The following is a 110,106-nucleotide window of genomic DNA, read 5'->3' as shown; positions in this document are numbered from 1 at the left end:
TTACACTTTAATGCATAGTCAGAACATGCTGCATGGTCTTTGAGATATGCATTAAACCATATCTTGCTTGGCTGTTCACCTAGATGCAAAATATCCAGCGTCACTATTCAAAGAAGAACAGGAGTTCTCTTGCTAGGAAGTGCTCTGGGACATCAGAGGGTACAAAAGGCACTTTATAAATGCAAATTCTGACCTAACATTTAGAAAAAACACTAACTTGTATCTGGAATTAGCTTCTTCATCCAAGATAGCAACTAACAAAAATTGTATCACAGCCCTCATACTTGATTGATAACTGGAGAAGTGTGTTTCCAACTGGACCATTCAATAGTTACCTTAATACATGGTAACTATGGAAGGATTAATTTTTACCCAGGGATCCTGAAAACTTAGATGTGTGGAAATGGAGACAGGAACACTTCAATCATGAAGGAATGCGCTGCCCCTCAGGAATAAGCCTATTCATAAAGTCACTACATTTTCTCAGCTTGCCTTCCTTGTAAACTTTCCAATGCTCTCACCCATTCCCCTTGTTGATTGATCAACTTGTCAATAAATGCTCATGTGTTACATGAGTTTTCCTTATTCACTTTCATACTTACATGATTTGAGCTCTCATATCTGCCAGACTCATTTTGTTCAATATTAGAGGGCCATTTGCCTAGCCCTTATGACTCATGGCTCCAGATGACTTAAAAAATACCAGGAAGCACAGAATTTCAGACATGTTTCTAAATGGAAAAAAGTAGTTTATACATAGTTTGGTTATCAGGTCATTGGATTCTTATTCAGTTTTAAATCCTCAGTATTTTAATCCTCTTGGTTTTTAACAAGGAATATTACAAAAGCTTGTGCTGGTCAGAATTCAAAGTTACAAAAAAACCTCTGCAAAAGTTTTGCTCATTTAATATTAAGGAAAATATTACCTTAAGCTTAATGAGAAAGTAGATACCAGTGGGGTGGAACAAAGATAGTAAAGGAAACATTCCCCATTTCTCTTGTGTTTGCTCCTGCCAAAATGGTAGCTCACTTCAAGACTGAAGGCCACTGTCATGGAGGTTTAGGCAGCAGAAGGCAAGTAGATGTTAAACATTTTATCAAAATATTGAGATGATAGTGGTAGGGCATTCTCCCATTTTCCTCACCAAAATTTTCAATCAACACAAAAAGATAACTCAGATATAAAAAAAAAACTGCAGATGCTGGGAATCCAGAACAAAAACAAATACCTGGACAAACTCAGCAGGTCTGGCAGCATCGGCGGAGAAGAACAAAGTTGATTGAGTCCTCATGACCCTTCAACAGAACTAAGTAAAAATAGGAGAGGGGTGAAACATTTCTGTTTTTGTTTTGACAAAAAGATACCTCATTCATTTCACTGCTGTTTGCAGAAACCTGTTGATAAGTGCAATTGTCATGTTTGCCTATATGACAATCAGTATCCAATAAAACAATATGCTGTGAGATAGTTTAACCTGGTGTTAAAATGAATGTAATTCTTTGAATCTTGTAATCATGAAGTGGTTTTTATTAAGCTCCAAACATGTGCAACAATCTGTCCAAAAAAAATTCAGAACATCAGTTTATTAAACAATAAATAGCATTTCTTTATTCTGTGCTGTGTTTGTCCGTACAGTTTGTGACCAGATTCCTCTTAACAGAATAACTTGGAAAAGACAAAACTTCATAAAAACATCACATGGTTAAAGGGCTGTACAATTCTGCCTAAATAATTTGGGTAGCATACAGAGCACCAGTTAACATGTTCTTTCTGCATCCACGGTTTCTGTGCCTTTTCCAGGCACTCCTGCAATGTTAAGCACTCACATAGCTTAGGTCAGCTGTGGGGCTTTGTCCACATTGGGGTAATCTGCTCAGGGCCGCAATCTCAACATCTTTCTATTATTAGCTCTCAATCTTGGTTCTCATACCTCAGGTCACAGTTTTATTCTTTTCTTCAATTTCAAGTTCACACGTACATAATTACTTTTCAGTACTCATAACAGCTCTAATAATAAAGGGAAGTACATCAGTAAAACAGGTGGCAATGCAGGATTTCTCTCCTTTTTGGAAAGAATTTGATGATCATGGTGATGAGTGATGATCGCAAATTAAACAAGCAGGTTGGGACCAGCAACGTCCCCCTCCCTGTCAAACCCCAGAATACAAATATAAACACTGACTATGGCATATAACAATCCACACTCACCGGCAACCCAGGTGGAAGTGCTGGATTTTATTGCACAAATCATGAGGTTAGCCATTTCATTCTCAGCAAGTGCTACAGGATACAGGGAATGAGAGGAAACCATTCAGTACATCTGATCAGTTCCTTTGTCATAATTATTTGCCAGATCAGTTAAATGAAAAAATATTTTTCTGCTCTGGAGACCAGCAGAACAATTAGTGAGCAACCAGTCTAATTCCCAAGGTTGTTGTATGTGGATACACAGATTAGGGACACTTTTCTCTGGGGCTTGGGTGGGGAGATCACTGTAGTCCATCATAGAGGTTGGGATATTACCTATCGTCAGAATTTAATATACAATAGATAGCAATGACAGCTCATGGTATATTATCACTATTGAGTTCAGACTTAGAATTGAGAACAATATTAGCCATTTAAAATAAGTTAATAGGGGTCTTTAACCCATATGACTGTGGAATCCAATCCAAAATCTGACTGAAATACTCCAATGTTGCTGCAGCATTTCAGTTCCTGCTAATGGAGGCTGTGACTAATTAGTTTGCAACTGCTCTAGTAAAATCATTGGTTTATTCTGCACTGATCCATCAGAATTATAATTGCTGATCTCACTCCTGCAACTAATCGCACCTCCAACCTCTGCTGACTCTGCTCCTCTGCAACGTTATCCATTCATAACATCTGCAAGTGACCTTCAAATCATCACTAAATTTAGGGATAAAGTGGTAGTTAAGAATTTTTTAAAAAATTCATATGCGACTCTGGATTCAGGTCTCATTCACTGTACGACACACCTATTCAAATGTTCCCGATGGTTCTTCCCATACTGCAGCCTCAGAGGGAATGCCGCACTGACACACCCTTTATATGGTCCCAGTTGTTGTAGAGAGCGTACAGTCCAGTCAGCACAAAGCCAGCAAATCCTCCCCGTGCTGCCCCACGAAGTCCAGCTGAGGAAAAGGGGAGAAAAAAAAATTACATTGGATGTGGACTGCAAGCCTCTTGCTGTTGAGTCACACTCCTTTCTGATACACAATGTTCTTCAACAGAACTCCAGTAAAGCAGGTCCATGAGGTCACCCGTGGAGGATGGTTATCTCAGTTGGATAGACCTCAGTAGCACACAATGAGTTACAGTTAGGAGCACTGACCCAGATGCAGTCCCACTGTGTGATGAATTGTCTTTTGCCAGTAGCACTGCATCTTTGGGCACAACTGGAAAAAGTGTCCAATTATGTGCCCTCCTCACCAGCAGCTTGTCAACACTGCCCAGACTTCAACTTTAGTGTATCCTAGAGTTACTCTCCTTTTGTCCTTTTAATTTAACACTGATTGGGACAGCGTACACTACCTTGCAAATGAGAGTCCCCATCACTACTGGATGGGGATCCCTCCAAACTTTGATTGTATTTTTGGCATTATATAACCACAAAATTATTTGGTTGGGAAGAGGGCATGAGTGACCACGTGACTGTGCCCCAGTGCTAAAGTATTTTGTTCGCAAGTGCTGGAAGGTGTACTGATGGCGCAGGTACTCAAAACTATGCCATTTCCTCTTTATACATTGCTTTTGCAGAGAGCTGGCAGACACAGTAGGCCAAATGGCCTCTTTCTAAGCTGTGATCCTTAGATTCCATGTTTCTTCAGTCTGCCAGTTGACGGTAATGTTTCTTCCACATACAAGATCAAACACAAGTGATTATCACTGTGGAATTATGATGCTTCTCACTTTATGTTTAAACAGAGTTCCAGCATTCTCCATGGACAGCAACTTCACTGATTCCCCAACCCAAATGGGCAAAAACAAACAGGAACAAACTGCAGTGACCTTGACAAAATGGCTCCTGAGTCAGCACCTCCAGTAGTTTCACTTCCAGCTGTTGAACAGCTGATAGACAAGGTGACACCTGCCCTTTATCAGAGGAGCATCAGGTAATCAACTCATTTGCCGCTCAGCGTGCCCAAGCTCCTGTCTGTCCCACACAATGCGCCGTGTTTAAATATGGTTACTTTTCCATAACATACTATAACACACATAGTAAAGATCCTACTTTCACCCTTCAAACTTAAGTGCCTTGGTGTGAGGGACCCTTTGTCACTTGCTAGTGTGAAGGTTGCAGCCAGTGTAATGGTTCTCAACATCCCCCCCCCCCCCCCCCCCCCCCCCCCCCCCCCCGCCGCCTTGGGTGCAGGGCAGCAGGAATGACTGGAATTGCATTCTGTTGTACTCTGCCTTCTAAAAATGATAAATAGTATGATCAAAGTTCAGCCAGGATTCCTACTTCCTATCACCAGCCAGCAGCCCCTACAGGGAGCACACATGGGAGTGGCAGATGAGGACAGGGCTAGTTGTGATGTTCCCACAGTTGAATAGCCTAGTGACATCCATACAAAATACCATACACAGTACTGGAGAGTGACCAGCACCTGTGTACAACAGCAAGAAATCAAAGGCTTCAGTTCAGGGGACAAGAGAAAAAACAACAGGAAGATGTTTTCAGGGCACAGACAGGATGATAGTGAAACAAACAAAGAACATAAACAGGAGCAGGGAAAGCCCATATAGATAACTCAAACCTGCTCCTCCATTGAATAAGATCACACCGATCACTTGCATTAATTCCACTTTCCCACCCTGTTCGCATATCCCTCAACTCCCTTAGTACCCAAAAAAAGAAAAGTTTCCCTTGACCTAGAACATACATTAGCACCAAGATTCCCGATTCCAGTCACATCATGCAGAAAGGCACTGTATGAAGGTTGATCACCTCCCTGCCTAGCTTCAAAGAAAGGTGGGAAAACGGGGTCACATATGATGATCAAGTCCCATCTCAGACTACAGGGCAGGTTATTTAGGTGCAGTCTGAGAACCCCCTCAGCAATGGGAGGTGGACTAAAAATGGGGGTGGGGGGAGAAGTGGGGGTGGAAACAATTTTCAAATGGAATAAAAGATGCTTTGCCACAGAAACATTGAGAGCAACTGATAGATTCTTAACAGGATCACAGAATGCAATCCATTCATCACCTCTACATTTGTACTGCTATGGTGTGGTATACTTCCAGGAAAAAAAGGTAGAGACAAGTTTAAAATTTCAATGTAAAAGAACATATCCTCACCCTTGGCCCCTCACACTTTGCCTATTACTGATATGTAATCAGACACAAACAAGCCTGTGCGTGCATGTAAATCTGTTGATAGCTCAGCCAGCAAGGTCAGCAGTTTGCTGTGCAGGGTTGAGATAGATTGTACACACAGCTGTGTATACATCGAGTTACACAAAAATTATCCTTGTATCATAAACGGTGCAGTCTATCTGATGGTGACATCATAAGCAGTGGCAGTTAAGGGCACATTGAAGCAACACAGCTCATCCAGGTGCTGTCCTCACATAGCCACACAAAAATTCCACAGCATAGTTAACTAGATGGTGACTGGGAACAGGACCCCTAACTAGTTTATTCCCTCGCTTATCCCAAAAGCATGAAAATAAACCGTAGCAACCGCTTTGCCACATTGGCCGAGATCAGTTAACACAGCACAGGCTGCAGAAAGAATCCTGAACTTGCTGACAAACTGCTCCATCTTCTTTGACATGGCCATGACACTATTGCACTGGGAGCCTAGGAATTTGCTGGAAGTATTTCTCCAGATCTAGCAATACTAAAGCGTTCACTATCTCATCTGATAGACATTTGCTAAATTTCATTGTTACTCTTCAATGCATCAGAAAGCTTCTTCACAACAATCAGTGTGTCTGCTAGAAGACAGCCCCACAGGAAACCTGATTGAGAGCTATCAGATTTGGAAAAGGTTAGTTCCAGCTGAATACAGCTACTTAAAATTGGGTTAAAGTCTGAAAATGGCTGGAAATGAATTAACACCAACTGTAAATATGTATTCCCTTAATGGGTCCTTTGGATTTTGGCAGCTTTGAGCAGAGATCTCAATGCCTCTCAAGCTCGCTGCATGTGCTTTTGGTGTCCTGATTAACCTAATGTCCTTACTGAAGCTACAAATTATTTTGTCCCCAACTAAATAGTTTTATTTTAAATTTGCCATTCTAAAGAATAGATCAGTCTAGAGACTAGGCCAATTAATAATTTCTAAACTGAGATTGATACCTTAACCTAATAAAAAAAACCTATCAATTGTTATGGAACCAAAGCGAGCAGATGGAGTCAAGATACAGATCAGTCATGATCTAAAGGAATAGGGTAACTGGATTGAACGGATGATAGGTCTCTCCTGTCTGTGTCTTTATGTATGAAAGCAATGGTTCATTTTCCTCATGTCGGAGCCCAATCAGACCAGTTACCTTGACATGTGTGAAAGATTCACCCTTCATGGGCTGCATTCCTCCTGACCATCCCACACCACCCCCAAGAGAATACTAACAGGTAAACTGTTGCAGACTTCTAGATCATTCCTAACCTGCAGCAAATCAGGATTGGTCCCGTGAGCAAAATATTGATCAAAGTGAGCCGCTTTCTTTGGTTTGATATCACTTTTCATCAGTCCTTCACGTGACACAGCATTTGATTATTTCACAAGAGGGAGAGGTGAGCACTTAAAGGTGAAGGAAAGTTCGTTTCAGAAAAAAATCCCTGAACAAAATTTGGATTAGAACAGGTGTGCAGCTCACACCAGCACCGATGCAGCTGTAATATCCATGAAAAACACACACCCATCATTGTCCTGTGATATCGCTTTGACCCATCAGCCTTTTTTTGATGTATAAATGCTGATACGTATAAAGTTTGATGCATGCACCAGTTTCAAATTTTGTGGCTGAAAATCTAAAAACAAACATCAGGATGCAATCACCTGAAGGGTTACTGCAGAGAAAGATCCAATATTCCACACTGCCTGAATATCTATGTAAATGTTGCCCATATGGGGTATCAGATCAATTTTGCAATACCCCTTAATGTCTCAAGAGTACCTAATTAGATGAACATCAGTAGACTGCACCCCACAAGAAGGGATTTTGCAAAGCTAATAAATTTCCTGGATTACAAAAAGCTTCGTTTCATCTGGAGATTAGACCTTGACCAGTTAATGATTGTATTCATTTCTTATTGCTTCTTTTTAAACAGCAACATAATGACAATTGCTAAACATTACCAGATAAATGTTACACAACACACATGCATGTTTGAGGGCAGCCTTGATGGTCAGAATCAATGATATTTCAGAGCTTCTTGCAGTCAACACTATAAAAAAATGTTTCTTTTTACACAGTTTTCGAATTCTGATTTGTAAAGTTATTTTTCAAACCAAAAATACCGCAACAATTTGCAGATTAGGGAAGTAGACTCTACAACAAACTGGCATACATCACCTTTCTTCCAACATATACAGACGTAGCTCCAATTCTGTAATAGCTTTGGAGCGCTAACCAACAAGACACAACTCAGTGAGCAAATCAAGTCCCAGATTATTGAGACTGTGGATGCCAACGCTTATTTACCTGTGGATTTGTAGAGTAGGCCAGTCAAGGACCCTGCTGCCACTGTGTTCAGATCATCCTCTGCACCTCGAACCTTTTCAATGACAACACCGAACGTGCTGTACAACAGAGCTGCATAAAGACACAGTAAGGTATAAGTGTTAGTGCCAGACAATACTGTACATTTAGACGATGAAAACATGAAGCAGGACACCACACCATACAGGTACAGCAATGTAATAATTATGATACTGACTAGTAATTCAAAGGCCTGGGCTAATAAATTAAAGGAATGAGAATTCTTAGGCATCGCACTATATCACATAGTCCAGAAAATCTCATGTTAAATTTGAGAATTCAAATTCAGCTTGAAACAAAAAAAAAAAGCGGGAGTTGAGAAAATGGATTAGGAAAGTGATCATGAAGCTATCAGACTGCCCTTAACAATCCAACTCATTCTCTAATGTCCTTTAGAAAAGGAAACATGCTGGCCTAAACTGGTCTGGTCCATGATTCCAGTTCAATACCATGATTGACTCATAACTCGCCTTTGAAATGGTCCAGCACCACACTCCGTTCTCAGAATATGCCTGAAGTTTACCTCCTAAGGCATTAGGGAAACAAGAACTACATAGTCCAGTTCACAAATTTTCTTCTTGATGTGTGCCTATTGTGATAGTTGAGGTGCTACGATTGCCTTTAGTGCCCTTGGGCTGTGAAGGGAAAGGAATTTAAAAAATATCAGCCACAGCTCTTGTACCTGATTACAATCCGGTAAGCCCACTGAAAAGCACTTGTGTAAACATCACACAAGGAATGGATCAAGTCAAGCTGTGATAACCTCCAAGGTCAGCACTTAAGAATAGCTATGTGCAGGAGGTACCCTATGGTCTGTCAACAAACTTGGAACTGTACGTCAACAGGAGGAAGGGATAAGAAATAGGTAGAAAAATGTGAGGAAAAAGAAGTAAAAAAAAAACTCATAGGCTGCTCTCTCATACAAATGTCAATGTCAAGATGAGTACAGGAGAAAAGATGAAGAACTCCAATTGCTTGGAGATAGAAACCATCTGTCAGCCATGCAGATCAAGAAGGTCCCAGATTCAACCCACACTGTTAGCTAATCTAAGCAGAGACAAAATCTATGGCACAGGAGGCAATTTACCCCATCATGCTGGCCAGAAATATCTAACCTAACCTCATTTTCCAGACCTTGGTCTGTAGCCCTGTTACAGCACTTCAAGTATATATCCAAGAATTTTCTTAAAAGCAATGAAGATTTCTGCCTTTACCACTCTTTCCGGCAGTGAGTTCCAGACACCCTACCACCCTTGGGCAAAAACATTTCTCAACTTTCCTCTAATCTTTCTAGCAACTACTTTACACCCCCTGGTTGTTGACCTCTCTGCTACGAGAAATGGATACTTCCTATCCACTCTATCTAGGCCCCTGAACTTCATACACCTCAATTATATCTCCCCTCAGTCTCCTCTGTTCTAAAGAAAACAAACGCAGTCTATCCAATCTTTCCAGTAACTAAAATTTTCCATTAACTAAAATTCTCCATTCCTACTAACATTCTAAAGCTCCCCTATACCCTCTCTGTGCCAGCACATCCTTTCTGTAAATGCACTGATCAGGCTATATGCAATAGTCCAACTCCAGTCTAAATAATGTTCTATACAGCCCTAGCATAACCTCCCCAATCTTACATTCAATGCTTAGGCTAATAAAGTTTCCTGTATACCACCTTAAGCACTTGATCTACCTGTCCTGCTAGCTTTAGGGATCTGTGGACATGCACTCCAAGGCCGCTCTGTTCCTCTACCCGTCTCAGTATCCTACCATTTACTGCATATTCCCTTGCCCTTGTTTACCCTCCCCAAATGCATTACCTCACATTTATCCGGATTTAATTCCATTTGCATCCTTAGAGTACAGAATTATCAAAAATTACAAAGCAATTTTTAATCATTTCAGACATTGTGAATTATTCTAATCAGAAAAACAAATGTTTAAACACTTACCCAAGGAACCAAGTGTGTTGGCCCACAGAGCTCCCTGCCTTGTGACCATGTTCAGAATTCTGCAAAACAAAACATTTTAGGTTGAGGCCTTTAAACAACCAAACAAGCTTGCCATGTGCAAATTTATACTTTTTTAAAATTATCCTTCTACAAGCACCCTTAAACTAAGCAAGACCTTCCAAAAATGGAGGGGCAGGCCAGCTAAGGGGAGGAGTTAGGAGGCATAATTGGAGGTGTAGCCAGGTTGGTTTTAAGAGCTCCTAATGATTTGGATATGAGTCAGGGGTTTGGGCAGAAAATTCCAGGGTTTGATAGTGAGATGGCTGCCAGAATGAGAGAAAAGCAGGATGTATGGAGGAGGAACATTCGCTGTAATTGGAAGGAAAAGGTGGAGTTAAGTCTGAGAGGGGGATTTAAACAAGGCTGAGGATTTTGAAATGAATATCCTGGGACATGGGTTGCTGGTGGACACTAGGCCTCATAGAGCAGAGCTTAGTGGACCTGGGCAGCATAGCTCATTGAAAATAATGTAATGCCGCTGTTGGACTCCACAAAAAAGGATAAAGCAGGGATGTATCTCGCAAGGTTCCATGAACAGTGATTTCAAAATCATTCTAAAGGAAGCTGCAAAACTCCCAGCAATCATTAGCCTGAAAGGCTGAATACTCCAAACTATCCAGGTTAGGCATTTGTACAATCAATGGTAGGCATAGCATAGCATTTAATAAAGCTGATACACACAGATCATGTTAATAAAGAGTTGAACCATTTCAAAAATTAGGTGTAGTTGGAGAATTGAGGCAGGAATATTTTACACAAGGTTAATGGATAAATGGAAGTTATTCGAGGAATATCACTGAAGCAAACAGTAAAAATGAGTTCAAGAGGCAATGAAATAGGATTCTGGAGAAAGTGGGGGTACAGTGGGAAGCTTGGGCTAAACTTAATCACAAAAGGGACAGTCTTATTGGGATCAATTTCAGTTACAATCAACTGCAGTGTTTCAGGAACAATTCTACCAACAGCTCAATAGGTCACATATTATTAAGGCACTCCAGCCTATGACAAGAACATTCTCCAAAGTAAACTCACTGAACCATTATATTTTTCATCAACAGCAGATTCCGTTAACAGTTACATATCTCAAAATGATAAGTTAAAAGTGCAACCATAAATATGGAAACATAATTGCATCACTTTTGTTTAAGTAATCAGCGTTTGATAGCAAGACTTAATAATTTATTAAACAAAATTAAAATCGGTACCTACAGTCAATAAAATCATTCATTTTACCACATTTAAATAAATGTCAAGGACCAAGTAAATGAAGACAAGGTTCTCAATCAACTTTAAAACAAATACAAGAATGACTTCCTACAGTGATAAGGGAATTCCATTACATTTGGAGCCAAAGTATGGCAGGGATTTCAAGTTATTAACCCAGCCACCTCACACTGTCAGACTCCACAGCAGGCTGCCGATTGTTGACTATCCTGGTTGCTGCTACTGAGGGGATTAGCATCAACTTCAAAGACACGGAGTTAGGCTTTTTTATGTCAGTCGGAACAAGCGGTTCCCACTTGTACTTCCCAAAAAGAGAACATTTAATGCACAGTGATTTACTCTTTCAGCATTACTGAAAGCCCAGTTGCACAAGTATCATAAACCTGAAGCACAGATATATTGTATTCAATGGGAGGGTGTTCAGGGGTTTAAAAGCCTCAAACACCAGTCTAGGGTTGGTTAAGAGCCTTTTGTCGAGCGTCGCTTTAGAAGATTTTTCTAAAGTTAACGGTAACCCTGGATGTACATAGCTCAGGATCACTTTCAATCAAGAGATGATGATTGAGAGTTTTTTTCTAATGTGCAGCAACCAAAAGTAGCGAGGTAGCTGTGTATGGGTTTTCAACTTAATCTCACTGGCCCTGGGACAGGGGATGATGGGGAGAAAGGTATGGGGTGAGGAGGCAGTGTTGGGATCAGGACAAACACATCAAAATGAAGTTAAGATCCAGAAACAGGTAATTTGGCCCAATGGATATATACACTAGAGATTGACATGTGTAATGGTACACGTATTAGAACAGCTGCACAAACACAGATAATCCTCTGACACAGGACCAGTCTGATAACCCCCTGATACTCATAACCATTTGACACAGAACCAGGCGACCTTTGAAAAAACAACATTTCTTCCTGATTTTCAGTTTCAGAAATTCTAGGAATTAAACACAATTGGACCATAAGCATCAATATTTGCCTTCAGAACCCATTTTACAAAGCACTAACGTGTGAAACATTTACAATCTTCAGCTTTGAGCAAGTGACCAATTTTAAGGTTTGAAGGAAAAGTGACAAACACATTTTAATTCTAGTGGTGTTAACACACTCCACAAGAATATAGGACCATAATTATCCACTTAATTTAGCCAATGGGTTTTTTTTTTGGGATAACAGAAATTTTAGAAAGTGTTTACAGGACACTAGATCTCCAATGGGCAGTCTGGCAGAGCACTGAAACGTGACAGCAACCATGTGCTGCTCTCAAGATTTGTAATCGATCAACAGCAGACCTCCTGTGACGATGCTCACAATGAGTCAGTGGAGACAGTACACAGAACTTCCAGCAAAGAAACAGGCCAATCAGTCCAACTGGTCTGGGTTTATACTCCACATGTACCTCCTTGCCCCTTACTACACTGCACACTCAACTTATCCTTTTATTCCTTTCTCCTTCATTTTCTTATGCAGCTTCCCCTTAAATAAAACTATGCTATTTATGTCAACTATTTCATGTGGTAGCAAGCTATAGATGTTAATCACTCCCTGGGTAAAGAAATTTCTCTAGTATTCCTTATTGGCCTTATTAGTGACAATTTTAGATTTACAGTCCCTGGTTTGGACTCCCCACAAGTAGAAACACCTCCAGTATTGAATCCCTTCATAATTTTAAAGATGTATCAATTTATCTGATTCCTTTCTAAAATGCGAGCACTGAAGTGCAGCAGAAAGCAACTGCAACGCCCACAAGAAATCATACTCATTTTATATAGGGGATTAATTACATGTTCTTCATCCAGCCTCTTCCCAGACTTTATAATTCTGTATCTTTATTTCCTTAGACAGCAATTTCAAAAATTAAAAACCATATAAAATCAGATGTCTGCGTTTAGGAATACAGTGCATTTTGAGAATTGGATTACAACTTCAAAAATTAAATGCTCGTCCCTGCAGTTCCATTATGCTCACTTTCTAGATTATCCAACAATTAGGAAGAAATTTAGTTCGGAGAGGAGAAAGATACAATCAGAAATGAGATGCTGAAGTGCTCCTGTAAGTGTTATTTTGAGGAAAAGGGCAGGAGTTACTGTCCTGGGTTTGGTGCATCAGATGGATAACAAACTCACTGCATGGTCTGAAGCAGCCTCCCAATGACCAATAACACCTGGTGTTATTTGACAACCTTAGGAAAATTATATTGCCTTGCATATTGAATAGCAATGATTTAATTGCTAATAAATTCTAGGAAGTGATCATTTAACTAGTTGCCAACATTTGCTTTGATAGTTGGATGACCCAGTTCCCAAAGTGCTGTAATCCCAAAACCGTAATGTTGGTGGGGACTCTTGTTAAGATATTCCCACCTATAATTGGTACATTATAGACACCAGCAGCCCTCCAGCGTCTTGTCCAGGAGGAGGGGAGAAAATAATAAAGCAAGCCTGAGTGGAGCCTAATCCTGTCCTTTACCAGCATCCCACAAGTTCTTTCCAATTAGAACTGCTGAAAAGGGACAAATAGTTTTGGAATCATCACTAATTCTTCTGCACATTAGCCCGAGGCTAACCCCTTAGCTAATAATCAGCTAAATCAGTCCAGAACAAACCAACAATCTTCCTAATCTGCATAGCCTAACAGTAAAATCTTGTTAATGACGGCCTAAGTGTAACCACAGATCTACGAACATACACATTATGAACTGTGAAACCAATTTCTAAATGGCATGTGCGCGCATGCATGCATGCAAATGTGCACACATGTATATGTATGTGCGTTTGAGTTTCAGAGATTTTTTTTAAAAATTCATTAACAGGATGTGGGCTTCGCTGGCTGGGCCAGCATTTATTGCCCATCCCTAGTTGCTCTTGAGAAGGTGTTGATGAGCTGCCTTCTTGAACCGCTGCGGTCTGTGTGGCATAGGTACAACCAGAGTGCTGTTAGGAAGGGAGTTCCAGGATTTTGACCCAGCGACAGTGAAGGAACGGTGATATATTTCCAAGGCAGGATGGTGGGTGGCTTGGAGGGGAACTTCCAGATGGTGGTGTTCTCATCTATCTGCTGCCCTTGTCCTTCTAGGTGGGATTGGAAGGTGTTGTCTAAAGAGCCTTGGTGAATTCCTGCAGTGCATATTATGTATGGTACACACTGCTACTACTGTGCGTCAGTGGTGGAGGGAGTGAATGTTTGTGCATGTGGTGCCAATCAAGCGGGCTGCTTTGTCCTGGATGATGTCAAGCCTCTTGGGTGTTGTGGGAACTGCACTCATCCAGGCAATTGGAGAATATTCCATCACACTCCTAACTTGTGCCTTGTAGATGGTAGACAGGCTTTGGGGAGTCAGGAGGTGAGTTACTCATCGCAGGATTCCTAGCCTCAGACCTGCTCTTGTAGCCACAGTATTTGTATGGCTAGTCCAGTTCGGTTTCTGGTCAATGGCAACCCCCAGGATGTTGATAGTGGGGGATTGAGTGATGGTAATGCCATTGAATGTCAAGGGGTGATGGTTAGATTGTCTCTTGTTGGTCAATGGTCAATGGTCTAGATGGTCAATGCCTGGTACATGTGTGGCGTGATTGTTACTTGCCACTTGTTAGCCCAAGCCTGGATATTGTCCACGTCTTGGTGCATTTGGACATAGACTGCTTCAGTATCTGAGGAGCCACGAATGGTGCTGAACACTGTGCAATCATTAGTGAACATCCTCACTTCTAACCTTATAATGGAAGGAAGATCATTGATGAAGCAGCTGAAGATGGTTGGGCTGAGGACACTACCCTGGGGAACTCCTGCAGTGATGTCCTGGAGCTGAGATGACTGACTTCCAACAACCAAAACCATCTTCCTTTGTGATAGGCATGACTCCAACCAGTGGAGAGCTCCCCCCACCCAATCCCCCACCCCGATTCCCATTGACTCCAGTTTTGCAAGGGTTCCTTGATGCCACACTCAGTCAAATGCGGCCTTGATGTCAAGGGCAGTCACTCTCACCTCACCTCGGAGTTCAGCTCTTTTGTTCATGTTTGAACCAAGGCCAATGAGGTCAGTAGCTGAATAGCCCTTGTGGAACCCAAATTGGGCGTCAGTGAGCAGGTTATTGCTAAGCAAGTGCTGCTTGATAGCATTGTTGATGGCCCGTTACATTACTTCACTGATGATCGAGAGTTGACTGATTGGGCAGTAATTGGCCGGGCTGGATTGGTCCTGATTTTTCTGGATAGGACATAGCTGGGCAATTTTCCACATAGCCGAGTAGATGCCAGTGTTGTAGCTGGAACAGCTTGGCTAGGGGCGCAGCAAATTCTGGAGCACGTCTTCAGTACTATTGCCAGAATATTGTCAGGCCCCATAGCTTTTGCACTATCCAGTGCCGTCGCCATTTCTTGATATCACGTAGAGTGAATCAAACTGGTACCTGTGATGCTAGGGACCTCCAGAGGAGGCTGAGATGGAGCAGCCACTCAGTACGCTTCAGACTTAGATCTGATCCGTTGGTTGTGGGATCACTTAGCTCTGTCTATCACTTGCTGCTTATGCTCTTTGGCAGGCAAGTAGGCCTGCATTGTAGCTTCACCAGGTTGACACCTCATTTTTAGGTATGCCTGGTGCTGCACTTAGCATGCCCTCCTGCACTCTTCAATGAACCAGGTTTGATCCCCTGGCTTGATGACAGAGTGGGGGATATGTCAGGCCATGAGGTTACAGATTGTGGTTGAGTACAATTCTGCTCCTGCTGATGGCCCAGATGTTTTCATGAATTCAAATTCCACCATCTGCCGTGGTGGGATTCAAACCCGGGCCCCCAGAGCATTACCCCGGGTCTCTGGATTACTAGTCCAGCGACAATGCCACTCCGCTATCGCCTCCCATTAAAATTCTAAATGGTAATTCTACTATTTAGTTTGATTGCCTCTCCTCATTCTTCCAAAATGCATCACTAATGCTTCTCCGCATTAAATTTTAACTGTCACGTATCTGCCCATTTCACCAGTCTATCTCCTCCTGCAGTCTGCTACTTTCCTCCTCACTGTTTATAATATTTCCAAGTGTGTCATAAGTAGTCGGCCAGGACCAACATTTTCCCCAGGTCTCAGTGTTTGGAATGAACAAAGTTAATGTAATTTATTTTTAACTTTAAAGGATGATTTAAACATCTTGTGCCATAGTGTCAGCAATAAAACATAGATCTGACTAATAAAGAAACTACCAATTCAGCAACACTGCAAGAACACAAGAACACGGGGTGAAAACAAGCCCTGCCACAACTTCCTTCTGTTTTGGATAAAAGCTAAAGCTCTCAAAATTCTTTTGCTCCTTCCTCGTGTTTATTGTTCCCAAATGGGAGTCACAGCCACAATACATATACCGCTTCACCCCTTCAACTCAAGGGCATGCAGGCAAATAGCTTACGTTTTCTGCTTCACAGCTGGCCTACAGCATGTGAAATACAAATAAGCTCAATCTCACTCTTTTCTTCACTCAGGATTCTGTACTATGGCGATACCAGAATGCTATACCGTGTAGGATCTCAGTTCCGCCTTCAACTGGAATAAACAAAAGCTGAAGTACTAAAATAAAGGCTAAACATCTCAATTACCAGTCTTACACAACCTGTGAAAATGGACAGGAAACACAAGTTATTTTAAAATGTGGAAAACCAGGGTTAGCTTGGCTCAGTTGATAAAACACTCAGCCGTGTTGTTAATAGGGATTAGCAAACACAATTGGAGGAACAAGAACCTGATTAAATACCAGAAAAATTGTTGCAAGTACACACTCAGGCCTCAGAGTCAGAAGGCTGGTGGGGGGGAGATTTGCATCACAAACTAGACTAACTCTGTTCAGTAATGAGAGTGTACTGTATTGCCAAAGATGTTATCTTTTAGATTGAGATGTTAAAGAGGACAAGCTTCCCTGTTCCTGTGGTTTAAGTGGACATTAGAGATCTCATGGCACTACTGCAAGAGTGGTGAGTTCTTCCCCTGTCCTAGCCAACATTCCCCCTTTAACTAACATTAAATGCGCAGTTATCACTTTGGTCTTTGTGAGATATTGCTGTAACACATTACAGAAGTAATTCAACAGCTGTGTAGTACTTAGGACTTCCCAAGCATAATAAAATGCTATATAAATACAAGTTCCATAAAGGTGACTCCTGTGTTTTTATACTGCAAAATATTTGGGCAATTAAGTTTGCAACGTTACTAGGCGAAGGTAGAAAAAGATAGGGTGAGTATGCATTTATCAAGACTGACATATTACACGAGCAAGCAAAAGCAGAAGCCAGATAAACATATAGCATTAGGGTTTTGCTCCAATGAAATGATAATTGCACACCCTTGCCTCACAGATACCAGTGCTTTGCTTGTGGAATTTATGTCCTTGCAAGTCATTCTCGGCACACCTTTCTCATCTGCTCAGAGCAGGCAAAACAGTTTCTCCATCATTTGCTGATCAAACTCATATCAACATCTTGTAGTTGGACACAATTCAATAGCCACCCCTTCATTCTGCCAACCACTAAACAGTGTCTATTTTGGTTTTGCCAAAAGTCAAAAAATTTCCCAAGAAAAAAATCAAGGGTATATTAATGCAAGAGATTTTCCACAGGACCCTCGAGGGATCCCAGATTCTATAGCTGCTAAAAGGTTACCACATAAAAACAGTGGAATTCTCTCTTTCACTGGAGGAAATCAGAACAGACACCAAAATGATACTTTCCAGGCCAACACCAGGGGCATTTTCACCTAGGTTCAGGTTGCTTGCTCTCTAGTCAAGGATGCTGCATGGTACAAGTTATTAAACAGGGTGGTAGAGCAGATACATAGTAGTTTTTAAATAAGCCAATCATCCCAGCTATAAGACAGTGGGGGTTACAGCAATTCCAGAACAATTTCAGAATTTAACACTGATGAACAAACAAGTGCTTCTGGCAGCATGAGAGAAATATTACGAGGGTTTCAAACTTCCTCTATATATTACAAATTCAGCCTGTGTCGAGTTAGCTTCACACTGATCTACATAACAACTAGGAGCAGATGTAGCGCAGTAGAAGTAGTACAGTCCACACTCTTGCAGCCTTCCCTCTCCATTACAGACACGAGGGCATGCAGTCTCACATGAATGGGTACTCACTGAACATTTCTGGGTTTTGACCAAGCCATATCACGAGTCTCCTTCAATCCCAGACGCAGGCCATTTACTGCACCAATAGCAGCACCTGATGAAACAGAGAAGAGTTATAAACTATTAAACAGAGACAACTTCCAGGTTTATAACCAAATGTCAAACTCAGTTTCCCAGAGAAACATTTCAGAGCTGGTACTAAATGCGCAAGAAGTTACCCATTCCCAAAGTGAGCTACTATGGGTATGGGCATGTCCTCTGATCTGTATTCCCAGGTCAGTTAAAGCACTATCAGATTCAGTGAAAAGCACACATCTACTGCATCCATCTCTACATCAACGACAAAGGTTCTGATTGCGAACCTACCAACTCAAAATATCAGGAGCTCTTCTGAAATATGGCATGATTATGACTGCAAACTGGATTGGGATTAAATTAATGCAAGATGAATCACAATTTGGGAGGCTCCTCCTCTTTAGAAAGAAAGTCCATCTGCTGCTAACCAAAGAATAATGCAGATCTCTTCTCAACTTTCACCTGGAACTGCAAACACTTCCTTCCACTTACAAAATCTTTCCTTTCCTGCCAAACCTATTATTATGTGGCAGGAATGCAGTGAAATAGTTATCTGTACAGGTTATCACAAGGCGTGGTTTTTTTGGGAAAGGTAATAAATTAAATGAGACAGTATAACAAGGTAAAGTCAGCAGTTGCCATGCAATCCTAGGGGAGGGTAGCACAGCCTTGCTGGAGGCCAAGGCTCTCTCATCACAGTGCCCTGAAATACTTTCGTTTAGACATAGGCCAAATTTGATACAAAGTTGTTGCTCAAACCCAACCCAATTCTTGTCCCAGTTTTAAAAGGCTGTCCCTCTTTTAGATCTGCATCATTGCTCCTTCGGCCTTCTTTAGAGCCTCGCTTAACAACAACTTGCAGGCAGGACTCAACTCGTTGTTGGGTCCTAGAGACCTTAATTTGTTGATTGTAGCAGGAATGACTGATCTAATCACAAAAATCTCAACCCCAAACGTACCAGTCATACAGCAGCCACCAATTGTGAAAAAAGCTAGCTCAAATCTTCCTCGAGTCTTATTGGCTCCAGTTGGTAATATAAACTCTTCTGTGTCCTAAAAGAGAAGCAGAGTAAAAGTCAGAATCTGCAGCCTTTACAGTGTAATTCGATCTCTAAAATTTCTGTGAAACCCAGGATTTAAGACCCCACTCAAAACCTTCCAGAGTAACCATAACTGTTGAAAATGCCACTGATTTCTCCTATCACCTCTTTCAATATGTCAGAGCATCTTTATGCACTTAAGATACCAGAATCACATTGAATAAATCTAATAGAAAAGCAATACAGGAATCATATTGAATAAATCTACTAACAACAGATGTGAAGACACATTTACGAAATGGTTAATCTTGGTTATCAACCTGGGCGAGCACACAGCAAAGGGAACGGAATATGGTAAAGATAAAGTACTACACATTGATCAAAATAAAATAGGCTATAAGCTTAGGACACAAGCATGAGGAGGCTTGAAAGTGAGCTGCAATAGCATATATCAAAGCAACTTAAAAAAGCTAATGGAGTGCAGTTAGAGGAGTCAATTTACAAAGTCAAGTACAGTAAGGCTTTATGATGTACTAGTGAGACCATATTTTTGGTCACTTCACAAAATATTAGAAAGGGTGCAGCAAGAGTCTGAGCCGATCCCAAGTGATGAGATCAGATAAAAGGTTAAAGAAACAGAAGCTGCAAGATCTGAAAAGAAAGTTGTTAATGACGTGAATAAGGGACCTCATGAGGTAAAAAAAAAACAAGTGTCTTGATAAAATAAAGATTATTGCTTTTAAAGTAAGAAGTGAAAATTAGTAAGAAATTTAAAACAGATCTAAGAAAAATAATACAGTTTAAAAGTGTAGAGCACAATCTAAGAGCTAAGCTAAGGGAGGCAAAATATTAAGTTTAATTAAAATATACTTAGATGCCATGATGGGAAAGTTAACGTATCATAGGGATGAACTGCACCCAGCTGAGTGATCACTTTTCATCTCTTTTAATCCAAAAACTGACAGATAGCCAGTAGTTGCAGTTCTGATTTTCAGACACTAGATGGCACGATATGTCAGGCACTCATTGTACAGTGAACCCTGTAAAAATGGACGCCTGCAAACACAGACTCTTACTGACAGTCACAAATACCTTGCATCATAATAGGTACATATTGCCCTCTTGAAACCTCAGACAGTTGTAAATTACAACAAATAGACAACCTTCAATGAATCGTGTCCATTTACAGATTAAAATATTGGACGTGCACGCAAGCGTTAGGAAGCAGTGGGTAAGAAATAAAATGGCTTTTGGGTAATAGGAATATTTCTACTCAACATATATCGTGCCAGAGAAATCTGTCTATCTTTGGAAGTGAATGCTTACACAGTTTTACCATACAGAGGGGCTTCTCTGTTGCTATAGATGCTGGGTAAAGAGACCTCCATTACACAAAAGCCAGGAACTGCCTGTGTGTGTGTGTGTGTGTGTGTGTGTGTGTGTGTGTGTGTGTGTATATATATATAGGTGGGGCGGGGGGTGGAATACTACTTTGGGAGGCTGCGGAATGGGGGACAGACTGCAGAGAGATTGGTTTTGCCTTTTCTCTGTTTCTCCTCACTCAGGTGGCTTCCTGGTTTTGGAACTTCTCACAACAGCTGCTGCGGCCAAACTGCAAATAAAGATTCTGAAATACAGAGGTCGCAGCCATCATACCGTAAATTCAAGTGTGGGGAGGTCATGTGATCTGACATCAAGTGATCAAACCTCAGGAACGTCTTCAACCAGAGTTGGCAGCCCGACTCCAACCAGTACATCAGGTGCTGCTGAACATCAACTAGCCCCCTACCCACCCCAAACCCCAAAGCGTCAAACGTGAGCAGCTGCAGCACGCAAAGGGAGAACGTTCCAAAGATTCTGCAGGACATCTGATTCCTTCCAATATGGTTGGGATCTCCAAGGCACTCCAGCCCTACAGAAGCCACCACTGTCTGTACAGACTGCCAATGTAGCAGATGCAAGTATCAGGGCAAAAGGGTAGAATGGTAATGAACTAGGAAATCCAACTGAAATTACATCTTGCTGGGAGGATTCATATTTGGAGACAACCCCAAATAAGGGCTAAAATAATTGGAATGTTGGAGGAGATATGGCCATACCTAGAATATTGGCTTATTTGGTTTTATTGTAAACAAGAACATTAGAAATGAGGAGGAGGAGAGCCATTTGACCCGTCATACCAACTCCACTATTCAATAAGATCATAGCTGAGCTGATTGGGGTCTCAACTCCACTTCCTGCTTGTCTGTCCCAAATAGCCCTCAACTCCCTTGTAGATCAAAAATCTAACTCAGCCTTGAATATATTCAATGCCCCAGTGTCAAGAAATTGTAACATTTTTCTTCTGTTAACAACCCTGTCATATTTCTTCTGTACTGGAATACAGGCTGTTGGGGGTATAAATATGGTAACTGGAGTAAGAGCCTGAGTGACTGCAAGAGTTTAAAGCCAACAGTAAAAAGTGGTTTTGCTATGTTAACGAACCAAGAGGAACTTCATTCAGAGTTTTACATAAAACAATAACAAGAGTGGTTTTGAATTGAAAACAAAAACAGAATTACCTGGAAAAACTCAACAGGTCTGGCAGCATCGGCAGAGAAGAAGAGTTGACGTTTCGAGTCCTCATGACCCTTCAACAGAACTAGGTGATTCCAAGGAGAGGGGTGAAATATAAGCTGGTTTAAGGTTGGGGAGGGGAGAGAGAGAAGTTGGGGGGGGGTGTGGCTGCTGGGACAAGCAAGCAGTGACAGGAGCAGATAATCAAAAGATGACACAGACAAAAGAACACAGGTGTTGAAGTTGGTGATATTATCTAAACAAGTGTGCTAATTAAGAATGGATGGTAGGGCACTCAAGGTATAGCTCTAGTGGGGGTGGGGGGGGCATAAAAAATTTAAAAATGGAAATAGGTGGGAAAAGAAAAATCTATATAAATTATTGGAAAAAACAAAAGGAAGGGGGAAAAGACAGAAAGAGGGTGGGGATGGTGGAGGGAGTTCAAGACCTAAAGTTGTTGAATTCAATATTCAGTCCGGAAGGCTGTAAAGTGCCCAGTCAGAAGATGAGGTGCTGTTCCTCCAGTTTGCGTTGGGCTTCAGTGGAACAATGCAGCAAGCCAAGGACAGACATGTGGGCAAGAGAGCAGGGTGGAGTGTTAAAATGGCAAGTGACAGGGAGGTTTGGGTCATTCTTGCGGACAGACCGCAGGTGTTCTGCAAAGTGGTCGCCCAGTTTACGTTTGGTCTCTCCAATGTAGAGGAGACCGCACTGGGAGCAACGAATGCAATAGACTAAGTTGGGGGAAATGCAAGTGAAATGCTGCTTCACTTGAAAGGAGTGTTTGGGCCCTTGGACGGTGAGGAGAGAGGAAGTGAAGGGGCAGGTGTTACATCTTTTGCGTGGGCATGGGGAGCTGCCATAGGTGGGAGTTGAGGAGTAGGGGGTGATGGAGGAGTGGACCAGGGTGTCCCGGAGGGAACGATCCCTACGGAATGCCGCCTGGGGGGGTGAAGGGAAGATGTGTTTGGTGGATTGGTTTTATTGTAAACAAGAACATTAGAAATGAGGAGGAGCAGAGCCATTTGACCCGTCATACCAGCTCCACTATTCAATAAGATCATAGCTGAGATGACTGGGGTTTCAACTCCACTTCCTGCCTGTCTGTCCCAAATAGCCCTCAACTCCCTTGTAATCCCAGGATTACAGGTATCTCCGGGACATAAAACGTTTCTCGGACTGCTGTTCCCGTCACATTCTGAAATCCACACTCAGTGCCATGCGCTGCCATATGAACACACTCGACCTCTCCCTCCAGCAGCACCGCCGTACCCTTTTTCAAAGCTGCGCATGCCCCCAGTTTCATTTTATTCTTCGTCTCATCTGACGCCTCAACAAAAAACTTTTTCTCTTTCTCTAAAGTGCTAAGGAACACAAGCTCCAACAACTCATTGACATCAACACCCATCTAAGACCCTCTACCCCTGCCTGTCTCTCCGTCCCCACCCCATCTTCCAATCCCAGCCCCAGCTGTGTATTCACTATACCCCCTGACCTTCCCCTCTCCGACGCTGAACGTTCAGTGCTTAGCAAAGGATTTAGTTTCATACCCTTACACCCTCATCGCAATGAATTTCGGGCCCGGCATGATGCTGAACTCTTCTTCCGCCACCTTCGTCCCTGGGCTCAGTTCTTTCGGCAGGAGTCCTCTCCTCGTTCAACGGATCCTTTTACCCACTTCCAATATTCTCCCTCCACCTGGATTCTTACCTTCTCTTGATCTTTTCATTGAGAACTGTCAGTGCGACATTAGTCGTCTCAATTTCTCTGCTCCTCTCACCCATTCTAATCCCTCTCTCTCTGAATTTACTGCACTCCGTTCTCTCAGGTCCAACCCTGACATTGTCATCAAACCCGCTGACAAGGGTGGTGCTGTTGTTGTCTGGTGCACTGACCTCTACCTCGCGGAGGCTGAGCGTCAACTCGCAGACACTTCCTCCTACCTCTCCCTGGACCATAACCCCACCACTGAACATCAAGCCATTGTTTCCAGGACTGTCACTGACCTCATCTCCTCTGGAGATCTACCTCCCACAGCTTCCAACCTGAAAGTTGCCCAACCTCGGACGGCCCGCTTCTACCTCCTACCCAAAATCCACAAACAGAACTGTCCCAGTACACCGATCGTGTCTGCTTGCTCCTGCCCCACAGAACTCATTTCTCGTTATATTGACTCCCTTTTTTCTCCCCTTGTCCAGTCCCTTCCCACCTACATCCGTGATTCTTCTGACACCTTACATCACATCAACAGTTTCCAGTTCCCTGGCCCCAACCGCTTCCTCTTCACCATGGACGTCCAATCCCTCTACACCTCCATCCCCCACCAGGATGCTCTGAGGGCCCTTAGCTTCTTCCTCGAACAGAGGCCTGAACAATCCCCATCCACCACTACTCTCCTCCGTCTGGCTGAACTTGTTCTCACACTGAACAATTTCTCCTTCAACTCCTCTCACTTCTTCCAAATAAAAGGTGCGGCTATGGGTACCCACATGGGCCTCAGCTATGCCTGTCTCTTTATGGGGTATGTGGAACATTCCTTGCTCCAGTCCTACTCTGGCCCCCTTCCACAACTCTGTCTCCGGTACATTGATGATTACTTTGGTGCTGCTTCATGCTCTCGTCGGGACTTGGAAAAATTTATTAATTTTGCTTCCAATCTCCACCCCTCCATCATTTTCACGTGGTCCATCTCTGACACTTCCCTTCCCTTCCTTGACCTCTCTGTCTCAATCTCTGGTGATAGACTGTCCACCAATATCCATTACAAGCCTACCGACTCCCACAGCTATCTCGACTACAGCTCCTCACACCCAGCTTCCTGTAAGGACTCCATTCCATTCTCTCAGTTCCTTCGCCTCCGTCGCATCTGTTCTGATGATGCTTCCTTCAAAAACAGTTCCTCTGACATGTCCTCCTTCTTCCTTATCCGAGGTTTTCCACCCACGGTCGTTGACAGGGCCATCAACCGTGTCCGGCCCATCTCCCGCGCATCGGCCCTCACGCCTTCTCCTCCCTCCCAGAAACATGATAGGGGCCCCTTGTCCTCACTTATTACCCTACCAACCTCTGCATTCAAAGGATCATCCTCCGCCATTTCCGCCAACTCCAGCATGAAGCCACCACCAAACACATCTTCCCTTCACCCTCCCTGGCGGCATTCCGTAGGGATCATTCCCTCCGGGACACCCTGCTCCACTCCTCTATCACCCACTACTCCTCAACCCCCACCTATGGCACCTCCCCATGCCCACGCAAAAGATGTAACACCTGCCCCTTCACTTCCTCTCTCCTCGCTGTCCAAGGGCCCAAACACTCCTTTCAAGTGAAGCAGCATTTCACTTGCATTTCCCCCAACTTAGTCTACTGCATTCGTTGCTCCCAATGCGGTCTCCTCTACATTGGAGAGACCAAACATAAACTGGGCGACCGCTTTGCAGAACACCTGCGGTCTGCCCGCAAGAATGACTCAATCCTCCTTGTCGCTTGCCATTTTAACACTCCACCCTGCTCTTTTGCCCACATGTCTGTCCTTGGCTTGCTGCATTGTTCCACTGAAGCCCAACGCAAACCGGAGGAACAGCACCTCATCTTCCGACTAGGCACTTTATAGCCTTCCGGACTGAATATTGAATTCAACAACTTTAGGTCTTGAACTCCCTCCTCCATCCCCACCCCCTTTCTGTTTCTTCCCCCTTCCTTTTGTTTTTTCCAATAATTTATATAGATTTTTCTTTTCCCACCTATTTACATTATTTTTAAATTTTTTAAGCCCCCCCCACCTCCACTAGAGCTATACCTTGAGTGCCCTACCATCCATTCTTAATTAGCACACTTGTTTAGATAATATCACCAACTTCAACACCTGTATTCTTTTGTCTGTGACATCTTTTGATTATCTGCTCTTATCACTGCTTGCTTGTCCCTACAACCACACCACCCCCACTTCTCCCCCCCCCCCCCCCCCCAACCTTAAACCAGCTTATATTTCACCCCTCTCTTTGGATTCACCTAGTTCTGTTGAAGGGTCATGAGGACTCGAAACGTCAACTCTTTTCTTCTCCGCCGATGCTGCCAGACCTGCTGAGTTTTTCTAGGTAATTCTGTTTTTGTTTTGGATTGCCAGCATCTGCAGTTTTTTGTTTTTATGTCTGTAGTTTTGAATTGAGCTGTTTAAGTTCAAAAGGGGATACATGCAGGTTGTAAAAATGGTTATAAGGGGAATACATGCAGGTTGTAAGTAAATAAGGTAAATATAGGGCAAGTATACTTTTTTAAAAAGCCTAAGAGTTTAAAGTAGGGTCTAATGAAATCTGGGAAGAAAGCATTTTTAAAAAGAGACTGGTTGAAACAATAGAGAAATCAAAGAGAATGAATGCATTTAAGGAAATACTGAAGCCTATGTGAAGGGGTAGTTGTTTAGATCTCCCAGAAGACAGCAGGATAGCTGGTCACACCTCCCCAGAAAACAGTGTGAACAAGGCAGACTGGGAAAACAAGTTGCTGTCAGCCTCAGAAGGCACCCCAAGGAAAAAAGAACTGTGTGGTAAAAATTACTGGAATTCTATAGATTTTAAAATCTATAAAGGATAAGGATTAATCTATAAGGATTGCTGAACAGAAAAGGGGAAGGTTAACTGAGGGTAATTAAGGCAAGACCTTGTGGAACTGTTTTAAAGTACTATATGCTGTGTAAAGCCATTCTTGTGTTTAAGTGTAATTGTGGGTTTGTTTTTGCTTTATTCTTTTAATAAATGTTTACTTTACTATAAAATCATCACAAGTAGTCTGGCACATCATTTCCTGATTTCAGAACCTCTCCTCATACTGTACAAATTGCAAAAACTGTTTCAAGTTTCCCTTTGGGATTTGGGCAGCTCACCATTTATCATCAGCCTCCACTGCTCACTGGGGTAAATAATTCCAAGACTAATGACCCTCAAAGAAATTCCTCCTCATCTTCATCTTAAATGGGAGACCCATGTTTTGAAATTGTGCCCCCCTAGTTCTAGATTCCCCCATAAGGGGAAACATTTCCTCAACATCCACCCGGTCAAGCCTCCATCAGAATCTTATATATTTCAATAAGATCACCTCTCCTTCTAAACAATGACTATAGGCCCAACCTGTTCAATCTTTCCTCATAAGACAAATCCCTTCATCCCAGGAATCAGCCTAGTAAATGTTCTATGCAAGTACATCCCACCTTAAATAAGGAGACCAAAACTGTACACACTATTCCAGGTGTGGCCTCATGCCCTGTATAGTTGTAGCAAGACTCCCCTACCTTTACTACAAGGAGGATGGAGTATACAGGCCAACATTCTCTTTCTAATTACTTGCTGTACCTGCATGCTAAATTTTTGTGATACATGTACAAGGACACTCAGATCCCTCTGTACTGCAGCATTCGGCAGACCATTTTAATAATATTTTGTTTTTTTATTCTTCCTACCACAGTAGGAAGTACCAATTTCACATTTTCCCCACATTGTACTCCATCTGCCAAATTTCTGCCCACTCACTTAACTTGTATCTATTTGCAGATTCCATGTTCTCCTCAAAAACTTACTTTCCTACCTATCTTGCATTGTCAGAAAATTTGGCTACAGTACTGTCTGCCCTTCAAAGTCATTAATATAGATGGTAAATAGTTGAGGGCCCATCACTGATCTCTGTGGTATCCCACTAGTTACAGTTTGCCAACCTGAAAATGACCCGTGTATCCCAACTGTTTCCTGTTAGTTAGCCAATCCTCTATCCGTGCTAATATATTACACCAACACCATCAGCTCTTATTTTGTCCAGTAACCTTATGTGGCACCTTATCAAATGTCTTTTTGAAATCCAAATACACTGGTTCCCCTTTATCCACCCTGCTTGTTACATCCTCAAAGAACTCCTATAAATTTGTTAAACATGATTTCCCTTTCACAAAACCATGTTGACTCTGCTCGATTGTATTGTGATTTAAGTATTCTGCTATTACTTCCTTAATAACGTTTACTAACATTTTCCCAATGACAGATGTTAGGCTAACTGACCTATAGTTTCCTGCCTCTGTCTCCCTCATTTCTTGAATAGGAGCTTGATTAAAAATCTAAATTTTGCAGCCCCCTCTTTTCCTGACACCCTGCAGCAGTTGAAAATCTGTAAACATAAAACGCTTGAAATAGGTAGCGTTGAACAGAATTTGGGAGCTTCCACGAAATGTCACCAGTAATGCTCAATGTTGTGGCAATTGAAGATGACTTGCATGTAGGAAATGGGACACATTTTGTTTCGTTTACCAACATCAAGTATTTGCAGGTCAGAAAGCACAATTTAACAGCAAAAGGAAAGATTCAGGTGCAGAAATTGGCTATGGCCTGCTTTCACACACTAACCAAAAGTCGAGGGTTGGCTGCTAATTGCTGCCAATATCTGTCACATTTCCAGAGACAGCTCGACCATTTCAGCAGGATTGATTTCAACTGGCTTGCCCTGCTGACAACAGTCCTTAGACAGGACTCAGGGCTGGGGTCTAAGAAAGATAACAGGAGGTCACTGATCTCAGGCTGGCAATGGGCCTCGAAAGTAACATGGAGCAGAGTGGAGCATTCTTGCTATTCTGCTGCACATTAAACTTGGGAAAAAAGGTGGCAGCCACAAGCATGTGATGGAAACCTGGGCAGAACAGGCCCAGCATGAGTTTCAACTTGGGTATTCCAATATGGCAGAGGGTGGTAAACAGGAGCTACGACCCTCATTAAGGTATGCAAGGTGCCTAATGCCAGCTTTAGGTGGCTGCCAGGGATGTTTAAAAAAATGGATCTTGAATTTAGTATATTTCAGGTGCAGGCTGTCCCGCAGCTAAATTTGGCAGTGTTGTGTCATGTTTTACACCTCAAACAGATTCAACGTATACCAACTTCTGCCTTCCAATCCTTTCACACAGTCAGCTCAGATATAGCACAGATCAAATGCACAAAGTTATTTCTTTGATGCCTTTGCAAGCACTAATAAGTCAGACATACAGTAACACTCCCCAACAACTGCCTACACTAGGATGCCATATCTCATCAGTTATCCTGCTGAAAAGCAACATGGAGCTCTCTTACAGTGGAATTCTGGACAGTTTGTGGCCTGATAGAATCCAGATTAAAGCTGCCCCACAAATCTCTTCACATCATAACCATACACACTGGCAAATTACAACTCTGCTCCTATAAGTGCTAGTCAGGACTGTCCATTCTCATGCTTTCATAAGCCACATAGATGCATTTTAAGAAGCTTAAGGAACCATATATGAAGTTTAAACCCTTTCCCCCCACTAATGTACATATACTTCAAGTTACCAACATTGGTAAATCCTAACCGAAACACCAAATGAGGCAACAGCATTCAGAATACCCCTTCCCAAACCTCCACAGATTCAACAAAACAAACCAGGGAATAAGGAAATATGAACACAAGTAGGATCAAGTTGCCTGGGCTTTGAAAGCCAGTTTGCCAGTTTTGGAGCTGCAAGTGGCCCTAGTTTGTAACTAGTGAGCCACCCATATCTACAATCCTATTATTTAAGAAACAGACTGCCACTTTATATCAACTCTAAGAGGACAGGCTTTGAAAAAGTATCAGCACAAATTGTGTCACAAAAAAAATACACGGATAACATCCAAGTCTGAAAAAGACAGTGAAAGTCAGTGCCAAATGCCACATAAAGTGCATACCGTAGGTCATAGAGTCAGATATTTATGGCACAGAAAGGGGTTATTTGGCCTATCGAGACCAGGCTGGCTCCTTGCAGAGCAATCCAATCAATCCCACTCCCCTGTTCTACTCCCAGAGCCCTGCAAATTTATTTCCTTCAAGTGTCCATCCAGTTCACTTTTGAAATCATCTGCTTCCACCACCCTCATAGACAGAGTGTTCCAGGTCATTACCGCTTGCTGTGTAAAAAAGTTCTTCCTCACGCCCCCACCCTGTGCCTCTTGCCCAAAATGTTTTTTTTTAATTCATTCATGGGATGTGGGCATTGCTGGTTAGGCCAGCATTTATTGCCCATCCATAATTGCCCTTGAGAAGGTGGTGGTGAACTGCCTTCTTGAACCGCTGCAGTCCATGTGGTGTAGCTATATCCACAGTGCTGTTAGGGAAGGAGTTCCAGGATTTTGACCCAGCGACAGTGAAGGAACGGTGACATACTCTCAAGTCAGGATGGTGAGTTACTTGGAGGGGAACATCAAGGTGGTGGTGTTCCCATGTGACTGCTGCTTGTCTTTCTAGGTGGTATTGGTCATGGTTTGGAAGGTGCTGTCTAAGGAGGCTTGGTGAGTTCCTGCAGTGCATCTTGTAGATGGTACACACTGCTGCCACTGTGTGTTGATGGTGGAGGGAGTGAATGTCTGTGCATAGGATACCAAACAAGTAGGTTGCTTTGTCCTGGATGGTGTCAAGCTTCTTGAGTGTTGTTGGAGCTGTACTCATCCAGGCAAGTGGAGAGTATTCCATCATCCTTGACCTGTACCTTGTAGGTGAAGACAGGCTTTGGGGAGTCAGGAGGTGAGTTACTCGTCGCAGGATTCCCAGCCTCTGACCTGCTCTTGTAGCCACAGTATTTATGTAGCTAGTCCCATTCAGTTTCTGGTCAATGGTAACCCCCAGGAGTAGTGGGGATTCATGATGGTAATGCCATCAAGGGGTGATGGTTAGATTCTCTCTTGTTGGGGATGGTCATTGCCTGGCACTTGTGAGGCATGAATGTTATTTGCCACTTCTCAGCCCAAGCCTGGATATTGTCCAGGTCTTGCTGCATTTGGTCATGGACTGCACGTCTGCATCTTAAATCTGTGTCCCCTAGTTCTTGTAACATCAGCTTGTGGGAACAGTTTTTCTTTGTCTACCTTACCTAAACCTGTCATAACTCTTGTACACCTCTATTAAATCTCCCCTCAATCTCCCTTATTCCAAGAACAACTACTCCAGCTTCTCCAACCTAAGCTTAAGAACATAAAGAACATAAGAAATAGGAGGAGTAGGCCATTCAGCTCCTCAAGCCTGCCCCACCATTCAATAAGATCATGGTTATTCAGCATTAGGCCTCAACTCCTCTTTAATGCCTGTTTCTCATAGCCCTGATATTTTAACTCCCGATATTTCAAAAATCTATCTACTTCCTCTTTAAATACTTTGGGATTTAGCCTCCATAACTCTCTGGGGTAGAATTCTAGACATTCACTATCCTCAGAGAAGAAATTGCTTCGCATCTCAGTTTCAAATGAATGTCCCCTTATTCTGTAACTATGTTCCCGAGTTCAAGGTTCCCCACTAGTGGAAACATCTTCTCAACATCTACCCTGTCAAGACTCCTCAGAATCTTGTACGTTTCAATAAGATCACCCCTCATTCTTCTAAAATCCAATGAATAAAGGCCTAAACTGTTTACACCTTCTTCATAAGTCAACCCCTTCATCCCAGGAATCAGCTTAGTGAATCTCTTTTGAACAGGCATCGGAGGCAGTAGATCCTTTCTTAAATCTTGTAGCTAAGATTTCCCCATCCCTGGAACCATTCTGGTAAATCTCCTCTGCACCCTCTCAAGGACCCTCACATCCTTGTTACATTGTATAGCCAGTTGATTGATCTGATTAACTTGATCGAACATTTTTCCCCCACTGCATTAAAAATATCAGAAGGTCTTCCATCTCAGCTATAAAAGATTATACCCAGCCTTATTCCAACTACCTATGCAGAGCTCTGAATATTTTCTACTCACCTGGATCAAATATCGAGGGTCAAGGTTCAGATACGGAGACAAGGGGCTCATTCCAGTCACTGAAAACAACAAAGATGAAAGTTAGCACCAGTAGAATCCTTTGTCTTTTTTACATCTTATAGCAGCCCCCAGCATGCTAGTTTCTTTCTTTCACACAACGTTCCCAGCTATCCACTTTAGCCAGACCGTCACAACAGGTATTTACCTAAAGGGAAGGAGAGGAAGATGAGAACTGTGGGATTTAGTGATGTTGCAGTTTAGCACTGACCTTTCACCTCTGGGACTTGGGTTTCAAATCGAACTCAGGCCAATGGGATAAAAGTCTCCTCTTTTGCACTGTCTACTACTTCCCTGAGTGAGGAACGTGGAACAGTCCTGGTGAGTGGTCAAGAGTCCACAACAAAAAAATAACATTCATAATATGGCAATCACAGATCACAAGAAGAGCTGCTACAGAAAGAAGAAACAGTGATGCAGTAGATGGTGGGTTGCACTGTTCAGACAACAGTATTAAAAGACACTGGTAAAATTGGCACAATGCAAAGGGAGTTTTATGCTGCACCTTATCCATACTACACTTGACTTGGGAGTCTTCTAATGTGTCCCACTCCCAGATCTCATTTCAGCATGGAAAGAAATTCACCAGAAATATATTAAATACACAGGGAATGAGGCACCCTCAGGTATCAACGCGTGGCCTGGTTCAGAAACAGCATTCATGAAGTAGTGGAAATAGGTCAGGACTGAGTACCAGCTCGAAAAGCAGACATGAGGGGAAAAAAAGAAAAATTAAATAATGATATAAGATAAAGCTCTGTCAATTCTCATGAGGCACTATTTTGATTATTAGTGACAGTAAGTTACTTGCTACAAAAAGCTATTGAAGTGAAGCAGCATTAACAAGGATTAGAGCTGCACTCAAGAAGCTTTAACAGCCAGTCAACCCAGCAAGGATAAAAGAGTCGTCAAAGTAGATTGCTGCACTGCACAGCATTTGAAACTGTGGACAGATGGCAGGCTCAGCACCAAATGGACACTTTCTCCTGCAGCATGGGAGGTGCACACAAATTCAGATGGGGTGACTGTTGTACACCATTTGCCATTGCCAGCACTGCACTGTAAACAATAGCGCAAGTGTCAATTACATGCCACATTTGAAGCTTTCTAGATAATTGAGAGAGAGCGGAAACCACTTCTTTATCCTCTTATTAAACTTGTATTTCAGAATTCAGTAATAATCATTAAGAAGCAAATAAGCTGAAAAAAGCAGCTCCTTCCCCAATGGGCAGATCAATGCGTTTGGGAATTAGGAGATTTTCATTTCATTAGTTTGCTTTCAGGATTCAGCTTGAAGCACATTAATGAGAATGGATGGCAATGCAAATCAGTGGCCACAGGGAGCATAGAAAGACTGGACAAAATTAACATGTTACACAGATTTCTTCGAGTCAAATCCTCATCAGTAACAATAGCTAATGGGGTACATACTTCTGCTTAATTTGGAGTACTTCCAAGCAACAAGACTGAGGAAAAATATTCACAGCCAGTCCAGATAGTATAATAATAGTCCAATAGTAATGTGCACTATTATAAAACATACATGGTCAGATGACCCTGATGACAAACCAAAGTACCTACCACTACTGGTGGCAATGGGCATCAAAAGCACCAGCACTAACAACAAACCAAGCCTGGGCTTGCAGCAGTGGAGCATGCTTTTCTTGGGTGCCAGCAGTATCCTGCTTGCCGACCTATACAGATCTTCCAAAGTCACTGGTGTCCGGTTTTTATTTGACCTTGTGACATTAACGTTGCTGGCAAGGCCAGCGTTTATTGCCCATCCCCAATTGCCCTTGAGGTTGTGTTGGTGAGCTGCCTTCTTGAGCCGCTTCAGTCCCTTTGGTGTAGGTACACCCACAACAGTGCTGTTAGGGAGGGAGTTCCAGGATTCTGACCCAGCGAGACAGTGAAGGAATATAGTTCCAATTCTGGATGGAGTGTGGTTTGGAGGGGAACTTGCAGGTGGTGGTGTTCCATTCATCTGCTGTTTTGTCCTTCTAAGTAGTAGAGGTTGTGGGTTTGGAAGATGCTGTTGAAGGAGTCTTGATGATTTGCTGCAGTGGATCTTTTGGATGGTATACATGGCTGCCACTGTACGCCATTAAAGAAGTGAGTGAATGTTTAAGAAAGTGGATGGGATGCCAATCAAACAGGCTGCTTTGTCTTGGATCGTGCCAAGCTTGAGTGCTGTTGGAGCTGCACTCATCCAAGCAGGAGGAAAGTACTTTAGACACTTCTGCCTTGTCAATGGTGGAGGGTCTTTGGGGAGTCAGGTGGTGAGCTACTTGCCACAGAGTTCCCAGTCTCTGACCTGCTCTTATAGTCACAGTATTTATGTGACTGGTCCAGTCCAGTTTCTGGTCAATAGTAACCCCCAAGATGTTGATAGTGGTGGATTCAGCGATGGTAATGCCATTGAACATCAAAGGGGGGGACAGTGAGATTCTCCCTTAGGAACATAGTAGGAGTAGGCCATTCAGCCTATTGAGCTTGTTCCACCTGCAATACAATCATGGCTGATCATCCACTTCGATGCCTATCCCCCACACCAGCCCCATTATGGTCATGGATAGTTAGAAATCTGTCAATCTCTGCTTTCAACATACTCAATGACTGAGCTTCCACAGCCCTCTGGAGTAGCAAATTCCAAAGATTCACAACCCTCCAAGTAAAAAAACTCTCCTCATCTCAGTCCTGAGTAGCTTCCCCCAAATTTGAAATGGTGTGCCCTCGTTCTATACTCCCCAACCAGGGGAAACATCTTACCTGCATCTACCTTGTCTATCCCTTTAAGTATTTTGTAGGTTTCAATAAGATCACCTCTCATTCTTCGAAACTCTAGAGAATACAGGGCCAGTTTCCCCAATCTTTCTTCAAAGTCCTGCCATCCCAGAACGAGTCTGATGCACCCTTGTTGCACTCTATGGCAATAATATCCTTCCTAAGGTAAGGGGATAGAAACTAAACATGGTACTCCAGGGATAAAAACAAAAAAACTGCGGATGCTGGAAATCCAAAACAAAAACAGAATTACCTGGAAAAACTCAGCAGGTCTGGCAGCATCGAAACGTCAACTCTTTTCTTCTCCGCCGATGCTGCCAGACCTGCTGAGTTTTTCCAGGTAATTCTGTTTTTGTTATGGTACTCCAGGTGCAGTCTAACCAAAGTTCTATGCAATTGAAACAAGACTTGGCTACTCCTGAATTCAAATCCTCATGCAATAAAGGCTTCATTACCATTAGCCTTCGTAATTGCTTGCTGCACCTACATGTCCATGAGTCACTGAAAGCTAACAAAGACACCCAGGTCCTTTTGTACATCAACTCTTTCTAATCTCTTACCATTTAGGAAATACTCTGCACATCTGTTCCTCCTACCAAAGTTGATAACCTCACATTTTTCCACATTATATTCCATCTGCCATGTTCTTGCCCACTAAGTCTGTCCAAATCCCCTTGAAGCCTCTTTGCATCTTCCTCACAACCCAAATTCCCACATAGCTTTGTGTCATCCGCGAACTTGGAAATATTACATTTGGTCCCCACATCCAAATCATTGATATATATTGTGGACAGATGGGACCCAAGTGCTGACCCTTTATGTACCTCACTTGTCACAGCCTGCCAATGCCAAAATGAGCCATCTGTTCCTACTCTGTTTTCTGCCTGTTAACCAACCCTAACCCATGCCAGTATATTACCTCCTATCCCATGTGCTTTAGTTTTGCTAACCAACCTCCTGTGGGGGGGCTTTATTAAAAGCCTTCTGAAAATCCAAATATACTACCTCCAACAACTCCCCTTTATCAAGTCTTAACATCCTCAAAAAACACCAACAGGCTTGTCAAACATGATTCTACATTCATAAATCCATGTTGACTATGCCCAATCAGATCATTATTATCCAATTATCCGTTTATCACATTCTTTATAATAGCTTCTAGCATTTTCCCTACTACTGATGTAAGGTTAACAGGCCTGTAGTTCCCCATCTTCTCTCCCCCTCCCTTCTTAATTAGTGGGGCGACATTTGCTACCTTCCAACCTGTAGGAACCATTCCAAAGACAATCACCAATGCATCCACTATCCCCATAGCTACCTCTTTCAACACTCTGGGATGTAGAATATCATGTCCTGGGGACATAGCAACCTTCAGACCCATTAATTTCTCCAATACAACCTTCTTAGTAATAAAAATTTCCTTCAATTCCTCATTCTCCCTCATCCCTTAGATCTCTAATTCGAGGAGATTTCTTCCATCTTCCTCAGCGAAGGCAGACACAAAGAAATCATTTAGGATCTCTGCCATTTCGCTATTTCCCATTATGAATTCTCCTGACTCTGCCTGTAATGGACCCACATTTGTCTTAGCCAAATGTTTCCTTTTTACGTACCTACAGATGCTTTTACAGTCCGTTTTTGTGTTTTTGGCTACTTTGCATTCATATTCTATTCACCCTTTGTCAGTTTCTTGATCCTCCTTTGCTGTATTCCCAATCCTCAGGTTTACTACTACTACTGACAACTTTATAGGTCTTTTCTTTCAATCTTATGCAATTCATAACTTCGTTAGCCATGGTTGACTGACTTTTCATTTTGGGTTTTTGTGCCTTAAAGGAATGCATAATTTCTGTAAACCGTGTAATAATTCTTTAATGACTATCCATTGTCTGTGTACCGTTGTGCTTTTTAATGTATTTTCCCAATCCACCTCAGCCAGTTTGCTCCTCGTACCTTCATAATTTCCTTTGTTCAAACCCTGGTTTCAGACTGAACTACCTCACTTTCAAACAATGTAAAATTCTATCTCATTATGGTCATTCATCCCTAAAGATCCCTTTACAATAAGATTAGTAATTAGGCCTTTCTCATTACATAACATTAGATCTAAAATAGGCTGTTCTGTAGTCATAAAAACAAAAAAACTGCAGATGCTGGAAATCCAAAACAAAAACAGAATTACCTGGAAAAACTCAGCAGGTCTGGCAGCATCGGCGGAGAAGAAAAGAGTTGACGTTTCGAGTCCTCATGACCCTTCGACAGAACTGAAGTCAGTTCCTCAATATACTGATCTAGAAAACCATCCCTAACACATTCCAGAAACTCGTCCTCCACAGCATTGGTGCTCATTCAGTTTACTCATTCTATATGCAGATTCCAGTCACCCATGATTACTGTATTACCCATGCTATGCTTATCCAATCTCCTGATTAGTACCATGCCCCACACGACCACAAAGTTTGGTGGCCTATAAACAACTCCTACCAATGTTTGTTGCCCCTTGCTGTTTCTTAGCTCCACCCAAACAAATTCCACATTTTGTTCTTCCAATCTGCGATCCTCCCTTATTAATGTACTGATCCCATCCCGTATTATCAGCACAACACCACCTCCTTTTCGCCAGTCCTTCCTAAATATCAAATATCCTTGAATATTCAGTTCCCAGTCTTGCTCACTCTGTAGCCTTGTTTCCGTAATGGCAATTAGATCATAGACATCTCCCTCTATTTGTGCCTTTTAGTCATCTACTTTGTTGTGAATGCTGCGTGCGTTCAGGTAGAGCACCCTTAAATTTGTTTTTTTTTTACATTATTCCACATTCTAAGCTTAGTTGATGCTCACCTGTGTTTTGTCTGCCATCTGACCACCTTTGTTTGTGCTAGGTATGACTCCAACCAGTGAAGAATTCTCCCCCCCCCCCACCCCATCCCATCCTCACTGGCTTCAATTTTGCTAGGGCTCCTTGATGCCACACTTGGTCAACTACTGCCTTGGTGTCAAGAGCAGTCATTCTCACCCCACCTCTGGCAGCCAGCATATGGCAGTCATTTAGACAATTTCAGCCCAAAAGCAACTGCAAGTAATGGATTATGGAGCTTGCCTATGAGAGCGAGCCTCAGCCTGACGAAGTGACCTTTTGAGAGTTTGAAAATACAGCCAGTGGAGCCAACTCAATGACATAACATTGTAGCATTCCTTTCAATTGACCACATACAATATTTTTACTCCACCTCTACACAGTGGAATTCCTTTAGAGCCAGTACAGCATTTAATTACCTGTAACTATACAGTAGTGTATAAAAATCCCAAGTCATTCCTGCAGATTAAAATTTCTCCAGTTTCAAGTTAGAAAGCCATCCTTCTCTGCACCAGCATCAACTCCATCTCCCTTGATGGCTGCCACCTCAGACTGATTCCATAGGAACAGAACCTTGGTGCTTTGCTCAACCTCAGTTTTCTCTCTCATATCCAACCATTCACCAAGACTGTTTCAGTAGAGACCTTAAACTATTTTTTTGTATTTAGGATACATAAAGGCAAGTGGCTGTTCGGTAATAAAAACCATCGCTGCCCCGACACGTAAAAACTCAGTGCACACACTAATCACTTTGCAGCTAGACATCCAAATGCTCTCCTTGTCAACTACGAGAAGCATAACTGTGACTTGATAGCTTTGTGACTTTTTGATAAGACCTTAAACCAACATCTGCTTGTTTGAATGGATGTAAAAGATCCCATGGCACTATGCTGCAGAGGAACAGAGATGTTATACCCAGCATCCTGGCCAATAACTATCCCTCAAAATTAACTCATACATGAAAAAAAATTCTGGTCATTATCACATTGCTGCTGTGGGAGTCTGCTGAGCACAACTGGCTGCTGCATTTCCTACATTACAACAATGACTGAACTTCAAAAAAATTCATTGGCTGTACAGCATTTGAGACATCCAGTGGTTATGGAACGCAAATCTATCTATCTTCCTACTCTGCTTTCTGTCTTTTTAAAATTATTTTACAGGATGTGTGCATCACTGGCTAGGCCAGTATTTATCACCCATGTCTAACTGCCCTCAAAGTGGTGGTGAGCCACCTTCTTGAACTGCTGCAGTCCTTGTAGGTACACCCACAGTGCTGTTAGGGAGGGAGTTCCACGATTTGTCCCAGCAACAGAGAAGCAAGGATGGTATAGTTCCCAATTTGCTGACCAATCCTTAATCCATGTGAATAAAACACACAACTCCACGAATCCTAATATAAAGTCAAAATACTGCAGATGCTGGAAATCTGATACAAAAACAAAAATGCTGGAAAAACTCAGCAGGTCCTCTACATTGGGGAGACCAAACGCAGACTAGGCGACTACTTTGTGGAATACCTTCGGTTTGTCCGCAAGCATGACCCAGACCTTCCTGTTGCTTGCCATTTCAAAACACCATCCTGCTCTCATGCCCATATGTCCATCCTTGGCCTGCTGCAATGTTCCAGTGAAGCTCAATGCAAACTGAAGGAACAGCACCTCATCTTCCGATTAGGCACTTTACAGCCTTCTGGCTGTAACATTGAGTTCAGCAACTTCAGATCATGAACTTTCTCCTCCATCCCCACCCCCTTTATCTTATTCATTTTTATTTTTTAATTTTTATTTATTTTTTCACCACTTATTTTCATTATTATATTTAAAATTTATTTCCATTTTTATTCATTGTTTTATCCCCAGCTTTTAATCTTTTCGATCTTTTTTCCTACCCCGTCCCCTACCCCCAAGGCCCATCCGTCACTTTCCAGAGTTCCTGCCTCTGTTCCTGCCATTATCACATTCTGCTTTCCACTCTTAATGTCACCATCAGCACCTCCTTTAGCCAGTATCACCACTATTAACAACCCTTTGACCTTTTGTTTATGACATTTTTCACAATCTCTCCTTTGCCTCCACCTATCACTGGCCTTCTATCCAGCTTCACCTGTTCCACCCCCCTTAAAAGGTATATATTTTACCACATTTTCTACTGCCCTTCAGCTCTAAAGGAGTCGTCATTTGGACTCAAAACGTTAACTCTCTCTCTCCATAGATGCTGCCAGACCTGATGAGCTTTTCCGGCATTTTCTGATTTTGTTTGTGGTCCACGAATCCTAATGTTGCATAATAGCCTCGTGTGGCACCTCATCAATCAAAGACTTTTTGAAAATCCATATACCCATTGATATATCCATCTTACACCCTGAGAAAACTCTTAACATTGTTATACCAGAGTATCACAAGTTAAACTAGTTTTACTTTTACAATGTATCACAAGTTACTGGACAGTAATACAAGTTAAAAACAAAAAACTGCGGATGCTGGAAATCCAAAACAGAGCCTGGCAGACCCAGAGCGCAGAACAGAGCCAAACAGAGTAATACAAGTTATACGTTATCCTACTAGAATATAACAAGTCAACTAGTTAGAGTATAACGGGTTTATGATAACTAGTTCTAACACTAGTTAGTTGTGTGTCTGGTTGGTGCCGGGTGCTTTGTGGCCTACTCGGCCAGGCTTCGCTCTCCTACTCACAGGGGACACGGGAAAGGTCGGGCTGGGAATAATCCGGGACCGAGCCGCCACCACCGGCTCCTCCGCCGCTGAAAAGTCCAAAACCGGCGCGTAACCCTCCCCCGGTTCCCGAGTTGTCCATTTCTGTGTGTGTGTCTGTGTCTGCTTTCCCGAGGAAGTTGGAGTTTAAAAGGAACCGCAGCCGATTCACCGTCACCTCCTGCCGGGCCCCACACTCACCGACCGCGTGGAAACCATAGCAACCGCGCGACACTTTACAGCGGCCTGGCCACTTCACTTCACGGCGGCTTCCGTCACGTGACGGTGCTGCTGCTGCCGCCGCCGCCACGATGGTGAGGACGCCGCATTTTGTGATTCCCGTCAGTAAAGCGCATTCGCGTTTATTTGTTTTCCTTCAAAAGAGACATTTTAAACTTGTTATGTGATTAGAAACTCAATCGCTTTTTAAGCAGCGTCCAGTCCCGGTCCGCAGGAAAACCCGGGCCTCTCTGGAGGTCTATCCCTCACTGGACACTGACTCTGGACGTTAACCCCTCTCGCTGGACACTTGTCCCTGGACATTGACTCCACTCTATGGGCGTTGACCCCTTTCCCTGGACACTGCCAGTGGACGTTGACCCCTTTCTCTGGATACTGTCTGCGGACATTGATGCCACTCTCTGGACATTGACTTCATCTTTCTGGATGTTGTACCCTATTTCTGGACATTGACCCCTCTCACTGAAAACAGTCTCTGGACATAGACCCCTCTTTCTAGATGCTGTCTCTGGACATTGCCACTCTCTGGACACTTTCCCTCAATATTGACCCTCCTCTCTGGACATTGACCCTCCTGTCTGGACATTGACCCTCCTCTCTGGACATTGACCCTTCTCTCTGGACATTGACCCCTCTCTCTCTATGGACTTTCCACAAACTCTCCATGGACACGTTCTCTGGACATTGTTCCTTCTCTCTAGTGTATGAACATTGTACCTCTCTTGACACTGACCCCTGTCTCAATGAACACTGTCACTGGACATTTTACCTTTTCCCTGTGGACATGGCTCTGGACTTTGCACCCTTTCTCTCTGGTCACTGGCTCTGGACATTCTCCCCTCTTTCTATGGACACTATCTCTGAACATTACACATTCTCTCCATGGTCATTGTCTCTTGACATTGCATCCTATCTGAATGGATTTGCACCCCTTTCTCAGGACATTGACCCTTTTCCCAATGGACACTCTGGACACCACACCTCTCTGGACTCTGTACTCAATGCACATTGTGCCTCTCACTCTGACACCGGACATTGCCTATCTGGACTCTGCTTGGCTTCTCTCTGGACACTGTACTGCTGAACATTGTACCTCTATGCGTCATGGAGCACCTTTTTTTTTTAAGGTGCCACGCAATCAATAAGGATCGAAAACGGAGCCCAAGATGTGTACTCACACAACCGAAGGGAAGTGCAAAGGATAGAACCTTGGTAAAGGGATTTGTGAGCGCACAACTGGTGATTGCACATGTTATGGTGAGATAATGACACAAATCTGTGTGCAAGGCTGATTTGACATCACTGCTTCCATTTTCAAACTCCACAATCCAGTCACTGCCCTGTATTAACTTCCCGAAACTGAACACAACATTAAAAGGAACAAATTATTCCTCTACCAATGCTATTTTAAAGGGATCATGAATGGCTAACAGGTTAGTTGCTGGATTATTTCTTCCAGCGGCTGGAGCTTTCCTAAAGTTTGTGTAGTCTTCTGGGATAGGTCTAGCAGGCCTTGAAGTAGTTTTTTGATCATTTATTCATGGATCTATCTTTGGCCCCCCCCTCCTATTTTTCATCTGCATGCTGCCCATCGACGAATCATCTGAAAACACAGTGTTAGTTCCTACATGTATGCCCAGTTCTCCCTCGCCACCAGCTGAATTCCTCCAGTATCTCCTGTGGATAAGGGATGTTACTCCTTTCCATGTGTAACGTTAAGACCTCTAGTGCATTTCCAGAAAACTTTGGTGCATGGTCTCTTGCATGTTCAGCCATTTCTCTAATCATCACAGCACGGTGTCGCTTTTCAGGGGGCTTCACCACTTCTTGCAGCTACCCTGTTAAGAAGTGTGGTCTGCCTTTAAATAGCTTTGGTTACTTGTGGTATTGACCCCCCTGCTGATGTATGCAGCCAGTGAACAGTATAGGCAGCGTTGACTGGACATAGCAGTTATGTAAGACAGGAACACAATGAACAGTGTGGATTAATTGCATACTGTGATCCTGCGCCCATTTTTGTGGGTTAGCTAATTTAACCCCCAGCTCTTCTCTCTTGAATACTGGGGTTAGCCAACTCAGGTTGGAGAAACTGGGGGTTTCATCCTAAAACTTTCATTTCAAACCAAATCTGTTGGTTCCAACCAACACAGATAAATAAATGAGTGCCCATTGTAAGCAATTAATTTACTGCTGAACTCATGGGTTCATCTTCCAATTTGAGGTCTTATCTGTTGTGATTGTTTTATCACACCCAGTTTCCAAATGGAACTGAGTGTGACGCAATGGCAGATTTTATGTTGCAGACTCAACACTTAGGAATTGTGTTCACTGCAACCACTCCTTTAGAATCCTAGAATATTACAGTATAGAAGGAGGCCATTTGGCCCAATGTGTCTGGGCAGGATCTCTAAGAGCTACTCAGCTAGTTTCACTCCCTCCTTTTCCCTGTAGCCCTGAATATTTTTTCTCTTCAGATAATTATCCAATTCCTTTTTGAAAGCCATAATTGAATCTGCCTCCACTACACTTTCAAACATTGCATTCCAGATCCTAACCACTTGCTGCAAAAAAATGTTACCTCACATCATCTGTGGTTCTTCTGTCAATCTTCTTAAATAAGTGCCCTCTAGTTCTCAATTCTTCCACCAATGGGAATAGTTTCCCCCTATCTATTCTGTCCAGACCGTTCATGATGTCGAACACCTCAATCAAATCTCCTCTCAACCTTTATGGGAACAGTCCCAGCTTTGCCAATCTATCTTTGTAATTGAAGTCCCTCACCAAGGAACCATTCTCAGAAATCTTTTCTGCATCCTTTTCAATGCCTTCACATCCTTTCTAAAGGGCGGTGTCTGGAATTGAACACAACACTCCAGTTGAGGCAGTAGCAGAGTTTTATGAAGGTTCACCATAACTTCCTTGCTTTTCTGCTCTATACCTCTATTTGTAAAGCCCAGGATCTGGTATGCCTTACTGCTTTCTCAACATGTCCTGCCACCTTCAACAATTTGTGCACATAGTAGTATTTCCTACATTATAATGGTGACAAGACTTAAGTATTTTGTTGGCTGTACAGTGCCTGGATGAGAGCAACATTCAAGAAGTTCGACATCGTCCAGGACAATGCACTTGACTGGCATTCCATCCACCACCTTCCAACATTCACTCCCTCCACTACCAATGCACAGTGGCAGTCGTGTGTACCATCTACAAGATGCACTGCAGCAACTCACCAAGGCTCCTTCGACAGCACCTTCAAAACCCATGACCTCTACCACCTAGAAAGGTAAGGGCAGCAGATGCATCACCTGCAAGTTCCCCTCCAAGCCACACACCATCCTGTCTTGGAACTATATTGCTGTTCCTTCACTTCACAAAATCCTGGAATTCCCTCCCTAACAGCACTGTGGGTCTACCTCCACCACATGGACTACAGCGGTTCAAGAAGGCAGCTCACCACCACCTTCTCAAGGGCAATTAAGGATGGGCAATAAATGCTGTCCTAACCAGTGACACCCATATCCCATGAATGAATAAATAATTTTAAAAAGTCCTTTGGGATGTCCTGAAGTTGTGAAAGGTGCTACAAGTTATTCCTTTCTCTCTCTCTTTCTCTCATTCTATTATCCTCTTTCTTGCATTCCCTTCTTTTCTTTTGAAACGTGCGACATTGCCTGTCCCTTACATTGAATGTTGTAATAAATACCTCTGAGGGGCTTTGGTGGATTGGGACATTTGCACAGCAGTTTGAATAAACACAGGCAGCAGTTTTTCCTTCAAAAGCTTTTACTTTTATGGAAGAATTAACACATCACAGCACTTACTGTTTGCCTAAAATTAAGTTCTGAGCTGGGGATGCAGCCAGCATTAACTAGTCAAAGAAATAATCCCGTATTCTTGTCTTCTCAATCCAGGGGAGGTAGGCAGTAGTTCTGGTAAACACACTGGGCTTGTTCTCAACTGTGCAGCCAATGGGTCCGAAACTGACCACTCCATGGACTTCCCACTTGTGTGAGCCAAGCTGACAGAGAAGAGGACCACCAGAGTCTCCCTGAAACACAAGATACGGTACAATGGATCCCAGTAACACGCCATTAAACACACTGGATCCCTGTAACATGCCAGTAAACACAGTGTATCGCGGTAACACACCATTAAACACAGTGGATCCCCGTAACACACCATTAAACACAGTGGATCCTCACAACACATCATTAAACACTGAATCCCAGTAAACATAGTAGATCCCAGTAACACATCATTAATGCAGTCGATCCCACACTATCAGATGTAGTGAATAAGCACATTGGCCGATTTCCACCTGCATAAAAGTGCTGAAGCCACCTACACTTTCCACTGCTCCTCCAATGGTGATCAGCAGATTCAAGACAGATGGTGATCCTTCTGGTCCTAGAAGCTCAGGGTGGAGCATTTACCGTAAGCTACCTGAAGGGTCTCTGAAATGTAATTTTGCCTGTCATATGAAACTTCGAAACTTAAATTATCCCTGACTTTTTAAAGGGGTGAAATGGGGAGGAAGATGTTAAAATCCAACCTATTTCCTTCCAGTTACCTGGCAGGCAGCAGGAGGTCCCTCTGTATCTTTGTAACCAGCACATATCATCGTGTCCCGCACTCGGTCCCCCCAGAATTTCTTCATTTTGCAGGTTTTGTGATCAATGACTGGCAACCTGGCTTGGTTCAGCACTTCAGACAATGTGACATTTTCCTTTTGTCCTGTTTTATAAAAGGAAAAAGACTTCCATGTTACTTGGTTGGCTTAATTCTTCGCTCCTAATCAGGGCTGGAATGACTTGTTTTGTTTTACCACGCTGTGTTACTTAAGCTTGGAATTGCTGAAGTATGAATATATATCCAACCATAGCTCAGCTGGAGCCCTCTTGCCTTTGAGTCAGATAGGTGTGAGCTCCAGAGCCCTCAGTACACATTTCAGGGCAACGTTCCAGTGCAGTACCTACGGAGGTGCCTTCTTTTGGATGAGGTGTTAAACTGAGGTCCCGCCTGTCCTCTCAGGTGGATATAAAAGATCACATGCACTATTTCGAAGAACAGCAGGGGAGTTATCCCCAGTGCCATGGCTGGTATCTAGTCCTCAATCAACATCACTAAAACAAAAATCATTTTTGTTTGTGGGAACTTGCTGTACACTAATTGGCTGTCATGTTACTTACATTACACTAGTGAATACACTTCAGAAGACCCTTATTCCCTTAATCCCCTTTCCCAGACTTCATTCATCCTTGGAAGCTGTTCATTTGTGACATCATTCTAGTTCTGTCGAAAGGTCATCAACCTGAAACGTTGAACCTATCTTCCTCTCTCCACCAATGCTGCCTGACCTGCTGAGGTTTACCAGCATTTTCTGTTTTCATTTCCGATATCCAGGGGGAGTTGCTGGTGTAGTGGTAATGTCACTGGACTAGTAATCCAGAACTTAAATTCAATTAATAAATCTGGAATATTTAGTTTTTTAACTAAAGTTAGTCTCTCTCAGTAATGGCGACCATGAAATTATCATAAATTGTTGTAAAAACCCATTTGGTTCACTGTTGTCCTTTAGAGAAGGAAATCTGCTGTCTTTACCCAGTCTGGCCTAATTATGACTCCAGACTCTCAAAAATGTGGCTGACTCTCAGCTACCCTCTAAAATGGCCTAGCAAGCTACTCAGTTCAATGGCAATTAGGAATGAGCAACAAATGAGCCCACATCCCAAGAAAGGATAAAGAAAAAAAAACTTGACCACAGCAGCTGTGGGATCACAGAAAGGCCTGAGAGTAAGTAGTGGGCCATCAACATGCCAGATATTCAGCAAGTGATGTCAGCAATTGAACATCTGTACACAGAGTCAGAATTCAAGGGGTCTGGGAGAGAGGCCCACTTACAATAGAATAGATGCATGGAAGATTCCTTATGGAACATTCTTTTTGAATTGACGCAGAGATTTAAATTGGTAAAAAGGAACAAATTTAGAGCTGAGATTAGCAAGTTCATTGTCACACAAGGAATGATCTGGACACAGAACAGATAGATCTGGATAGACCCTGAAATCAATTGGGTTGGGGGATCTTCAGGGTGGGTAAATGAAGATCAGCTGAATAGTGATGTAGCTGTGCCAGTTCTTGTGCTTCTAGTACACACTGAGAGATCTGATCAATGTACTTATGGCCTTGTGGGGCTGATGCAGTCATGCTGGACCTTGTGCTTTGTGGAGAATGAACAGTCACATCCATATCTCCCTGACGCACAGTAGTGCGATGTAAGAACATAGGATCATAAAAAATAGGAGTAGGCCATCCAATCTGTTCTGCTATTCAGTAAGATCATGACTAATCTGATTGTGGCCTTAACTCCACTTTTCCGCATGCCCCATATAACCCTTGACTCCCTTGTAGATCAAAAATCTGTCTAACTCAGCCTTTAATATATTCAATGCCCCAGTTAGCCCATCCTCATATCCACTTGTCTGTACAACTTCAGTCTGCATCCAGCAATAGGAATTGGGAATTCTCTGTATTCCTGAAAAAACAGAAAGAAATGCAGGACTTGTGGCCCATGGAGCTTATACTGACGAGTAGGCCTGAACTTTCTTGAGGGCTCTCACACAAGTGTTTACAACCACCTTTTCTCTACAATTACCCAGAGTAACTCAGATGGGAAGACAATGAGCTTCGGCACCTTTGTAGAGTAGAAGTGAGTGACCAACTACATTTTCAGTCCTTTCCTGTGATGTGACCAAGGTTTCACAGTTGCCCAATTCTGTCCAAACTCTATTGTGGTTTGGTTGCATAGTCAATCAGATGGATAGCTGGGCATTCTGCACAAGGGATGTCTTATCATTTTGATTGTCTTCAAAACAACATGAGAAGGGCCACTTTACACCAAATTCTTTGCAAAGTAGATGATAAAGGAAAAATAATTGTCAAAGATAGTGTGTGGCAAATATTTTTGAAAGCTTTGGAAGACCTCAAGGGTGACTTCTAGCCCATGGTACAGTATTCTTTCTTTTGAAGGGATCTTCATTTTCATACAGAAACAAAGAATAGGAAAAGACTAATGGGTCCAACAAGCCTGGACCCATCCTGTCGTGTTGTAATGTTGGCATTCCTGACCCCAATTCCCTCCTCCACCAAGCCAGGTGCCCAGACCCTGAAAGAGGCGAAACAAAACACAGAAAAATAAAACCGGTCAATTTAGGTGGAGGCAACTTCCATGAAATTTCTTTCAGACTCTCAAAGATCATCGACCCAGTTCCCGGAGACCATGGTCACTGGACGACACAATACAGACTAGAATCATAGATTGATTACAGCATAGAAGGAGGCCATTTGGCATGGTGTGTCAATGCGAGCTCTCTGTAAATGCAAATGCTAGCCCCTGCCTTTTCCCTGTAGCCCTACAATTTTTTTCTCTTCAGATAATTATCCAATTCCCTTTTGAAAGCCAGACCCCTCCCTGTTTTCGATTTGGACTTATGCTCGAGAGGCAATAGAAAAGTATCACAATGCTTTCACCCACTGAATCCTGGTTCCTCAAGCTGTTCCCTTACCTCTGGTGGCGCCCCAGCCTGTGGCCCAGCACAGGTGCCCAGGACGCAGTTGGCTGGTCTTCCCAGGCATGCAGGCATATCGGACATAACTGGTTTGTGGAATCTCCACTGCTGATCTGACCATAGCAATATCATAGTCAATTTCATTGAGGAGTGGATAGCGGAAGCGTTCATGTCTGTAGATTTTTTTCACACGATAGACCTTCTCTGTCCGTTCAGTACGATTCAGGTTGTGTTTACCGAGGACAATACGCCAATTCGCAGCATCCTCCGCTTTGCCTCTGGAATGGACAATGGTTTGGGTCAAGGGTTAAGCTTCCAAGATAAATGGTTTCATGCTGGAATTGCTGAATTGTCATGGGCCGTAACTTCTGAGCTCCAGGATGTCGTATCTCGGGGTGCCCCAAAGATGCACTGGGGGACCCCCATCCCCGGAGATTCCCAGGTAAGGTTTGCATGACAATTGCTGGGAAATGCAAACTTCCATGGGCGATTGCCTTGCACTTGGGGATCATCCAAAAATTGTGATTTTAAAAATTTTATTCATTCATGGGATGTGGGCATCGCTGGCTAGGTCAGCATTTATTGCCCATCCCTAATTGCCCTTGCTCAGAGAGCATTTAAGGATCAACGATATTGCTGTGGCTCTGGAGTCACATGTAGGCCAAACCAGGTAAGGACAGCAGATTTCCTTCCCTAAAGAACATTAGTGAACCAGATAGGTATTTACGACAAACAGCAATGGTTTCATGGTCATCATTGGACTTTAATTCCAAATTTTTTTATTGAATTCAAATTCCACCATCTGCTGGGCAGGAATCAAAACCCATTCCCTAGAGCATTACCCTGGGTCTCTGGATTACTAGTCCAGTAACAATACCACTACGCCATCGCCTCCCCTTAAATCGCAAACTTCGGATTGTTCCGACTGTGTTACATCAATATTTACGCAGAAAAGGTTAGCAGAATTAAAACCAATTTTAACTTCTGGGTAACTATTGTGTAGACCCACACTGACCGCTCCCCACCCCACTCCATGACTCCACTCACATCCAGAAACCTGAGGGTCTCCCAAACTCCTCGACTACTCCCCCCACCAAAGGACTCCCCCAGTCACCCCCTCCGGGACTCCCACTTCCATGAAACATGGAACTCCCACACCTGCCTCTCCACAGTTCCCCACCTCTGCCCTCCACAGGACTTTCCCCAACCATCGCCCCCCCCCACCCAGCTCGACCTGACCCAACCCAACCTAAAATCCCGCTGGCAAGGCCTGACCCGTCACCTCCCAAAGCCCGACGCCTGACTCGACCCAACATCCCCACCCCTCCTAATAAGGCCCAATCTGACTTCCCCCTCCCCAAGGCGCAGCGCAACCCCTCCCACTGGCAAATCCTACTCACTTTATACGCTTACTATGTCAAAGACCTTTAAACTTACCTGGCTTACTGCAGGCAATGCTGCAAAAAAGGGGGGCATGGCTTACTAACCTTCGAAACCACAGCACCTGACACGCTGCACTGCCCAGAACTCGCCCAACCTGAGTCGGAAGGTTGGGTGAGATAGGATCGGCTGGAATTTTAGATAAGAGCATTTGATTGAAGTGGCAATCTGACTCAATTGCCGCTCCATTAGAAATTACAGCTCCTTTTTAAATATAAGTGGAGGTATCTGTACACTGACCAGTGTCTCCATCACCTCCTGGTGCTTTGTTACACTTTAGTATTGATCCTTAAGGTAGTGTAAGGACAGATGCAGAGCCCTTACCACACCCCTGCCTCAACCATCCCCCCACCCCCTCACAAAGAATGGTATGAGTCATTGAAATTGCAAGAGCCACAAGCTTCATGGCCTGTGGCTTTGACCCTGCTGGAGTACATTGAATGGGCATCCCAGGGGCCAATGGGTACCCATGCCACTTAGGAGCATTGTGGCACCTTCCAGCTCTACCACTGATGGAAATTCTGGCACCTACTGTCTGCGGGAGTGGAATTCCTGGTGTCTCAAGACCACGCCTCCCTCCAAAAAATAAGGTCCATGCCTCTTTTGCCACCTCTACAAAGAGGCCAATAATATTTTTTTAAAAGGATATTTGACCCCCAGGAGTCCAAGAATCTAGGCTGGCTTGGACCAAGTGGGGCACATGCAGGCCTTCGACCTTGTGCAAGGCCCCAGTTGGCTCAGGGAAGCAAGAACTCATTGGATAGGGAGTCCCTGCCCCGGCCATGCCCCCAGCTCAGGCCTAAGATGCACCCCCTTTGCATTTGTATGGAGTAAGGCTAAACATCTCAGGGTCTTGGCCTATATCTGGGTTCTTCTGTCTCAGTCCCGCTGGAATTATGCCTAAAGGGACAAACAAATTTGATTTCCTTTGCTTTCATTGTTTGTAAAAAAACATAATGGACATTCTGGAGGAGCTGGCCAGAATCTTCCAATTCTCCTCAGATACAGGGTGATGCCAGAGGACTGGAGAATTGCAAGTGTTAACCCTTGTTCAAAAAAGGATAAGCCAAGCAACTACAGGCCAGTTAGCTTAACCTCAGTGGTGGGAAAACATTTAGAAACAATAATTCAGAGTCGCTTGGACAAATGTTGGTTAAAGAAAGCCAGCATGGATTTATTAGGAGCCAATTGTGTTTAACTAACTTGCTTGAAATTTTTGATGAAGTAACAGAGGGTTCATGAAAGTATTGTGGCTGATGTGGTGTATATGGACTTTCAAAAGGCATTTGATAAAGTGCTGCATAACAGGTATGTAAGCAAAGCTGGAGCTCATGGAATAAATGGAAGAGTATCAGCATGGATATGAAATTGGGTGAGTGAGAGAGAATGGTGGTGAACGTTGTTTTTTGGGCTGTGTCAGTATTAGGACCCCTGCTTTTCTTGATTTATATGAATGACCTAAACTTGGGCGTACAGGGCGCAATTTCAAAATTTGCTGATGACACAAAACTTGGAAGTATTGTGAACTGTGAGGGGGATAATGATAGCGTTTCTTCAGCAGCTCGTAATAGGCAGAGCTCATAATGTGACTCATTTATGCTTGCTAGAAGCGACATATATTCATACACAGGTGCCCATTCTCTGCAAACTAAAGGAATATGTTCAAGCCTTGCGCCTTTTTTGAATTATCCAGAAGCATGGGGTGCCTATAGTTTCCTGTTGCTTTCTCCATGGCACTGCCTTGGCCAATCATGTTGACTTGCTGACCAATCAGCACCCCTTTTCTTCTGTAGTATAAATTGTTGTGATCGTTTGAAATTTGGCATTCTTGCGTTTGTCCTGATGAGTGCAAGATGAAAAGCTTTGGCAACATGTCTTTCTTTTCAGCAAGATTCACATTCTGTACGACCAAGCGACTGATAGTGATAAACTTCAAGAGGACGTAGATAGACTAATTGACTAGAAAAATGGCAGATGAAATTTAATGCAGAGAAGTATGAAGCAGTTCACGTTGGTAGGAAGTATGAGGCGAGGCAATATAAACTAAAGTGTACAATTCTAAAGGGGGTGCAGAAGCCAGGTGACTTGGGAGTTTATATACATAAATCGTTGAAGGTGGAAAGGCAAGTTGAGATAGCAGTTAATAAAGCATACGGGACCCTGGGCTTTATAAATAGGGGCATAGAGTACACAAGCAAGGAAGTTATGATAAATTTGTATAAAACACTGATTTGGCCTCAGCTGGAGTATAACATCCAGTTCTGGGCACCACATTTGAGGAAGAATGTGAAGGTATTAGAGAGAGTGCAGGAATGATTCCAGGGATGAGGAACTCTAGCTACATGGATAGATTGATTGGAGATGCTGGGACTGTTCTCCCCAGAGAAAAGAGGATTAAGAGGAGATTTTATTGAGGTGTTCAAAACTAAGAGTACTGGACAGAGTAGATAGGGAGAAGCTAGGCTGAAGAATCAAAAACCGGAAGACATTGATTTAAGGTGATTGGCAAAAGAAGCAATGGCGACATGAGGAAAAACACTTTTACACAGTGAGTGGTTAGGATCTGGAATACACCTGAGAGTGTGGTGGAGGCAGATTCAATTGAAGCCTTCAAAAAGGAACTGGATAATTATCAGGAGAGCAACGATTTGCAGGACTATGGGGAAGAGGTGGGTGAGTGGGACTAAGTGTGTTCTTGCAGGAAGGCAGCATAGACATGACCAGGAAGGCAGCATAGACATGACCAGCCAAATGGTCTCCTTCTGTGTTGCAACTATTCTATGATTCTATGTTAATGACAGATACCACCACCAATTGAATAATCCAGTCACATTATCTCCAATTCTGTTTACAGATCCACTGGAACCTTAATACAGACACACTTCACTAGTCTTAATGCGATGTGTTATTCAAATACAGTGCCTCAAGCTTTTGTTCACTTACTTTTGAAAGCAATGTGCGGCAGTCAGGACCCAGCGTTTGTGAATGAGGGTCCCACCACATACATGGTTGTAGAACTTACTCCCCCTGGAGCGCACCTAGCAAGTGAGAAAGAAAAGTTACTCTACAGTCTTATGGCTAATGGTTACATATGACCGTCAGAGATTGGGTAATGGGTGTAGGAGACCACAATGGGAAGACCAAACAAAGATGGGTGACTGCTTTCCAGAACACCTACGTTCAGTCTGCAAGCATGACCTTGAGTTTCCTGTCACTTGTCATTTTAATTCTCCACCTTGGTCCCATTTTTTCCTCTCTGTCCTTGGCCTGCTACAGTGTTCCAATGAAGCTCAATGCAAGCCCGAGGAACAGCATCTCATCTTTTGACGCGGCACTTTACAGCCTTCTGGACTCAAATTTGAGTTTCAACAATTTAGATCACAGCCACTCCCTCCATTTTGTGCTTTTTTTGCTTTTTTCGGGTTCTCATTTCCTTCTAATTCCTTCACTTTGTATTCGGGCGGCTGCTAACCAGCCATCCACGCCTCATCTGGACACATCTTTTGTTTTTTTACTATTCTATACCAGGACCACCAAAACAACTTGTCATTTAATCTCTTCTGTTACCTGATCACAGGTAGACCCTTTTATTCTACCTCCCCCTTCCCACTTGCGCTTATCAAAACCTATTGCATTTCTATCTTTCCGCAGTTCTGATGAAGGGTCATCATCGACCTGAAAGGTTAACTCTGCTTCTCTCCGCACATGCTGCTTGGCCTGCTGAGTATTTCAAGTATTTTTGGTTTTTAGTTTCAGATTTCCAGCATATGCAGGATTTTGCTTTTGTAAAATCAGGCAGTTTTCATTATCCTCCTGCCTGGAAGAAACAAATGAAAACATTTTTCACTTCTTTCATGGGATGTCAGCATCACTGACAAGGCTAGTATTTGTTATTCATCCCTAATTGTCCTTGAGAGGGTGGTGGTGAGCTGCCATCTTGAACCACTGCAATCCATGTGGTGTAGGTACACCCACAGTGCTGTTAGGGAGGGAGTTCCAGGATTTTAACCCAGCGATAGTAAAGGAATGATGATTTAGTTCCAAGTCAGGTTGGTGAGTGGCTTGGAGGGGAACTTGCAGGTGGTGTTGCTCCCATGTATCCGCTACCCTTGTCCTTCTGGGTGGTGGAGGTCATGGGCTTGGAAGATGCTGTCAAAGGGGCCTTGGTAAGTTGCTGCAGAACATCTTGTAGGTGGAACACAGTGCTGCCATTGTGCTTCAGTGGTGGAGGGAGTTTAATGTTTAAGGTGGCGAATGGGATGCCATTCAAGCGGGCTGCTTTACCCCTGAATGGTGTCAAGCTTCTTGGTGTTGTTGGAGGTGCACTCACCAAGGCAAGTGGAGAGTATTCCATCACACTCCTGATTTGCGCCTTATAGATGGTGGACAGGTTTTGGGGAGTCAGGAGGTGTGGTGTTCCTTGCTGTAGGATTCCAGGTCTCTGACCAGCTCTTGTAGCTGTAGTATTTATATGGCTAGTCCAGTTCAGTTTCTAGTCAGTAGTAACCCAGGATGTTGATGGTGGGAGATTCAAAGGTGGTAATGCTGTTGAATGTCAAGGGGAGATGATTATATTCTCTCTTGTTGGAAACGGTCATTGCCTGGCATTTGTGTGGCACAAATGTTACTTGCTACTTATCGGCCCAAGCCTGAATGTTGTCCAAATCTTGCTGAATATGGGCATGGACTGCTTTGGTGTCCGAGGAGTTGTGAATTGTGCTGAGCACTGTACAATCATCCGCAAAAATCCCCACTTCTGAACTTATGATAGACGGGAGGTCATTGATGAAGCAGTTGAAAATGGTTAGCATAAGACACTACCCTGAGGAACTCCTGCAGCAATGTCCTGGGCTGAGATGATTGGCCTCCAACAATCACAACCATCTCCTTTTGTGTTCTGTATAACTTCAACCAGAGCTTGGCCTAAATAGCTAAGTGGTTATGGTACTGGGTTTGTAACCCCAAGATCAAGAGTTCAAATCTCACAATGGCACACTATGAAACAATGACTTCAACCAGTGGAGAGTTTTCCCCCTGATTCCCAATGACTTCAATTTTGCTAGGGCTTGTTGATGCCACATTCGGTCAAATGCTGCCTTAATGTCAGTGGTAGTCACTCTCTCCTTATCTCTTGACCTTTGTTCATGTTTGGACTGAGGCTGTAATCAGGAGCTGAGTGGTCCAAACTGAGCATTGGTGAGCAGGTTATAACTGAGTAAGTGTTGTCTGATAGTACTGTCAGCGACGCCATCTGTCATTTTGCTGATGATCAAAAGTACACTGTCGGGGCAGTAATTTGTCCTGTTTTTTTTGTGGGCAATTTTCCACATTGTCAGATAGATGCCAGTGTTGTAAGTGTATTGGAACAGCTTAATTAGGCAAACAGCTAGTTCTTGAGCACAAGTCTTCATTCTACAGCTGGGATGTGGTCAGGGCCCATTGCTTTTGTTGTATCCAGTGCCTTCAACCATTTCTTGAGATCATGTGTATAAACGTTTTTGAAAAGGTAATGCAGGCTCCCAGGCTTCTCTACAGTTTTTATTTCTTTACTTATTGGGCAAAGGGGCCTGTACACAGCAGAGATGTTTTTTCTGCAATCCCATGTTTCCTGTTATCTTGATTTTTCTCACGGTAGGAAAATTAATGTCAACTGTGAACTGAATTCTTTGCATCACAGATGCCTACCCTGATCTTAACCTAACCCGCCCAGCAGGGCAAATGGTGGGTTTGGATCAGGTGTTCGCTTTACTCCCTTCTGCCCTTCTCAATTTTACACTGCATAGACTTGAATGTCAAATGGGTGTCTGACCATAAGTTGCCTAGCTCCTGCCAATTCGTTTAAAATTGGGGCCATGGTGGAAGAGTTAATTATCATGCAACTCATTTTACCAGGCAGCAGGCTCATGGGAAGGACAAGAGCAGCGGGCGCATAGTAACCCCATCATCTTCAAGTTCCACTCCCAAGCCACTTGCCATCCTGACTTGGAACTATATTGCCATTCCTTCATCATCACTGAACCAAAATCCTGGAACTCCTTCCCTAACACCACACAGACTGTAGTGGTCCAAGATGGTGCCTCACCACTACATTCTCAAGGGCAATTAGGGATGGGAATAAATTCTGGCCTTGCCAGCAATATTCACACCCCCCCAAGAAGGAATTAAAAATAGGAGGGCACCCTACCCAATATAATTGGTGTGAGTCCCTGAATCATTTTGATAGTCGGGTGTTCAGTTGTATAATCTTGACAGCGACTGTGCAACTTGCCGATCAGAGAGGGGTGGGAGGGGGTGACTGGAGAATCCAGTGGTTCCACTCCAGAGCTGGATGCAAATGGAGGTTTAGAGTCAGAGACAAACCCAGAGAGAGGCATAGAGAGAGCAGTAGCTAGCAGAAAGATTTCGATCACATTGTGGCAGCATTGCTCTTGTTGTATGCATGCTGTGCACACGTATGTGAGTTGCAAATCGGAGCCAAACCATGTTGTCTGCAGACAGTACTTGTTACCAAGTAACAACCCTTTGGTTTGCCATGCGGCTGAAACGCAGCTGGCACAGTGGACTCCCACAGAATGAAGGCATCATGACTGCTGTCAGTATACCAGGCATTGACCTGTATGATGCACTGCTTATGCTCACATCAGCTGGATGTTGAGGGAGTGGAATCCTTTTTGGTTCTGGTACATGGCAGAGTTAATATGCGGCATCTGCAAAGCAATGCAGTCAATGGGACCAAACACTTGTAGAATTGTGCCAACACCTTAAGGAGTCAACCGGGAATTGATGGGTAGATAGCTAATGAACCCTTTAAATTTCACTGCTGAGGCTGTCCTTCAAGATAATGAAAACAGAAAATGCTGGAAAAATTCAGCAGGTCTGGCAGCATCTGTGGAGAGAGAAACAAAGTTAACATTTCAAGTCCATATGACTCTTCTTCAGATAATACTTGAAAAAAGATAAATGTTAAAGGAGCAAGGGAATGTGACGGACTGGATCTTCCAAACAGCTGATACTGGAGTGATGGGCTGACCGTGGTGTTCTCTATTCCAGAATACCCTCTTGCAGCAGATGTTTTCGATCCCAGACCGATGTATTGTTGTGTATCAGCGGTCCCCATTGAGCTGTTTACCTGTAAAGAGACTTGCCATGGCCAGGAATGTGGACGTGCCTCATTACCGGATACGATCCTCCCAGCTACGTTCGGCAAAAATTGGGGGATACCACAGTCCCTCGGCCAGTCTGAAAACCCAATAAATATAGATGTCAGCATGGACTGCTCTCGATATATAGCTGTCTGTCTCACACTCTATTTACCTGTTGGTCTATCTATGTAGGTTATACCTATCAGGAAAGATCAAACAGGCTGGAACTCCTTTCTCTTGAAAAAACAAGGGGAGGAGGTGATCTGATTGAGCTCTTTAAGATTATGGAAGAGAGTTGACAGAAGAGATGGAGAAAAGATTTTGTCACTTGTGGAGGGAACCTAAACAAGGGGCCATAAGTATAGGATAGTCACCAACAATTCTAATAGGGAATTCAGGAGAAACTTCTTTACCCAGAGAATGGTTAGAATACCACAATAAGTATTTACGGCGAATAGCATAATGCATTTAAGGGGAAAATGATAAAGTAAGAAACAGAAGGATATTCTGGTACCGTGAGATGAAAAGGGGTAGGAAGAAGCTGATTTGGGGTGTGAACAGCAGCATAGATTAGATGAGACGATTGTCCTTTACTATTGTTGTAGGGTGGCTGAGTTGTATTATTAATGATAGAGTTGATCAGCAGACATTTCTTGGGTGGAAACTTTAAGTTTATTTACAATATACTCAGCAGCAACTACATCTGTGCTTTCAACTCCAACTCTATCTTTGCACTGATTGCTGAGGTAGCCCATGCTACTCTCCTATTGGTTACTACAGATCATGTAATCTTGCCTAACAAGTATTATTCTTAAAGGTACATTACACATGAAATAAAACCATAATTACTGCATTCCTCCCCCTTTAACTCAGCTATACATAATATATTTACATGTACATATTTTTCAAGACAAAATAAAATATACACTGGGTAAGGAATTTACAAGTTCAGTCTTTCAGGTGGTTTCCTGGTATGTGTGGAACGTTACATGTCCACAACTTCAGATTCTTTGTTAGGAACCTCCTTTTCCGGAATTGCCTGAACATCAGGTGCTTTGGTGGGCACTTGCAGTTCTGTATCCTCAACTCTTACAGGAACATCAAGCATGTCAGTTCTGGGTTGAGTAGCCTCAACAGGGAAATGCTGACCCGGTCATGATCATTGATGGAACCAAATCTTCGTGATTTGTCTCTCTCTTCCTTAAATGGTCCACATGTTTTTGGATGACCTGGCCTTTCACCTCCATGTGGTAAGATAGAGGCCCAGTCACCACACTTGTTTCACCCGGTAATCATTTTGGTCCTTTCCTGAAGCTTTTCACATATACCAGCTCTCCCATGGTAAATTTCCTCTTGCAACAATGCCAGTGGGGTTTAGTTTTCTGGCTTCCCTGACTCCTTTCCACCTTCCCCTCTGAGTTCAGCATTATTAAGCTCAGTCTCGTCCTGAGATGGTGTTTCAACAATAACTTCGTAGGTGTGACACCTGTTGTATGAGGGCTGGTCCTGTAATGAAAAAGAAAGCGTACTAGCTTGGTTGCCAAGGAATTGCCAGTTAGCTTTTTCTTGCCTGTTCTGAACGTTTGAACCACCCTTTCAGCCAGTCTGTTTGAGGAAGGGTGGTACGGTGCAGTTTTCACGAGTGCTAACAAGCAGCACTTGCTTAGCAATAACTTGCTCATCGACATCCATTTGGGTTCTGCCAGGGCCACTCAGCTCCTGACTTCATTACAGCCTTGGTTCAAATATGGACAAAAGAGCTGAACTCCCGAGGTGAGGTCAGAGTGACTGCCTTTGACATCAAAGCTGCATTTGACTGAGTGTGGCATCAAGGAGACCTAGCAAAACTGGAGTCAATGGAAATTGGGGAAAACTCTTCGCTGCTTGGAGTCATACCTAGCACAAAGGGAGATAGTTGTGGTTGTTGGAGGTCAATCATCTCAACTCCAGAACATCACTGCAGGAGTTCCTCAGGGCAGTGTCCTCAACCCAACTATCTTCAGCTGCTTCATCAATGACCTTCCATCATAAGGTCAGAAGTGGGGATGTTCGCTGATGATTGCACAATGTTCAGCACCATATTCACGACTTCTCAGATACTGAAGTTGTCCATGTCCAACTGCAGCAACCATAATTACTACAACTATCTATCTAATTGTCTGCCTATCTACTTCTAATATAAATCCTACTACTTTCTCTCAGATTTTCCTTTCTAGCAGACTGACTGGTCATGCCAGTTGCCAGTTATTGCACATAAGCAACTAGGAAATGACTCTTCATCCCTCCTCCAAGAGGACAAACCTGGCCATTGCTTAAGGTTTCTCAACAATAGCACAGTTGTGTTCGGCTCTAAGCCAAAGGGACGTTTACCCTACAATCCCTCCCTCAACGATTCAGTGTCCTGCACCAATACAATCACCATTCCCGTTGCCTATTGATTGAAAACAAGGAACATGTTTGAAGTAGTAACAGTGTGTTGTGAAGAAGCTGTTGAAAATCTTTACAAGGGAAATGAAGCCAACATCTTTGATGCAACCCTCAACCTTTTGCAACAGACAGAGCAGTTGTTTAGAGTCACTGTTAATGAGAAATTACATTTTCTGGGCTGCACTCATAAGCAAACATTTATATATTGACATTAACCACTGAATCATAGAATGATATAGTACAGAAGGAAGCCATCTGGCCCATTGTTCCTGTGCTGGCTCTTTGGTAGAGCTATCTAATTATCCCACTACCTTGCTCTTTTCCCATAACCATGTAATTTTTTTCCATTCACGTATTTATCTAATTCTCTCTTGAATGTTACTACTGAATCTGCTTCCATCCCCCTTTCTGACAGGACACCACAGATCACAACAAGTCACTACGTCAAAAAATGTTTTCCCATTTTGTCTCTGGTTCTTTGCCAATCACCTTAAATCAGTGTGCTCTGGTTACTGCACCTTTGACCACTGGAAATAGTTTCTCCTTATTTAATCTAACAAAATTCTTTATGATTTTGAACACCTCAATCAAATCTATTCTTAATCTTCTCTGCCAAAAGGAGAGATGCTATGGTATTTGTGGGATGGGGGAGGGATTGTAGATTAAATGTCCCTATGGCTTAGTGACTAATGCAGCTGTGCTATTGTTGAGAAGCATCAAGCAATGCCCAGGTTTGTCCTCTTGGAGGAAGGATGGAGAGTTATTCCCCTAGTTACTGATGTGCAATAACTGGCATGGCCATAAGCTACCATTACAGTCAATCAGCTAGAAAGGAAAACCTGAGGGAAAATAGTAGGATTTACAATTGACATAGATGAGTAGACAATTGCATCTTCTCTAGTCTTTCCACGTAACTGAGTCTTTCATCCCTGTACCATTCTTGTAATATCATTAGCAAAAGGCTAATACAAGGGTGCAATTTCAACTTTCATTGTTGCAATCTGCTACCAAAAAGTTAATAAAAAGGGAAAAAAAATATGAAAATGAACTAGCCAGGAATATAAAAACAGATTGTAAGATCTTTTAAAAACATATAAAAAGGAGGAGAGTAGCTAAAGTAAATGTTGATTCTTTGGAGACAAAGACAGCAGAAATTATTATGGGGAATGTGAATATCACAGAGACATTAAACAAATATTTTGTGTCTGCCTTTGCAATCGAAGCCACAAGTTACATACCCGAAATAGAGGTTAATTAAGATAATTAATATCACCAGAGAAGAAAGTACTGGAGAGCGACTAAAATCCAACAGCTCTCCAGGACCTGATGACCTACATTCTAGAGTTCTAAAAGAGGTAGCTACAGAGATTGGGGATGCATCGGTGATGATTTTGCAAAATTCTCTAGATTCTAGAATTGTCCCAGTGGATTGGAAATTAGTAAATGCAATTCTCTTCCATCCTACAAGAATGTAAGTTGTGAGGAGGACACAGGTTGCAAAAAGTTATAGACAGTTTGAGCAGGCAACAAGATGGCAGATGAAGTATAATGTTGGAAGTGTGAGGTTATTCACTTTGGTTGGAAGAATAGAAAAAAAGAATATTTTTAAAGGACATGGAATTTGTAAATGTTGTTCAGAGAAAGTTGGGTGTTCTCGTACAAGGGACAAGGGAGGTTAGCATGCAGGTACTCAAGCAATTAGGAAGGCAAATGGCATGTTGACCTTTATTGCTAAGGGAATGGAGTACAAGAACAAGGAAGTCTTGCTACAATTGCCTATGGCTTTGGTGACACCACATCTGGAGTACTATGCATTGTTTTGGTCACCATACCTAAGGAAGGATATGCTTGCATTGGAGGCAGTACAGTGAAAGTTCACTAGATTGGTACCTGGGGTGAGAAGGTTGTCCTATGATGAGAGGCTGAGCAAATTGGATCCATAGTCTTTGGAGTATAGGTTAACTCATGAAATACACAAGATTCTGAAAGGTTAAGACACTGAGTGAACAATAAGGGGCTAATCATTTAGGATTAAGATGAGGAGACATTTCTTTACTCAGAGGTTTGTGAATATTTAGAACTGTCTACCCCAGAAGGTTGTGGATGCTCATCGTGGAATCTGTTCAAGGCTGAGATAGGCAGATTTTTGGTCTCTTGGAATTAAGGGAGCAGGCAGTGGAGTTGAAGCCCAAAATCAGCCATGATCGTATTGAATGGTGGAGCAGCCTTGATGGGCTATATAACCTACCCCTGGTCCTATTTCTTATGTTTTTATGTAGGTGCCTGTATGCTCAGATGCAATTTAAAGATTCCAGAGCCAACATTCTCCTCTCAATCAACACCACCAAAGAAACAGACTAACCAATTATTAATCTCAATGTTGTGTGTAAGTAAGGTCCCATAAGGTTTTCCTGCATTATGAATGACTGCACACCAAAGTAGTTTAGATGAGGTGATTGGGGATGTTGCTGACATTGATAAGTCAGGCAATACTGGCCTTTCAGTGGAACCATTGACACATTTAACACTATGTATACAGTTAGGTGCAGTGTATCACAGAATTTGTGATGGCACTATAAACCCATTTATCTCTGAGCACAATGGGCTTCCTAGCAAAACATCACCACTGTTTTTAACGGCAATAACAATAGCTCATAAAGCATTATTCTGTTACCACGCTTTTTTTTTCACTTGCTCTCCTTATATTAACGTCGCTGGCAAGGCTGGCATTTATTGTCTATCCCTCATTGCCCCCAGAAGGTGACAATGGGTCTTCTCCTTGAACAATGTGGCATGAGTGCCTCCATGCTGCTTTTCATATTGTTGTAGGAAGAGACAGAGCCATCAAAGACTATTATGGTCCACCTGACTGCCTCCATTATCAAAATCCTATGACAGTTTGAATGCTTTCAATAATATTAGGATGAGTTCTTCTGTTCGCAAAGTGTTGATTTGCTCAGGTGAGGAAAAATGGGGCTTAATTTATTGGGTCACCAACAGTCCTGTTGACAATTGCTCGGGGGGTTGTATTTCAGAATTAAACAGCTCACCTTGTGAGTTGAAAACATAGAAGCAAAAAAAAAAATCAATCCAATACCCCACTGGCTTAATTCACTCCCTGGTCTTAGAACAGAAGATAGCAAGAGGAAGAGAAACCAATCACTCATCTTTAAAAAAAACATAGAAATTCAAATAAATGGCCGGTATAAGTTATTCTGGTGTGAAGCTGGTGAGTTCAGTTGGACTCTTGCATGACCCAAGCTCCTAGTAGCTTTGTGTTTCTTGACAAAGCCAGCCCAGTGTTTGCAGAGACTAAAACTATCAGGAATTTGATTAATTGTTTCCAAAATACTATAGAACAAGCTGAATAATGAAAGTCCGGCTTTTGAAATATAAACCCATGGGGTGGGGGGTGCCGAATTTGTAGCATAAAATCATAGCCTCATTTTATACCCTGACCATGTTCTTTTCCATTGACTTTAAGATGCCCAGTCTTTACATTTTTATTTGTAAGTTTTTTTTTGTAAAGCTGCCCTTCTTAAAATTTAATTGGGGGTCTCCTGCTCAACCCCCATAACTTTAGTGGAAGATAAATGATGGACAGAGACTCCATTTACTGTAGGGGGCCCACCTTCCTGAGGAAATTCACCTCTGCCCCATTCTCTCTCCAGGAAACTGAACTCTCTAAATCCTCAGCAGGGATATATTGGCCTTGGAGGGGTGCAGTGCAGATTCACCAGTTAAAAGGTTAAATTATGAAGACAGGTTGAATAGACTAGGGCTTATTAAGGGATGATCTAATTGAGGTGTTTAAGGATGATTAAAGTATTTGATAATATAGAGGGAAACTATTTCCCTTCATGGGGGAACAAGGTGAGGTACTTGTAACCTTAAAATTAGAGCTAGGCAATCAAGGAATTATGTCAGAAAGCCTTTCTACACAAGAGAATTGTGAAAATCTGGAACTCTCTCCCATCCTTACACAGTCTGGCCTACATGTGCTTCCAACCCTCACCAAAGTGGCTGAGTCTTAACAAGTTGACTCTGAAGTGGCCTAACAAGATACTCAGTTGCATCAAAACTGCTGCCAGTGGTTCAAGAAGAAGGTTCAACACCGCCTTCTCAAGACAACTAGGGATGAGCAATAAATGCTAATAATGCTCACATCTTGAGAATGAAATTTTTAAAAAAACTAGTCCAACCAATACCATCAGGGGAGAACTGTTCCCCACAAGGGCTGCAGGGGAAAGTCCACCATCATCTTCCTTGGGAAACTTGGGATGGGCAATAAACACAGCCGTGTCAACATCACTCACATTAAAATATCAAATAAAAAGAAACTTATCTGTATTTTGATTGTCTCTATTCCACGCTCACAGTATTTTTATGGTCGCTGATCCACGCCAACATTATTTAGGTTGTTAGTAAATGTTTTTTGACTTTTTGTTTTCCGTTCAGAAGGCAATTTCAACTCGCTTACCTAAATGTGTAACTTTGCGTTGAAGGCCATTGCCAATATACAAGGCCTGTGTTAGAGACAGTACAAAGGCAATAAGAGGCACACTCTGTCCCAGCATCTTCAGCAGCATTCCATTGTGTGATTCTAAACATTCCTCCCTCCATTCCCTTATTTATATAAGTGATGGGCATGCAGGGGCCTTCATGTGACTCGATGTCACTATTGTCCCTGGATTAACCTGCTCTGCTGTACAATAATAAAACCCAAGCTAAACAGAGGGACACAGATGCTTCTGGGTGCCTTGTCCCTCTGTGTGCATCTGCTTGTCAGCCAATCCCATGGTGAGTCAAATCAGTTGTTTCAATAATGGGTTGACTGACCATGCACAAACAACTGCATCAGTGACTACACATCACGTTCTAGAAAGTATTGTTTTGGGAAAACTGGTATGAGTTGGGAGCAGGAACAAGGCCTCCTTAACAAACTGTAACTCCTGCCATCATGCTGAATTTAGCTATGATCATGTCATTTATGAGTGTGGGTTTATTAGCTCCTTTTAAAAATTATGGCATGGGTTGAGGTACACCACACTCTTAGAAGAGTGCCTCTAGCGAATCATTAGAAAAACATGCCTACTATACACTTAGAAAAGCATCTCCAACTGCATCCTTAGAAGAGCATTCATATTTGTCAGTCACTCTGTCCCTAATGACAGATTCTATTAACTTCCACACAACAGACCATAGATTAACATTTCTGTAATTTCTCACTTCCATCCTTCTTAAACAATGGAGTGACAGTTGCAATTTTACAATCCAATTGGACAATTCCAGAGTCAAAAGAAATTTGGAAGATAAAGACTAAAACAACTGCAATTTCTTCATCTACTTCTTTTCATATACTAGTGTGACAACCATCAAGTCCTGACGATTTGCCAATCTTTAGTCCATTGAAATTTAATTTACTTATATTAAATCTAATAAATTCCTTCCCTTCACTTATTTTCAGTTTTCACAAATATCTTCAAAGTGATCATTTAACAACTCTGCCACTTCCTTATTTTCAATTATAATTTCACACATGCCTATTTTTAAGAGACCCATGATACCCTTCTCTATCCTCTTAATATATTTGAACATATGTGATCTGGTGTCAAGTTTTGTTGATAACACCCCTGTTAAGTGGCTTTGGAACTTACAGGGGCTATATAAATGCAACTTGTCATAATTTTTCTGTTATGCTTCATATCCTTCAGAAGTTTTGTCTCGTAATCTTTTCTTGCAGCTCATTTATTTCTTTTATCCTTTTGCTGTTCTTTCTATCTTTCCCAGTTTGCAAGATCTCCGCTACTCTTTTCATTTGTGTAAGTTGTTTTAGTTTTCTCCTACCTCTCGCCTCTCTTGCTGTCTGCAGTTGTTTAGTAGAGCTCTTACCCTTCAGGATTATGCACAGGATTTGTTTAACGCTAAACACTTCTTTGAACACCCTACTGTTCATCTATGGTTTTACCTGTTAAATTTCCCCTTGGTTTATTGTGGCTAAAGTCTGATTATCCCTTCAAAGTCAGCCTTACCTGAATTTAATACCTTGGTTGTGACTCACCCTTCTTCCCTCTCAAATCTGGTATTGAATCCAATCATGTTATGGCCACTGTTGGCAAGGTTAACAAATTCTGGCTTATCATTTTGTGCTGACTTGGTTTAGTTTTAGTTGGACGGTATTAGACCCGGCACTGTCCTACATCCGCTTCTACAATTTCTTGCCTTCTCATTGTAATCCTCAATCCTCTCTCATTCCACAAAGTTAGTTGTTAATTAAATCTATTCATACTCCTGTTTTAATCACTTTCCCTAGCAACTTATGCCATGTGTTCATTGGCTGTCGTATGAATTCCTGATTTTATGTTAATTTCTGAATTTTAGGTGACATTAATCAGTTGCTGATTAGTCTAAAGGATCCCATGTTGTAAAAGGTAAGTAAAATATCAAGTACTATGATCTGTGTTGTGTCCTAGACTAGTTTCAATCAACTAAGAGGATCAAAGAGCAATTTACCAGATTTATTTTTCCTTGACTGGCCTTGTTTATTTTTCAAACAGCTATGTGGGTGGGTTCCATCAGGAACGCTCAGCTCCAGACCTCCGGTGGAATTTTCCGGTTCTGCCAGCGACAGGAGCAGAAAATTTGGAGAGAGGCCAAAAATCGGAATCCCACCAGTGGGAAATCAATTCAGAATTTTCCCCTCACCACTTTTATAGTGAGCTAATGGCAGGTCGTCTTTCCCGTTGATCGATGTTGGGAATGCCATTAGACTGGCCTGAATCATGTTCAGATAGAAGTGGCGTGTAGCTGTTGGCCCTCACTTTGCTCGTGACTTCGAGCTGAGTGCAAAGTTCAAAGCCTTCCTGCAACAGTGCTGCTCTGGTTTCTCGCCAATGCCATTGAGACACCACACTGGAAGGGGTGGAGGGTTGGTCTGCTCACAGGCTTCCTCCATACTCCTGGAAGGTCTGTTCTTTGGGTCTCAGGCAGGGCTGGACCCTGAAACAGAAACTGGCATTGCAACTGAAGGTGTGGGGGAGGGAAGGAGGATGGAGACTGGGGGGACAATGGGCTATGCTGGTGTTGGAGAGGGGCTGGGGGTAAGGAGGATGAGACATGGGGGACAATGGGCTATGGTGGGGTTGGAGAGGGGGTGAGGGTAAGGAGGACGGAGACATGGGGGACAATGGGCTATGGTAGGATTGGAGAGGGGGTGAGGGTAAGGAAGATGAGACATGGGGGACAATGGGCTATGGTGGGATTGGAGAGGGAGTGAGGGTACGGAGGACGGAGGCATGGGGACAATGGGCTATGGTGGGGTTGGAGAGGGGGTGAGGTAAGGAGGACGGAGACATGGGGGACAATGGGCTATGGTGGGGTTGGAGAGTGGGTGAGGTAAGGAGGATGGAGATATGGGGGACAATGGGCTGTGGTGGGGTTGGAGAGGCGGTTGGGTAAGGAGGATGGAACTTGGAGGATAACGGGCTGTGGTGGGGTTGGAGAGGGGGTGGGGGTAAGGAGAACGGAGACATGGAGGACAGTGGGCTATGGTGGGGGTGGAGAGGGGATGGGGATAAGGAGGATGGAGACATGGGGGGACAATGGGCTATGGTGGGGTTGCAGAGTGGGGGTACGACGGCAGGCAGCGGGGAAACCAAAGGTAGGGAAGCTGGAGCCCAACATGGAAGACTAGAATGCAGCCACAGAAGGGAGCGGGTGGGAATCGAACTGCATGAATGGGAGGGGATGCACGTAGACTCCAGACTAGGAGGGGAGTGTGGTTTGTGTTAGTGTGGCACAAGAGCAATGGATTGCACAAAGATTCGTGGAGGTGGGGGAGAGGAAAGGCTTGCACAATTCATGAATGGGGCAAACCTCTTCCAGCCTCTGTGTGATTGAGATGTCAAGTATCAGGGTTGGCATCTTGGTCACCTAGATCTGTGACTTTGTGCCTCAGCTGCAAAACTGTATCAGTGAAAATCTGGTAGCGCAGATGCAGTTCTAGAGCATGACATTGGCTTTCTGTTTGCGAGTGGGAGGTCTACTTTATTTGTTCAGTATTCATTAATCTGTTACATCCATCAGTCCACAGGGAGAAGGAGGAGGGAAAGGGCCTGGAGCCACCTTGCGCAGCTTCAAGATGAGGCCCGACCTGTAGCCCATGGTCCAGCAGAGCCCCAGTAATACCTAGAGGAGGTTAGACCCATCCCATGGAGGTGACTCGCATGACCAATGGTCAACCAAAGAAGACTTTCCTGTCTGGAGATGAGCGAAAGACAAGGCTGAGCACATCTGCACTTGTCAAGAGATGTGGTGGATCATATCTGCTATACCCTGTGGGAGGATCTGATGTCCCATGAACTGGGAGGGTATTCCCTGCTAGTGCCTCTGAGGATCACTACTGCGCTCCATTTTTTTCCTGCATATCCTTACAGGAATCCACAAGAGACTTATATGGCATCTCACAGTCCTCAGCACATAAATGTATCAAGAAGGTGACAGATGCCCTCTACAGGAAGGCTCATCATAATGTGAAGTTCACACTCAGTGAAGCTAGCCAGGCTGCTAGACTTCTGGGGTTTGCAGATATCCCTAGAGTACAGGGTGAAATTGATTGCACACATGTGGCATTGAGAGCTCCACGGTGGCAGCCCCTGATGTTCATTAATAGGAACACTCAACTGGTGTGCGATCGTCAGAAGCACATCATGCACATTTGTGCCAGGTATCCTGGGAGCTCCCGTGACTCATACATCCTGAGTCACTACCAGGTGCCTCACATATTCAAAGGATCTCAGTGATTACAGGGCTGGCTGCTACAGGATAAGGGGTACCCACTTAAACGATGGCTCATGACATGCCAACACGATCGAGCAGATATTGGTATTCTGAAGATGCACTTCCGCTGTTTGGACCACTCAGCTGGGGTTTTGCAGTACTTTCCACAAGGATATCCCACATCATCGTGGTCTCTTGCACCCTTCACAACCTGGCACTTAAAAGGGGTCCCTAGCCAGAGGGGGACATGGAGGAGGCTGAGAGCTTTTTGGATGATGAACAGCAGGAAGGGCAGGAACTTGAAGAGGGAGATGAGGGTCAGCTTCCACAAGAGGATGTCATCGAAGAAGCATGACGTAGAAGATGTGCCTGTGCCACACTGACAGCCACAAGATTCCAGGGGGAGTAAGGTGCAGGCAACAGGACACAGCCACATTCCTTCTGCCCCTTAGTGCCAGGCCAGTGCACTGAAAGGCCTTTACAACCCTTAACATCAAGAGCAAGGTCAGCATTCGGACTTGCGCCTTCAACCCTCATGATTCACCAGGCCCTAATCCTTGGAAAAGTCAGTGGCGAACCCTATATCCCTGAAAGTCACACAACAGCCCAAAGACAGCGTCAAAAGACTTGATGCAGTCATCACCACCTTAATGAGAAACTTTTAACGGACACTGAGATGTCTGAGTGGTTGGAGAGACCATCATGGCTTCAGGCCTTGTGCATTAGCACTACCAATGAAGGCAGCCATCTCATTTTGAGAGACAATTACAGCTAACCCTCCAAGTCTATTGAACACGCCTAACTCCATGTTGTCTTGTCAGCAGTAGAGGTTACTAATGCATTTTGCAGACACTTCCAGAGAGTTTGACACATCTGCCTGCCATAACACAAGGGTTGAGTAACTATCATGAGTCATCTACACATCACTTGAATGTGAGGCTCACAAAGGGAGGCAACCCCTGAGTGGGAGCTTGGCTCACCTTTGCAATAAGAGGGTACGTAGATGTACATGCATGGTGCTTTCAAATGACGAGACCGTTCTCATGAGCAGAAAATATATTTACAAAGGTGCATGATAGATATAGTGATCGAACACCCGTCACCCAGAATTGATGTCAAAGTTTCTTAATTTTTCTAACCCTACTGCTGCCTCCAGGTTCATCCCCAACATCTGCATTAGAGGTGGAGGCATCTTGCTATCTGCTATGCCCAGATGTCTTTGATGATTTTGGCAAGCATCCTCTGGAGGGCCAAGACTTGAAGGGCTCAAGCCTGCATTGGGTCTCCTGCTGTGGGGATGATGCACCCTCCTCAGCCTGTACAGCAGGAGGTGATGGTGTCACAGGCAGAAGGGATTGTGATTGGCTGGACACTCTAAGAGTCACCTGGGCGGATTGTCCCGGGAGTGTCCAGTTGCCATTCCTCCTGCCTGTGGGTGCCCGAGGGCATCTGTCTGACCCCTTGAGGAAAAGGGGCTCAAGAGAGGTTAATGTGGCCCGACCTCCTCTCGCCCAGCCACTGATGGATCTCACCAATGCCTTTAGAGATGGAGTGCAGTCCAAGCGCAAATCTTGCAGGATCTGCTGAACCAAGGTCTCCAAGGCAGTCACCATCCCTCCCATGGAAACCTCAAAACGCTGGCATGTCAGAGCAGCAGATCCTGCCAGTTTTGCACTAGGACTGCATTCTGTTGCTATAGGCCTTGGTGGGATCCATCAGTGGTTAGGCAAGGTGGGGGATGGGGAGGCGGTGGTGGAGCACTTTAATTTCTCGCCAGGAGCCCCTTCTCCTAAAGGAGTCAGACACAGAGGGACTCCTCCATCCATTGCTCTGGTCTTTGGCTACCTCTCACGATCCTACCTGATTTTCCGCTGTCTGTCGTTGGATCTGCAGCATGTCAGAGACAGCCACTTGCAGAGGCTCATCATCTGACTCAGACTCAGTGGATGCCTGATCTCCAGCAGTCCTCCTGGCTGTCACTGCCTCCGACTGCTGCGGAGATGTGTCAGTGAGATGTTCTCCAGAATGTGACACTGAGCCTAATCTAGATCCATGACCCACTGCTGATGGAAGCTGCAGGTGAATGGCGTGACAGTTCTTCCTCTGATGCACCCTCAGCATCCTCCTCTGAAGTGGCCTGGGGGCTGGGGCATATGGTTGCTCTGGTGTTCTGTCTGGGCCTCTAGTGCCTGTAAAAGAGGGAAGGTAGATTTAGTTCATAGACAGGCAGAATACAACATTGCATGTCACTCACTGTGATTATCAGGATGTGATCAACTCATGGATAGCTCATCCGTACTGGCTTGCTGGGAGAGGCCGATCTCACCTTCCTGATCTCTTCCTCATCCACCAGTTCAGTGGCATCCTCCTCAAAGTGGATCAGCTCATGGACGTCTGCTGACCCTCTTCCTGTCCTGGATATGACCCTGTGGTTGTGGATGAGCTTGGCCTCCATGAAGTTAAGTGGAATGGAACGTGATGAGAAGAGATGTAGGAGAGGTTGGCCAGCATGCAGGCCTGCTATGTATGCTGAGCCCTCCCCAGTAAGGGCTTAGGATGGAGTTTGTACAGCATGATGAGATGCTGGTGATGTTAAAATGTCCATGAGACAATCAGTGCCGATGTGTCCCCTACTAATGTTGTGTGAGAGCAGTGTAACCCTTTGAGTGCATGATGCCATAATGTGAGATTGGAGTGAGCTGAAGGTTGACTCTTACCCTGGCGGAGCGGATGAGATCATTTATCCTCTACCTCCACTGGATTGTGTTTCTTGGGCGAGTGCCCAATGAGCTGACCTCCCTTGCAACCACCTCCCAGGCCGGCGTGGTGAGGCTGGGGGGGTTTCCTGGAGCCATCCCTCAGGTAGAGGGCATCCCGGTGCTGGTGGACTCCATAGATGAGGGCCTCAAGAGAGTTATTGCAGAACCTTAGTGCAGCTTTCTTCTTCGGTGCAGATGTTCCAAGACATTTCCTGACGGCCAGCTGACCTGTTGAGAGTAATGTGCGTGTTTGGTGGGCATTTAAATATGACGCCTGGACCTTCAACCCCATTCAACTTCATTAGGTAATGGCAGGGCGGATGAATCAGTGCCCACCCCCATGTGATTCAGACAGCTACTCGCCGATGCATAATTAGCTTCCGAGCATGAGTTGCCACCCAGCGGGAAATGCGCAGCGAAACCCACCCACCACCACACTTAGACTCCGGAAGAAAAATTTCTGCCCCTCGTTACAGTCTTGGCCCTAGCATGGACAAAAGGGCAGGATTCCAGAGGTGAGGTGAGAGTGACTGCCCTTGACATCAAAGCCGCATTTGACTGAGTGTGACATCAAGGAGCTCTAGCAAAATTGAATAAATGGCTATCAGGGAAAACTCTCTCCTGGTTGAAGTCATAACTAGCATAAAGGAAGATGGCTGTGGTTGTTGGAAACCAATCATTTCAGTCCCTGGAGATTGCTGCAAGAGTTCCTCAGGGCAGTGTGCTAGGCCCAACCACCTTCAGCTGCTTACTCAATGACCCTCCCTCCATCATAAGGTCAGAAGTGGGGTTTTCACTTATGTCTGCACATTGTTCAGTTCCATTCACAATTCCTCAGATAGTGAAGCTTTCTGTGCACAGATGCAGCAAGACCTAGATAACATTTAGGCATGGGCTGATAAGTGGCAAGTAACATTCGCACCACACAAGTGCCAAACAATGACCATCTCCATAAGAGAGAACCTAATCATCTCTCCTTGGGATTCAACAGCATTATCATTGCTGAATGCCCCACCATCAACATCTTGGGAGTTACCATTGACCAGAAACTTAACTGGATCAGCCGTATGTACTGTGGCTATAAGAGCAGGTCAGAGGCTGGGAATTCTGCAGAGAGTGGATCACCTCCTGACTCTTCAAAGCCTTTCCACCATCTACATGGCACAAGTCAGGAGTGTGATGGAATACTCTCCAGTTGCCTGGATGAGTGCAGTTCCAACAACACACGAGAAGCTCGACAGATTCCAGGACAAAGCAATTCACGTGATCAGCATCTCACCCACACAAACCTAAACATTCACTGCATCCACCACTGACACACAATGGCAACAGTGTGCATCATCTACAGGATGCACCTCAGTAACTCGTCAAGTTTCCTTCAGCAACTCCTTCTAAACTTGTGACCCCTACCACTTTGAAGGAAAAGGGCAGCAGTTGCATGGGAATACCACCCCTCGAAGCCATGCACCACCCAGGCTTGAAACTATGTCACATTCCTTCACTGTCACTGGGTTAAATATCTGGAACTCTGTCTCGAACAGCACTCAGGATGTACCCACATCAGTTGGACTGCAGTGGTTTAAGGTGGTAGCTGACCAAGGGCAATTAGGGATGGGCTTTGCCAGCAATGTTCACATCCCATGAAAGAATAAAAAAGGCAATGAAAGGTACTATCTAATGCAAGTCTTTCTATCAAATTGAAAGAAAAAGCATACATACTGCAAAGATCAGAAGATTGGACAGACTTTAGAAATCAACAAAGAATGACGAAAAAGAAAAAGCAGGGAGAAATTAAGAGTATGAGGGAAAGCTAGCTAGAAATATAAAAATGGATAGTCATAGTTTCTCTAAGTATTTAAAAAGAAAAAGGGTAACTAAAGTGAGAATTGGTCGCTTAGAAAGCGAGTATGGGGAAATAATACTGGGAAACATGGAAATGGCAGTTGAGCAGGTATTTTGTGTCTGTCTCCACTGTAGAAGAAACAAAAAACATACCAAGAATACTTGAAAAGCAAGAGGTAAAAGGGAGGGAGGAACTTAAAACAATCACAATCACTAGGGACAAGGTACTGGGAAAACTATTAGAACTGAAGGTTGACAAGTTCCCCTGGATCTAATGGCTGTCATCCAAGAATCTTAAAAGAATCTGCTGCAGAAATAGTAGATACATTGGTTGTAATCTTGCAAAATTCCTTTGATTTTGGAAAGCTCCAGGTGGATTGGAAAATTACCAATGTAACAACTTTATTCAAGAAAGGAGAGAGATGTGGGGAAGAAGCTATAGGACATTTAGCCAAACATTTGTCATTGGGAAAATGCAAGAATCCATTATTAAGGAGGTAATAGCAGGACATTTAGAAAATCATAATACGTTCACATAGAGATAACATGATTTTATGAAAAGGGAATCATGTTTGATAAATCTATTAGAGTTCTTTGAAGAAATAAGAAGCAAGGTGAATAAAGGGGAACCTGTAGATGTGGTGTATTTGGATTTCCAAAAGGCATTGACAAGGTATCACATCAAAGATTAATTCACAAAATAAGAGTTAATGATGTAGAGGGTAATATATAGTATAAACAGAGGATTTGTTAGCTATCGGGAAGAAGAGAGTAGGGATGGATGAGTCATTTTCAGAGATAAAAACAAAAAACTGCGGATGCTGGAAATCCAAAACAAAAACAAAAACAGAATTACCTGGAAAAACTCAGCAGGTCTGGCAGCATCGGCGGAGAAGAAAAGAGTTGACGTTTCGAGTCCTCATGACCCTTCGACAGAGGGTCATGAGGACTCGAAACGTCAACTCTTTTCTTCTCCGCCGATGCTGCCAGACCTGCTGAGTTTTTCCAGGTAATTCTGTTTTTGTTTTTGTTATGAGTCATTTTCAGGTTGGCAATTTGTTACTAGTGGAATGCCACAAGGATCAGTGCTGGGGTCTCAACTATTTACAATCTATATCAATGATTTGGATGAAGGGATTGAATGTACGGTAGCTAAATGTGCTGATATGGTAGGAAGTAAGAGGGCTTAAAAGATTATACAGCAAGATTTAGATAGGTTGAGTGTGTGGGCAAAAATTTGGCAGATAGAGTTTAATGTGGGAAAATGTGAACCTGTCCACTTTGGCAGGAATAATGGAAAAGCAGAATATTATTTTAATGGAGAGAGACTATAGAACTCTATGGTACAGAGGGATCTGGCTATTCTGGAACATGAATCACAAAAAGTTGGTATGCAGGTACAGCAAGTGATTAGGAAGGCAAATGGAATGTTGGTGTTTATTGAAAGGGGAAACAAGTGTAAAATTAGATGAAGTGTTGCTGCAGCTGTACAGGGCCTTAAACACATCTGGAGTACTGTGTACAGTTTTGGTCTCTGTACTTAAGAAAGGATATAATTGCATTAGAAGCAGTTCAGAGAAGGTTCACTTGACTGATTTCTGGGATGAAGGCGTTATCCAATGAGGAAAGATTGAACAGGTTGGGCTTATATCCATTGGAGTTTGGAAGAATGAGAGATGATCTTATTGAAACATATAAGATCCTGAGGGGACTTGACAGGCTGGATGCTGGGCAGTCTAGAACTAGGGGACACAGTTTAAAAATTGGGGGGTATCCCATTTAAGACTGAGATAAGAAGAAATTTTTTCTCTCAGAGGGTTGTTAGTCTGTGGAATTCACTTCCTGGGAGCACTGGAGTCTGGGTCATTGAATATATTCAAGGCTGTGTTAGACAGATTTTTGATTGACAAGGGAGTCAAGGGTTATGGGGCGGACAGACAGGAAAATGCAGCTGAGGCTACAATCAGATCAAATGATGGTCAGGCTCGAAGGGCCGAAAGGCCTACTCCTCTTCCTAATTCTTGTGTCCGTGTGTTCCTTTCTTTGTTCTATGAATACTGAGGTAGCCATGCCACCTGCACCTGGCAAGATTCTATTCCTTTTTCTCAATGGACGGTAGAAGAGAATGAGCAATGCTGAGTTCTAGGTGACATCCACAGCTGACAGACCCAGTAGAGACCCATGGTCACAAGGTGCAGTGGGTCTCTTGAAGGTCACAGATAAAGAAGATATGATCTACAAGTAACCTCCAGGCTGTGTTGTAATACTCTGATACATACATTTGCACAGTGTAATAGATTCAGATTTAATGAGAAAAATGGTAATCAATGATTCATTTATTGAAAATCACATCAAATATATGCTGATGCATTATATTAATAACAATAAGAATACAGAGATGAAAAGCATTTTATCCATTGCTATACAGACAGAGTTCATAATTGAGTTGGTACCATCTTAGGTTGTGTGACTGTTTCATTGTCCTCTGATAGCTGAGTAAACCTCTAACCGTTTGGGTCTTCGCCGGTTCCTCAGCACCAAATTTAAGACAGGTTGATTATTATATAGTCACCTAACCAGATCCTCACAAGACCCTCGATGGTTATATAGATCTGTCCATAGAGATTTGCAAAGTTATCATTTCATAAAATCCCATGCGGTCATTTCTGCCCAGAATTAACATTAATCATCTAGTTGTCTCAACATATTTTTGCTCCTATTATTGGCTTAAGATATTTTGTTTGCCTCTAGCATCGAGCTGTCTCATCTTAACTCGTGTGTTATAAGGTTAGTAACTTTTAGCAAAAAAAAATGCATCACAGCCTTTCAAGAATGATAGTTAAAAGCTTTAAGCAAAATATGTCAATTTGTCACTATCCCCAATATTCTTACAGGTTCCCCGCCTTGATGGACAGAAGACCACATCTTTGATCTCCTCACCTGTTGAATCAATTTGATCTAATTGAGGGCTGTTTGGCATGACACATTCGATTTTAACTTGGAAACAAACCTGAGGACCCAGCAGGTAGAAATTTATTGGTGGGGGGACGGTGCTAATGTCACTGGACTGGTAATCAAGAGGGTCAGGTTAATGTTCTGGGGACAAGGATTCAAATCCCACCACAACAGCTGATGGAATTTAAATTCAATTAATAATCTGGAATTGAAAAGCTAGATGATTGTCATAAAAACCTATCTGGTTCAGTAATGTCCTTTAGGGAAGGATATTTGCTGTCCTTACCTGTCCTGGTCTACATGTGATTCCAGAACCACAGTACTGTGGTTGACTCATAACTGCCCCTCTGCGATGTCAAGCATTTAGGAATGGGCAACAAATGCTGGCCTTGCCAGCAATGCCCACATCCCATGAAATAATAAATAAATAAATACCAATGATGTGGTGACCAGGACTTGTATGATCAGAAATTTATATAATACTGAATATGCCCAGGGGGGTTCACCTGCATTCTAAGCATCCATTCGCTAGGATTTAACCCCAAGATATTATATACCTTTCTCTATTTCTGTGTTAATCTGTTGCATCTTTACTAGGTGGTTCTGAAAGGTAGCACTTCAATCCAATATGCGTATAAAACTGAGCAATAAAGTAGGAATGGTGTACCTGAGTTGCATAACAGCCTGTAATGCTTCTTCCATCAAGTTCCCATGGATCTGCAGGCTGGTGATATCATGATCAACCAGTTACCCAGGCAACCCAATAAGACCCTAGTGCAAATTCATGAGGTGGTGGGGGTGGGGGTGGGTTTCGGAGTGGGGGAGTGTTGCGGGTGATGGTGTGGGTTACACGTGTTCTGGGCTGTGTTAGTAGACATTCCCTGGCCCAGTGTATGAAGTAGCATTTCCCATTTTCATATTCACTGAGCATTCATTCTGTTAATTAAGGATGACAGCACAATAGTATCCACATCTACAAAGCACAAGTCAGGAGTCAAAATCGGATCAGCCATGACCTTATCCAATGGTGGAACAGGTTCGAGGGGCTGAATATCCTACTCCTGCTCCTAATTCTTGTGTACTTGGCAAGCAATATTGGTTCCATGCCAGTGAGATTACACCTGCATGTCACAGAAGAGTGATTCATTGGCCAACATATATTCACATCACTGCTGGTCCTGTGTGTAATTACTTTCAGAAACAAAAGCATCACCTCATTAAACGCAATGTTGAAGGTTCACTGCTCATCTCACCCCAAATAGGTCGGTGGTTAATGAAATTTAGTCAAAGCAATTCCTTTTTACTGGTCCCACTGATTGTGCAGCAAATAGAGGTTGGCCAGATTAGATTAGGTCCCCAGTCTGCGGAGCTCAATCAATAGTGTCATTATTCTCCCTCCTTCTCATTCGTGGGAGTGGGTAATCATTGACATTGCCTTGGTCGGTCTGGTCCACTGTTGAGTTGTCAGAAAGTTTATTATTTTATCTTATTTCTTTTCAACTCCTGCTGGTTTTTGAATGCAGGTAACAGCAAGTGAATAGGAACACAAATGGAAAATTAACTTTTATTTGAATATAAGAGAAGGGATATTTTGATACAGTTGTGCAGGGCATTGGTGAGACCACATCTAGAGTACTGTGTACAGCTTTGGTCTCTTTATTTAAGAAAGGACATAATTGCATTAGAAGTGATTCAAAGGTTCACTCCACTGATTCGTGGAATGAGGTGGTTATCTTATGAGGAACGGTTGGACAGGTTGGGCATGTAACCATTAGAGTTTAGAAGAATGAGGGATGGTCTTATTAAAACATTTAAGATCCCGAGGGGAACTGTCAGAGTGGATGCTTAGATAATGTTTGTTGAGGCCACACTCAGATCAGCCATGATCTTACTGAATGGCAGACCGGGCTCAAGGGGCAGAATGGTCTACTATTGCTCCTAATTCATATGTTCGTATTTCCTCAATGGGCCTTGATAATTCTTGTTTTTCGCAGTCCCCATCGTCTCTAACATCCTCCTGATTTTCCCTATCTTCTTCCAAGGCATCTCATTGAGGTTCATTTGTGAAGAAATCCCTCCTTACCTCACTCTTAAATGGCCTACCCCTTATCCTGAGATCGTATCCCCTGGTTTTAGATTCACCAGCCAGGGGAAACATCTTATCTACATCTACCCTGGCATGACCTGTAAGAATTTTGTAAGTTTCAAAGAGGTCACCCCTCATTCTTTGAAACTCTAGGGAATACGGACCCAGTCTCCTCAATCTCTCATCATAAGACAATCCCGCCATCCCAGGGATTAACCTGGTGAACCTCTGTTGCACTCCTTCTATGGCAAGTAAATCCCTCCTTGGATAAGGGGACCAAAACTGTGCACAATACTCCAGGTGAAGTGTCACCAAGGCTCTATACAACTGCAGTAAGACATCTTTACTCCTGTACTCAAATCCCCTTGTGATGAAGGCCACCTTACCATTTGCCTTCCTTATTGCTTGCTGTACCTGCATGCTAACTTTTAGTGACTCATGAACAAGGACACCCAGGTCCCTTTGGACACCCGCACTACCCAACCTCTCACCATTTAAGAAATATTCTGCCTTTCTGTTTTTTCCTACCAAAGTGAATAACTTCACAGTTCACATTACATTCCATCTGCCATGTTCTCGCCCATTCACTTAGCCTATCCAAGTCCTCATGAAGCCTCCTTGCATCTTCCTCACAGCTTACGTTCCCACCCAGTTTGGTGTCATCAGCAAACTTGGAAATATTACAATTGGTTCCCACATCCAAATCATTTGTGTAGATAGTGAATAGCTGTGGTCCTAGCACTGATCCTTGCGGTATCCCACTAGTAATAGCCTGCCATCCTGAGAATGATCCGTTTATTCCTACTCTCTGCTTTCTGTCTGTTAACCAATTCTCAACTTCCCCCAACCCCATGCACTCTAATTTTATTTAATAGCCTCCTGTATGGGACCTTATCAAAAGCCTTCTGAAAATCCAAATACACCACATCTATTGGTTCTCCTTTATCAATGCTACAAGTAAGATCTTCAAAAAACCCTAGCAAGGTCGTCAAACATCATTTCCCTTTCATAAATTCATGTTGGCTCAGCTTAATTTTACCATTCTTTTCTGGAGCTGCCTCAGGGAGATTGAATAAGACAATAAAAAAGTTCAATAAATGATGTAAAAATTTATTTAAACATGTCCCTTCATGTGACAGTGTCACATGACTTGGTACATGTTTATAAAGGTGGGAAAATTAACTAATTTATTTTATAAAAGCTTCAGGAAACCTCATCCAGCCCATGGATGAAAAACACGCCCGACATCATCGCGCGTCATTTTACACCGGCGTATCAGGCCTGCCCCTGCATGTCGACTGGAAGATTCTGCCCAAAGTAACTGTTTACTTTCTCTGCCATTTCCCTGTTCTCTATTATAAATTCTTCTGTCCCCACCTATAATGAGCCCACATATGAGCCCATGGATGAGGTTCCCTGAAAAACGCAAAGGCCGCCTGGGCTTTTCGCCTGCCCACCAGCCTTAAGGTTGGACGGGCAGCATTCTTACATAATTTAATTAATCCCTTAATGGCCTTAATAGGCTCTTAACATTTCGGTGGGCGCGCAGCTGACTCCAGCATGCGCCCGCTGAACGAAATATCGCGATGACTTCGGGATGCACGCCCGACATCATCACACATGATTTTACGTGTCGGTGTGTCGGGCCCTCCCCTGCATGCTGACTGGAAGATTCTGCGCAAAGTAATTGTTTAGTTTTACCGCCATTTCCCTGTTCTCCATTATGAATTCTTCTGTCCCCACCTGTAATGAGCCCACATATGTCCTAGCTAATCTTTTCCTTTTCACATACCTAAAGAAGCTTTTACCTTTAGGTTCCTTGCTAATTTGCATTCACATTCTCCTTTCCCTTTTTTAATCAGTTTCTTGGTTGTCCTTTGCTGGATTCTAAATTGCTCCCAATCCTCAGGCTTACCACTTTTTCTGGCATCTTTATAAGCCACTTCCTTTAATCTAATGCGATCTTTAACTCCTTTCATTACCCATGGTTGATTTACCTTTCCCTTTGGGTGTTTGTGTCTTAGAGGAATGTATATCTGTTGTAGACAGTTTAGTATTTCTTTAAATATTAGCCATTGCCTGGCTACCGTCAGATATTTTAATGTATTTTCCCAATCCACTGTAGCCAACTTATCCCTCATACCTTCATTATTTCCTTTCTTCAAATTTAAGACCCTAGTTTCAGAATGAACTATATTGTATTCAAACTCAATGCAAGGTTCTACCATATCTTGGTCACAATTTCCCAAAAGCTCCTTTACAGCAAGGTTATTAATTAGCCCTTTCTCATTACATAACACTAAATCCAAAATAGCCTGATCCCTAGTTGGCTTCTGAATGTACTGCTCCAGAAACTCATCTCATTACACAATCCGTTAATTCCTCCTCCACGGCATTAGTGCTGATTTAGTTAACCTAGTTTATGTGTAAATTGAAGTCGCCCATTATTACTGTATTACCCACTTCACATGCATCTTTAATTTACATAACAACATAAAAAATAGGAACAGGAGTGGACTATTCGGCCCTTCGAGTCTGCTCCGCCGTTCAATAAGATCATGACTGATCATCTTGTGTTTCGATTTCCACATTTCCATCTACCCCCGGTAACCTTTGATTCCCTTGCCTAACAAGAATCTATCTTAAAAATATCTGCCTTAAAAATATTCAATGACCCTGCCTCCACCACCTTCTGAGGCAGAGTTCCAAAGTCACACAACCCTCGAGAAAAAAATTTCTTCTCATCTCTGTCCTAAAAGGGTGACCCCTAATTTTAAAACAATGCCCCCTAGTTCTGGACTCACCCACAAGAGGAAACATCCTTTCGATGTCCACCTTGTCAAGGACTTTTAGGATCTTGTGTACTTCAATCAAATCACCCCTCATTCTTCTAAACTCCAGTGGAAACAAGCCCAACCTGTCCAACCTTTCATCATAAGACAACCCACTCATTCCAGGTATAAATCTAGTAAACCTCCTCTGAACCCCCTCCAATGCATTTACATCCTTCCTTAAATAAGGAGACCAAAACTTCGAGGTGCCGTCTCACCAATGCCCTGTATAACAGAAGCATAACATCCTTACTTTTATGTTCAATCCCTCTCGTAATAAAGGATAGCATTCCATTAGCCTTAATTACTTGCTGTACTTGCATGCTAACTTTTTGTGACACGTACTAGAACACCTAGATCCCTCTGCACTTCAGAATTACGCAGCCTGTTCTCCATTTAAGTAATATTCTGCTTTTTTGTTCTTCCTGCCTAAGTGAAGAACTTCACATTTTCCCACATTAAACTCCATTTGCCATATCTTTGCCCACTCACTCAACCTATCTATATCCATCTGCAACCTCCTCATGTCCTCTTCACGACATACTTTCCTACCTATTTTTGTGTCATTTGCAAATTTAGCTACTATGTCTTTGGTCCCCTCATATAAGTCATTAATGTAAATCGGAAAAAGTTGAGTCCCCAGAAAAGACCCCTGTGGGACTGCACTTGTCACATCCTGCCAATCAGAAAAAGACCCATTTATACATACTCTCTGCTTTCTGCCAGTCAGCCAATCTTCTATCCAAGCTAATATGTTACCCCCTACACCATGTGCTTTTATTTTCCATAATTTCCTGATTTATACCGTGCCCAACATTAGCACTACAGTTTGATGGCCTATAAACAACTCCTTTCAATGTTTGCTGCCCCTGCTGTTTCTTAGCTCCACCCAAACTGATTCTACATCTTGATCTTTCAATCCAAGATCCTCATTAATGTACTGATCTCATCCCTTATTAAAGTGCTATTCCACCTCCTTTTATTTTTGCCATTCCTTCTAAATGCCAAATATCCTTCGATATTCAGATCCTAATCTTGGTCATGCTATAGCCACATCTCCTGAATGGCAATTAAATCATACCCATCTACCTCAATTTGTGCGTTCAAATCATTATCTGAATGCACATAGCATTTGCAAAAAGGTTGAGTGCCTTTAATTCGGTTTTCTAACATTATTCTCTATTCTGATCTTATTTGATGCTTGTCTATGCTTTGTCTGTCTTCTATTTTTGCTTTCTACTTTTCTACTTCCTTTTACCAGTTTTGCTTCCCTTGAATCTGTGCTTCCTCTCAGGTTCCCATCTCCCTGCCAATCTAATTTATATCTTCCCCAACAGCACTAGCAAATCTCCCTGCAAGGATGTTAGTTCCAGTCCAGCTAAGATGTAGCCCATCATCTTGTACAGGTTCCACCTGCCCCAAAACTGGTCCCAATGCCTCAGAAATCTGATGCCCTCACTCCTACACCCGTTCTCCAGCCATGTGTTCTTTCACTCAATTCTCCAATTCTATGCTCACTAGCACGGAGGGCTGGAAGTAATCCTGAGATTACTACTTTAGATGTCCTGCTTTTCAACCTCCTTCCTAGTTTTCTGTAATTTGCTTTCAGGACCTCATCCCCCTTCCTACCCAAGTCATTGGTACCAACCCGGACCACGACCTGCCTGTTCACCCTCTCCCAGAAGAATGTCCTACAGCCGCTCTGCGACACCTTGACCCTGGCACCAGAGAGGCAACATACCATCCTGGAGTCAAGTCTATGGCCACGGAAATGCCTATCTGTTCCTCTAACCAATGAATCCTCTATCACGACTGCTCTTCCCCTCTTCTTCCTGCCCTCCTGTGCAGCTGAGCTGCCCATGCCTCAAGCTTGGTATCTAACTGCGCTCCTCAGACGAGCCAACGACCTCACCAGTATCCAAAACAGAAAACCGATTAGCGAGCGGGACCTCAGGGGACTCCTGCACTACCTGCGAGGTTCTCTTGGACTGCCTGGTGGTCACCCTTTCCCTTTCTGCCTCCATGCTCCTAGGTTGTAATGTGACCACCTCTCTAAATGTGCTATCCGTGTGGCTGTCAGCCTCTCAGATTAGCCGGTGACTCACGCTGCTGCACGAGCTCCAAAACCCAGAGCTCAAGTTTCTGCAGCTGGTGACACTTCCTGCACGTGTGGTCATCCAGGTCACCACAGCATCCACAACGTCCCACATACTATAGGACACATATTCCACATGACCGAGCTGTCCTGCTGTGTCTTAACTTCACTTACGTTAACTTTATTTTACTGAGATTAATTGTACTTGGCCTTAACTTAATAAACCTTACTAGTACTGATAAATCTGGCTATTACTTAACACACTTCATGAGTTGCAATAAATCTCACTTCAAGCATCTCTTACCCCATGCACCGAATGCCCACGTGAACCTAATTTGCTACTCACTTGGTCTACATTTCCTGACCTTGCACCCCTTACTGACCTCACTTTTGCTCAGTACCTCTATCTCTCTTGTGGCATTTTTTGACTCTGTAGTCTATGTACTATCAGCTGTAAACTAAGGACATCAGCCAGACCTTCTTTCAGTCTCTGTTTTTCATCCAATTGCCTCTTAATTTTCCTGTCATTTTTCACCTGTTTCTTATTTTGCTTATTTCTATTTTCCTCTTTTAATTCTTTAATACATTCCTCACTTTTAATTTGCAGACAAATTGGTCACCTATATAAGAATCCTTCCACTAACTTCTTCCATCATCTTCTTATTTTGTATATACTCAACAACCCATTCTATTGCCATCCTATAACCTCCATCATTCTCTACAATCTCAGAGGCCAAATCTAATCGTTCCTCAAGCCCTGTTAGTTTATGCTTCAGTTTCTTTTACAAAATTGTTTGAATATTTGCCATAATTCCCCCAATTTTTAAAAAGATGCTTGCTATTAAAATTCAAAAAAATCATTTCTTCATGTAACCAATTTAAGTCTGTTGACTTCTAAATGTATTATTTTAGATGTTTGGTATCATATCAATATAAAACATTGATTAGTCACATCCCATCTGTCTGTCCACAAGCATGACCCAGACGTTCCTGTCGCTTGCCATTTCAACACTCCACCCTGCTCTCATACCCACGTGTCCACCCTTGGCCTGCTGCAATGTTCCAGTGAAGCCCAATGCAAACTGGAGGAACAGCACCTCATCTTCCGATTAGGCACTTTACAGCCTTTTGGACTTAACATTGAGGTTAACAACTTCAGACAATGAACTCTCTCCTCTATCCTCACCCCCCTTTTTTAATCCCTTTTTTCTACATTAATTTTTTTATCCACATTTTTATTACTATTTTTATTCATTTATCCGTGGTTTTATCCCCCCTTCTATCCCATTTTCCATCCTTTTTCCCCCTCCCTGACCCCAAACCCTAAAGGACCATCTGTCACTGGTTCCATATTGTTCTTTCACACAATGCTATCCTTGTTCTGCTATTATCACATTCTGCTTTCTTACCTTTATGCCACCATCAGCACCTTTTTTAGCACCAACCACTACCATTAACACTCCCTTTGTCCTTCAGTTATGACATCTTTGTCAACCCTACCTTTGTCCCCACCTATCGCTGGCCTCTATCCAGCTTCACCCCGCCCCACCCCCCTTAAACAGTATAAATTTCATCACATTTCCACTTCTCTTCAGCTCTGAAGAAGGGCCATATGGACTCAAAACATTAACCCTGTTTCTCTCTCTACAGATGCTGCTAGACCTACTGAGTTTTTCCAGCATTTTCTGATTTTGTTTCATTTTCCAGCATCCACAGTATTTTGCTTTTATTTTAGTGGGTCATAATGGATTTGGAGCTGACAGCAAAAAATAGTAACCAATGATTTGTTTATTGAAAATCACATCAAACACATGCTGACACATAATATTAATAACAATAAGAATACAGGGATGTAAAGCATTTTGCTGACTGATCTCTGGGCATTGTTTGTAATTAAATTGGTAGTGTGGCCATCTCGCGTTCTCAGTTGGATTGCTCTCTGATAGTTTGATAGACTTAAACTGTTTAGTGGTCTTCACCACTTCCACAGCACTGAATTTGAGAGAGGTTGGTTATTGTAGTCCCCTAACCAGATCCTCACACCATAGAAAGTAGGGAGCAGCTCTAAAAAAGGAGATAAAAGTGGCAAAGATGAGAGTGGATTAGTGGCTAATACAAAAGGGAAACCAAAAGTCTTTTACAAACACAGAAATAGTGAAGGGGTAATCAAAGAAAGAGCGGGGCCAATTAGAGATCACAAAGGAGATATTAATGTGGAAGCAAAGGAGATGGTTGAGATACTAAGTGAGTACTTTGCATTCATCTTCACACAGCCTTCTTAAAAAGTTACAACAAGCGACCGCCTTTTGTGAGTAAAATGGGCACCCGCAATCCCCCATCCCACCCATATCATGTCCCTGTTAAAAGCAGCAGTGGCAGGTTCAAGCCAGGTTGGGTTCCTGTTTCAGAGTTTTAACTTTTTAACCTCCCACCCAAAACAAACCCACCTGTTTTGGGGGTTAAAATGGCCCTCTATAATCAAGGGCTGAATGGATTGGAGATTGGAAAGGTATCACTAATAAATGAAAGTCAGCGTGGAATTGTTAAAGGCAAGTTGTATTTGACTTATTTAATAGAAAGGGTGGACGAAGTGGGGTTGATGTATATGTGAACTTTCAAAAAGCATTTGACAAATACCGTTTAATAAACCTGTTTGCAAAATTAAAGCCCAAGGGATTAGAGGGATAGTGGCAACATGGATATAAAACTGGCATTCCCCAGTGTAGATATTAGGAGCATTGCTGTTTTTGATTTTATATATATTAATGACCTGGACTTGGGTTTACAAGGCATAACTTCAAAGTTTGCAGATGACATGAAACTTAGAAATGCAGTAAATAATGAGGATGATTGTCACAGACTGCAGGAGGCATAGCTAGACGGGTGAAATGGGCAGACACATGGCAGATGAAATTTAACATAGAAGTGAGAAGTGATACATTTGGTAGTTAATGAGAAGTATAAACTATACGGTGCGATTTTAAAGGGAGCAGGAACAGGGACACCTGGGGGTGTACGAACACAAGTTTTTGAAGGTGGCAGGAGAAGCTGAGAAGGCTGTTAAAAAGCATAGGGAATAATTGGCTTTCTTAATAGAGGATTAGAGTGCAAAAGCAATAAACTTAAGTAAACCTTTAAAGGACACAAGTTAAGGCTCTGTTGGAGTTTTATGTTCAAATCTGGGTCCACACTTTAGGACGGTGTCAGGAAGATATAATAAGTCTCATAATGTTATTGGAATTTATTGTAACATAGTGGTATCTGTGTCTGTGTGTGTGTATGTGTCTGAGTCAGAGACTTAATTGGATTAAAGCAGCTGGTCTGAAGGCTTTGATGTAAACATGGAGGAAGTTTAGAATATAAGGTGTAAAAGGATATTTGCATTTTTAAATAAACCAGACTAGATTATTTTCAAAAGATGGAATGAAATATTACACCTAGCCAAGTGAAGTTAAGAAACAATGTGTTTATTTTTCCCAAAGATCACGGGTAAAATTAGTACTATGATAATCTTTTATGGTCAGGGAGGTAAAGTTCAAAAACATAGTGAAATAATGGGTATTTGCATTCAAAGGGGAAAATATGTATAAAGGAGTGAAGGCTTTGTAAAAGTAGGCATTTTTAAGATTAACAAGTATGAAAAACCTTCAGCATCTATGCCTCAAGCTGCTGTTTTCAAAGAACTGAAGTTAAAACTCACTTGGAATTCAACTGGTTCAAGGTAGTGTGTGTCACCATGCCTGGGTCTTTTAAAATCTACTTTTAAAGTCTTACTGTTGCCTTAACAAAAGTGTAACTGGGAGTCAGATTAAGTAGGGGATTTAGAAGTTATCATAGTAGTAATTTGTAGATCTGTGTGTGTGTAAAATCATTCCTCTTATTAATAAATGTTTAATCTAGTTTTGTAAAAACCTATAAGACTTGGTGGTCTTATTACTACTGAATTCAAGGCACGCATCTTGAAATTTATACAAATTGCAAAGCAAGTTGTGGCAATTGTTTCAAGTTTCCCTTTGGGATTTGAACAACTCAGCTTTTACCATCGGCTGAACCATAACAATGGGCATCAAGACTTCAGACCGCTTGGAGAAAAGAATGGTACCAGAGAGGAGACACTTCATTTATGTGGAGGGACTGGGGAAGCTGAGGTTGTTCTCCTTAGGGCAGAGAAGGTTAAGAGGAAATTGGATAGAGGTGTTCAGTATCGTGAACAGTTTTGACTGAGTACATATGAAGAAACAATTTCCACTGGCAGAATGGTCAGTAACCAGGAGCACAGCTTTAAGATGATTGGCAAAAGAACCAGAGGTGATCTGAGGAAAGTTTTCTTTTTTTACACAGCAAGTTGTTGTGATCTGAAATGCACTGCATGAAAAGATGGTGGAAGCAGATTCAGTGGTAAGATTAGAAGAGAATTGGATAAACATTCAAATGGAAATGTTTTACAGAGCTATGAGGAAATAGCAAGGGAGTGAGACTAATTGGATAGCCCTATTAAACAGCCAGCACAGGCCTGATGGACTGAATCTCCTGCTTTGGTGCTGTAACATTCTATAATTCTATGACTCTATGGGACATTCACAAGATCCTCCAGATAACCAGCTCGACCCAGAATTTAACATTAATTATCTAGATGTTTTGCCTCAACTTTTATCATTATCTTAGAATCATCATTACATTTTCAAATAACTGTTTAACCTCACCATGCGTTTGACAAGGTTCACCAATTTGTCAAAGATTATATTCTTTCACTGCAGTGAAAATTAACATGAAAGTTAAAAGCATAAAGCAAAATATGTCACTATGTCCCTATCCCCAATATTTTTGTAACAGCATTTTCTTCATCTTCCCTGACATGAGCACACTGTAACTGCACCCACACGTGTACCCAAATCTCCACCTTTTATATCAGCAGCTTATAATTTTCTGGAAAACATATCTTAGATTTTATGAAGACCCTACCCTCTCCATAATATCTCATTTAGCTACCCTGGTAAGTATCTTGAAAGAACAGTTTATTAAAAATATACACTTACGAAATAGTGATTTCTGACATTTATGAATCAACTTTAAGTTAGGGAAAAGCCAGAACTGGGTTTATGTTTTGGGAATACAACTGAAACATCGGTCAATGATGTGATCTACACTTTTGCAGTGGCTAAAGCTAATCAGTCTATTGCTGCACTGGAACGCACACAACATGTAGGATGCCTTAGAGTGGACATCATATTCCTAAAACCTGGCAAATGTCTCTTCTCTTTCACTGGCTGTTCCATCACACATGTTCCGTCAGCATGAGTACTCAGTTGCTTCACGGTTTTTTCAGCTATGGACATCTTGTCCTTTTCGTGCTGTTCTATCTGAATCTCCAGATGTTTCTGTATAGCCAGCCCAAGGACTTCAGGATCTACAGAGGCCCCATAGACTTCCCACGTCATCCCTTTGTCATCCCATTTCACTTCTCGGACCGGGGACTCCTGAATCAGTTGGTTCTCTTCAAGGTTAACCTCTGGGAACATATGAACCAGGCAACTATCAGTTGGAGACATGGGGCTGGTGCCTACTGACCTGCAGTTAACTGCCAATGAGGTCTGTACCTCTGCATCTTTATGTTCCAGCTGATGGCGATATCTAAGGGTCAGGTCTGTTACAGAAGTCATAGTCCATGTGTCTCGTGTTCTCACACCCACATTACTGTTTGAATTGTTCTGCAGCAAAGAGTGAGAAAACTTTTGTTCTGCTTTTTCCCCATCTGAGGTGTTCTGAGAATTCCTGTCAACTGCAGTGTGGACAGCTTCATTTTCCATATTTCCGTGGCATTTCAGAAGATGTCTTGCATCCAACCCAGATTCACTCACTGAAGACACCAACCTTGGGAATGTTAGAATCCCTGAAACCGGCAGTGGATGGCAACATGCATTGACAACAGTTCCTCTTCCAGATTCACTAACAGAACTGACTAGCCTTGGAAAGAGATGGATAGCAGGGATTGGCAGTGAATGGCAATAAGCAGGAGTGGTGTCTTGTATCCTCAGACCAGATATCAAGTGGCTTTGGAGTCCAGTACAAGTGTGGTTGCCCATTAAACTGTTTTGGTGAGTGGCAACTCCTTCCCTGTAAGTCACACTACCCTGATCCGTAGCAATCATCTCATTTCTTGTCACACTATTGCCTTGATATTGTCTACCAGACTCCTGGACAACCGTGACACTTGGATAATTGAGAGAACTCTCTGTAAACATGAGATGGCCCCGATGCATGGGACTACACAAATCATTGGCTATACAATTGTCTTGATGTTCAGCAATGGCTGCACTTTCGCTCACATTTTCCTGATACCCAGTGTCAGTTTCACTCCCTGAAATATTGATCACAATCTTTTGACTACATTCTTTCGTCACTATTTCATCTTGAGGAATTATACTATAGCCTCTGCCAGGCACAGCAGCTTGATGTGCGGTAGTAGTCTTACTATGCACAACACTGCCTCGATAGCAGTTCTCTTTATAACCATGAATAATGTCTGAGCAACTCCTGTGCATCATCTTGGCCTGCAATTTTCCCAAGTTTGAGTCTGCGCATAACATTGTGTCTGTGTCCTTTCCCATGGAGGAATTGGTGTTCATGTGGCTGTTGGTGTGAATTTTTGAATCATCCTGAAATATTGGGAATTCGGAGACATGATTGGGATCAGGGATAGTCCCCATATGGAAGCAGTGACACAGGGGGATCACAGTGAAATTATCTTGTGGTGTGAAACACAATGGATGATAAGGGCATCTCATGTCCATTTCAACTGAGTTCCTTGGAGAGACAACGCTACTGAGGGTCTTCCTCAGTTCTTGTTTAGTTGTTTGTCTTTCTTCCATGCTGTCTCTTCTGGGGAATAAGGTGGCAGAAGAACTTTTTGAAAGTGGGAAACAATCTGGTTCCAGAGTGTTATGACATACTGTGTTCTGGGTTTCCTGGAAGGAATAGTCAGATAGTCTTCGACTGTAGGTAGCCATTCTGAAATGACACTCTGTCATGATGAGAACCAATATAAAGAAGGAATAGTAAGTCAAAGGTATACATGTTATTCCTCCTTCCCCACCTCCTTCCCACCAAAAAGTTTTCTCTCACCTGTCTTGAAGGAAAAGACATGCTGGAGTACATTTCCACTGAATCATGGAAATTTACAGACAGAAAGAGGCCATTCAGCCCATCATGTCTGCACTGGCCAACAACAAGCCATCCAGTCGAATCCCACTTTCCAGCTCTTGATTTGTAGCCATGAGGCTGAGGCACTTTAAGTGTATACCCGAGTACTTTTTAAAGGCATTGAGAGTTCCCACCTCCACCACCTGCTCAGACAGTGAATTTCAGATCTCCACCATCCTCTGGGTGAAAACATTTCCCCTCTAAACCTCCCACCTCTTACCCTAAATCTATATTCCCTCGTTATGCACCCCTCACAAAGGAAAATGGGGCCTTTCTATCCACTCTATCTAGACCCCTCATAATTTTATACACTTCACTAGGTCTCCAGTTATGGTTCCTAAGTCATGCTAGAGTGTCTTCAAGTCATTTGTGGCCTTACCCACCACCCAGCCAAGTAGGGTTATTGAACAGCAAGCAATTGCAATCACTCATCTTTTTTTCTTCCCTTCCCTAACTCAGGGGCAATGAAACAATTGCAGTTAGCCCTACTCCCATCTCAGCTCATACCAACAAACCTAACACAGACCAGTAACGTAACCTGGGCTGTTAAAATCCAAATGGCTCAGACTCAATGTTTCATTTTGTCATGCAAGTCAAGGCGTTAAAGAGGCCATGAAGTTAGAGTCATGAAATATTTAAGCTGAGGAAAACCATCTTGTCTATTCAGGTTTTACATGCAGAAATACCCTGCAGTCTCCCCTTCAAAGATTTTCACTTATGTTACCCTATCTCAACACCCATCCTATGTGTTCATTGGGCTCTGTCCAAAATTTGTCTTTAACTGATTTGAACATCTTACAATCAGGGTCCTGTTTGAAGTTTTTGGCAGCATTGCTTGTGGGTCAGGAGGAGCAGGAGTGCTACCACTTTGCCCATCAAGGTCCACTACTATTGTGTTCCCTTCCCCTATACAAGTACCTTTTGGAGTTGGGAATTGGATTTACCTATTCCTGTAGCCTATTCCAGAGTTAAAATCCAGATTTCCAGATTTTCCATCTTAAATTCTGCCCACCTTACCCCATTGCCATGTATTGTGGCCCTGTTAGTATCTAGATCAAAGTGTCAGGAGAGCTATTTGACCAGGGACAGGGATAGGGCTCACTGCAATTGGTTTCATTACCCAGGATTAGGGAAGGGAAGCAAAAACTAATTTATAAACAAACCCCTATGAAGTCCCCTCTCAGTTGTTGCTTTCAAGACTCTTCCTCACTGTCATTTTGAACTCAAATTTGTTGATAAGTTATCTCAATAGAAGCACTGTTTGGCTTAGGAATGAACCTTCCAGATTATAGTTTATCAGATTCCATCTCCCTGGTAAAAGCTGATCTCAACTGAAACAGCAGTTCAGATGCCACCATGGTCACAAAATTGTTCCAGTGAAGCCCAACGCAAACTGGAGGAACAACACCTCATCTTCCGACTAGGGACTTTACAGCCTTCCGGACTGAATATTGAATTCAACAACTTTAGGTCGTGAGCTCCCTCCCCCATCCCCACCCCCTTTCTGTTTCCCCCTTCCTCTTTTTTTCTTTTCCCAATAAATTATAAAGATTTTCCTTTTCCCACCTATTTCCATTATATAAAAAAAAATAAAAAAAAAATAAAAAAAAAACCCACTAAAGCTATACCTTGAGTGCCCTACCATCCATTCTTAATTAGCACATTCGTTTAGATAATATCACCAACTTTAACTTTAACACCTATGTGTTCTATTGTACTATTGTGGTTGACATCTTTTGATGATCTGCTTCTATCACTGCTTGTTTGTCCCTACAACCACACCAACCCCCCCCACCTCTCTGTCTCTCTATCTCTCCGCCCCCCACACACACACCTTAAACCAGCTTATATTTCAGCTCTTTCCTGGACTCGAACTCAAGTTCTGTCGAAGGGTCATGAGGACTCGAAACGTCAACTCTTTTCTTCTCCGCCGATGCTGCCAGACCTGCTGAGTTTTTCCAGGTAATTCTGTTTTTGTTTTGGATTTCCAGCATCCGCAGTTTTTTTGTTTTTATCACAATGCTATTGGGTTAGTGAGAAAAATCAGCTTGAGTTCTCACTCCTGATCACTACCACTCATTAATGATGGGAAGTTCATATTTAGGGACTTTGGGTGGACTTAAAAGAAATAGGTAAGCACTTGCAATTATTCATGTCGTTTTTTTCTTCCCTTCACTAACCCAGGGGTAATGAAACAATTTACAGAGAATCCTAAACAAAAACAAAAATACCTGGAAAAACTCAGCAGGTGTGGCAGCATCTGCGGAGAGGAACACAGTTAACGTTTCGAGTCCGAATGACCCTTCAACAGAACAAAGAGTCCTATCCCGATCCATGGTCAAATAGCTCTCCTGACTTTTTGATCCCGATATCAACAGGGCCAAGATACACGGCAATGGGGTGGGCAGAATTTAAGATAGAAAATCTGGATTTTAACTCCAGAGCAGGCTACAAGAGCAGGTAGGTCCAATTCCCAACTCCAAAAGGTATTTGTATAATGGAAGGGAACACGATGGCAGTGGATATTGATGGGCCAAGTGGTAGCACTCCTGCTCCTCCCGGCCCACAAGCAGTACTGCAAAAAACTTACCTTCGCTCCAAAGTTGTCCTTGCCTCCCTTCAGCCTTCAGCTGCCGGGTTTCCCAGGGCTTAAGAAACTCAGCCAGCCACTGCTGAACCTGCCAGCCTCATTAAAATATTTAAATTGCCAACTTTTTGTCCTGCATTCATTAAACCCAAATGGATTTGGATGGGTTTGGATTGAGTTTGAGATTTTTAAAATTTTAACATCTGACCCGATCCCAACACACCATTTGGGGGGTTTCAAATCCAGCTCTTACTGAAAAGGTCCTTTAACAAATAATGGCCACATGGGCAAAGGGCCACAGCACTGATTGCATTCACAATACAAGAGCCAGATGGGAGAAAGGGAGAGAAAGTGGGAAAGTAGTTGCAGCTAAAGGCTTAATTTTGTACACAAACCCTTTAATTATACTTAAAGAAATGAAATATGCTGATAGGTTGGAAAAATCACATTGAAGTTAACTGTTTTGCAGAGTACAATGGACAGCACTGAGTTCAACAGAGAATACTGGGCACAGAGCATACTGGACACACAGGGTACTCTGGACACGGCACTCTGGACACATGCGTGGTGTGAACAATTAGCACTGGTATTTGTATGATACCACTGTGTTGATGTATGTCTGTATGGTGTGTGTGTCCATACGTGTCAGTGTGCTGGCGTGTATTAGAATGGTGTGTGTTGTTAGGTTGTTAGGCCAAGTATCAGTATTTTGTGTGTGGCCATATTGTATGTGTCAGCATGGCGTGTGTTTCAGTCTGGCGATGAGTGTCAGTGTGGTGCCATACGTTAATAAGGCGTGTGTCCAAATGCTGCATGTCAGTGTGGAAGCCAATGTGACGGGGTAAGGATTACAATCAGACGGTTACTGTACTCATGCGGCAGAGAATAGGCATGGACTAGGAAAGAGAATGCAATGAAGATGTGAATCCGTGTATATGAAAGAGAAAATTGGGTCAAGATAGAATACAACCAGTGTCGGGGTGCTAGAAGGACACCCGAATAGTGTCAGGGAAAGGGATGGAGCATTCTCAGAGAGAGTATTACAGTGAGGGAGAGGCAATAGCACATGAGGCCATTGAGGCTAAAAAGGGGTATTCGGAGCTGGACGCTGAGGGACAACACTGCCAGGCAGAGGGAAGGGATTTGGGAGGCAGCAACAGATTCAGATTCATTAATGGAGATTCCATGTCCCGGCAGCGAGGGATTTTGTTTTAAAAGGCAGACCCCATTCTCTATCTAATGCACCCGGCCAGCGTCTCCCGACCCACATCGTGAAAAAAACCAGACTAGCAATTTTTTTTTAATTCTATCTGTGCACAGCCATTTAAAGAGGCGTCGCCCAAATACGCTGAGATAAGCCGGAGCTATTCCGAGGGGTTTTGTTTTTAAACAATATTTTGTCTTTAAAAAACTAAACATACCACCGAGCCGATTCATTTGTACAAGCAACAGGCCTCGTACCTGCTGATAGCATCTCTGCACACAACACACCTCGCCCCTCAACAAGCTGCAGCTCAGGTCAAAACAAGCATTAATTATTGTGATTATAGCACTATTACAAAGCTAAGAACTGGGAGAGGAAATCGGAGTATCTAAAAATACTTCCCCATTCGCCGGCGTCTATGGCCCCAACTGACAGCTTCTCAACAATAACAGAATAAATAATAATATAAAATGATCAAAGGAACAACAGTTCATCAGCCACCTGGTGCATTGCTGAAAAAAAATCCCTCTGGAGCATTCTGCCAGGCAATAGCACTCACCGTTTAAGGAGCCAGGAGGGAGGGAGATCCAAGATATCCACAGCTTAATTTAAAAAATAAATAAACCTTTTGCTATTATTATTATTATTATTATTGTATCTGCTTTCTCCACACCCCAAGGAGTATTTTAGAAATGAGAAGTTTGTGAAAGAACAGCAGCAGCTCAGGCGGGTTGAGCCACACAGCTCTCGTCTTCCTCCACAGCTCACACGATTGCCGGCGAAATGAAGAGAGAAGATTAATACATCAATGTTTCATCCGATTAAGGAAGATAGCGCCGCTCTCCTCACCTAATGCTCCCCTCCGGTGTGACAGGAGCTTCGAGCAATCAGCAATTTTCACTCCAAAGTGATTCATGTCAACTGGTTCTCAATTCTTCCTCAGCCACCCATTCCTTCCCATCTCCACTGTATCATCATGTGTCTGCCTTTGTGTATCTCTCTTTGCTCCTTTGTATCTGTCTCTTTGAGTCACTGCCTTCGAAACCTTTTTTTTCTCTCTCTCTGTGCAACTATCAGGCTTCTTTTTATTTAATTTGATGGTTGAAACACCTGCCGTGAAATGGCTGCTGTGGAGACGATGTTGCTACTTTGGAAATGGGAAGTGGGAATTGGGAATGCCCCTGCGTGTGCCTACTGCAGTGTTACTTTATTGTTGTGGCAGTTTAAATCCTAAATTTTGGGCACTCAAAACATTTTTGAATGAGATACCAAGGTGAACAGCCAAGGGTGCAAGGAACCATCAGAGTAGAAGCAAAGATGAGATGGATCATTTTTACATAGAATTTAGAATTTGGAAATAAGCTATTCGGGGTTTATATTCCACAGAAGTCTCCTTTCACTTTATTAATTTATCCTTCTATTCCTTCCTTCCTCCCTCCCTCATCTATCTTTTCCTTAAATCCATCCATGCAATCCACCTCACTGCTGCTTGCGGTAGCGAGTTTACACTTTCTAATTATTCTCTGGGTAACAAAGTTTCTTCTGAATTCCTTGCTGGACTTATTTGTTATATTTAAGGTTCCCCCCACGAGTGAAAACATCTTCTCTACATCTACCTAATCAAATTCCACCATCATTTTATAGTTCTTTATCAGGTCACCCTCTTAATCTTTCCTTTTCTGGAGAAAAGAGTCCCAGATTGTTCAGCACTTCACAGATATTCTTGACAGTTCTGGTTATCATTTAGTGCAGATTGAACTCTGTCTTTGAGTTGGGAAGGAAGTTTGAGATTAGGGGTTCAGAAGATGGCAGCATTAGGGCTGAGGATAAGGATGACATTTCTGCCATTTAGATATTACCTGTTGATCAGTTAGTAGCTCTCTTAACAACCACTTTGATTTATATACTGTCTTTAACATCATAAAATGTCCCAAAGTGATTCACAGGAGCATTATCAAACACAATTTGACATCAAGATATATGAGGAGATATTAGGACAGGTGACCAAAAACTTAGTTTTCAGGAGCATCTTAAAGGAGAGAGAAGCAGAGCAGTTTAGGATAAGATTTCCAAAGCTTAGGTTTAGGCAAAGAAGGCCTGGGCATAAGTGCTAGAGTGATTAAAGTTAGAAATATGCAAGTGGCCAGAATTGGAAGAGCGCAAAGTGTTGTAGAGCTGGAGGAGGTTACAAAGATGTGGAAGGGTGAAGCCATGCAGGGGGTTGGGGGTGGGTGGGGGGGGGGGGGGGGGGGGGGGGTGGCGGTGGCAGCCTGAATACAAAGACCAGAATTTTAAGATCCAAGTGTTGCTGGACCAGGAGCCAATCTAAGTCAGTAAGCATAGGGATGATGGTAATTGGGATTTTGGTGTAAATTAGAACATGTGGATGAGTAAATGTCTGTCTATGAAGGGTGGACTATTGAGCCTGCCTGGGTAGAGTAATGGAATAGTCGAGCCTAGAGGTAACAAAGGCATGGATGAGAGTCTCAGAAACAGATGAGCAGTTAGGGTCTCTATTAGAAAATTTTTGGTCCAAGGCCCACGCTAGACACCTGAGTACATTGTCCAGGTTTACACTCCAAGTGCAGTACTGAGTGAGAGCTGCACTGCCAGAGGTATGTCTTTCAGATGAGATGTTAAAACAGGGCCCTTCTGACTTCTAAGGTGGTTATAATAGATCCCATGACATTATTTGAAGAAGAACAGGTAATATATCTTCCAGGCCAATATTTATCCCTCAATCAATATTATTAAAACATAATCACATCGCAGCTTGCTGTACTGCAATTGCTGGATTACAATGTTGACTACAATTCAAAAGTATTGGCTGAAAAATGCTATGGTGGTGCTGGGATTGTGAAAGGTACTGGAAATTCTGGATTTCTGCCCATCTCTTGAGTGTTTGGCTATCTTCTTGAACTGCTGCAGTCAGTTGTTGAAGGTGCTTTCACATAGGTGGGGAGGTTTAGTATTTTGGCCCAGTAAGGATCGTGGAATAGTGATATTTAAGTTCAAGTTGGGATGGTGAGTGGTTTGGAGGGGAACTAGTAGTTGATGGTATTCCAGTGCATCTGCTGCCTTCAAAGTGGTAGAAGTCACGGATTTGGGAAGTGCTGCCGAAGAAGCCTTGATGACTTGCTGTACACAGTACATATTGGTACCACAATATGTTGGTGGTAGAGGGAATTGTTGTTGAACCCTGTTACAAAAATGCCAGTTATTTCAACCAACAATCCAACTTGCTGGCTTCCCCCAATGATTGCAGGCAGGACCAGACAAAGACAGCAGCATCAGATAGAGGACAGCGCCTTCTAGAGGAGCATTTCACAATCCAGTACAGGACCAACTCAATATCAAAAGCCTCCCATTGACACCCACTCACTACCACCCCAGCCTGCTGCTTCATCTTCCCTTCCAGTAATCAGAACGTGTGTGTAAGTTTAAAATATAGGATGCACAATGTGCACAATGACACCAAAAGGAAACACGAGAGCTATGGAAATCAGCTATTTTTAAGCAGACATTTTCCATACTAAAATAAACTAGTTAATGTCTGTTTAAAAATAATGTACAGTGATATGAACAGCAATTGTCATAATGCCCCCTTGTGGCCAAACACACCTCCGACTGTCATTCCCAAGGCTAACAAATTAAATATTAGTCACTTGGGCAAAATATTGGGGTTAACTGTACCTGTGTCATTGTAGCCCAGTGAGATGCCAGCAGAAGAGGGAAGAGGAGAGAAAAAAACTGGCTGAGAATTTTAAAAATCAGTAAATGAATAATGGACAAAAGAATGACTGAATAAATTACGGATGAGAGAAAAAGAATATTCCTTGTACACCTTTAAACTGTGCAATGAATATTATACTGTACTTGAAAAATGTGCCCTGCTGGTACAGATCTGCATGTCAGGGCTGGGGCATGAAAGTTGTGAGTGAGCAGAGGATATCTGCAGGAATGTGTACTCCTCACTCATGCACATATTGGACTATTTCCAACCTTGGCTGTGGAGGGAAAGCGGTCAGAAGAGACTGTGATTTCCCAAGGGAAAGAGCGAGGTAACTTTAGCTGGTGACCTCGCCTTCTAAACTTTATTCAGAACATCTACGGACACCACTATGTCAGCCAAAGAAATGGAGGTGGGGTGGGACTTATGGCAGGACTCACAATGAACAGTGTATTTTACAGCAAACAAGATTTATTTACTCAGCAACAGAATCTGTTGAAACAGAATACTAAAGGAAACAGTCTACAGAATCTATTTATAAAGAGTCTCTATGAACTATAGCAAACAAAACTCATGACTGAAACTGCAGCAATGTCTGCCAAAAAAAGCAGGGTGATTTTGCCAACAAAATGCAGTCAGTGGAGGGTAGTTACATAAGAACTTTGAATTTAAGAACTAAGAGCAGGAGTATTTCATGTGGCTCCTCACGCCTGCTCTGCTATTCACTAAGATCATGGCTGAACTTCTACATTAACTCCAATTTCCTGCCCTATTTGCATATTTCTTGATTCCCTTAGTGCCCAAAAATCTATCAAAGTACTGCAGTGGTTTGCCATTGCCTTCTGCAGTATGGCTGACCAGGAAACTCTCCTGCTTTTACTGCCTGCCAACAGATGAATTGGAAAGATTTACAGGCTGATAATCAACCTGTTTGGCCATGCTATGAACACAAGTCCTATGGCCACTGAGTCCTGAAGAGGGACTTCACCTTGGAGCTTCTGGCCCAGAGGTAGGGACACTATTGCTGCACCATAAGACTTCCTCCCTGTTCCATTCATGTGTTGTTAAACCAGTTACAGACTTTGGAGAAAGCTGAACTCTTCCCAACACCCAGTGAGAACCCACCCAGTTTATTTAACTTCAGATAGTTTTGTGAATTCACTCATGTGCCAGTCTCCTGTTCTCTTTGGGTTTTGGGAGATGGCTGTTTTGATAGTATTTTAGAGCTAACAATTATTACTTATCTATTAATTACTTATATTAATTGTTATTACAGCTTCTGCTGCTGTCAGCCTGTGTTATAAACACAGCAGGGCTCAACAATATTTGCAACATGGGATTGTGATTTAATCACTCACGACAGGGAATCAACAATTCAAGGTGAAGAAAAGGTTGATGACTGTTATTAAAGTTTCTGAATTGTTATGCTCATAACCGGAGAACCTTAATACTGTTGTAATTTTGGAGTTGTTCCCCTTCAAGCAAAGGAGGTTGAGGGGAGATGTAATAGAGGTGTAGAAGATTATCGCAGGCTTAGATAAGGTAGATAAAGAAAGGCTGTTCCCTTTAGCTGATGGTACAAGGACTAAGAGACACAGATTTAAGGTTTTGGGCATCAGATGCAAGGGGAATGTGAGAAGGAACTTTTTTTATGCAGCGAGTGATAATGACCTGGAACTCATTGCCTATGAGGTTGGTGGATGCGGAGGTGATGGATGATTTCAAAAGAAAATTGGATGGGAAGATGAGGGAAATAAACTTGCAGGGCTATGAGGATAGAGTGGTGGAGTGGGACTGACTGGGTTGGTCAACAGACTGTTGGTATGATCTCAGTGGGTTGAATAACCTCCTTCTGTGCCCTCATGACTATATGATTAATACAGAACATTAACTTTGACTTAATGTAGTGCCTCCAAAATCTTGGGAGATTTGGGTTGTTCTGCTTCATCGCATTCATTTTGATAATTCTTTTAAAAGAAATGACAACAGTTAATTCAACCTGGGGTAGTAGAATAGAGGATATTGAACATCTCTCAACACCAAATGGAAATGGACAATTTAACAAAAATTATGGTTGTTTTTTTTTTAAAAAATGAGATGATCGAATTAAAATTTTGTCTTCTTCAACAGGTTGTGTTTCCAAGAAATCTGAAAGTTATCATTTGACGAATAATTGTTGCTTGTTTCAAAGATTTTTCATTTCTTAAATATTTGGCGAGGTGATGGCGTAGTGGTATTGTCACTGGACTAGTAATCCAGGGTAATGCTCTGGGGACCTGGATTTGAATCCCACCACAGTAGATGGTGGAATTTGAATTCAATAAAAATATGAAATTAAATGTCTAATGATGACCATTGTTGATTGTTGTAAAAACCCATCTGGTTCTCTAATGTCCTTTAGGGAAGGAAATCTGCCCTTACCTGGTTTGGCCTTTATGTGATTCCAGACCCACAGAAATGTGATTGACTTTTAAATGCTCTCTGAACAAGGGCAATTAGGGATGGACAATAAATGCTGGCCTAACTAGTGGCACCCACATCCCACGAATGAATACAAAAAAATATACTATTTCTTAATAATTATTCAGCAACCCTGCTGTATTGTCACTTAAAGTAACAAGGAGGAAGCTTGGGAAGATGTTATCCCTTCATGGATTAACATTTAGAAAATTGCAAATCCTTATTAAGATGAAGTTATTAGAATTTATATGTATTTAATTGGGAAAATCATATCTATGATTAATATTTATTGTATTATTGTGCGCATTGTATTTTGTTATTTACAAATACAGGCTGAATAATTAAAACAATTTTATTCTTAAAAATCCAAAAAAAGTAGCAACTATTCCTCAATTAATAACATCTCTGTTGTTACCTTTCACATTTCTGGGAAACACAATCCTGTATAAGAAAGATTGAATTTGAATTCATTCATCTCACTGTGGAAGATTATTAAACTCCAATTTTGTTAAATAATTTATTTAAGTTTGGTAGTTGACTTATGTGTGTTTTTTTTATTCATTCAGGGGATGTGGGCTTTGCTGGCTGGGCCAGCATTTATTCAATAATTTTAAAATTATTTGGTAGCCAGTACAATGCAATTACAAGATGCCTCCAGTTGCCCCCATAAAATTAGCAGTAGTCCATCCAACATTTTTCTGGTTATGGTCCACTTTTTGACCATTCAATCACAGCGTGAAAAGATGTTCTCAGTTTCCTGACAGCCATTCACTGCTAAACATAACGCAATACAACGATGCTGAACTAACTATTGTAATTCCTTCAAAAAATCACAAGAAATGAGACAAAGCAGAATCATCTAAATCTGCCAAGATTTTTGAAGTACCAGGTTAAATCAAAAACAATGTCTTGTACTGAATTAGTTTTCTTAAATATCAACATTGCCCATGTTCTCCTATAGTTAACATAAATCAAAGAACCTTAATTACACGTTAACATTAAGTCCTTATCCACCTTAAATCGTTCATTTTCTGTTATGGATGACAAAATTGTGTCACAAACCTATGTCATGAACTGCAGATTGCTTGAGAACATAACAACACAAGAAATAGGAACAGTAGACCATTTGGCCCCTCGAGCCTGTTCTGCCATTCATTACGATCATGGCTGATCTTCTTGGCCAGGATTTTTCATTGGTTGGGTGGGCTCACCGAGAGTGGTTGGGGGCAGTTGTGGAGCCGACCACTGTCTGTGATCAGCTCTGCACCGCGATTTCACACGGGCAGGCCTCAGTGAGTAGTAGAACTGAGCGCTACTTGTGCGGGCAGAAGGAGGAGGGAGAATCGGGTCCAGCGCTCTTTCGCACATGCGCATGAAAGAGCGCTTCAATCTCCCTGAGGCACAGAGCTGCATCAGGGTGATTGAAGAGATTGTTTAAAAATAAATAAATCAAGTAAAAATTTAATGAAACGTGTCCTCTCATGTGACTGCGCTGAGATGGGACATGTTTTCATTTTTCAATGAAAGTTTTTATTTAAGTTGTAATAGCTTTAGGAAATCTCATCCCGCTCGTGGATGAGGTTTCCTAAAAAACGTAAAGGCTGCTTGGCCTTTTTGCCTGCCTGCCAACCGTTAGGTTGGATGGGCAGCGTAAATGTGAAATTAATTAGTTTGTTAATGGTCTTAATAGGCCTTTCGATTATCGGCGGGTGTGCAGCCAACTCTGGTACACGCCCACCCAACGAAATATCGTGAGACAGCGCGATGATGTTGCGACACAGGCCCGATGTCATCACGCGTCATTTTACATTCCGTGTCGGGCCTGCCCCCGCACACCGAATGTAAAATTCTGCCCCTTGTGTTTCGATTTCCACATTCCTATTTGCCCCAGATAACCTTTGATTCCCTTGCCTAACAAGAACCTATCTACCTCTGCCTTAAAAATATTTAATGACCCCACTTCCACCGCCTTCTGAGGCAGAGTTCCAAAGTCATACAACCCTCTAAGAGAAAAATATTCTCCTCATCTCTGTCCTAAAAGGGCAACCCCTAATTTTAAAGCAGTGCCCCCTAGTTCTGGACTCACCCACAAGAGGAAACTTCCTTTCGACGTCCACCTTGTCAGGTTGTTCAGGATCTTGTGTACTTCAATCAAATCACCCGTTACCCTTCTAAACTCCAATGGAAAAAGCCCAGTCTGTCCCACCTTTCCTCATAAGAGACCCCACTCATTCCAGGTATCAATTTAGTAAACCTCCTCTGAACTACCTCCAATGCATTTACATCCTTCCTTAAATAAGGAGACCACAACCGCACACAGTATTTGAGGTGCGGTCTCAACACTGCCCTTTGTAACTGAAGCATAATATCCTTACTTTTATGTTCAATCCCTCCCGTATGCCTTATTAACTGCTTCCTTTCCTGCCCTGTCACCTTCAATAATTTGTACACCTATACTCCCAGGTCCGTTTGCTCTTGCACTGCTCCCCCCCCAGTACACCACAACCCCTTTAGAATTATATCCATGACTTTATATTGGCCTTCCTTATTCTTCCTACCAAAATGTATCACCTCATGCTTCTCTGCATCAAATTTCATCTGCCCATTCCACTCTGTGTCCTCTTGCAATCTATCATGATTCTCACAGTTCATCATCCATTGAAACTTGAGACAATGAAATAACGTGAGGCTCTAGATTCAAGGCGTAGAATTCTACCCCTGATTTTCTAGCTATTGAAATCCATACCACCCACATATTCCCCTGACCCAACTGTATTCAGGGCCGAAGTGCGGTTGTAAAGAGTGTTGGGCGATCTGAAAATTAATCTGATTCTTTAATGTATTAGTTATTCAGAATGTGCTCGGGCCACCCACTGTGGTGTTGCAACCTGTCATCCAAAACACTTTTCAGAAATTAGGGATATTCAGAGTCAAAAAAAAAAGGCTGAAAGCAGAAGTAGATTTAAAATCCCAGGTGTGCCACAGGGATCAATGCTGGGAACTCAACTGTTTACAATTTATAAACATTACTTAGATGAAGGGATGGATGGGATGGTTGCCAAATTTGCTATGACACAAAAATAGGTAGGAAAGTAAGTTGTGAAGAGGATGTAAGGAGGCTACAAAAGGATATAGGTATGTTAGGCTTGTATCCGCTGGAGTTTAGAAGAGTAAGAGGTTTCTTGATTGAAAGATATAAGATCCTGAGGGATCTTGACGGGGTGGATGTTGAGAGGATGTTTTCTTTTGTGAGAGATTCTAGAACTAGGGGTCACTGTTTTAAAATAAGCGATCACCCATTTGAAACAGACATGAGGCAAAATTTTTTCACTCAGAGGGTCGTGAGTCTTTGGAATTCTCTTCCTGAAAAGGTGGTGGAAGCAGAATCTTTGAATCAGATCAGCCATGATCTTATTAAGTGGTGGAGCAGGCTCGAGGGGCCGAATGGCCTACTCCTGCTCCTTGTTTATATGTTTGTTTTTAAAAAAGGAATTTTGAAATATACTTGATATAATGACAAAAATACTAGAATATTGCATAACCCTAATGTTTTTCTGTTTCAGCTGCTGATTAATTTTGTATGATGCTGAACATAGGAACATAGAAAATAGGAGCAAGAGTAGGTCATTAGGTCCCTTGAGCCTGCTTCACCATTCAACTAGATCATGGCAGATCTTTTATGTCAATGTCATTTTCCCACATTGTCCCCATATTCCTTGATATCAGAAGTCTACTTTTACTCTGTTTTTACACCAAGCTTGTCCATTGTTATAGGCCCCCAGGGCAGGTTCCAAAAAAGGCTCCCAACGTGAGATATTTGAGAATCTCATTGGGGGAGGTTTCCCATTGCCTTCACCGACTCTTTAGAGAGTCGATGGACACCCAGACCCAGCAGACATGAGCAACATTGCAAGGCTGTTTGCCAAATATTGAAGAGCTGGTGCACTATTCACCCCGCGGCTGCCTGAAGGAAGTCCAAAACCTTCTCCTTTTGACTCAAGAGGGAATACTGGCAACAGAGCCACTGGTCAGATTAACTGAAGTGGAAACGTTTAATGAGTATGTTACATAATAGTATAATAAAATGCGGTTATCCCATGTTAAACATTTTATGTAAAGTTTTAGCCTACCCGAGGCTTGAACTCTCATCACTACCTCTTGTTCTTCAGGTACCATGCTTTGCCAAGGTATCGGTGACCACAGACTTCTGTGATTGGTCCATGCCATCAGGCATATTGGAAAGATTTACAGGCTGATAATCAACCTGTTTGGCTACATTTTGAATGCACTTTCCATGGCCATCAAGTCCTGATGGGGACTTGAATCCAGAGCTTCTAGCCCAGAGGTAGGGATGCTACCACTGCTTCACAGGACCTCCAAGCCCATCAATATATTGTCACAACCATAAATCATCATCCCGAATTACTTATGGACATATTGATCTTTTAAGTAAGATATGCGTTTTTTTAAAAAAAGGGTCATACAAGCAAAAGCTGGCTGAAATTGTAAAGTAATCATTTGTTGGAAAATTCCTATGTGGATTACACTTGACCAACTAGTCTAGAGAACAGAATGTCGCACCTAAAAAGGTGTCAAGGCCTACCTCAGACCGAGACACTTCAAAGGAAAAGATGCAATACAAAAGCTGAACTGTAATCTCCTGTGGTTGTGGAGATAATGAAGGTTGATTATCATCTCAGCAGAAACCATCTCCTGTGAGTTATATTCCAGACTATGGACATGATATGAGTTGAAAAGAAGGCAGATTTGGGCAAAAGACAAAAGAAAAGCCAACTGCAATCCTAGTTGTATGTGCTAGTTTTGGTGTTCCAGGCCTGGTGTGCAAGGGTGTGCTGTGAAGGCCACAGCTGAAGAACATCAACTAGCAATCCCTGCACTTGCAGGTAAAAAGGTCCTCTTTCTCTGATTGCTGGAAGCAAGACATAAGTCAGCAAAGCCACAGTCAAAAAGGAAACAGGACAACTTCTTTCAGCTAACTTGCAGAACCAAGAATCCCCAAACCAATTGTTCAACTGCCCAAAGTCAGCTCTACCAGAATCGTCCAAATTAACGGCCGCAACATTTCGTCATCTACTGCTCATGGACCAGCCAAAGACTGATTCGCATTTTTTTTAACTTTTATTTCTGGACTCACTTCTCATTTCTAATCTGTGTGCTGCATTTTTATTATTTTTTTTCTCACGTTTTAGTAACTAATAAACTCGCTTTTTCTTCACCTCAAAGTCTGGTTAAATTGGCTCCTTTTAAAACATAAATACATCTGGACTTGGAAAAGGTATGCTTGAGGGAAGGGATCCTTTTTAAATTAACCTTGTTGCAACCAACCGAGGGGGTTGAATAAAAAAGGGAGCCAGTTCATTCCTCCTCACCTGGGAGCATAACAATTTGGGGTACCTTGTCCGGGATCATAACAAATTGGAGGAACCTCGTCTGGGGACCAGTTGTAACAATATATTCCATTTTTGTAAAGAAATGATGTCTGGGCCAGGATTGTTTTTAAGTCAGAGACCTGAGTGGCCACAGTTAATTTCAAAGGTAATTCCCATGTCTCTGGAATCAAATTAAAATGCGTGCAAAGATCCTGATACAATTCAAGTCTTGGATATGATTTGCAAAAATTTGGGGTTTCCTCCAATTTTAAGTGAGATCAATGAATTAAAATTCTGTCTTCTCCAACAAGATTGTGTTTCCCAGAAATGTGACAGTTAATGCAGAAACGTTATCAATTACGAATGGTTGCTGCTTATTTTAGCGGATTTGCATTTCTTAAGGATACAATTTCATTATAATTATTCAATGTGTCCATGGTATCGTTGTTTAAAGTAGCAATGATAAAGATTGGGAAAACCTTCATCCTTTCACAGATAATTGCCCCAAAGACAAACATCCTCTCATAGTTTTCAACTGAACTCCCTCCCTAACTCCAACCAGTATTCAGAGCAAAAGTGGAACCTGTACAAAGAGTTCAGTGACCTGAGAACTACCTGCCTGCTGATTCATTGATGTGTCAATTACTCAGAATGTGCTCAGGCCACGCATTGTGGTGGTGCAGCCTGACATTTAAACCCTTTGCAGAAATTAAGAGCATTGGGCAGTAAAAGAGGAAAGCAGAAGGCAATTTTAAAGACGCAATGCTTGAAAAATTTTGAAAACATGAAAAGAAGTTCAAAATCGTAAATGTGGTGGAAGCCGGTCAATTGAAGCATTCAAAAGGGCATTAGACTGTTATCTGAAAAGGATGAATGTGCAGGTTTCCAGGAAGAAGGCAGGAGAATGGAACTAAGTGAGTTGCTCATTTAGAGAGCCCGTGCAGACATGATGGGCCAAATGGCCTCCTTCTGCACTCTCGCAATTCTGTCTTTGATTCTGTGAAGTCCTGGAACACACATAAGTATAACCCCTGGTTTTTTTTTTACTTTCAGTCACTGATTGATTTGTGTCCTGACAACATTGATTTCTTTTACATCAGTTCTATCCATTGTGTTCTGCCCTCAGGGCAGGATTCAACTCAAGACTCACACACAAGATATCTGAACCTCTCATTAGGAAGTAAGGGATGTGGTTTCCTGTTCCCTTCAGGAGTTCAGTGAACGCCCAGACCCAGCAGGCACAAACACCGCTGTGGGCTTTTAACCAATATTCAGAGTCTGCTGTCAGCAGTGGAACTCAAACCCTTTTTCTATTGATACCAAGGCGGGCATACTGTATTATCAACTGGGCTATTGGTCAGCTTCCCAATCAATTCTTTTACCAATATGAAATTGAAGAGTTTAGTAAATGAACAGTATTGTACAGGAACCACTTGCATTTTTTTTGTAATAAGAGGTGATCATCCCATGTTAAATTCTTAAGGTAAAGTTTTACTCTACCCAAGTGCTCGAACTCCCATCAATATATATCCCATTTTTGTAAACAGATGGGCCAGCATCTTCCAGTCAGCGAGCAGGGGCGTGCGTCCCAACATTAGCCCGCATCATTTAGATTGTCAGTTCAGCGACCTGTTAATAGCCTATTAAGGCCATTAAAAAAACCAATTGAACTCATTAGTGGACTTGCTCGTCTAACCTTAAGGTTGGCGGGCAGGCCAGGAGCCCAGGCGGGCTAGTGAAAAAACATGAAACCTCATCCACGAGCGGGATGAGGTTTCATGAGTGATTTTAAAAATGCAGAATAGTTTACAATAAAAGTTATGGACATGCCCCAACTCATGTGACAGTGTCTCATGAGGAGACATTGCAGGGAAATTTTTTTTCTAATCTTTATTCAAAGTTTTAAATCGGAGCAGCACTTTGCCTCAGGGAGATCTGTGCACTCTTTTGCGCACACGCACTCCCAGCTGAGGGAATCCCCCCCCCACCGCCCGCACAGGGAGTGCTTCCTGGTGCACGTCACGCTGGGCGGGCCTTAATTGACCCAACCACGTAAAATGACGGCATGCCCCTGACCGGGGGCGCCGATCAGAAGCCTGCCCGCTCATGCCAGCTCCCACACTTCCCCCCCGATAGGGGGAAGATGTTGCCCATGATGTCTAGGCTTGGATGGTTTTTAAGTCAGGGACCGTAGTGGCTGCAGTTACTATTGAAGGTAATTCCCATGTCCCATAGATATAACTTGTCCAATCAAATATATATAAATTCTGTCAAATAACTTTCATCCTAAATGAGATTAGATTTAGAAATTTCCTGCCATAATGAAGGAATAATGGCAAGTAACATTCGCAACACACAAGTGCCAGGCAATGACTATCTCCAACAAGAGAGAATCTAACCATCAACCTTTGACATTCAATGGCATACCATCACTGAATCCCCTAATATCTTCATCCTGGGGGTTACCATTGACGAGAAACTGACTGGACTAGCCATAAAAATACTGTGGCTACAACAGCAAGTCAGAGGCTAGGAATCCTGCGGCGGGTAACTCACCCCATGACTCTCCAAAGCCTGTCCACCATCTACAAGGCACAAGCCAGGAATGTAATGGAACACTCCCCACTTGCCTGGATGAGTGCAGCTCCAACAACACTCAAGAAGCTTGACACCATCCTGAACAAAGCAGCATGCTTGATTGACACACCATTCACAACATTCAATCTCTCCACCACCGAAACACAGTAGCAGTAGTGTGTACCATCCACAAGTTGTATTGCAGATACTCACCAAGGCTCTTTAGACAGCATCTTTCAAACCCATAAGCACTAACATCTAGAAGGACAAGGGCAGCAGGTACATGGGAACACCACCACCTGGAAGTTCTCCTCCAAGCTACTCACCATCCTGACTTGGAGATTTATCGCCATTCTTTCACTGTCGCTGGGTCAAAATCAATAATCCTGATCTGAATTCCTTGAGTCGCTTACATTGGTTTGTCTTCCTAACAGCACAGTGGGTGTACCTACATCACATGGACTGCAGGGGTTCAAGAAGGCAGTTCACCGCTTCCTTCTCAAGGGTAATTAGGGATGAGCAATAGATGCTGGCCCAGCCAGCAACAGCCACACCCATGAATGAATAAAAAAAAACAGTTGCTACTTTGATCGCAGAGTCATTGAACAATTGTAAAGTAATTGTATCCTTAAGGAATACAAGTTCTTTAAAATGATCAGCGACCATTCATAAGTGATAACATGCCTGCCATTAACTTTCACATTTCTGGGAAACACAATCCTGTTGGGGAAGACTGAATTTTAATTCATTGATCTCATTTAAAATATAATTGCATCAAAGTTTTGTTAACTCGTAGAATCTTAGAATGGTTTAAGCACAGAAGGAGGCTATTCAGCCCATCATGCCTGTGCTGGCTCATTTATTTGCAATTGGTAAGTTGACAGGTGTTCAATGCCACCTATTCTTTCTTCAAATTATTTGGTAGCCTGTACAATCCAGTCACAAGATGTCTCCAGTTGCTCCCATTGAAATTGCAATAGACAATTCAGCATTTTTCTGGATGTGATCCTTTTTTGACCACTCAATCACAAATCACAGGGTGATTTTAGTTTCCTTCGTCATTTACTGCCAAACTGAAAGCAATACTGTTGTAAGCTCGTTTGGTGTCTCACTAACTCTTAGTAGATTTGTATGGTTGAACATAAACTGTTTATTCACAACTTATAACTATATACATCTTCTGACCAGATGCTATCTCTATGCTGACTTCTGCTAGGCTTTATATACTCAGTTCACCATCATGTGGCTCTCTACATCATATCATGGGCAGTACTGTTTCTCCAGTTCCACGTTAATCCTTGCTCTGCCAGGACACCCTTATAATACACCACCCCCAGTCCTTATCAAATATATTTATAATGCAATCTTCTTTACTTCCCCCTCAAATGTCTTGACTTTACACATTCAGACAGTCTAGAGGTTTGACAATTCTTCCAGACCTCGTTCTTGTCACATTTGGAGGAATGATAGTCTCAGTTGCTTTGAGTTGACTTTATCAATTTGGCATTGAAATTGTAGTACTTGGTGTTTTCAGCACTAAGTTATCTCCATTTGATTCACTTTTTGTGCTCCTTCAAATTGAATTTCACTTTATTGATAACCTGTCTGTTTTATTTGGACACCATGGGCTTGTCCTGTTCCTTCCAGAGGGAATGTGCATTCCGTTCATTCCTAGAGTGGACTCAGATTTTTTTTCTCCTGACGTTTCAAAAATGGAACCTTCATTTCCACTCTTTTTAAATTCATTTACGGGATGTGGGTGTCACTGGCTAGACCAGCGTTTATTGTCCATCCCTAATTGCCCTTGAAAAGGTGGTGATGAGCTGCCTTCTTGAATCGCTGCAGTCTATGTGGTGTAGGAACACCCACAGTGCTGTTAGAGAGTGAGTTCCAGGATTTTGACACAGCGACAATTAAAAAACGGCAATATAGTTCCAAGTCAGGGTGGTGGGTGGCTATCAGGGGAACTTCCTGGTAGTGGTGTTCCCATGTGTCTGCTGCCCTTGTCCTTCTAGATGGTAGTGGTTGTAGATTTGGGAGGTGCTGTCTTAGGAGGCTTGGTGAGTTCCTGCAGTGCATCTTGTAGACGGTACACACTGTGTGTCAGTGGTGTAGGGAGTGAATGTTTGTGGATGGGATGTCAACCAAGTGAGCTGCTTTGTTCTGGATGGTGTTGAGCTTCTTGAATGTTGTTGGAGCTGCACGCATCCAGGTAAGGGGAGAGTATTCCATCATAGTCCTGACTTGTGCCTTATAGATGGTGGACAGGTTTTGATGAATCAGGAGGTGAGTTACTTGCCGCAGGCTTCCTAGCCTCTGATCTGCTTTTGTAGCCACAGTATTTACATGGCTAGCCCAGTTCAGTTTCTGGTCAATGGTAACCCCCAAGGTGTTGACTTGTTTCACAATTTTAGCCAAATATTTGTTTACTCTCTTATTTTCCAACTCTTTTTCAAACTTATGAATCTTTTCATTCAGCTCAATAACTACTGTGGTGAGTTCAGTTGTCTTTGTTTCAGAGTTAGTTGCGCAACCCTTATGCAAGCTTAACAACTTCACCTTGGCATTCAATACCTTTCGGAATCTTTCTTCCATGGTCATTGACTGTTCCTTAGATTCTTCCAATTCACTCATTAGGTCCTCAATCTGTCTCTTAGAATTTTCCTTATCTGATCAGTAAGGGGCACTCAAGGGCACAGCAGACTACGCCTGAGGGAGACGGGGACTGAATTAGACTCGTGGGAATTCAGTCCACGTGGGAATTCAGTGCATGGGGGGAAAGAGATATGGTATACGTAGCATGTTTCCTAAATTAATTAAGAAAGTAATTAAATTAAGTTAACTAAATAACATAAGTAACAATGGCAGG

At 42.7% G+C, this 110,106-nt stretch overlaps 2 protein-coding genes and 2 long non-coding RNA genes across 12 annotated transcripts; 1 reads left to right on the top strand and 3 right to left on the bottom strand.

The window, feature by feature from the left end:
- Positions 1–1,510: 1,510 nt before the first annotated feature.
- timm23a (translocase of inner mitochondrial membrane 23 homolog a (yeast)) lies at positions 1,511–40,150 on the bottom strand. Of its 2 annotated transcripts, none has more exons than XM_041176510.1 (7): positions 39,906–40,150; positions 31,512–31,570; positions 19,121–19,214; positions 18,096–18,180; positions 9,684–9,742; positions 7,678–7,788; positions 1,511–3,156 (listed from the first exon to the last, which is right to left on the bottom strand). In XM_041176510.1, the coding sequence occupies exons 1-7, from the start codon at positions 40,024–40,026 to the stop codon at positions 3,041–3,043; spliced, it is 645 nt and encodes a 214-aa protein (XP_041032444.1). In that variant the 5' UTR covers positions 40,027–40,150; the 3' UTR covers positions 1,511–3,040. The 2 variants fall into 2 exon arrangements, with proteins under 2 accessions (XP_041032444.1, XP_041032445.1); XM_041176511.1 differs by lacking the exon at positions 39,906–40,150 and adding an exon at positions 31,780–31,798.
- Positions 40,117–104,488, top strand: LOC121270909. 5 transcript variants are annotated; one of them, XR_005941635.1, is made up of 8 exons: positions 40,117–40,237; positions 41,291–41,420; positions 44,078–44,231; positions 65,125–65,174; positions 74,874–74,909; positions 75,017–75,147; positions 98,087–98,190; positions 102,834–104,488. It is a non-coding gene; the product is annotated as an uncharacterized LOC121270909 (long non-coding RNA). The 5 variants fall into 5 exon arrangements; XR_005941632.1 differs by having other exon boundaries at positions 103,440–104,486; XR_005941634.1 differs by having other exon boundaries at positions 40,213–40,264; positions 103,440–104,486.
- zgc:112285 (uncharacterized protein LOC561476 homolog) lies at positions 43,932–94,214 on the bottom strand. Of its 4 annotated transcripts, XM_041176509.1 has the most exons (6): positions 93,930–94,214; positions 56,304–56,413; positions 52,118–52,212; positions 47,732–48,012; positions 44,737–44,900; positions 43,932–44,214 (listed from the first exon to the last, which is right to left on the bottom strand). In XM_041176509.1, exons 1-6 carry the CDS (start codon positions 93,994–93,996, stop codon positions 44,035–44,037), a joined length of 897 nt encoding a protein of 298 aa, XP_041032443.1. In that variant the 5' UTR covers positions 93,997–94,214; the 3' UTR covers positions 43,932–44,034. The 4 variants fall into 4 exon arrangements, with proteins under 4 accessions (XP_041032443.1, XP_041032440.1, XP_041032442.1 ...); XM_041176506.1 differs by lacking the exons at positions 43,932–44,214; positions 44,737–44,900; positions 47,732–48,012; positions 52,118–52,212; positions 56,304–56,413 and adding an exon at positions 86,019–89,110; XM_041176508.1 differs by lacking the exons at positions 43,932–44,214; positions 44,737–44,900; positions 47,732–48,012; positions 52,118–52,212; positions 56,304–56,413 and adding an exon at positions 86,019–89,097.
- LOC121270910 lies at positions 57,769–70,497 on the bottom strand. The gene is made up of 3 exons (XR_005941637.1): positions 70,239–70,497; positions 69,382–69,710; positions 57,769–57,822 (listed from the first exon to the last, which is right to left on the bottom strand). It is a non-coding gene; the product is annotated as an uncharacterized LOC121270910 (long non-coding RNA).
- Positions 104,489–110,106: the final 5,618 nt, after the last annotated feature.

This window comes from Carcharodon carcharias, chromosome 28 (assembly GCF_017639515.1).
Source record: "Carcharodon carcharias isolate sCarCar2 chromosome 28, sCarCar2.pri, whole genome shotgun sequence".
Taxonomy (NCBI): domain Eukaryota; kingdom Metazoa; phylum Chordata; class Chondrichthyes; order Lamniformes; family Lamnidae; genus Carcharodon; species Carcharodon carcharias.
This window is presented reverse-complemented; position numbering and strand designations above follow the sequence as displayed.

Bases quoted from the DNA above. Each gene is read 5' to 3' on its own strand.
- timm23a (XM_041176510.1), bottom strand. From the start codon at position 40,026: ATGGACAACTCGGGAACCGGGGGAGGGTTACGCGCCGGTTTTGGACTT. The intron at 31,571-39,905 runs GTGAGTAGGAGA...TGTTGTTTTCAG, and splicing joins CGACCTTTCCCGTGTCCCCT to TGACTGGAATGAGCCCCTTG. The intron at 18,181-19,120 runs GTACGTTTGGGG...CTGTTTCATCAG, and splicing joins TGGTGGCTGCTGTATGACTG to GTGCTGCTATTGGTGCAGTA.
- zgc:112285 (XM_041176506.1), bottom strand. From the start codon at position 93,996: ATGAATCACTTTGGAGTGAAAATTGCTGATTGCTCGAAGCTCCTGTCA. The intron at 89,111-93,929 runs GTGAGGAGAGCG...TCATCATGACAG, and splicing joins ACACCGGAGGGGAGCATTAG to AGTGTCATTTCAGAATGGCT.